Source organism: Camellia sinensis, chromosome 15 (assembly GCF_055761805.1).
Source record: "Camellia sinensis isolate YWXY chromosome 15, ASM5576180v1, whole genome shotgun sequence".
Taxonomy (NCBI): Eukaryota; Viridiplantae; Streptophyta; class Magnoliopsida; order Ericales; family Theaceae; genus Camellia; species Camellia sinensis.
Genome location: NC_138975.1, coordinates 75,133,023 through 75,277,201, shown reverse-complemented (window position 1 = coordinate 75,277,201; position 144,179 = coordinate 75,133,023).

Here is a 144,179-nt window from a genome sequence, read left to right as displayed (position 1 = left end):
TAATTATTACAAAACTTGAATGAATAATTAGCTAACTATCTAAGCTAATTAAATATTACAACACAAACTAATTAGCTACAACTAACTAAACTATTTAAATATCACAACACAAACTAATTAGCTAAAACTAATTAATTACAACCAATAAATAATTAATTGCTAATTAAACTAATTGACTAGTTAACTAGTCCCGCGAAACGAAGGAGGCCCATGCATGCTCGGTTTTCACCTGAAGAACATCCGTTGTCTACCCTCGAAAGCCTTTGTTTGCACAACCCTTGCATTGTTTTCCTTCTTAAGATCAACTCTGCCATGCTTGAAGAGCACACTGCTCAAAATTCATTGGTGGCCGGCAAGCTAGTAGTGGTGGCCGGCTGGCCACCATTAAGGGGTTGCCATCCAACATTGGTGGCCGTTAGACCAGTAACTGTCATGACCCGAACCTGCCCCTATGGGTTGAGGACATAACTGGCCAGTAATCAAGGGATTACCTGCAGCCTCAAATCAAACAAGACATATCTCATCAGAGTAAAGGGGCCAAACGGAAGAAAATTTAAAACTTTTGTCCATAGAGCCGTGCTTAAATGGCACATCATAACATTTCACAAACATACATTAATAACTCACATCAAGGAAAGTTAACATATGAGCTTTACACAACAGGATCATTCAAGTCATGGTCATCCAATCAAAACTATATATAACCGTAATTCAAAGTTCTCGCCAACATGATAAAATATAACAAAATAGCAAAAGGGCGAAAACAAGTCTCGTGCGTGAGACGTATGGGCTGACTCTTCAAAACCTTGACTGTTTCACACAACCTTCATTGAGGCTGGGTTTGGACTTCCTTTGGCTCACCTACAAACACATGAATGAGCGTGAGCGAAAGCCTAGTGAATAATATCAAATAAAGAAGATACACGAACGACACTTAGAACAATATACATCAGACGACCTTAGGCCCAATTCATATTTCTATTTAGTATATATATATACATATAGGTCAAGTGACTGCGGTTCCAAACACATCAAACGGCCTCGGGCCCAATTCATTCATATCCGACGGCCTTTGGCCCAATCGTTCCTGTCCGATGGCCTTCGGCCCAATCATTCGCGTCAAACGGCTTTTGGCCCATTCATTCATGTCAAACAGTCTTTGGCCCATCCATTCATGTCATACGGCCTTTGGCCCATTCATTCATGTCATATGGCCTTTGGCCCATTCATTCATGTTAGACGGCCTTTGGCCTATTCATTCACGTCATACGGCCTTTGGCCCATTCATTCCTGTTAGACGGCCTTGGCCCATTCATTCATGTCAGACGGCCTTTGGCCCATTCAATTGTATCCAACGGCCTTTGGCCCAACTATATGGCATAGAAAACATTTGTCCACAATTCAAAGTAACAAACTAATAAGACTTATAGGGAAATAAGTAATTGGACAAATAACATACTTCAAAATATCTTTACTAAGATATTACTCACAGTGTTCTGCCAGTGGATTCACCTTTGAGCTCAACCCTACACATTACATAACACATATGGGTCACAAACGATTCAATCCGTTCTTAATTCATACATCCCTCTTAGGCTTCTTTCCTATCATTTTAATTCATTCGTAATGCTCAATGCATGCCTAAGAGTACTTAGAAGTGAGAGAGAACAGAAAATGAAACATAGAACTCTTTTACAAAATTTTTGAAACAGGGGTCCCCGTTCGAGCGTGGGTTCCACCGCTTGAGCAGACCCTCATGGTCTGCAAAAGTACTGATTGCCTCATTTTTACGCTCGAGCGTTAATTCGGACGCTCGAGCTAAAAGTCACTCTACATAGATCCCCGCTCGAGCGTGAATTTACCTGCTCAAGCGGACATCAATGTCTGCAAAAATATTCTGGGAGCTCGCATTTCAGGCTCGAGCGGCGCTTTCCCCGCTCGAGCAGACATGTCAATTTCTGGGTTTTCCAGAATTGTTCTTCAAGTGCAACCTTGATATTCAAAGGTCCAACTTTCATGTTTTTGGTCCAAAACGTGGAGACACAATATACATCATGAGGATGTAAGCAATATAAGGCCAATTATTCAAAATCATGGTCACATTCTCAAATCATTCAACATTTCTTTTGTGTAATCAAAACTCATGCATTCAAACCTCATATAAGCTTCATATCTTCAATAATCAAACATGCATGTCAATTTTTTACTTCATTTCTATTTCAAATCTTACAAATGACACTTATCATTATGAAACCCATGAAAATTATGCATGCATGTGAAGATTGGAGATTGGAGCCCAATTCTCCATGTTCAACATTATTCATGCTAGCTTAGGCAATTTCATGGCAATTCATTGTGATTCATAGTAATTTCATGCATGCATGTGCATTCTAACTTCATGTTCAACTCAATCTTTGCCATGAGCTACCATACCACTTAAATTCACAAAATTACATACTCAACTCATAAATTAAGGGTTGATTACTCACCTAAGAGCTTCAACTCCTCCAAATTATGGTTAATTCTTGAGTTGGTCTTCAAATTATTCAAGTTTCTTGCACAATCTTCAATTGCCTTCACCCTCTCTCTCTCTAGCCAACCCTCTCTCTCTCTAAAGTGTAAAATCTGATTTTTGAGCTCAAACAAGTGAATGTGAGTGTATAATGCCCCCTTTATATAAGCTCCCTTAATCACATTTCATTAGTACTATTTAATTGAGCAGTATTTCATTAATTTAATCTAATTAATCTGATCTGAATCAATTTTCAATTAAATTTCACCGTAGGCTCTAAAGATTAAGCCAATCACAATGACGTAGTCAATTTCGATTTCTGTGGCCGATAAGGCCTTCAATTTAAATTCTAAAGCAGAATGTCAAATAGATTTTTCTACGGTGAACAGATAGAAATCAGAACCACATATATTCATATAAATGGAACTCAAAATCATATCAAACACATGATCATATTCATAATAAAGATCAATTAGCATAATACAGAGCAGGGTTATCACAGTCTTCCCCCCTTTAGGAAGTTTGGTCCTCCAAACTTATTTTACCTTCGTCAAATGTGGATAGCGTAGTCGCATTTCGTCTTCTTTTTCCCATGTAGCATCCGTCCCATAGTGTTCTTTCCATTCCACTTTCACCATTGGGATGGACTTGCTTCTCAACTGTTTAACTTGCTGGTCAATGATTCGTTCCGGCCATTCTGCGTAACAAAACTCCACAAAAATGAGCGGGCTTCATCTAAGTGTCTGGACACACTGAGGTTGACAAAAGAGAAACGAGCTTCATGGTTTAAGACTGACCTCCAAGTTGATTACCTACAGAAGTAGACATAACACAGAATGAGCCAGGCTCAGTGAATAATAGTACTTACAATTCAATGATTAACTTGATTTATAAAGTGTATAAGCACAGAGAACATATGATTAATCAAATTCTGTAACTATTTCCAAAACGACCTTGGGCCAAGTCTTTAAACAGAATGGCTTTAAGCCCTGTAACATACAGAACGGCCTTAGGCCTAGCAGGTTTTATAGATCGGCCTTAGGCCAACGGAGTTTATATAGTGGCCTTAGGCCCAACAGAGTTTACAGATTGCCCTTAGGCCCAGATATCCACAAAGCAGAGTAATTCCAGAGTCGTACGAATGTACGTAGATTTTCCAATCATTTATCAGTGTTAACGTAATTAACTTGCGAAGAACAGAGCATTAATAACAAGAATTATTAACGATAAGTAAATGTGCAACTACAGTACTAGTACTCACAAGGCTGTAGCAGAGCGATTGGTCCTCCCGGAGTGTGTCTTACACGCATACATAATTTACAAATTAGTTCTTTTCCCTTTCAAATCATTTTCTGATTCGTTTTGCTTCCAATGAATTTACAAACATCTTAAGAACATCAAAGAATTATTTTAATAACATCAGAGGGTCAAACAGGAAAAACGGAGCGGACGAACTTTTTCAACATGGGCCGCACATGCGGCAGTGGCTCCCGCACGTGTGGCAGTGAAGCCCCACACGTGCCTTTTTTCCAGTAGCCAAAGACCCAAAATTCTTGGTTTTCCGCACGTGCGGCCATGACCCCCGCACGTGCGGTGATTTTCCTTGTTTGTGCAGTCCGAAATTCAAGTAAATATCCAACTTTGATGAACATTTATAAAGCTCAAAATCGATCCATTAATTGCAAGAATAAGGCTCAAGAATCAGGTAAATAGAAATCACAACATATATTAATCTGAATATGAATTAAATCTTTAATTCCTTGAAACTCATAAACACTACTCACTTCTATGATATTTCCAATCTCCACGCATACACATATGTAACCATTTATTCGTATAGATGAGTTCAAGCTTTATAATTGAAGAAATAAGATGTGATTTCTCACTAGATAGTTCAAATTGAATCAAAATAACTAAATGATAAAATTATCTTGCTAATTATCCAACACACACACACAAGACCTCAAGAACAACCCTAGGCCACACAATATCAAGGAATTCCTACTCCAAATCAAGAAAAGGGGTTGAACTAGGTGGGTTAAACTCACCCTGAGCTTCAATCTCTAGATACCCTCTCAATTTCTCAATCCTCTTCCTTGTAAATCTTCTCTCTTTGTTCTTATTCTCTTCACACTTCTTTCTCAGGAGATATTTTGATGAGAAGGCTTCTAAGTTCCAAGTTCAAAGAGACACTTATAGATATACATATATAAAGGTTGAATAAAGACAAAAATTTAATCAGTTTAATCGTTCCAAATCAAAATTTTACAGAAAAGCATACCATGGTCTAAAAATTATGCTGATCTCAAACATAAAGTCAATTTCAGATAATTAAGCTTCTAAGGCTTCCAATTTTTGACCCAAACATTCTAATTGTAATAGATATTTTTCTTATTAGACAGATAGGAATCTATGTTCATAAGATTCACTTAATTAAACTTCACTTCACACTAAATTTCACAATAAGCATATAAATGCACAGAATAGGGGACTAAAAGTATACCAAAAAACATGTACGAGGGTCGGGTTATTACACTCTCCCCCCCTTAAATAAGTTTGGTCCCTCAAACTTGTTTTACCTTAGGGTAGGAACAGATGTGGATATTGGTGTTGCATTTCCTCTTCTTTTTCCCAAGTAGCTTCGGTTCCGTAATGTTCTTGCCACCCAATTTTTACCATTGGAATCTCTTGACTCCGTAACTGTTTCACTTGTCGATCTAGAATCCAAATTGGTTTCTCTTCATATGTCAACTTATCATCCAGAATGATTTGGTGATAATCAATGACATGAGACGGATCCGGAAGATACCCTTGAAACATAGACACATGGAATACATTATGCACTTGGCTCATACTTAGTGGAAGAGCAACTCGGTAAGCTACCGAACCCACTTTTTCCAGAACTTGGAATGGGCCAACATATCGGGGTGTTAACTTACCTCTTTTGCGAAACCTTGGATGCCCCGTCATCGGAGTAACTTTCACAAAAACATGATTCCCTACTTCAAATTCTAACTCCCTTCGTCGGTGATCCGCATAACTTTTTGCCTACTTTGGGCGGTTTTCAGTCTTTCTCGGATAGTTTTAACCTTTTCAGTTGTTAGTTGAACAATTTCAGGCCCTAATAATGATCTATCTCCAACTTCAGCCCAACACACGGGGGAACGACATGGTCTTCCATACAGAGCCTTGTAGGGTGCCATCCTAATACTTGAGTGATAACTGTTATTATATGCGAATTCTACTAATGGTAGATGAGTTTCCCAACTTCCCTGAAAATTCAAAATACACATTCGGAGCATATCCTCTAACGTCTGTATCGTTCTTTCGGATTGTCCGTCTGTCTGAGGGTGGAAGGCTGTGCTAAACTTTAATTCTGTACCCATTGACCCCTGCAAACTCTGCCAGAATCTAGATACAAACTTTGGATCCCTGTCTGATACAATTGAGATCGGAACACCATGGAGTCTTACAATTTCATTCACATAAATCGCAGCAAGTTTATTTGCATTATACTGAGTCTCAAAGGTAGGAAATGGGCAGACTTGGTTAATCGGTCTACAATGACCCATACAGAATTCATATCTTGAGGAGTCCGTGGTAACCCTACAACAAAATCCATGGTCAGATGTTCCCACTTCCATTCCGGGATTGGAAGGGGTTGCAATAACCTTGCCGATCTCTGATGCTCTGCCTTTACTTGCTGACATTGCAAACATTTGGAGACGAAATCCGCGATTTCCTTTCTCATGCTTGGCCACCAAATTTTTTTTTTTAAAATCCCGATACATTTTAGTACTTTAAGGATGTAATGAGAATCTCGAGGCATGAGCTTCTTCCATCAATTTCTGCTTGACTTCTGATACATTGGGAACACATAATCTGCCTTGAAATTTGAGCACTGAATTCTCCAAATTGAATCTCGGTTTCGGTTTTGTCTCTACCTCACCATATATCTTCCTCAAAGTTTCATCTTCCCTCTGACGTAGTTTGATCTCTTCAAGCAATGTCGGTTGGGCCATCACTAATGCTACTATGGCCTCTTGTCTATGCAACACAAGATCTACTTTCATTTTATCCAATTCAGTCACTAACTCCTTTTTCCCCATAAACAAATATGCCAAATTCCCCATATTCTTCCGACTAAGTGCGTCTGCAACCGTGTTGGCTTTACCAGGATGGTAATGGATATGCAAATCATAGTCTTTAATAAGCTCTAACCATCGCCACTGTTGCATATTCAACTCCTTCTGGGTAAAAAGGTACTTGAGGCTCTTATGATCGGTATAAACTTCACAGGTAGTCCCATGCAGATAGTGCCGCCATATCTTTAAAGCAAAAACCACTACTGCTAACTCAAGATCATGTGTGGGATAATTCTTTTCATGGGGCTCGAGTTTTCGGGAAGCATAAGCGATACCTCTTCTATTTTGCATAAGCACACAACCAAGTCCTTTATACGAAGCGTCATTGTAAATCACAAATCCTTCGATACCAGTTGGTAAGGCAAGAACTAGAGCTGTAGTTAACTTCTTTTTTAATTCCTGGAAAGCATATTCCCGCTGTTTTGACCATTCAAACGCAACTCCTTTTTGAGTCAATTGTGTGAGCAGTACAACGATTTTGGAAAAATCTTGAACAAACCTCCTGTAATATCCGGCTAATCCCATAAAACTATGCACCTCAGTTACATTGGTAGGAGTTGGCCAATTCACGATCGCCTCAATTTTGTGTGGATCAACAGAGACTCCTTCCTTTGTTATTACATGCCCCAGAAATGCCACCTCTTGTAGCCAGAATTCACATTTCTTCAGCTTTGCATATAGTTTCTTTTCTTGAAGTGTTTGAAGAATTGAACGAAGATGATTCTTATGAGCTTTTACATTCTTCGAGTAAATGAGGATGTCATCGATAAATACCACTACAAACTCATCCAAATAGGGCTTGAAGACACAATTCATCAAATCCATAAACGCTACTGGTGCGTCAGTAACTCCAAAGGGCATAAAAAAAAATTCATAATGATCGTATCGAGTTCGGAAAGCCATTTTCTCAACATCATCAGCTTTGACCTTTAGTTGATGGTATCTAGACCGTAAATCAATTTTCGAAAAGACCTGTGCCCCTTGTAGCTGGTTAAACAAATCATCAATCCGAGGCAATGAGTATTTATTCTTGATCGTCACCTTATTAAGTTCCTTGTAATCTATACACAATCGGAGTGTTCCGTCTTTCTTTTTCACAAATAGAACTAGTGCACCCCAAGGAGAGACGCATATCAAGTAAATCTTACAACTGAATCTTTAATTTCTTCATCTCAACTGGTGACATTCTATACGGAGTCTTAGAAATGGGTTGCGTTCCCGGCACCACTTCAATTGTAAACTCGATTTTGCGGTCTATTAACTCCCCCGGTAATTCTTCCGAAAAAACATCCGAAAATTCACAGACAACTGGAATCATGTCAGTACTCCCATTCATCACTTGTCCCTCCAAAATACTGCATAAATACCCCTGACACCCCTTCTGAATTAATTTATAGGCCTTTACTACAGAAATCAAATAAGGTGGAGAAGTCACTCCATGTTCCTGAAAGGTAGATTCGGATTGTCCCGGAGGATGAAAACTGATTTGCTTTGTCAAACAGTCAATAGTTGCACCATATTCACTCAGCCAGTCCATACCCAGAATAATATCGAAGTGAGTCATGTCAAGAGGCAATAAGTTGGCATATACCCGGATATCCCCAATTAGGAGTTCACAAGCAAAATATACAGAGGTACAGATCATAGAATCCCCCAAAGGTGAGGATACACATAGCACATAGGATAATACTTCTTCAGATCTATCTAAATTTTGTGCAAACATTTTTGACACAAAGGAATGGATAGAGCCAGAATCAAACAATACATGAGCAGAACGACCATGAACAATAAATGTACCTGACACCACGGTTGTAGCATTGTGCACATCTCCTGGAACCAATGCAAATACTCTGCCTTGTCTTGCGGTGTCTTTATTATTAATAGGCTTGGCAGCTGACTTGGTGTTGGGAGCTGGTGTAGACCCAGCTGAACTTGTAGCAGCCCTATTTCCATTTTGTTGATTCCTCTAAGGGCAATCCCTTACCAAATGACCCATTTTGCCACATCAAAAACATGCTCCAGACAACCGATAACAAGTCCCACGGTGCTTCTTTCCACACTTTGAACAAACAGGAGTCAAATCTGGAGTAAGGGTGGAAATGTTAGAAGTCCCTGAATTTTGTTTCTTATTTGGTGGAGTGGTTGCCCCCTTTGATAATTGAATGTTCTGCCTTTTTCCTTTCCATTCCGAAATCTGATTCTAAGCAGCAATGTTTCCCTCTGCTATAACAACCCTCTCCAACACATCAACATAGGTGGGTAACTTCAACATGTTAACTTGGTCAAGGATAGCAGTCCGTAGTCCCCCTTCAAATTTTCGTGCTTTCTTATAATCTGTGTCCACCATATGAGGTGCAAACCGAGCTAGTTTTGCAAATTGGGCTTCATACTCTGCAACGGTTTTATTACCTTGTCTGAGAGTTTCAAATTCTATCACCTTCTTGTCTCGCATACTTTGGGGAAAGTACTTATCATAAAACAGTTCGAAGAATCTATCCTATGTTAATCCTGGGTGTATAGTTCTCGTAAGCATCCACCATCTCCGTGCTTTATCTTCAAGAGTGAAGGCAAGAAGTTGCACCTTTTGGGCTTCGGTACAAGGGAAAACTTCGAACAACTTTTCGATTCCCAACACCCACGCCTCAGCTTTCATTGGTTCTATTCCTCTTTTGAATGATGGCGGTTTCATGTTTTTAAACTCCTTTGTGAGTGTAATGGTTCGGTCCTCAGCCTGAAAATCTGGTATCACAGGTGGAGGTATCGGTGGCGGTGGCGGTTGTGATTGTTACTATTGTTGTCGTAATGTTTCTGCCATTTCCATGATCATTCTTTCCATTCTGTCCAACCATGCAGAAGTAGCATCTTCCGGGTCTTCCGTTCTTGTTCTCACCATATTCTACATAACAACCAATTACAAAAGACATACAACAGACATAGATCATAATCATTAACGTTAGCAGATTACAGTTAACGTTGCCATCAATCTTTCCATATGCATTCAGAATATTATGCATGATGCTTGAGTCTTTTCTAGACATTCTAAGGCTCAATGGATCCGTGTGTGAGATAGTAACTCGTGCTCTGATACCACTTGTCACACCTCAAACCCGCCCCTAAAAGTTTAGGCATGATCACTTCAGAAACGGACGTCAAATTCGATATGTATAATATATAGGGCCTTAGCGGAAGCATTAAATAACATAAAATAATATCCGTTGAGCCACCACTAATATGCCAAGATCACAAACATCGCATCAGGTAGATAAATATACAGTGAACATATACCTGAGAATCAGTTATGTACATATACATACACAGACCTAGCCCCATGATTGGGCGTATAGCAAAAACATTGGTGAAGAAAGGGGTTATATACATTTCAACCTTAGATAGACAATTAAAGTACAAAGCCAAAAGCATAGCAAAACTCCACAAAAATGAGCAGGTGCAAACATCCCATTTTTGACCGTCCTTAAGACTTGGTTGTACTTGCAGGTACATCCAGCCACAAGTTCGATTGCTCGTCGAGTACTCGACTTTCACGACGGAACGTCACAGGTTTGAGTTCTTCCAACCCTGTATCCTTTCTGTCCCATTCTTGGACCATTTGCTGGTTCTTTTAGCATGCTTCTTATGGTGCACTGCCGACCACTCTCTGCCAGTGCCGGCCATGCATTTATCCCTGCTTGCCATTGATGAAGCCTGCCGGCCATCAATGAGGCACTGCTGGCCACCACTGATGGCCAGCAGAATACCTTGTTTCAGCAGATTTCACTCCAGATCTTTTGAGCCAGCTGGTTTTCACTCATCCCGCCTCCATACACGTGTATGGAGGGATGAAACCCTTTTCAAGCTTGTTTAACAAGCTTTGCTTTGCATTCCTCTATATAAGGAGAGGCTTCTCCTCCCTAGCAGAGGTTGAGCATTTTTTAAGAAGATATCTCTCTCTCTCTCTCTCTCTCTCTCTCTCTATATTTCTCATTCTCTCTCTCTATATTGTGTTTGTTTGTGCCTTAAAGTGCATTTTCCTCTCACTTTTGCACTACAACACATAGTGATACACCACCATCTTTGAGCTGAGGTTCTTGGGAGTGTTATTTGAGCTCTGAAAGTTGGTTTTTGGCCTCAGAGTTTGCTGGTTTTGAAGTTGTGCTTCAAGGGTGAGTGTTTTCCCCATTTAAGCTTTTGTTTAAATACCATATTGGCCATCCTTGCATATTGTTTTAGGCCTTGCTTTAGACTGAAAAAAGTTCTATTTTTAAGTGCTTTTGATGGTTGTTTAAGGCCTCTTTGGTGTTGAGGGTGTTCTACCCTCTTGTGTGCCTTATTTGGCCTTGTTTTGTGCCATGTCTTAAGACCTTTGAGTTAGTCTTTATTTGGCCTTTTAGCCACTGAAATCTAGTAGATTTTTAGTGGTAGACATGTGGTTTTGAGGCCTTAAATCAGAGGGGGTGATCCCCTCTCTTTTTGTTTTTGTTTTTGTTTGCTTGTATTATTTACCTATCAAATGAGCATGTATCTCTATACTCTTGAGGCATGGTGTGAGCTTGTTTTTGTGAGTTTTTATGTTTGGCATGACTCTGTTTTTGGTTGGTTTGGTTGTCTCTTGAGTGGCTCATACACTTGTAGTGTAATTTTGCCTTGCTAGCCTAACATGCTTGTCTCTTTAGCTTATTATTCTAGCTCATTTTGGCTATAATCCAGCATGCTTTTGTTCATATTTTGGCATGCTTTAGCTCTATTTTGAGGCTTCTTGGTCGAATGATGCTTGCCATGCATGCTTGTAGTGCAAAAGCTTTGATTAGCCTTGAGTTTTGAGGAATCTTGCATGCTCAACTTGAGGTATTTGCATGTTTTGGCATCATTTAGAATGATATTTCAGAGCAAATAGTGTTGTTACACTTCCATATTTTCCACTCTTTAAGTGCCCTTAAGATTTGTGCCTTTATGCCTTATTTGTGAGCCATTGCATGAGCCTCATTTTCTTACCTTTCAAGCCATCATCTCAGTCCATTTTTGCTACTGTTTTGGTCTTCATAGGGTCTGTTTGGGGCTGATTTGGCCATTTGAGCATTGTCTTGCACGCCTCTAGTGTAATACACTTCACTAGCTTTGATGCTTGAGCCTTACAACATGCATTACATGGGTTGTTTGCATGATTCCAAGTCATTTTGCATGCCATTTCAGTGCTGGAATACATGCCACTATATTCCATGTTTCACTCTTTCAATGCCTTTGGAGAGTTGTGTTTTATGCCTTAAGCTTGGGCTAATATGCATGAATGTCTATGTAGTCCTTTGAGCTTCTATCTTAGCATGTTTTGCCACAGTTTTGGGCATGGTGTAACTCTGTTTGGGGTTGGTTTGGTTGTTTGAGCATTGTAGTGCATGCTTATAGTGTTATCCTCTTCACTAGCCTTGGTGTTCTTGGCCCCTTAACATGTTGTGCATGAAGGCTTGCATGTTAGAGTAGTGCATTTCATGCCATGATTAGCATGTTGTTTGCATGTCATGTTGTTTGCATGTTTTGCATTGCATTCAATCGGACGCCGTATTGAACGCGAGGAAGATTGGTTCATTTCATGGAATGAGCCAATCTCCCTTGGTCTCCATTTCCTTTGATTCATCATGATGAAGAGATGGTCTTGGTGTCTTATTTGTCATGCATTTATCAAAATTTGCACATGTTGGATCTTTGGCCATCATGCATCGAGATGCGTGATTGATGGTCTTGGATCCGATTATGCCTTTCCCTTGATGTTTTGAGGTGATATGGAGTGGCATAGTGTGTACATACCCTTGGGAGACCTCCATTTTCTCTATTTTGTGCTCTGCTACAGTTTGGTGTCACAACACACCAGTGGCCGGCACCCTCCTTATTGTTGGCCGGCAGCACATTGTTGATGGTCGGTAGTGTGCATCTCTGGCCGGCAGGAGGGTCGGCAGCAGCTCCTCATGGCCAGCAGGCCACTGGTGCACTCCTCAGCACTGTTATGGTGAGATCTAGCAGCTAGTTCTCAAGGACACCCTGCAGATAGAGCCTCAAGAAAGCACTCGGAGAGCTTTTTGGGGTGGCAACCGAGCATGCATCCTCTTTTTCTTCAAACAGAGCTGGAGCAGCTTAGTTTAATGCTTACTTATTAGTTAGCATCAATTTGTAATTAATTAATTTGTTAATTAGTTAAGTGATGTAATAATTAGTAAGTAAATTTCTTATTATTCAATTTGGTTGTGTAATAATTAGTCTAATTAGATTATTAGATTAGTTAAGTAGCTTAGCTTAGAATAGCCTAGCTTTCATTCGGACCCTCCGTCGACAGGGCAAATTTTGTAATAAGTGTGCGTGAGTGTGTGAATGTCTTCCAACCCCATGTCTTTCTCCCTTTTACTTAACTGCTTATGATGGTTAGTTCTAGGTCATGTTTCAATCAGCATTCCTATGCTCGCATGTTTGCATCCATTCATCTGTATTGCATGCACTGGGCTCGGCGTATCATACTAACTGCATTGTATTTCAATTCCTGCTTGAATAAATGATTATCAAGTTGCATCTCATATGCCATTTTAGAATAGCTGAGCCTATTTTTAGTTGCATTTTGCATGTGTTGCATTAGCCATCTTCACATAGTTAGGATCATGTATTGGTTACTAACTAGCTATTGTTTTGGCTCGGAGTACTAGGTAAGCTTTTATGCTTTAGCATGTTGCATGAGTGTGAGTGTTACCATGATAGCATGCTTGCCATAAGGCTAACTGCTTAACTGATATAACTGCCTGAATGCCTGTGGGTGAAGGTTAGATTACTTAAATTAGAACAATTCATCGAAATGCGAGTTTTAAGCCCACTTGAGAGTGGTAAAATCATGTTTTCTAAGCCCACTTGAGGGTGGCAAAATCCACGTCTTAGCCTACTTGCGAGTAGCACCTTCAAACCATTTTCAAACAAACATGAAATGTTTTGTTCCAACTTAGGCGGTCTATTCTATACTTGTGTGTTGTGCACATCACATATTAATTCTAGCTAATAACCGGAATAAGAACACATGTGTTTTCAAAAACAAGATATCATGTTAGTAAAGGCCAATCTTTGATCGGGCGAGCGGGGGTGCTCATTGCATGACCTTCCCCTCTCGTACCTAAGTTCCCAAGCTGAGGCAACTTTGGTGATGACAGACACGTGGCCTTAGGCAACGAGTTAGGGTTTCCTAAATTTCCCCAAAAATAAAACATTTAGGTGGCGATTCTGTATGTGGCAAAGCAGTCCATGTTTGGCACTTCTTTATTAAAATCAGTTTTCCAAAATGATTTGCCGGATTTGGACTCTCTGGTGATTTATCAGTCTTGCATTGCATTTTGCGAGATTAGATTCAGAACCGTGACATTGCGTCCGAACTGTAGTAGTCCAATGAACAAAACGGATTTTCGCACCACATTTCGTGCGCGGAGCCCTGGACGTTTGGGCATGTCTACAGCGGGCTTCATCTAAGTGTCTGGACACACTGAGGTTGACAAAAGAGAAACAAGTGTCATGGTTTAAGACTGACCTCTAGGTTGATTACCTACAGAAGTAGACATAACACAGAATGAGCCAGGCTCAGTGAATAATAGTACTTACAATTCAATGATTAACTTGATTTATAAAGTGTATAAGCACAGAGAACATATGATTAATCAGATTCTGTAACTATTTCCAGAACGGCCTTGGTCCCAGTCTTTAAACAGAATGGCTTTAAACCCTGTAACATACATAACGGCCTTAGGCCTAGCAGGTTTTACAGATCGGCCTTAGGCCAACGGAGTTTACAGAGTGGCCTCAGGCCCAACAGAGTTTACAGATTGGCCTTAGGCCCAGATATCCACAAAGTAGAGTAATTCCAGAGTCGTATGAATGTACGCAGATTTTCCATTCATTTATCAGTGTTAACGTAATTAACTTGCGAAGAACAGAGCGTTACTAACAAGAATTATTAACGGCACGTAAATGTATAACTACAGTACTAGTACTCACAGGGCTGTAGCGGAGTGATTGGTCCTCTCGGAGTGTGTCCTACACACATACATAATTTACAAATTAGTTCTTTTTCCTTTCAAATCATTTTCTGATTCATTTTGCTTCCAATGAATTTACAAACATCTTAAGAACATCAAAGAATTATTTTAATAATATCATAGGGTCAAATAGGGAAAACGGAGCGGACGAACTTTTTCATCATGGGCCACACGTGCGGTAGTGGCTCCCGCACGTGCGGCAGTGAAGCCCCGCACGTGCCTTTTTTCCAGTTGCCAAAGACTCAAAATTCTTGGTTTTCCGCAAGTGCGGCCATGACCTCCGCACGTGCGGCAGTGCTCCCGCACGTGCGGCCATGACCCCCGCACGTGCGGCGATTTTCCCTGTTTGTGCAGTCCGAAATTCAAGTAAATACCCAACTTTGATGAACATTTATAAAGCTCAAAATAGATCCATTAATTGTAAGAATAAGGCTCAAGATTCAGGTAATAGAAATCACGACATATATTAATCTGAATATGAATTAAATCTTTAATTCCTTGAAACTCATAAACACTACTCACTTCTATGATATTTCCAATCTCCACACATACACATATGTAACCATTTATTCCTATAGATGAGTTCAAGCTTGATAATTGAAGAAATAAGATGTGATTTCTCACTAGATAGTTCAAATTGAATCAAAATAATTAAATGATAAAATTATCTTGCTAATTATCCAACATACACACACAAGACCTCAAGTACAACCCTAGGCCACACAATATCAACGAATTTCTACTCCAAATCAAGAAAAAGGGTTGAACTAGGTGGGTTAAACTCACCTTGAGCTTCAATCTCTAGATACCCTCTCAATTTCTTAATCCTTTTCCTTGTAGATCTTCTCTCTTTGTTCCTATTCTCTTCACACTTCTTTCTCCGGAGATATTTTGATGAGAAGGCTTCTAAGTCCTAAGTTCAAAGAGACACTTATAGATATACATATATAAAGGTTGAATAAAGACAAAAATTTAATCAGTTTAATCTTTCCAAATCAAAATTTTCAGAAAAGCATACTATGGTCTAAAAATTATTTTGATCTCAAATATAAAGTCAATTTCATATAATTAAGATTCTAAGGCTTTCAATTTCTGACCCAAACATTCTAATTGTAATAGATGTTTTTCTTATTAGATAGATATGAATCCATGTTCATAAGATTCACTTAATTAAACTTCACTTCACACGAAATTTCACAATAAGCATATAAATGCACAGAATAGGGGACTGAAAGTCTACCATAAAACATGTACGAGGGTCGGGTTATTACACCAACTCCCTTGAAAATCCAAGGCACACATCCTTAGCATATCTTCCAAAGTCTGTATTGTCCGTTCTGATTGTCCGTCTGTCTGTGGATGGAATGCAGTACTAAACCTCAGTTCTTCCCCATAGCTTTCTGCAAACTCTTCCACAATCTAGATACAAATTTTGGATCTCTATCCGACATAATAGATACCGGAACTCCATGTAAACGAACAATCTCATCAACATATATAGTAGCTAGTCTATAAGCATCAAATGTAGTTCTAACAGGTAGAAAATGTGCAGATTTAGTCAGTCCATCAACTATAACCCAAATATAATCCGCACCTCGAGGAGTCTGAGGTAGACCAACAACAAAATCCATAGTCACATGTTCCCACTTCCATTTAAGAATAGGGAGAGGTTGAAGTAGACCGCTTGGTTTCTGATGTTCAGCTTTTACTTGCTGACACTGAAGGCACTTGGACACATATTCTGCAATCTCTTTCTTCATCTTGGGCCACCAATAGCCTTGTTTCAAATCCCGGTACATTTTATTATTACCCGGATGCATAGCAAATACTGACTTATAGGCTTCATCTAGAATTCTCTTCTTCAACTCGGGAATGTTCAGAACACACAATCTGTCTTGAAATTTCAGCACCTCATTTACCACACTATATTCTGATCTCGGATTCATTTCAAATTCTTCAATTATCTTTTTAAGGAATTCATCCTCCTTCTGTTTCTGCATAATCTCATCAATGATTGCTAGTTCGACTGAAATAGTGGCTATCAATCCGCCCTGTTTACACATTATCACTTCAATCTCAGACTTTTCAAACTCCTGCAAGATGTCTTTCTGTTCAGTAAGCAAACAAGCCAAATTTCCCATTGATTTTCTGCTCAAGGCATCAGCAACTGTATTGGCTTTCCCGGGGTGATACTGGATTTCAAGATCATAATCTTTAATCAGTTCAAGCCATCTCCTCTGCCGCATATTTAGCTCTTTCTATGTAAAGAAGTACTTCAGAATTTTGTGGTCTGTGTAGACTTCACATTTCGCCCCATACAAGTAATGCCGCCAGATTTTTAGAGCAAACACAACGGTGGCCAATTCTAAGTCATGTGTTGGGTAGTTTTTCTCATGTGGCCTCAACTGTCGGGAGGCATAAGCAATAACCTTTCCGTTCTGCATTAATACACAACCCAAACCTTTATAAGATGCATCACTGAAAATTACAAAGTTTTCCGTACCTGTGGGCAATGTCAATACTGGTGCAGTAGTTAATCTTGTTTTTAGCTCATGAAAAGCAGATTCTCTTTTGTCATTCCATTCAAATGGTTGTCCTTTGCGTGTCAGTTGGGTAAGAGGCACAGCTATTTTTGAAAAATCTTTCACAAACCTCCTATAGTACCCAGCTAAGCCCATGAAACTGCGGACCTCTGTTATATTTGCTGGCGTAGGCCAATTCACAATCGCCTCTATTTTCTACGAGTCCACTGATATTCCGTCCTTGTTGATCACATGCCCTAAAAAGATTACTTCATCCAACCAAAATTCACATTTATTTAGTTTAGCAAATAACTTCTTTTCTCTAAGTATCTGTAACGCAGTCCTCAGATGTTGTTCATGTTAAAGTTTATTCTTGGAGTATATCAAAATGTCATCAATAAAAACCATAACAAATTCATCAAGGTAGGTTTTAAAAATTTGGTTCATTAAGTCCATAAACGCTGCCGGAGCATTAGTCACCCCAAATGGCATAACAAGGAATTCATAATGGCCATACCTGGTTCGAAACGCGGTTTTCTCAACATCTTTTGCTTTCACTTTCAACTGATGATACCCGGATCTCAAATTAATTTTGGAAAACATTTGTGATCCGTGCAACTGGTTAAACAGGTCATTAATATGAGGTAGGGGATATTTATTCTTTATTGTTACCTTGTTCGATTCTCGATAGTCAATACACAAACGCAAGGTTCCATCTTTCATTTTCACAAACAACATTGGTGCACCCCATGGTGAAGTGCTAGGTCAGATAAACCCTTTGTCAAGCAGGTTTCGCAACTGATCTTTCAGTTCTTTCATTTCAGCAGTAGCCATTCTGTAGGGAGTTTTAGAAATAGGCTGGGTGCCTGGCATAATTTCAATCGTAAACTCTATCTTCCTGTCTACCAATTCCCCTGGTAATTCATTTGGAAACACATCTGGAAATTCTCTAACAATAGGGATACTGTTCAATTCAGCATTCACAGATTGTTCGGATAGCACACAACACAAATAACCCTGGCACCCTTTCCTGATTAATTTACATGCTTTTATTGCAGATATCAAATAAGGTGGAGGCACTGCCCCGTTATCCACAAACACAATTTCTTCCTGTTTCGGTGATTTAAACACAACCCGTTTTGTTACACAATCAATGGTGGCACAATATTTAGTTAACCAATCCATGCCCAGAATTATATCAAAGTGCCTAAAGTTCAAGGGAAACAAATCCACATACAGGATAGCATTCCCAATTCGCATGTCACAAAAATGATATACAGATTCACATAACACAGATTCCCCGGATGGAGCAGATACACATAGCATGTATGGCAATAATTCTAGAGGTCTACTCAGTCTAGATGCAAATGCACATGTTACAAAAGAGTATGTTGATCTGGAGTCAATTAACACAAAAGCATCCTGATTACATATAGAAATAGTACCTGAGACAATTGCGTTAGTATTCCGTGTATCACCCGGAACAAGCGCGAAAACTCTCCCGTGCCTCACGGTATCTCCGGTGGTAGTAGATCTCATAGTATTTCCCGGTTTTGGGATGGATGCTGTTAAGCTAATAGCTAATTTTTCACTATTCTGGTTACCATCTCTGGCCATGTGCCCTTGTTTACCACATTTAAAACAGGCTCCTAACACATGGTAACAAATCCCACGATGCCTTTTACTACAAATATTGCACATAGGAGATGTATCTTGGGAAGAATTCAAAGTACTTGAGGAGCCCGTGTTTTGCTTCTTTGAAAATTTCTTCTTCGAAAAGAAGCCTTGTCTTTTGCCACCCTTCTAGTTATTCGTTGATTTGGTCTGTCTAGCTATGTTAGCTTCTGATATTATGGCCCGGTCTAGCACCCCAATATAGGTTTCTAGCTTCAGGACATTTACCGTTTCTAAAATATCAGTTCGAAGCCCACCTTCAAAATGTCTCGTTTTCTTGTAGTTGGTATCGATCACATGTGGTGCAAACCTGGCCAACTCAGTGAATTTGGCCTCATACTCAGCTACTGTCATGCTGTCTTGTTTAAGTTCCATGAACTCCGATACTTTCCTATCACAAACACATTGAGGGAAGTACTTATCATAGAAAACTTCCAAGAATTTCTCCCAATTGATGTCTTTATGATTCTCATGCATTAACATCCACCATCTTCTTGCTTCGTCTTCTAGCATAAAGGTGGCTAGAAGCACTTTCTGTGTTTCTGTACAAGGAAACACCTCAAACAGTTTTTCAATGCCGAGAACCCATGCTTTGGCTTTTAACGGATCTAATCTCCCATGAAACTGTGGCGGTTTCATTTTCTTAAAATCCTTGGTGAGAGCTATTATTCGGTCATCATTCTGTAAGTCTGGCATAGGTGGTGCCGGAAGAGGAGGTGGAGGATGTGGTTGCTGCCACTGTTGTTGCTACTGTTGTTGTTGCCTCAATGTTTCTGCCATTTCCTGGATTAATCTTTCCATCCTATCCATTCTAGCAGTAGAGGACTCTTCTATCTCATCACCCCTTGTTCTCACCATCTGATTAGACTTGCATTATACTTTATACAAAAGATTCACAAGTATGCATATACTAAATAGCATACGTATTCAAATAATTTGAAATGCAAGCAATTTACAAACTTGTAACACCTAATTGTTCAACTTAAAACATTGAAGCATGATCTTGATGTTTTCAGATTCATACTTATCACATGAATGCATCCTAAATCTCATTTAGATGCTTATGGCTCTTTTGGACAAGTGTGTGAGTTATTAACTCGGCCTCTGATACCACTCTGTCATGACCCGAACCCGCCCCTATGGGTTAAGGACATAACCGGCCAGTAATCAAGGGATTACTTGCGGCCTCAAACCAAACAAGACATATCTCATCAGCGTAAAGGGGCCAAACAGAAGCAAATTTAAAACTTGTCCATAGAGCCGTGCTTACATGGCACATCATAACATTTCACAAACATACATTAATAACTCACATCAAGGAAAGTTAACATATGAGCTTTACACAATCGGATCACTCAAGTCATGGTCAGCCAATCAAAACTATATAAAACCGTAATCCAAAGTTCTCGCCAACATGACAAAATAGAACAAAATAGCAAAAGGGCGAAAACAAGTCTCGTGCGTGAGACGTATGGGCCGACTCTTCAAAACCTTGACTGTTTCACACAAAATTCACCGAGGCTGGGTTGGGACCTCCCTTGGCTCACCTACAAACACATGAATGAGCGTGAGCGAAAGCCCAATGAATAATATCAAATAACGAAGATACACGAACGACATTAGAACAATATACATCAGATGGCCTTGGGCTCAATTCGTATTTCTATTTAGTATATATATATATATATATATACATATAGGTCATGTGACTGCGGTTCCAAACACATCAAACGGCCTCGGGCCCAGTTCATTCATATTCGACGGCCTTTGGCCCAATCGTTCCTGTCCGACGGCCTTCGGCCCAATCATTCGCGTCAAACAGCCTTTGGCCCATTCATTCATGTGAAACGGTCTTTGGTCCATCCATTCATGTCATACGGCCTTTGGTTCATTCATTTATGTCATACGGCCTTTGGCCCATTCATTCATGTTAGACGACCTTTGGCCTATTCATTCACGTCATACGGCCTTTGGCCCATTCATTCCTGTCAGACGGCCTTTGGCCCATTCATTCATGTCATATGGCCTTTGGCCCATTCATTCATGTCAGACGGCCTTTGGCCCATTCAATTGTATCCAACGGCCTTTGGCCCAACCATATGGCATAGCAAACATTTGTCCACAAATCAAATTAACAAACTAATAAGACTTATAGGGAAATAAGCAATTGAACAAATAACATACTTCAAAATATCTTTACTAAGACATTACTCACAGTGTTCTGCCGGTGGATTCACCCTTGAGCTCGACCCTACACATTTCATAACACATATGGGTCACAAACGATTTAAACCATTCTTAATTCATACATCCCTCTTAGGCTTCTTTCTTGTCCTTTTAATTCTTTCATAATGCTCAATGCATGCCTAAGAGTACTTAGAAGTGAAAGAGAACGGAAAATGAAACACATAACTTTTTTACAAAATTTCTGAAACAGGGGTCCCCACTCGAGCGTGGGTTCCACCGCTTGAGCGGACCCTCATGGTCTGCAAAAGTACTGATTGCCTCATTTTTACGCACGAGCGTTAATTCGGACGCTCGAGCTGAAAGTCACTCTACATAGCTCCACGCTCAAGCATGAATTTACCTGCTCGAGCGGACATCAATGTCTGCAAAAATATTCTGGGAGCTCGTATTTCACGCTCAAGCAGCGCTTTCCTTGCTCGAGTGGACATGTCAATTTCTGGGTTTTCCAGAATTGTTCTTCAAGTGCAACCTTGATATTCAAAGGTCCAACTTTCATGTTTTTGGCCCAAAGCGTGGAGACACAGTATACATCATGAGGATGTAAGCAATATGAGGCCAATTATTCAAAATCATGGTCACATTCTCAAATCATTCAACATTTCTTTTGTGTAATCAAAACTCACGCATTCAAACCTCATATAAGCTCCATATCTTCAATAATCAAACATGCATGTCAATTTTGACTTCATTTCTATTTCAAATCTTACAAATGACACTTATCATTATGAAACCCATGAATATTATGCATGCAAGTGAAGATTGGTGCCCAATCCTCCATGTTCAACATTATTCATACTAGCTTATGCAATTTTATGGCAATTCATGTTGATTCATAGTAATTTCATGCATGCTTGTGCATTCTAACTTCCTATTCAGCTCAATCTTTGCCATGAGCTACCATACCACTTAAATTCACAAAATTACATACTCAACTCATAAATTAAGGGTTGATTACTTACCTAAGAGCTTCAACTCCTCCAAATTATGGTTAATTCTTGAGTTGGTCTTCAAATTATTCAAGTCTCTTGCACAATCTTCAATTGCCTTCACCCTCTCTCTCTCTCTCTAGCCGACCCTCTCTCTCTCTAAAGCGTAAAATCTGATTTTTGAGCTCAAACAAGTGAATGTGAGTGCATAATGCCCCCTTTATATAAGCTCCCTTAATCACATTTCATTAGTACTAATTAATTGAGCACTATTTCATTAATTTAATCTAATTAATCTGATCCGAATCAATTTTCAATTAAATTTCACCGTGGGCTCTAAAAATTACGTCAATCACAACGACGTAGTCAATTTGGGTTTCTGTGGCCGATAAGGCCTTCAATTTAAATTCCAAAGCAGAAAGTCAAATAGATTTTCCTACGGTGAGCAGATAGAAATTCAGAACCACATATATTCATATAAATGGCACTCAAAATCATATCAAACACATAATCATATTCATAATAAAGATTAATTAGCATAATACGGAGCAGGGTTATCACAGTAACAGTGGCCGGCTGGCCACTGATGACACACCATTTTTTTGCTGCAATAGAGAGCAAACATGGCAAAGAGAGGGTATTCCCACAGGTTGTTTTTACTGTGTATCCCTCCTTATCATCAAAACATGTCAAAGGAGTGATACAATTGGTCCTTAAACCATCAATTAAGCAATTTCATTGCATGATGGCTAAGGAACCAATTTGTACAAGATCAATAAATGCACAAACAAGACTCAAGAAACACCATCACTCTATCATACATGATCAAGGGCAATGGAGACCTAGGAAACTTGGCACATTTCATCACTTTGAGTATGAAATATCCCAATTTTTCATGTGTTCAATTAACGTCCGATTGAACACATCGAAACACAACCAAATTCTTATCTTTGCTCACTTTTAGTTTCAACTTTATTCATTTTAAATTACCAACCATTCCTTAACCAATTAAGTCCATTGGTGGGAAGTCATCTAAAGAGAAGGAAGTGTCAAACAAGGGATAGCTTAAGGCAAGAGAGAGGTGTCATGCCTTTGGTAATGAACCCCCAAAAGAGGGTTAAACCATTAAGCAATGAACCTCAATCTCAAGCTTAAGGTATCCTAAGGTTGAAACAACCCTCAAAGCAAATAAAAAGTGAAGAAATGAGGGAGATTGTAGAGATTATTAGTGCTGAAATGCAATGAGAAAAGCACTAAAACATGGCAATCAACTCAAACAAGGGGTCTCTAATGGCCTAAAACACCAATCTTGTGAGGACTATTATACTAGAGGCATGCAAAACAAGACTCAAATGCAATAACCAACTAAAAATAGAGTTGAAATAGTCTAAAATAGAGCCTAAAATATGTTGGAATTAAGCTACAAAAGGCTAGAAAATAGAGCTAACACATAGAGCTAACTAGGCTAGCAAACTAGACACAAGGAGGGGGGGCTAACCCCTCCAATTTTGGACTTCAAAACATGATTTTTATCACTGAAAACACTCTGAAATTCAATTTTCAGAAGCCCCAAAAAAGATGGTTTGAAGGTGGGAAACAAAGATGGAAAAGCCATACAAGAAAGGAATAAAGAAGGGTGAGACACCCCCCTAACCTTAAATGGCCTAAAACACCAATTTTAGCCGAAAAAATAGAGGTTTTTACAGCTCAAAAACAACCCAAAAACAATTTGAAAAGATTGGAAAACAAGTGTACTAAAGCAAAGTAAAAGGCAAGTATTATACTTTTTGAAGCAAAGCTCAATCTTAGGCACTAATTCAATCCAAAACCACTTTCAAGAGCTCCAAGAAGGCTGCAAGGAACCTCAGCTCAAAGATGATCAACTTTGGTTAAGGTAGTGTAGGCAAAAGTGTAGTGTAACTAGGCTTATATGCACAAATTTTTGAGAGAGAGAGAGAGAAATGTAGAGAGAGAGATTTTTTGCTCCAAAATTTATAACCCTCAAAAATGGGGGAGAAGACCCCATATATATAGAAAAAACATGCATTTGGCTGGTATAAATCCATCCATACATGTGTATGAAGATAGAGGCAATTGTGGTAACAACTATAACCAAAATATCTGCAAAAATGGTAGGCTGCACCATTGGTTGGCAAGGCACAAACAGTGGCTGGCAGCCTCAAATAGTGGCCACCAGGGGGATGCAGGCTTGAAGCACTAAGGTTTTGGGTTTGAAACACTAAGGTTTTGGTCCAAAACAAAGCATAGAATGGACAGGGTTTGAAGGCTCAAAGACAGGGCATTCCGTCGAGGACTTCGGGCACTAAAATGAACGCTTGCAATCACAATCATCGAGTGTGCAAGCGATGATGTCCAAGTCTTGAGGATGGTAAAAAATGGGGTGTCTACAGAGCGGTGTCACTTATTGTGTCTGTCGCTTGAGTGACCATTCTTGCACTCGAGCGGTCTGTGCGTATATCAGTCTGAGAGGAAGCCATTTTCAGTCACTTTTTCATCTCTCTCTCTCTCTTTCTCTCTAAATATTTTGAAAACCCTAGATCTTCACTCTTTCTCTCTAGTTCTTGAACTCTAGCCCCAAATACTCTCAGTCCATGGATTTTCTCACCCTCGTCCTTTGGAGAAAAGTGTTGAGCGCGTCGAGGGCTTCGTTTTAATCGGAGAAGTTTGTGTTTTTAACTCTGCCAAGTTCTACCCATTGTTTCTTCTTGTATTCTTCTTTGAGGTAGAGATTTCTTTGACCCTTTTATATGATTTTTAGCTTAGCTATTTGATCTTTGGAAGGGTTATTGATATGGAGATTTTTGAGAAAACCTAGGGTTTAAGTTCGAAATCAAAAGAGAGGTTTTCCGAATGGGTTCTTGAAAATGGTTATAGGGATACGATCATGGTTGAACTTTGTTAAAATGATGGATATTGTTTCTTAAAAATTGATTTTGTAACAAAAGGGGGCTGTTGCCCTAAATTTTGGATGTTTGGAATTGTGAAGGGAAATGGAAAGCGATGTTGGGTATTCTGAAATTGGAATAATGTTTATGTTGATGATGGTGGTGGAGTTGGATATGTAGTATCACTCCCATTGTAATTGATGAATTGTAACTGTTGATTGGATATTATCTATTGAATAGAAATATCTATTTTGGGCAATTGGTGAAGGATAGTCTTGATTACTGTAGACATTACATGAGGATTAGGTTGAATTGAAACTAATTTCTCATACATTGTGCATTGAGCATCATTTCATATTGAATATTGTAAATGTATTAATTTTGAGAAAAAGAGGTGAATACAGTGGTGAATTTGGTTAGGGGGTGTGGTTGTGGTTTTATTATGTTGGCCTGTGTGTCCTTGGTGAAAGTTTAGAAATCCGCGTGGTTAGGTGCCGATCTTTCCGGTTAGTATCGGTAAAATGGCTTTGGTAGTGCTTGTATAGCCTACTAGCAAATATGTACCTAGAGATTTTCAGTGTGTTGTATCCACTATCCTGTTTTCTAATATAAAAGGATTATTTTTATGAATTGATTTATAATTTGGCATTGCAATGTTTTGAGATGGAAAATGAGAAATGTTTGACAAATGGCATGTATGTGCCTTCATCTTATAATTTTGCTAAGATTCATATACTGTGTTAGAGTATCTTTACTGGACTGTGGCTCACCTTATGTGGAAAAAAAATTTCAAGTGCTGATGATATGCCTCCACCAAGGACATACCATGGGAGGACTTGGAGCTTAAGGTTTCATTTTTGGTTCTTGATGTAATTGTTTTTGTTTAAGCGTAGGGTTTTACTTGTATTGAGTTTAAACCCATTTTGTTGCAACCAAGCATCGTCTTGGAAAGTTATAGCCATTAAGGCATTTCATTTCTTGATTTTATTTCTCTTTTTAACACTTGTATCCATGCCATATGCTATAGATTCAGAATCTAGGATTGGTGAATAGATATTGCATATGTCATCTTTTGTAATGATCAAAGATATAATGAATAGAAGTTATGAGATTATTGATCAATTGTAGCACCATTATGAGAGGGGTTAATGTTAATTATTTTGGGACATTACACACGAATCCCTCTCCTAAGATATCAACTTATTCCACGATGCTCAAAGATTTTCCAGTGGAAAAAGCATTCATCAGATGCCTTTCCAAAGGAACTTCAATGATTGTAGTGGACACAAGTCATATCCTAGAGGATTGACCCCATACCCACCTAATCACATAAATATGGATATTTGATTTAAAATATGCATGATCTCTATCAATACCCATGAATTTCATTGTTTCAAATTTTATAACACAACACACCATTCAACATTCAATCTCCACATCTTTTTGTCCTCACACAGATGGCCAATGGACACCTCAAACCTTTCACTTTTGTCATCCTCACGTGATCTAGCAAGTGAACATTCCCACATTTGTCGTCCTCACACGAACTGGGCAAGTGTGCACCTCAACACATTCGCACATTTGTTGTCCTCACACTATCTGGGCAAGTGGGCACTTCAACACATTCCAAAAACAATAATATCTTAAACACATCACAAGGAATCATAAGGACCCTCCATCTAGAAGTCCTTGGGAGTCATGGAACGAGTTAGTAGCTTAGGGGAATGATCCGTATATGCTCTATGTGTTTATGTGCTTATGTGGATTGCTTATTTCTTAATGAATAGATGGACATAGTTATGACTATTCGAGTGTGTGACGTGTGGGTTGGCGTGTGGGTGCATGAATCGTGAGTTAATTCCTTTTTTCTTTTACTATATAGGATGTTTGGATGTGGCACAGGCCGTGGTAGACCTTGCTAGAGTGGTCGGGGTATTCTGGCCTAATAAGATCTTTCTCCCCAATAGGAAGAGGTAGGAGAAAACAATGTGGCCGCTCCTCCGGCCCAAGATACAATGGGGGCACTAGCCCAAGAAATGGCCGGGCTCTTCGAGAATCCATGGAAATACTCTAAGCTAAGCAAACGGCAAGGCCAATAGAGGGAGAAACTCGAACCTCTTTCTTGAAAAAGGAATTCTTTCGTTCTAACCCTGCCAAGTTTAGCGACGGCCTTGATCCTATGAAGGCGGATGAATGGTTAGAGCAAAAAATTAAATCCTTTGAGATTTTGGACATCCGTGACAGAGAGCTTCGGGTAACGTTGGCAGCTTATCAACTTAAAGGGGAGGCCGGGCAATGGTGAAAATCTGTTAAGATGAGGGTCGAGCACACTTGGGAGGCATTCACCTGTGCTTTTTAGGAGAAGGTTTTGCCTCCCATGGCTAAGGAGAGGTTGAAGAAACAGTTCAAGGAGCTTAGACAACTTCATACACCGGTTGCAGAATTTGAGGCCATTTTTACTAGTTTCGCACGCTTTACACCTGAACTTCCAAAACTGGACCATTTTCTTGGACCCAAAAAGGAAAATTTTCAGTGCTCATAACCTGACTTGCATGATTTCAAATCAAAAATCGAACAAGCATGTTAATCTAACTCTCATTTTGGTCAAAGTTGTTTTAGTAGAAAGCCAAAAACAAAAAAATGGTCAAAATGATGAACTAGGGGCACAGTTAAGTCAGGCTTCCTGTCTTTCCCCCATTTTTAACATACTCGCCAAGAAGGGCACTCCACCTGACAGAAGAGGACACAACTGAAGTTAACAACAAAGGGCTGAAAGCTCTTTCATCCTCCAAGCAACGAGGTATCAAGCCAAGTGCGAAGCACAAACGGGAACGGATCAAGATATTCCACTCCTTTGTTTGGACAGATCTAATCACGTCCAAACTCCCCAGTAAGAGCATCGTCAACCAACGTCGATTGCAGATCTGCTGCACATCCGGCCGCATCGTAACCCCTTTGTGGGAGAAAGTTCACTGTTGTGAGCAGAAGAAGAGAATCTAGCAGAATGCTTGGGGCAAGAACCCGCAACTTCCTGTTTATTCATCAACCACCCTGGGAAGGGATGAAAAATGAGAGATTAAAGAATAGAGAGATGTGCGCTGAGAGAAAAAGTGAGGAAAAGGGCTTTTTCAGAAAAACAGAGCTTGAGGGCTGAGTGATGTGAGAATCACAAATGAGAAAGGGTGGGAAACAATACCCGAAGAAACAGGCTCCTTGTGCACGTCTGTATGTCGTGTCTTTTGTTTTGTTTGTCTCAAATGTTGTTTTAAGTCGTTCCGAGCGTGTCTCATTGTGTTTAGGTTATTTTACCTTTGTTTTCCATTTTTGAGTCGTTTTGGCTGTGGTCAGTTGTAGGCTCAATACCCGGTCGAGAACTCATTCTCAATTTCAATCAAATCGTTCTGTGCTTAGAGTGCTGTGCCATTCTCCACATTTGTACAAAACAAGATTTGTTCTTTCATAAAAACCGCAGGGTTCAACCCAGGTCATGTGAGAACAGTAAAACCAGGACCTATCTGAAGCTATATGGGTTCCAGACTGCAAAACAAAAGAAAAGAAGGAAAACCGAAGCATCTGAGTGTGTTTCACCTCCAGCAAATTCCGTGATTGTACTCCGAATGTACCTCTTCAGGCCTTGTCAGTGCTCCGAATAATGAGTGTGCCTCTACTCCAAGCTTAAGCCTGCTTCAAGTCAGAATGGCAATTAAAGTAGCAGTAGATGCTATCTCTTGCCAATATAAGCAGGGTGTACCCTTTTCAAGCGGAGTATGTTATAAACCCATCCGAGAGGTAAACCGGAGGTCGCGTTTGGATTTGGACTCGTTAAGGCTTGTATTTCCTTATTCGGCATTTTGTTTCAAATGTGCTTTTGAAGTTGCACATTCGTCGCATCTTATGCACACCATTTCTCGCATTGTTACGCACGCCATTCGTTGCATTGTTATGCACATCTATCTAGCATTATTATGCTCGTTACTTGCATTTTTTATTCACATCTATCTTGCATTGTCGTGCATCTCTTTACTTGGGTTGTCACGCACTTTCCACTTGCATTGTTATGCACGCTCTCTTATTCGGAAACACTGGGATATGTCCTTATGTTTTCCCTTCTCATCTTGAAACACCGGGATACGTCCCTATGTTTCTCCTTCTTATTCGGAAACACTGGGATACGTCCCTATATTTCTCATTCCTCCCGAAAGACCGGGATACGTCCTTATGTTTCTTCTTCTTGTTTTGAAACACCAGGATACGTCCCTATGTTTCTTCTTCTTTTCCGAAACATCGGGATACATCCCTATGTTTCTCATTCTTTCCAAAACATCAGGATACGTCCCTATTTTTTCTTCTCCTTTTTTGAAACACTGGGATACATCCCTATGTTTCTTATTCCTTTCTGAAACACCGGGATACGTCCCTATGTTTCTCCTTCCTTCCGAAACTTCGGGATACGTCCCTATGTTTCTCATTCCTTTCTGAAACACCGGGATACGTCCCTACGTTTCTCCTTCCTTTCGAAACACCGGGATACGTCCCTACGTTTCTCCTTCCTTTCAAAACACCGGGATACGACCCTATGTTTCTCATTCCTTTCGAAACACCGGGATACGTCCTTATGTTTCTTTTCTCTTTGAAACACCGGGATACGTCCCTACGTTTCTCTCTCTTCGAAACACCGGGATACGTCCCTACGTTTCTCCTTCCTTTCGAAACACCGGGATACGTCCCTACGTTTCTCCTTCCTTTCGAAGCACCGGGATACGTCCCTACGTTTCTCTCTCTTCGAAACACCGGGATACGTCCCCACGTTTCTCCTTCCTTTCGAAACATCGGGATACGTCCCTACGTTTCTCTCTTCTTTCCGAAACACCGGGATACGTCCCTACGTTTCTCCTTCCTTGCGGAACACCGGGATACGTCCCCACGTTTCTCTCTCTTTTTGAAACACCGGGATATGTCCCCATGTATCTCATTCCTTGCGAAACTTCGGGATACGTCCTTATGTTTCTCATTCCTTCTGTAACAGCGCCCGCGTGGGCCTTGCTACTACAGTTCGGACTCGATTTGTGTCACGGTTCTTAATCTGAACCAAAGAGTCCAAATCTGGCAAATCGTTTTGAGAAACAGATTTTTGAAAAAGTAGTGCCAAACATGGACTGCTTTGCCAGATACAGAGTCGCCACCTAAATATTTTTTATGGGAGAATTTAGGAAACCCTGACTCGGTGCCGAAGGCCACATGTCCGTCATCACCGGAGTTGTCTCGGCTCGGGAGCTTGGGTACGATCGGGGAAGGTCAGCTATGAGCACCCCCTTTCGCCCGATCCGAAGACCGGCCTCTACTAACCGTGATATCCGTTTTTGAAAACTTTACGTGTTCTTATTCCATTTATTAGCCTAGAATCATTATGTTATGCGTACAGCAAACAAGTATAGACTAGATTGCCTAATTCGGGAATAAACATTGCATATCCGTTCGGTTTGAAAATGCTTTGGAATTTGCTACTCGCAAGTAGGCTAAAATACGGATTTCAACGAGTTTTTCCAACTCAAACAATCCAACCTTCACCCACAGGCATTCAAGCAATTATAACACATAAGCATCTAGCCACATGTTAAACATGCTGTCATGATAACATTCACACTCATGTGAGATGCTAAAGCGAAAATACTTACATAGTACTCCGTGCCAAAACAAAGAACTTGTTAGCAGACATGCATGATCCAAGTCCATGTGAAGTGCCTAATGCATCGCATACAAAATGTTACTAGAATAGGCTCGGCTATCCTAAACATGTCATGTGAAAATGCACAATTATCACATATTCAGTTTGGGAATTGAAGTATTGATGCAATTAGCGTGATGTACCGAGCCTAATGCATGCAATACAAATGCATGGATGCACACATGCATAGCATGAGGTATGCTAAATTAAACGTGCCCTAATCTACCATCATAAGCAGGTAAATAAAAGGGAAGAAAGACGTGAGGTTGGAAGACATACACACCACCCACACACACTTATTACAGATTTGCCCTCGCTCGGAGGGACCGAATAAATATTACAAATTAATTAACTACGCAAGCTAATTAAATATTACAAATTAATTAATTAACAAATTAACTAATTTAGGAAAACAGTAAAACGTCTCGAGAAGCGCGCCGCCATGCGCAAGCTGCCTCTGTTTTCCTCCCTTTCCTCCTCTGGAGGTTGTCAAAACCTCAGGACTACATCCTTGGACAGAGGGGATCATCACCGGCTAGATGAAATTTCCACCGGCAGTGTTGTATGGCCATCGGCACAAAGTTGAAGCTGTCGGCAGAGAAAATGGTGCCGGTCGGCACATTACACTGCCGGTCGGCAGAGTATTCCTGCAGAACCTGCAACTCACAGCAACAGAGGGCAAAACAAGGCATGGCAGCACAATTCAAAGCATGTATGCACCAACCATGTCTCTTATCATTGTAATGACTCAAAGGGACATGCGCCTCGGTTCTTGGACCACCAATCACGCATTTCCATGCATGATGGCCCAAGGAACCAAGTATGCAACTTTGATTTCAAATGCATGCAAACCAATCAAACAAATTAGGCCTAATTCCTATCACCATTTCAAGGAACAAGGCATGCATGCAAGATGCAATGCAACCTAGGCATACAAGCTAAGGATGCAACATGGCATGGCAATTAACTTATGCAAGCATACAAGCATGCATATGGCAATGCAAACTAATGCTAAGATGGTCTTATACATGAATTAGGCAGCTCTAATAAGGCCTAAAACAGTAGCCATAATGACCAAAACAAGAAGCCAAAACACATGCACACATACACATGATGGAAGGCCTACACTTGGGCACAATTTAAACAACCCTCAAGCACACTTGAAAGGGATAAACAAGAGCAATTAGCATGCAACATAAGCATTGAAATCATGTTAGGATGGTGCCAAACCAAGCAACAAAATCAAGCCAAAACATGCAACGAATAGTCCAAGTGTTCAAAGCAAATCAATAAGGCATTGAACTACACTTAACATGACCAAACATGGCATGCATTAAACAACTAAAAACAGATTTTTAGCATGTTAAAACAAGACCAAAGGACTCCTTAGATGGCATCTAAGTGGCCCAAATTCAAAGGCATGCAAAGGCATCAAAACATGGAGCACGCAACACATGCTTATGAGGCATTAAAGATGCATGCAAGGCAACCAAGCAAGCATGGAAATGGGACTGAAATAACATATAAAGTGACCCCAAATCACCAAAACAATGCAAAGATGGCATGCTACACATGCACATACTCAAGGCCAACAAGCCTAAATACAAAGGAGCTATGTCGAGCATGCAAAGATCAACCCAAACGACTATGGACAGAGCTAAAGCATGTCAAGATAAGCACATAATCTTCACAAGACTAAGCCAAAAACATGCTCCAACAAAGGCTAACAACCTAAGGCACATTAAGGCATAAACAAGGCTTTACATGGCAACTATGCTAAACATGCATGGAGTTCCAAAACCAACTTTAAATCATGTTATATCATGGATATATAAGCATGAAAAACAAACCAAATATGCTCAACACACAATCAAGCATAGGCTTCCTTAAGAGGCCAAAATAGGTCCTTTTCAAGGACAACAAGGAGAGGGGGTGGCCCTCTCCTTCTTGGGACTTCAAAGCATCATCTTCACCACTGAAATCCCTCAAGATTTCAGTGGTGAAGAGACCTCAACACCAAAATCCCGGAGCTAGCACAAAATGGCTCAAAATGAGGCCTTTTGAGGCCTAAGGGTGGTCAACACCCCTCAAACAACAAAACACTCTTAATAAACAATAAAGAGGGCTTAAAAATAGAACTTTTTTATGTTATACAATAATCACAAAAACAGCTCTAAGACTAGTAGAAAATCAATGCAAAAATGGGGGAAAAAGGGACTAGTTTCTCACCCTTGTAGTCCTCTTCAACAAAGGTGCTCCAATGGCCTCCTTGAGCTTGAATCCAAGACAAAAACTTCAAAACACACTCTTTAGAACCTCAGCTCCAAGAGGAAGGTGAAACACTAGGTGTTTGTGTGCAATAATGAGACACAAAACACCTAGTGTGCAAAATGAGAGGAAAAGAGAGATAGGTGAGTGTATCTAACCCTAACCCTAGGAAAAACCAGAGCTCTCCTCTGTCTTCTCTCCTCAAAAATGTCTAAAGCCTCTCTCTTGCCTTAGAGAGAGTTCCTCTCTATATGCCTCTTGTAAAGCTTACAAGACAAGCTTTGCAAGAGGGAGATCCCTCCATACACGTGTATGGAGGGGAGCAAAAGCTATACAGCTGTCTAAAAATATCTGCAAAAGCAGATGAACAGCAATCGGCCGGCAAAAAATGCCATCTTGGCCAAACAAAGTGCCGACCGGCACAAAATAGTGCTGACCGGCAACAAAGAGTGACGGTCGGCAAACAATATTGCCGGTGGCAGCAAAAACCAGCCGGTGGCATCTAGCCACTGCCGGTGATGGGTGGGGATGGTCTACAAGCCCCACCCTGCCCTTCCAAGGCAGGATGCAAGTGTTTGGTGCAAAACCAGACACTAAACGGTCGAGTTCGGGGATCCTGAGGCAAGGCGCGTGAGCCGAGACCTCCGGGAACTCCAAACGAACACAAACATGGAAGATCACCGTGTGTTCAAACAGTGACGTCCAAGTCTTGAGGACGGTCAAAAATGGGGTGTCTACAGTTGCCCCTCTTTGACAGAACTCGAAAGTCATAACAATGACGGGAGTGAATGTCAAAGCCCAGAGACGACCCATTTTTGACAAGGCCGAAAACTCAGACAAGCATACAAGACAAATAAGATATGCGCCCGGAGGCAGGGGCAAAATGCAAGACAATGCACGAAGCCGAGCATAACTTATGATCATGCAAAGAAAGCTGTAATGAAGCAAACATGCGACAATTTTAAGCTAGCATACCAAACTACACTACAATGCAGAAAGGATGTAAGAGAATTATGGAATTCTCAATACGTCTCACTCGGGAGATACAATACCTGTCCGGTTCGTCTGGTTGCACCAGCTTCAAATGAACCGTACATACAATATCGTGCCTGAAAAGAAAACAAACTTAACAGGTACAATATTGTTAGCAACATGCATGACAATGCAAATGTGGATGCAAAACGATATGCAATATATACAAAACAATGTATAAACAATGCAAATGAAAATTAAGATGCAATGTATTTAAAACAATGCAAGCTACATGCAAAGCATTTGAATCGTGATCCAATCACGAACGGTTCGAAACCACACCTATGTCAAATAGATTGATGGAGGTAACAAGTCTGTCTACCATAGAACGGTCAACTGAACTATGAGTATTGTAGACAGACGCAAGAACAAGTATTGGGTGGAATCGACATAAGTGGGGAAACAACCCGCTGGAGAAAGGACTACGATCCTAATGCCGGATGCAAAAATTACACTACAATGTAATGGATGGATATGGCACGCAGGCCAAACCAAATCTTGCCTAGGAAAGGCATGCATACATACAAGCCATGTGTAACACAGAAAAGGTGCCGCAACCCTCAACCAACATATCAACGTGGAATCGGCGCGATACACATACAGAACTGTGTTTTAACATGAAAAGTAAGGGCACATACCGGACCAAGCTCAACCTGGAAAGGCGCAAGCCATAGGCGGAAGGTGATGCAATGAATGCATGCAAACTACAATGCAATATCTACAAATATGCAATGGAATGGATATGGATACAATGGATATGGCACGCAAGCCAAACCAAATCTTGCCTAGGAAAGGCATGCACACGTACGAGCCATGTGTAACACAGAAAAGGTGACGCAACCCTCAACCAACATATCAACGTGGAATCGGCGCGATACACATACAGAACTGTGTTTTAACATGAAAAGTAAGGACACATACCAGACCAAGCTCAACCTGGAAAGGCGCAAGCCATAGGCGGAAGGTGATGCAATGAATGCATGCAATCTACAATGCAAATGCATGACAATGCACTATGATGCAATGACTATGATTGCAACTTTCCCTATCTTACCAACAGGGTGATATACTAGGTTGGTTCAGTATCCAGAACTGAGGCGTAGACATGCCGCCTCAACCTATGGGGCTTCCATACAGATTTCAAGCCGAGGGTAAACCTCTGGGTATTTAAACCAGACTTTAGTCTCGGAACTCCCGAACCTTTGCGTTCTAGGCATAAGCCGTTCGAACTCTAGTTTTCACCGTCCCAGTTGGTCTTCTAGGAACTCATCGCAAGCACAGACTGGTGGCTTTACCAGACCACCGAAAAGTCGTTCGGGCACGACAAACACCGAAGGAATTGCACCTTCAGAGGATTTAAGGTCTCCTAGACCGGAATGCAAAATGTATGCATGACTATGCACGTTTTTTTGTTTTTTTTTTTGAAATACAAATGATGCAAGTGATGCATGTTGCATGGAATGCGCGACAACACGCGGCTCTCGAAGTGTACGACAATGCGAACACTAAAGGTCTTACACCTTCCAAGGATTTAAGGTCTCCTAGACCGTACGTGTTTAAGGTCTCGCCAGACCATGCGTGTTTAAGGTCTCGCCAGACCGTGTGTGTTTAAGGTCTCGCCAGACTGGCGGTATTGCACGACGGTATGATGCGCAAAATAGCGCAATGCGTTAGGCAACGCGAGTGCACAGGACAGTGCGATGGAATGCATGCAAAATGCAATGAGATGCGCAAAACAGCGCGAAATTGAAATGCACAAAACAGTGCAATGCGCAGAACAGCGCGAGGTTTGAAATGCACAAAACAGTGCAATGCGCAGAACAGCGCGAGGTTTGAAATGCACAAAACAGTGCGATGCGCAGAACAACGCGAGGTTTGAAATGCACAAAACAGTGCGATGCGCAGAACAGCGCGAACAATTTTGAAATGCACAAAACAGTGCAATGCGCAGAACAGCGCGAGATTTGAAATGCACAAAACAGTGCAATGCGCAGAACAGCGCGAAGTTTGAAATGCACAAAACAGTGCGATGCGCAGAACAGCGCGAGGTTTGAAATGCACAAAACAGTGCGATGCGCAGAACAGCGCGAACAATACAATGCACAAAACAGTGCAATGCGCAGAACAGCGCGAACAATTTTGAAATGCACAAAACAGTGCAATGCGCAGAACAGCGCGAACAATACAATGCACAAAACAGTGCAATGCGCAGAACAGCGCGAACAATACAATGCACAAAACAGTGCGATGCGCAGAATAGCGCGAACAATACAATGCACAAAACAGTGCAATGCGCAGAACAGCGCGAACAATTTTGAAATGCACAAAACAGTGCAATACGCAGAACAGCGCGAACAATTTTGAAATGCACAAAACAGTGCAATGCGCAGAACAGCGCGAACAATACAATGCACAAAACAGTGCAATGCGCAGAACAGCGCGAACAATACAATGCACAAAACAGTGCGATGACCAGTGTGACACGCACGCCACACGGAATGTAAACGGGCTTAAATGCGCAACAACGCACGTATTCCGGAATGCATGACAATGCATGGAATGGAAATGCAATGATGATGCATGAGAAATGTGCACGACAATGCAAAGGGGTGCGTGTTGCAACGCATGTAACACGTGCATAACAATGCAAATGTGCGGCGCACGACAGTGCGATGTAATGTACCGAAGTAGTGTGATGAACTTGTGCAACACACATGGGGTAGCTTTTGAATTCAAAAGGATACAAAAAGGATACACCTTGCACGAATTTGAGTGCCACGCACTGGAGACACGGCCCGCGGTCAAAACGGAGGCCGGTTGAGCGTCGGAGATGCACTTTCTTGCACTTTCTTGAGCTATGAAGACCACAAACTTCTCAAATGGCCTAAACAAGGCTGTGGGAACCCCACCGGCCGAAAGATGAGGCCACCGGCCGGCCATCGGCACAAAAACAATTCCATCGGCACAAAAAAGTGCCGACCGGCAAACAGTTGCTGGTGCGGGGCAGTTTTGTCTTTTCACCTTGGGTGTTATAAAATAGGGCTTCATGCCCTATTTTCTCACTTCTCCATCGCCGAAATCCCTTCCTCTCTCTCTCTAGGGTATTTCTCTCTCATTTTTCGCCCGTTTCTTCGCGTTCTACGCCCGTTTCGTCGTCGGATTCGCGATCCTCTTCGCGTTTCGGACATTTTCCACCGATCACATTCTCGTTTCGGTGCCTCGTTCGGCGTTCTCGCCTTTTCGGGGTTCGTTCCCCTCACTTTCCTCTTCATTTCCGTGCCTTTTCACATTCCGGCCTTCCCGGCCATTTCCGACCCTCTCGGGAGTTGACTTTTCAGTTGACTCTTCGCATTCCGGCTCGGTTTTCCCTTTTCCGGCCATTTTCACACCACTTTCTTCATGGCGGATGACATTCCACGTGGCGGGACTCCCCCGGACCACGAGATGGATCCCGGGGTCGAGCTCTTGCCACTGAGCGAGCGCCCGTTCGACCCGGCGACCTACCGGCCGGCGATCCACGTTCTGCCCCCAGACGGCTTGCGTCAGTTCCGGAGCTTTGAGAGGTACGCGGCGCCTGAGCTACTACTTCGCGAGCCTACCTCCCACCTTTCATTCGGCACTTCCGAGGTAACTCTTCATCTTCTGCTTTACTTTCTGCAATGTAGGATGCAAAACTGCCATAGTTAGCTGTATTCTCTAATTGCTGAAATCTGATATGCCGTAGACCATAGTTGACTGTAAACATACATACAACTGATATCTGCTTGAGACTGACACATGCACACACACTGCACTAGCCCTGAATCACCCAAACACACGGCACTCACTGTATTCTACTGCATACACACTGGTACCCAGTATTTGTCTGAATCTGTCAAACTTGCATACATGCCATATCTGTTCTGAAACACCTAAACACGCTGACACAGCACACGTATTTCACTGTAAGCACACCGGCACCCGGTATTTGCCTGAATCTGACAAAGTTGCATACATGCCATATTTGTCTTTTCACAACTGCATTTTGAATGTTGTCTTGCAATTGTCATTGTCTGTTTGCAGGAGGGTTCCCATACCATTCGCGGGTATGGGAATACTGGTGCTCGGGAGTGGTATGACGAGCTCCCTGATGCGGTCCAGCGCATCGTGGACCGAGCAGGCTTTGGCACCTTCTGCCGAGGGCTCTCTAGGCTCTCCACATGCAGACCTCTCCTTGCTGCTTTGGCGGAGAGGTGGTGGGACACCACCGATTCTTTCCATTTTTCTGTTGCAGGGGACATGACGATGACCCCTTATGACTTCTCGATGCTCACAGGCATCGGGGTAGGGGGGGATCCGATCCCTTTCGACACCGACATGGATGAGTGGACCGCCGCTCAGGTCCATCTACTGGGGGAGGCCCTACCGCTAGCTCGTCCAGGCTTCGTCCGATACTCCTGGTTCGAGACACAGTTTCGGGTCCAGCCCGCATTGGAGGAGGTGCAGATGACCCCAGAGGACGAGGAGAGGTATGCTCGCGGCTTCCTCATGTTCCTGTTCGGGACTACCATCTTCGCCGATCGGGCGAACACCGTGCCTCTCTGTCTTCTCAGCGCACTGGTGGACGTCCGAGACATTCTGCACTATGACTGGGGCGGCGCTGCTCTGGCCACCCTGTACGGATATATGAGCTCGGCTTCTCGCGGTAGCGGCCAGCTGCTTGGAGGTTACTGGCGGGCTTGGGAGGTACATTTCTTCTCCACTTTTTCATTCCTGTCTCGTACTTTCTGTACTCTGTACACTGCACACACTGCGGTCTGCTTTACACTCACTGTATACTGTACACACGGCACACACATACATTCTGCTTTACACTGACTGTACACTGCTCACACTGTACACTGTACACAATACACTGCACAACACACGGCTCTGCCATTTTTGCTTCATTCTGCATATTCTGCTTTTTCTGATAGTCATACTGACATCTATTTTGCAGTTGTGGGTTTACGCCTACTTTCCTAGGCTTGCACCTGTACCAGTTGCGGAGCCTCCTCCGGCTGTCCCGTTCTCGAGTCGCTTCGACGGGAGATGCACCCGGCGACCACGGGAGACATTCGGCTTCTTCCGCCGATACTTCGATACCATTACCCCGGCCGAGGTATGCTTTACTTTCAGTTCATTTAGCTTCGCTTTCCCACTGCATGTTTCAATAACAGTAGATAACAAACTGTCTGTCATTTTCAGATCACATGGCGGCCATGGGCCTCCTTGCCGTCGGCGATGCGGGGTCGGTTCCCTGGTGCTGAGGAGACCTCGCGTTTCCGGATCTTGCTAGAGGGCCCGGTCTGTCGGGCTTGGTACCTGGGGGAGCGTTTTCTACGCCAGACCCGCGGGTTACCTGAGCAAATAGTCCCGGCTCACCCTCCTGCAGAGATGAGGGAGACCGAGGGGCTGACCACTGAGTAGCTGGATGATTACTCCATCGGTTGGGAGGAGGCCGACTTCCGAGGCACCGGCGACTATCAGGAGTACGTGCGGACGTACCTGATGCGCCCCTTGAGCGGCCGTCGAGCAGAGGGGGCCAGGCCTGTAGCATCGGCGGCTGGGGCCGGAGCGGGAGCAGGGGCTGGATCTTCGAGGAGGGCCCGGGTCCGTGGTAGGGGTGGAGTGCGAGGAGGACGAGGAGCTGGCTGGCCTGCCCTGCCTGCTGTACTGACTTTCCAGGGGCAGGGTGGGTCGACCTATCAGATCCCCTTCGCCCCTCCACCGGGTGGTCACGAGTTCATTGACATCCCCGACTTACCGCCGGTATGTTCTACTGCATTTCGTACAGTTATTCATTTCAGTTTACTTGATATTCCACAGAATACTAATGCATCTAATACCTTTGCAGGCTTCTTCTGAGTACACCCGTCAGTCGTTGGCGATGAATGCCTCGATGATGGGGATGCTCCAGCGGACATTTGACCTTCTAGCCGTCTACAGCATACCGGTATGTCCTTCTGACACTAGCCTCAAACCATTCATACACTGCTTTGCATAATCTGATGCACGGCACAACACGTGATACACTGATCTCACAGTATCTGAACACTGCATACACTGCATTCTGCACTAAACTCTGTACTGATAAACTGCTCACAGCATTCTTACACTGTACTCACATACTGCATTCTGCACTGATAAACTGCTCACGGCATGCATACACTGTACTCATACACTGCATTCTGCACCTTTAAACTGTTCATAGTGTACTGATGCATTTCCCTTTTTGTGAACTTTTCAGCCTCCTTTCCAGATTCCCATGGCAGGAGGTGCTCCAGCTAGACCTGCTGTCCCTGCTCGGGGGAGAGATGAGGAGGGCAGGATATTTCCCCGTACCAGGGGAGGGAGTACTCACGTCGGGAGCAGCTCGTGAGCTCCAGTCCCGGATGATGACGACGACGAGGAGTCAGAGGCGGAGGCAGGGTCATCGGAGGAGGAGACCGGAGGCGATTCTAGCTCGGGCTCTGACGACGACGCTGATGATGCCCCTGGACCTTCGTCCAGGAAGAGGACCAGGACGGACTGACGGCCCTTGGAGTGATCGACACAGATGCAGATTTTGCTATCTTTTCTTCTTTCTTGTACTTTTCTTTTTATTGGTAGATAGATTACCTTGTACTGCCGCAGGCAGATTTTTGTTTCCAAAGCTTGTACGTTTGAAAAGCTAAGTAAATGAAACAGACTTTTTATCTGAAAAAGTGTTTACATTTACACATTTCATGCATTGCATCGCATCTCATCATGTTACACCTCAATGTAAACGGAATTGATTGGCTGTCTGAAAATTGAACACTTGCACTGTAATAATCAGATGACTTAAACAGCCAACAGCAAAATAACCCAAGCAACCCACTGCCTGATTCTGGACACACAGCCCTTACTCTGTTGGGGATTAATCTGCATACAGCCCATAACACAGCATTCAGCTCATTCTACACACGGCAAATTCTGAACAAACGGCCCAATCTGACAGGACGGACCTCAAAGATGGAACCGGTTGGAGTCGAGACACGTTCAAATGTAGAGAATGGCACAGCATTCTGAGCATAGATGATTTTTGAAATCGAATGAGGGTTTTTCAAACCGGGATATCGAGCCCAACACTGAACACAGCGGGGCGGACTCAAACGAAGAGGTACACGACCTAAACACAACAAGGCGCGCTCGGAAAAGACTGAAAACAAAAGTCGAGACCGTCAAATCAAAGAGACACGACACACAGACGCGTAAACGAAGATGGGAGACCTCGGACCACGAGGAGCCAGTTCAATCTGGGTATTGTTTCCCACCCTTTCTGATTTGTGATTCTCGCATCACTCGGCTCTCAAGCTCGGATTTTCTCTCAAAACCCTTTTCCTCACTTTTCTCTCAACTTACACCTCTCTATTCTTCAATCTCTCATTTTTCATCCCTCCCCGGGGTGACTGATGGATAAATAGAAAGGTGTGGGTTCATGCTCAACATCGTTAGCTCACGGCTATTTCTTCTGGCGGGTCGAGTGCTCTTCTGGCAAGTACGTCGATGACGGGGGAAAGACAGAACGCCTGGCTCAACTGTGCCCCTAGTTCATCATTTTAACCATTCTTTGTTTTTGCTTTCTACTAAAATAGTTTTGATCAAAATGAGAGTCGGATTAACGTACTTGTTCGATTTTTGACTTGAAAACCGTGCAAGTCAGGCTGCAAGTACTGAAAATTTTCCTTTTTTGGGTCCAAGACAATGGTCCAGTTTTGGAAAATGAAATAGTTTTCGAGAAAATAGTCAACCTCAGTAAAAATTTTCAAAAACTATTTTTCAAACAGTTAATGCTCAACGAGCATGGAACTTACTCTTTGAGATGCACAACCTCGGATCGGAGGCAATGGAAAATTGCCCCTGGTTTGAAGGGGGTGGGAGGCAACGGAAAGTTGCCCCTAGTTTGAATGGCGTCTCACGACGGCTTGTGGCAACGGAAAGTTGCCCCTTGTTTGGGATGGTGCCGCAGCAATCTGTAAATAGTGTTCATTGGCAGTGGTCGAACTCTTGGATACAGCGATGACGAAGACGGTCACAACACATATATGGACACAATCACCTTGAAGGGTGTCGGCCACTGGACTTTGGGGATGAAATCGAAACCATTACATGGACTGAGATGCTTATGAAAGCGTTGGGGGCTGGACTTCATGATGAAGTTGCCTACGTATCCCAAACATGGGAATCAAGCCTTACGTAGTTCCGGTTAAGGTCCACTCGGGTATTTTAACCTTCACTTTGTTTGGCTCTTATTTTTGCCAAGGCGCCCAATGCGGGTTTTTGACCTTGCGAGCTTCTTTTCATTTTCTATTTCTTTCTCAATTCTTTTTCTTTTCTTTTTTTTTTCTTTTTTCTCATTCTTTCTTTTGTATTTTTCTCTTGCTCTAACTTTTGCCTGGACCGCCCTTCCGGGTTTTCGGCCCAGCGAGCCTCTCAAAGGGTAAAAGTGTAGCAAGTCCATGCCAAATGGTTTTTTGAAATTGAAGCCTCCCTGTATCTAGGAGAACGGCTGTTGCACTGATTTACGGAGAATCCATCCCGGTTGCTCTACGAGCTTCTTCCGACGAGATCTACTCCTTCTGATTCGGCTTTGGTGCCTCCTGCTCGAGGGCTGTTTCGAAACTGGCCACACGGGCCTCCATGGCGTTTGTCCGTTGAACTTTCTGAACATTCTGAACGGGTTCAAACTCGGAAAACAAATAGGTTGAATCTTGAGACTAAGAGCGATCCTAGGCTGCGCAATCTCAAGAGTGATTCCACACAGGTCTTCGCAGGGCCGCGTAAAACATTTGCTTTTGAAAGTTTTTAAGAAGGCGACGAATCGCTCGCGCCGAAGATAGTGTGGAACCAATCTGGATCAGGCCAGGGTCCTTCTCAGTACTCACGCCGACAAGCATGATTTCATTCGTAAAAAGGCTTAGCACGCCTCTCTTTCTCTCGAAATGATCAAAATTTTGCAAAACCCGAGGAATTCCTTCCTCTTCGTTTTCATCACCGCAGTGTTCAAAAGTTTGTTTTTTGAAAAACTTAGGTTAATGCAATGAGTTTGGGCACACAGGAGAGCAGGCGAGATGTACTGTCAGCCCACTCAAATTCTCTGGTCCTTATGCTGAAAGCAAGCATGAAGTTGAGATAGCAACAGCTGTTTCAATCGGCTCTGTTGGTGCAACTGGCCCCTCGGCAGAAACAGACTCAAAACAAAAAAAAACAGATAATAATTACAAAACAAAATGGTGTTCGGGACAACAACCCCAGAATCACCTGGTATTATATACAAAGGGGACTGACTCGATACAACAAGACAGACCCTTAAGCAAAAAAAGACTGACTCAAGACAAAGAGACAGACTCAAAACAAAAGACTGACTCGACATCTAAGCCAAGATTTACAAAACTCGGTTTCACCGATGCTCAAAAATGCGTGCCAGACGCTTCATCAAAAATGTACCAAGTGTTGCCCACAGGCGGTTCACTTTACATACTCGCAGTATCTGAGCCCTCGAAATCCAGCAACTGAGTGGTGACGGGCTTGCCTGAGGTGGGTGGTAGGATAACCTTGTTATCAATCAAATCCTGCACTTCATGACGAAGGCGGGAACATCCATCGGTACTGTGACCGGACTGCTGATGGTACGCGCAGTACAAGGTAGCATCATGAGTGGCGGGGAGATTCTTCGGGAGTGGCCGGGACTCCAAAGGCTTAAGATGCCCATTCTTCGCCAATATCAGCAATGCCCTAGACAAAGGCATGTGGAGGTCGTGAAAGACCCTGCGCCCTCGGGGCAGGTACTTTGCAGTTTGAGGATTCTTGCCAGATGCGCTGGCGAAAGGATCAGCTGGCGCTGCCTTGGCCTTTTGAACCTTCCCCGGTGCAGGGTTGGGAACTACAGGAATTGTCTGGGCATGACGGGGCCCATCCCGATTTTTTGTCTGGCTTGAACTGCCCTTGGTTGGAGCGGGGAAAGCATCATCTACAGCTTTGGTCACTATTGCAGATGTTTGTTGCTTGTTCATCCCTCTGGCCTTCAAAGCCTCGACTGCCCACAGCAGTTGCTCAATGGGGTCGGCGTCTATCTTTGCCTTGTCCTTTCCTTTGGCCTCAGCCTGATCGAGGGTCTGGGTTGGTGCTGGCATGTCGTAGCTATAGCTAGAAGCCACCTCTGGCTGGCTGAGCTCTATCACAATCCGCCCCAGTAGCGGGGGCTCCTGTGGTACAAAATTCCCGGCATACGGTGCCGCTGGCGGTGAAGCCGACATTCCATAGGCGAGGTCTGCCACAGACCTTTGGAGGTCGCCTATCATCCCCATCAATTCGAAGGTGGTGGGCTCACGAGCCTGGTATAACTGGGGAGCCCAGACCGGGTGCACAACGGGCATCCTGGGCGGGTATGACATACTGATGCTGGCCTCATTCTGCGGAGTGGTTCCCTGCTCCGGTGCGGCTGTCATAACCACAATTTCTTCTGAACTTTGTGTCGCCATAAATCCTGCCTCAGCAAAGGGGGAGACACTGACTATTCTGTATCAACTCTGCAACTCTCTGAACTGAAAGAAAAACAGACAGCATTTCAGCCCAAACTGATCAATCACGGGTGTAGCCAAACAACTGTACCCTACTGCTGATCACTGTTCCCAGAAGTCACTGTTCCCGAAAGCTGAACCAATACCCGCGGATAACTGATTCTCACAACTGATACTGATATTGGTGTCCCCAGGTTTGATACTCAAACTTGCAAACTGACATGTGCGTTCCTGTAGAGCAACACTCTAAAAGCACATAGCAAGTAAAAGAGAACAAAACACCCCTATGTTGGGGTAGGGTTTCCCTGTCCTATTTTGTCAGGAGCTAGGGTTTCACTACGCACACAGCGGTTCTCAAACAACTTAGCATCGGGTAAGCAACCTGTCCTAGCTTGGAATGGTCACTATGGATCTGAATATGCACTAGGTCGAATGGTCGAAAAGGGGTGCCCCGGTAAAACCGAGGTTTGCGTTCCCATACTGTCAGAGCCCATAGCCGGTCAGCCTTATGGATATGCCTTGACAAGACAAGCCTCCGGCAAACCGTTCAGGAATGGCAGATGGCAAACATTGTGTTCCTAGGCGCACCAATGCACATGCAATGCAAAGAAACACATAAACGAGATCAAAACAAGATATCACGAGTTCGAGTCAAGCTCTCTAAAATTCCCCAGCAGAGTCGCCAGAAACTGTAACAGCGCCCGCGTGGGCCTCGCTACTACAGTTCGGACTCGATTTGTGTCACGGTTCTTAATCTGAACCAAAGAGTCCAAATCTGGCAAATCGTTTTGAGAAACAGATTTTTGAAAAAGTAGTGCCAAACATGGACTGCTTTGCCAGATACAGAGTCGCCACCTAAATATTTTTTATGGGAGAATTTAGGAAACCCTGACTCGGTGCCGAAGGCCACATGTCCGTCATCACCGGAGTTGTCTCGGCTCGGGAGCTTGGGTACGATCGGGGAAGGTCAGCTATGAGCACCCCCTTTCGCTCGATCCGAAGACCGGCCTCTACTAACCGTGATATCCATTTTTGAAAACTTTACGTGTTCTTATTCCATTTATTAGCCTAGAATCATTATGTTATGCGCACAGCAAACAAGTATAGACTAGATTGCCTAATTCGGGAATAAACATTGCATATCCATTCGGTTTGAAAATACTTTGGAATTTGCTACTCGCAAGTAGGCTAAAATACGGATTTCAACGAGTTTTTCCAACTCAAACAATCCAACCTTCACCCACAGGCATTCAAGCAATTATAACACATAAGCATCTAGCCACATGTTAAACATGCTGTCATGATAACATTCACACTCATGTGAGATGCTAAAGCGAAAATACTTACATAGTACTCCGTGCCAAAACAAAGAACTTGTTAGCAGACATGCATGATCCAAGTCCATGTGAAGTGCCTAATGCATCGCATACAAAATGTTACTAGAATAGGCTCGGCTATCCTAAACATGTCATGTGAAAATGCACAATTATCACATATTCAGTTTGGGAATTGAAGTATTGATGCAATTAGCGTGATGTACCGAGCCTAATGCATGCAATACAAATGCATGGATGCACACATGCATAGCATGAGGTATGCTAAATTAAACGTGCCCTAATCTACCATCATAAGCAGGTAAATAAAAGGGAAGAAAGACGTGAGGTTGGAAGACATACACACCACCCACACACACTTATTACAGATTTGCCCTCGCTCGGAGGGACCGAATAAATATTACAAATTAATTAACTACGCAAGCTAATTAAATATTACAAATTAATTAATTAACAAATTAACTAATTTAGGAAAACAGTAAAACGTCTCGAGAAGCGCGCCGCCATGCACAAGCTGCCTCTGTTTTCCTCCCTTTCCTCTTCTGGAGGTTGTCAAAACCTCAGGACTACATCCTTGGACAGAGGGGATCATCACCAGCTAGATGAAATTTCCACCGGCAGTGTTGTATGGCCATCGGCACAAAGTTGAAGCTGTCGGCAGAGAAAATGGTGCCGGTCGGCACATTACACTGCCGGTCGGCAGAGTATTCCTGCAGAACCTGCAACTCACAGCAACAGAGGGCAAAACAAGGCATGGCAGCACAATTCAAAGCATGTATGCACCAACCATGTCTCTTATCATTGTAATGACTCAAAGGGACATGCGCCTCGGTTCTTGGACCACCAATCACGCATTTCCATGCATGATGGCCCAAGGAACCAAGTATGCAACTTTGATTTCAAATGCATGCAAACCAATCAAACAAATTAGGCCTAATTCCTATCACCATTTCAAGGAACAAGGCATGCATGCAAGATGCAATGCAACCTAGGCATACAAGCTAAGGATGCAACATGGCATGGCAATTAACTTATGCAAGCATACAAGCATGCATATGGCAATGCAAACTAATGCTAAGATGGTCTTATACATGAATTAGGCAGCTCTAATAAGGCCTAAAACAGTAGCCATAATGACCAAAACAAGAAGCCAAAACACATGCACACATACACATGATGGAAGGCTTACACTTGGGCACAATTTAAACAACCCTCAAGCACACTTGAAAGGGATAAACAAGAGAAATTAGCATGCAACATAAGCATTGAAATCATGTTAGGATGGTGCCAAACCAAGCAACAAAATCAAGCCAAAACATGCAACGAATAGTCCAAGTGTTCAAAGCAAATCAATAAGGCATTGAACTACACTTAACATGACCAAACATGGCATGCATTAAACAACTAAAAACAGATTTTTAGCATGTTAAAACAAGGCCAAAGGACTCCTTAGATGGCATCTAAGTGGCCCAAATTCAAAGGCATGCAAAGGCATCAAAACATGGAGCGCGCAACACATGCTTATGAGGCATTAAAGATGCATGCAAGGCAACCAAGCAAGCATGGAAATGGGACTGAAATAACATATAAAGTGACCCCAAATCACCAAAACAATGCAAAGATGGCATGCTACACATGCACATACTCAAGGCCAACAAGCCTAAATACAAAGGAGCTATGTCGAGCATGCAAAGATCAACCCAAATGACTATGGACAGAGCTAAAGCATGTCAAGATAAGCACATAATCTTCACAAGACTAAGCCAAAAACATGCTCCAACAAAGGCTAACAACCTAAGGCACATTAAGGCATAAACAAGGCTTTACATGGCAACTATGCTAAACATGCATGGAGTTCCAAAACCAACTTTAAATCATGTTATATCATGGATATATAAGCATGAAAAACAAACCAAATATGCTCAACACACAATCAAGCATAGGCTTCCTTAAGAGGCCAAAATAGGTCCTTTTCAAGGACAACAAGGAGAGGGGGTGGCCCTCTCCTTCTTGGGACTTCAAAGCATCATCTTCACCACTGAAATCCCTCAAGATTTCAGTGGTGAAGAGACCTCAACACCAAAATCCCGGAGCTAGCACAAAATGGCTCAAAATGAGGCCTTTTGAGGCCTAAGGGTGGTCAACACCCCTCAAACAACAAAACAATCTTAATAAACAGTAAAGAGGGCTTAAAAATAGAACTTTTTTATGTTATACAATAATCACAAAAACAGCTCTAAGACTAGTAGAAAATCAATGCAAAAATGGGGGAAAAAGGGACTAGTTTCTCACCCTTGTAGTCCTCTTCAACAAAGGTGCTCCAATGGCCTCCTTGAGCTTGAATCCAAGACAAAAACTTCAAAACACACTCTTTAGAACCTCAGCTCCAAGAGGAAGGTGAAACACTAGGTGTTTGTGTGCAATAATGAGACACAAAACACCTAGTGTGCAAAATGAGAGGAAAAGAGAGATAGGTGAGTGTATCTAACCCTAACCCTAGGAAAAACCAGAGCTCTCCTCTGTCTTCTCTCCTCAAAAATGTCTAAAGCCTCTCTCTTGCCTTAGAGAGAGCTCCCCTCTATATGCCTCTTGTAAAGCTTACAAGACAAGCTTTGCAAGAGGGAGATCCCTCCATACACGTGTATGGAGGGGAGCAAAAGCTATACAGCTGTCTAAAAATATCTGCAAAAGCAGATGAACAGCAATCGGCCGGCAAAAAATGCCATCTTGGCCAAACAAAGTGCCGACCGGCACAAAATAGTGCTGACCGGCAACAAAGAGTGCCGGTCGGCAAACAATATTGCCGGTGGCAGCAAAAACCAGCCGGTGGCATCTAGCCACTGCCGGTGATGGGTGGGGATGGTCTACAAGCCCCACCCTGCCCTTCCAAGGCAGGATGCAAGTGTTTGGTGCAAAACCAGACACTAAACGGTCGAGTTCGGGGATCCTGAGGCAAGGCGCGTGAGCCGAGACCTCCGGGAACTCCAAACGAACACAAACATGGAAGATCACCATGTGTTCAAACAGTGACGTCCAAGTCTTGAGGACGGTCAAAAATGGGGTGTCTACACCTTCCGAAACTCTGGGATACGTCCCTATGTTTCTCGTTCCTTGCGAAACTTCGGGATACGTCCCTATGTTTCTCATTCCTTGCGAAACTTCGGGATACGTCCCTATGTTTCTCATTCCTTCCGAAACTCCGGGATACGTCCCTATGTTTCTCATTCCTTGCAAAAATTCAGGATACGTCCCCATGTTTCTCATTCCTTGTGAAACTTCGGGATACGTCCCTATGTTTCTCATTCCTTCCGAAACTCCGGGATACGTCCCTATGTTTCTCGTTCTTTGCAAAACTTCGGGATACGTCCCTATGTTTCTCATTCCTTCCGAAACTCCAGGATACGTCCCTATGTTTCTCGTTCCTTGCGAAACTTCGGGATGCGTCCCTATGTTTCTCATTCCTTTCCGAAACTTCGGGATACGTCCCTATGTTTCTTTCTCCTTTCCGAAACACCGGGATACGTCCCTATGTTTCTCTCTCCTTCCGAAACTCCGGGATACGTCCCTATGTTTCTTTCTCATTTTCGAAACACTGGGATACGTCCCTATTTTTCTTGCATGATCATAAGTTATGTTTGGCTCCTTGCATTGTCAGTTGCATTTTGCCCCTGCCTGGCGCATATCTTTATTGTCTTGCATGCTTGTCTAAGTCTTCGGCCTTGTCAAAAATGGGTCGTCTTTGGGCTTTGACATTCACTCCCGTCATTCTTATGACTTTCGAGTTCTGTCAAAGAGGGGCAACTGTAGACACCCCATTTTTGACCTTCCTCAAGACTTGGACGTCACCGCTCGAACACTCAGTGATTACTCATGTTTGTGTTTCGTTTTGAGTTCTCGGAGGTTTTGGCTACGCGCCTTGCCTTAGGATCTCTCAACTCGACTGTTCTGTGTTTGGTTTTGCACCAAACACTTCTGTTTTTGCTTATGAGGGTAGAAAGTAGCTTGTTAGCTACCCCTGGCACCCACCGGCCTTGGTTTGAGGCCACCAGCCATGTTTTGAAGCTACCGGCCATTGGTGAATTATACCATTGGCCGGTCGGCACTCAGAATAGCTGGCCGGCCATCTGGTTGGGCGGTGACCTCCTTTTCTGGCCGATAGAACCTTTTTACCTTTTTCAAGCATGGTGTATGCCTGCTGTGCCAGCTGGAATGCACCAAACCTGCCCCAGGGCATACATGTGGCTGTTTTGCCCTTTTTGCACCCTTTTTGGTCAAAGCTTCTTGAGGAAGCTTGACCCTTTGTCAAAGCTTCCTCAAGAAGCTTGCCAGCTATCCTAGCTTCCTCAGGAAACCTTGCACCCTTAGCTTGGCTTCCCTTGTAAGCCTTGATCCTTTTGAGTAGCTTCCCTTAGAAGTTTTGGCCAATTTCCTTGCCTATATAAGAGCCCCTCCTCCTTCTTTGTTTGGTTGAGCAAAAAAATAGAGCTATACACAGATATATCTGATATATATCATCCTCTCTCTCTATATCTCCCTTTCTCTCTTCATTGTGTGTGTGTTTGAGGGCCTAAAGTGTGTGTTTGTTCGTAGTTTTGCACTAAAACACATAGCATTACACCTTACTTCAACTTTGAGAGACATTGAGGGTTTGTTCTTGAGGGTTTGGACTTGTTTTGATCAAAAGAAGAAGGCTGCACTTGCTGTTCATCAAGGGTTCTTCAAGGGTAACTCTTTTACTTTAGATTCCCCAATCTTGCACTAGACTTTTTCCTATCTTGCTCATTGTTTTAGACTTTGTGTATAACTGAAAAAAGTCTTGTATTTGCATGCTTAAAATACTTCATTAAGGTTGTTTTGGTGTTGGGGGTCGATCTCTCCCTCTTAGGCCTTGTTTGGCCCATTTGGTGTTCTCTTTGCTAAGCTTTGGTTACCCTTGTGTATTGACCTTCTCACCACTGAAATCCAGTGGATTTTCAGTGGTGAAGAAGGGGCTTTGAGGTCTTGCATAGGGAAGGGACACCCCTCTCCCTTGGTCTCTCTTTTGTTTGCATCTTTGGCTCATAAGGATAGCATGCATGATCAGTTGTTCTTAGCTCCATTTCAGAGGTTTTTGGTTGCTATTTGGGCATATCTTACCTCTGTTTTGGGTCGGATTAAAGGCCCCTTGCATGCATAATATACTTGCTTTGTATTCCCCTATTTTGCCTAGAAGTAAGCCATGCATTTAGGCCATGATTCTTGCATGCTCTAGCTTAACTCCATGAAGGTCTTAGCATTATTTTGCCATGCTCAAGGACTGTGGGGTACTGATTTAATCATGTTTGCCATGTTTGGTATGACCTCCTTGCATATTTACATTATGAGCTTTAAGTGTGTGAGGCATGAGCATGTTTTGTTGAGTCTATTTCAGTAATTTGGAGTCATTTTATATGTCATTTCAGTCCTCAAACCATGCTTGTATGCTTGTATTCATCACCTCTTTCATGTTTTGAGGATGTGTCCTTTTATGCCTAGAAATGAGCTTTGGTGCATGCATTTTGTTTAAGTCACTTAGGTTGCCATACCAGTGGATTTTGGGGACTCATTTTACATATTGAAACTCTGATTTGTATTGAAAAGTGCATGCCATGAGTGGTTGGGGTGGTTGTAGTAGGATACTCTCTTTAGTGGCCTTGAATGCTTCCTCTTTTGTATCCATTTCCTAGCATGTTTTGGTGCCATCTTTTGCATGCATTTTAGAGTCTAACATGAGTGTTTGGTATCCATGTACCTCACCTTTGGGTGCTCTTGAGAATAGCCTTCCATGCCTTAGCTTTAGGCCCCTTTGATTTGCTTGTTTGGTATGCTTGTTGTCCATCATTTTGGCATCTTTGGCCACTGTTTTGGGGTGTGGCTGGGGCCTCTCATTTCAGCCTAAGTCCACTCTTGTATATGGTTGCATGCTTGACTTGTTACCTTTAGTTGCATGATTGCATTGTGCCATGTTTACATTACATTTTAGGTTGCATTGCATTGCATTGCATCTCGCATGCTTAGTACATTACATTTGCATGTTTAGGTTACCCTGCATTTGGCATACCATGTAACTTAGCCTCATGTTGCATAGTTGAGCCACATTTGCATACATATATTGCATTGTTTGGTTTGGGGTGTCAAACCAAACATGAGAATTGAGATACGTTCGTACTCAAAGTGACGTAACGCGCCTCGATCCTCGGTCGCCAACCCCCTTGACCTCAACATGATAGGGTGTTGGCATTCATGTGTTTTGTTTGCATGCATTTACATTAAGTTGCTAACTTGGCCTCTTAGGCCATCATGCATCAAAATGCATAATTGATGGCCCGAGGGTCGAGGGCCATGCTCTCTTGAGTCCATTACATGACAGGGAGTGTGTCCATGAAAACATTTGCCTAAAAATTCCATGCCATACACTGCTTGCCCTTTGCTGCTGTCAACTGCAGGTTCTGCAGGAAGTTTTGGCCGGTTGGCTAAACACAGTGTTCACCGGCCTGGAATTTGTGGCCGATAGCTTATTCAGTGGCCGGTGATCATCCCCTTCAGCCGGTGGTGTTTCTACTTGGTCGGTGGTATCCCCCAGCATCCAAAGAACATACCCTTGGACTTTGGCAGTCCTCAGAGGAGCAAGGCAGTGTTAACAGAGGCAGTAGTGCTATGGCAGCGAGTTTTTGGGCGAGACGAGTCAAGCATGCATCATTCACGCATCCTGAGACGGGGCTGTGGCCACCTTCTTTCTGCATTTAATTTGTTAATTAATTAGAAGTTTTGTAATAGTTAATTTGATATTATTTATTCGGACTGTAATATTTATTCGGACCCTCCGAGCGAGGGCAATTGTGTAATAAGTGTGCGTGAGTGTGTGTATGTCTCCCAACCCCACGTCTTTCTTCTCTTTTATTTACTAGCTTTCGATGCTTAGCCTAGGGCATGTTTCAATTAGCATACAGTATGATAGCATGCGTGCATCCATACATTCGTCTTACATGCACCAGGCTCGGCGCATCATACTAACTGCATTTGTATTTCGATTTCAAAGTTGAATACATGTTAGTTGTAGCATCATCACATGCCATCTTAGAATAGCCTAGCCTATTATAGTTGCATCTTGTATGTGTTGCATTAGCCATCTTAACATGAGCTAGGATCATGCATTGATTACTAACTAGCTTTTGTTTTGGCTCGGAGTACTAGGTAAGCATTTACGCTTTAGCATACCGCATGCGTGTGAGTGCTGCCATAATAGCATGCTTACCATGAGGCTATGTGCTTACGTGTTATAACTGCCTGAATGCCTGTGGGTGAAGGTTGGATTACCTAAATTAGAATAATGCACTAAAACTGTGAGTTTTAAGCCCACTAGAATAGTGGCAAAACCATCTTTTCTAAAGCCCACTTGAGGGTGGCAAAACCTGCATTTTAGCCTACTTGCGAGTAGCAAACCATTTTCAAAACAAACATGCAATGTTTTGTTCCAATTTTGGCGATTTGGTCTATACTTGTTTGCTGTGCGCATAACATGGTAATTCTAGGCTAATAACTGGAATAGGAACACATAATGCTTTCAAAACAAGATATCACGGTTAGTAGAGGCCGATTTTTGATCGGGCGAGAGGGGGTGCTCATAGCTGACCTTTCCCAATCGTATCCAAGTTCCCGAGCCGAGGTGATGACGGACACGTGGCCTTTGGCACCGAGTCAGGGTTTCCTAAATTTCCCAAAATGAAATATTTAGGTGGCGACTCTGTATCTGGCAAAGCAGTCCATGTTTGGCACTTCTTTTCTAAAAATCTATTTTTCTCAAAACGTTTTGCCGGATTTGGACTCTTTGGTTCAGATTAAGAACCGTTACAATTCGAGAGTCCGAACTGTAGTGAGCCCAAAGCGAACAGAACGGGACTCATTCTCCCGGGGCGTTCGGGGATGTCTACAGTTTCTGGCGACTCCGCTGGGGATGTAGAGAGCTTAACTCGAACTTGTGATATCCTGTTTTGATTTCATTTATGTGTCTCTTTGCATTGCATGTGCATTGGTGCACCTAGGACACCGTGTTTGCCATCTGCCATTCCTGAACGGTTTGCCGGAGGCTTGACTTTGTCAAAGCATGCCATAAGGCTGACCGGTTGTGGGCTTTGACAGTATGGGAACACAAACCCCGGTTTTACCGAGGCACCCTTTTCGACCATTCGACCTAGTGCATATCTAAATCCATAGTGACCATTCCAAGCTAGGACAGGTTGCTTACCCGATTGTAGATTGTTTGAAACCGCTGAGTGTGTAGTGAAACCCTAGTTCCTGACAAAATAGGACAGGGAAACCCTACCCCAACATAGGGGTGTCTTGGCTCTCATTTGTTTACTATGTGCTTTTAGAGTGTATCTCTACAGGGAATGTGCATAACAGTTTGCAAGCCTGAGTAACAGGCCTGAGGGCATCACCATCTGTATTTGGGGAATCAGTTTTACCTGAGGGTATCAGTTTACAGGCAGTATTTTGGGAAAAATTCTGTAGGGGGGCACAGTCATTCAGCTTAGCTCATATGGGTTATGGTGAAATCAGGCTGAGATGCTCTCTGTTTTCCCTTTTGCAAGGTAGTCCTGGAACCATAGCTTCAGAAGGCTCCGATATCCCCCGAGGTTCATCGGACTTGTGCTGATAGACTTTGTCAGGTCAGAGATTCAGTTCAAGGGCAATCAGTGTTCCTTTGCCAGAGGCAGGGTAAAAAGGCCAGTCAGGCACAGATCATCAGCTTAACAGTCTTCGGATCAACAGTCATTATCCATCTCACCTGTGTGCGGTTGGGTTGAGATATCTGCTTTTACCATAGAGACAGATATACCGATAGATCAGTTAGATCAGGGCAGTATGGCGGGAATGGAAGAGATGGTGCCCCAACTCCAGGATAGTATGAAAGCCATGCAGCAAGACACTGTCCGTCAAGCAGAATTCGTCAAGCAACAGGCTGTGGTCATAGCCCAACAGGCAGAGACAATTGCCAGGTTAGAGCAGCAAACTGGAGTATCTACTTCACGCCAGGCTCCTCCCCCACCAAGGGTTCCGATACCCGGAGAAACACCAAATGTCCAGGAGGATACAGACATCCCAACAGGGCCGGCTCTGCCCCCGATTCTACCTTAACTATCCAAGGCACCCACTCCTATCAATCAACCGGATTCTCCCTTCGAGTTCGAGGTGGACCCCACGGCATTAAAAGTGAGCAAGCTTGAAAAGCTGTTTAAGAAATCTCAAGGCGTGAATTCCATTCCGGACATTGAGGACGGGTATACCGACGCAGCTGTGACGCTGCCAGATAGATTTAAGATGCCACACATCGATCGGTTTGATGGATCTGGGGATCCCATGGTGCATCTCCAGTTGTTTTCAGACATACTAAGGCCGATGGGCCTCACCAGATTACAGAAGCTATCATTGTTTGGCCGGACCCTGTCTGGGATAGCCGCAATCTGGTATGCAAAATTGGAGAACTCTGTGAAACAGAATTGGGAAGAGATGGCTAAGGCCTTCAGTGATCAATACTCCTATAACGCGCAGATTGAGGTCACAACTCGTGATCTTGAAGTCACCCGCCAAGAGCCAAAGGAGAGCTTCTCTGAATTCGTGGCCTGCTGGAGGGCCAAGGCCTCAATGATGACCATTAGGCCAACGGATAAGGATCAAATACGGATGGTTGTGCGCAACCTCCAGCCCAAACTAATGCAGAAAATGATTGTGCTCCCCTTCCCTACCTTTTCAGATTTGCATGAGATGGGAGTACAGATCGAGGACGCTATGAAGCAGGGCCTTATTGACCAGGAGAAGGAGCAGCCTAGGAGGGCGTTTTCCCGTAATTCAAGTGCGACCACCAGCGGTGATGCAGCTGCAAGATCTTTTGAAGTGGGCATGGTCACCACCACCACACCAAGAGCAGCCACCCCCTTTGTTGGTACATCCACTTCAAACCCCCGAACTTCAGACTATCTACCCCAAGGCAAGAGGGTTTTCACCCCACTCTATATGCCTTTGTCTAAAGCTCTAGGGGTCCTACTCAGGAAAGGACATCTGAAACCGTTAGAACAACGGCCTCTACCCGATTCTCACCCTCCAAAGCATGACCCGACTAAGTACTGTTCTTTTCATCAACAAAGCGGTCATGACACCGACAGTTGCGTCCGTCTCCGCCATGAGATACAAAATCTGATTAACAACGAGGGCATTCCCGCACCAGGTCCTGTAAAGTCTATTGGCACTTGATCAGTGAACTTGTGGGGGATAATATGACTATGTGATCGGGGGATAAACCACCTACGGGCGGCGCTCAGTTTACTCCAGACGTGGCGTATGGCACGCACTGTTTTGAGCATTTGTGAATGCTGGTTTTTGTACTTTTTGACTCGGGTATTGAGTCAGTTTTGTTATGTCGTTCAGAGTCTGTCTCGTTGTATAGAGTCAGTCTTTTCGTACTGAGTCAGTCGGGTCTGTCTTGTTGTATCGAGTCAGTCTTGTTTTGTTTGAGTCGGGTGATTTCGGGGGTGTTACCTCGGACATCACTTGCTTGTTTTGTGTTTGTCTTTTTGCTTTCTTTTGAGTCTGTTTTTGCCTTGGAGCCAGTTACGCCAACAGATCTGAATGGAACAGCGGTGATTTTTACACTCTTGTGTTTGCTTCTGCCGTGTGCCAGTTGTGCCAGAAATTCTAAATGAGATGGCAGTATTTGACTAGAAGCTGTGTCTTTTCTGTGCCTTGAAATCATTACATTGACCTGAGTTTTTCAGAACTTTTTTGAACATTGTGATGAAAACGAAGAGGAAGGAATTCCTCGGGATTTGTAAAAATTTGATCAATTGAGAGATAGAAAGGCATGCTAAGCCCTTAACGAATGAAATCATGTTTGTTAACGTGAGTACTGAGAAGGATCCTGGCTTGATCCAGATTGGTCCCACACCATCTTCAGCACGAGCGATTAGTCGCTTTCTTAAAAGATTTCAAAAAATGTTTTGCGCGATCCTGCGAAGACCTGTGTGGAATCGCTCTTGAGATTGTACAGCTTAGGATCGCTCTCAGCCTCGAGACTCGACCCCTCATTTTCAAACCTTGGACTAGAACTAAGAAAGTTCAAAGGTCAACTACAATGTGAGGCCTGTGTGGCCAGATTCGAAGCAGCCTATGAATCAACGACAAGAAAAGTGAGATCTAGAAGATCAAATGTCATCAAAAGAAGCTTGCAAAGCTAGATCAGAAGCACCCCTGGAACTAGGGGCAAAGAATTTCAAATATGCTCGAAGAGCCGAAGATGGATCATTCCACAAATCCAAGAAGGTCGGCAAGAATGCCAAATCCTAGAGGGAGGAAGAAGAAAGTATTGCTGAAGAAAAACTGAGTTCCGATCCACAACACTAGGGGCAAATTCAGCCCCCCATTGGATGGACTCCTGTATCGTCAGCGAACAGCAACCATTCTCTTGGATTCAGATGACTTCGGGATCTGAAAACCATTTAACATGGACAAAGCTACACTTTTACCCTTGAGAGGCTCGCTCGGCCGAAAACCCGGAAGGGCGACCCAGGCAAAAGTTAGAGCAAGAAAAAGAAGAAAAAGAACAAAAAAAAGAAAAATGCAAAGAATGAAGAAAAAAAAAGAAAAAAAAAGAAAAAGAAAAAAAAATGCAAAGAATGAAAAATGAAAAAAAAAAAGAAGATGAAAAGAATTGAAAAGTGAAAGAAGAATAAAGCTCGCAAGGTCGAAAACCCGCAACGGGCACCTTGGCAAAAGTTAGAGCCTAAAAAGTGAAGGTCAATACCCGAGTGTACCTTAACCCAAACTACGTAAGGCTTGATTCCCATGTTTGGGATACGTAGGCAACTTCATTCTGAAGTCCAGCCGTGAAACACTTCAAGTGACTGTGTCCATATATTGGTTTTGACCATCTTCGTCCTCTCTGTATCCGAGAGTTCGGTTGCGATCATCACTAATGAGGACTGTTTACGATGTGCTGCGGCACTATCCAGACAAGGGGCAACTTTCTGTTGCCATGAGTCGCCATTCAAACCAGGGGCAACTTTCCGTTGCCGTGCAATGCCATCCAGACAAGGGGCAATTTTTCATTACCTCCGATCCGAGGTTGCGTATCTCGAGAGTAAGTTCTGCGCTCGTTGAGCATAGACCGCTTGCAAAAATGGTTTTTGAAAATTTTTATCGAGGTTGACTATTTCCTCGAAAATTATTCCATTTTCCAAAATTGGACCATTTTCTTGGAGCAAAAAACGAAAATTTTCAGTGCTCATAACCTGACTAACATGATTTCAAATCAAAAATCGAACAAGCATGTTAATCTAACTCTCATTTTGGTCAAAGTTGTTTTAGTAGAAAGCCAAAAACAAAAAAATGGTCAAAATGATGAACTAGGGGCACAGTTAAGTCAGGCTTCCTGTCTTTTCCCCATTTTTAACATACTCGCTAAGAAGGGCACTCTACCTGCCAGAAGAGGGCACAACTGAAGTTAACAACAAAGGGCTCAAAGCTCTTTCATCCTCCAAGCAACGAAGTATCAAGCCAAGTGCGAAGCACGAACGGGAACGGATCAAGATATTCCACTCCTTTGTTTGGACAGATCTAATCACGTCCAAACTCCCCAGTAAGAGCATCGTCAACCAACGTTGATTGCAGATCTGCTGCACATCCAGCCGCATCGCAACCCCTCTATGGGAGAAAGTTCACTATTGTGAGCAGAAGAAGAGAATCTAGCAGAATGCTTGGGGCAAGAACCCGCAACTTCCTATTTATTCATCAACCACCCTGGGGAGGGATGAAAAATGAGAGATTAAAGAATAGAGAGATGTGCGCTGAGAGAAAAAGTGAGGAAAAGGGCTTTTTTAGAAAAACAGAGCTTGAGGGCCGAGTGATGCGAGAATCACAAATGAGAAAGGGTGGGAAACAATACCCGAAGAAACTGGCTCCCTGTGCACGTCTGTATGTCGTGTCTTTTGTTTTGTTTGTCTCAAATCTTGTTTCAAGTCGTTCCGAGCGTGTGTCGTTGTGTTTAGGTTATTTTACCTCTGTTTTCCATTTTTGAGTCGTTTTGGCTGTGGTCAGTTGTAGGCTCAATACCCGGTGGAGAACTCATTCTCAATTTCAATCAAATCGTTCTGTGCTTAGAGTGCTGTGCCATTCTCCACATTTGTACAAAACAAGATTTGTTCTTTCATAAAAACCGCAGGGTTCAACCCAGGTCATGTGAGAATAGTAAAACCAGGACCTATCTGAAGCTATATGGGTTCCAGACTGCAAAACAAAAGAAAAGAAGGAAAACCGAAGCATCTGAGTGTGTTTCACCTCCAGCAAATTCCGTGATTGTACTCCGAATGTACCTCTTCAGGCCTTGTCAGTGCTCCGAATAATGAGTGTGCCTCTACTCCAAGCTTAAGCCTGCTTCAAGTCAGAATGGCAATTAAAGCAGCAGCAGATGTTATCTCTTGCCAATATAAGCAGGGTGTACCCTTTTCAAGCGGAGTATGTTATAAACCCCTCCGAGAGGTAAACCGGAGGTCGCGTTTGGATTTGGACTCGTTAAGGCTTGTATTTCCTTATTCGGCATTTTGTTTCAAACGCGCTTTTGAAGTTGCACATTCGTCGCATCGTTATGCACACCATTTCTCGCATTGTTACGCACACCATTCGTTGCATTGTTATGCACATCTATCTAGCATTATTATGCTCGTTACTTGCATTTTTTATGCACATCTATCTTGCATTGTCGTGCATCTCTTTACTTGCGTTGTCACGCACTTTCCACTTGCATTGTTATGCACGCTCTCTTATTCGGAAACAATGGGATACGTCCTTATGTTTTCCCTTCTCGTTCTGAAACACCGGGATACGTCCCTATGTTTCTCCTTCTTATTCGGAAACACTGGGATACGTCCCTATATTTTTCATTCCTCCTGAAACACCGGGATACGTCCTTATGTTTCTTCTTCTTGTTTTGAAACACTAGAATACGTCCCTATGTTTCTCATTCCATTCTGAAACACCGGGATACGTCCCTATGTTTCTCCTTCCTTCCGAAACTTCGGGATACGTCCCTATGTTTCTCATTCCTTTCTGAAACACCGGGATACGTCCCTACGTTTCTCCTTCCTTTCGAAACACCGAGATATGTCCCTACGTTTCTCCTTCCTTTCAAAACACCGGGATACGTCCCTATGTTTCTCATTCCTTTCGAAACACCGGGATACGTCTTTATGTTTCTTTTCTTTTTGAAACATCGGGATACGTCCCTACGTTTCTCTCTCTTCGAAACACCGGGATACGTCCCTACGTTTCTCCTTCCTTTCGAAACACCGAGATACGTCCCTACATTTCTCTCTTCTTTCCGAAACACGGGGATACGTCCCTACGTTTCTCCTTCCTTGCGGAACACCCGGATATGTCCCCACGTTTCTCTCTCTTTTTGAAACACTAGGATACGTCCCCATGTTTCTCATTCCTTGCGAAACTTCGGAATACGTCCCTATGTTTCTCATTCCTTCCGAAACTCCGGGATACGTCCCTATGTTTCTCATTCCTTGCGAAACTTCGGGATACGTCCCCATGTTTCTCATTCCTTGCGAAACTTCGTGATACGTCCCTATGTTTCTCATTCCTTCCGAAACTCTGGGATACGTCCCTATGTTTCTCGTTCCTTGCGAAACTTCGGGATATGTCCCCATGTTTCTCATTCCTTGCGAAACTTCGGGATACGTTCCTATGTTTCTCATTCCTTCCGAAACTCCGGGATACGTCCCAATGTTTCTCGTTCCTTACGAAACTTCGGGATACGTTCCTATGTTTCTCATTCCTTCCGAAACTTCGGGATACGTCCCTATGTTTCTCGTTCCTTGCGAAACTTCGGGATACGTCCCTATGTTTCTCATTCCTTTCCGAAACTCCGGGATACGTCCCTATGTTTCTTTCTCCTTTCTGAAACACCGAGATATGTCCCTATGTTTCGCTCTCCTTCCGAAACTCCGGGATACGTCCCTATGTTTCTTTCTCCTTTTCGAAACACCGGGATACGTCCCTATTTTTCTTGCATGATCATAAGTTATGTTCGGCTCCTTGCATTGTCAGTTGCATTTTGCCCCTGCCTTCGGGCGCATATCTTTATTGTCTTGCATGCTTGTCTAAGTCTTCGGCCTTGTCAAAAATGGGTTGTCCTTGGGCTTTGACATTCACTCCCGTCATTCTTATGACTTTTGAGTTCTGTCAAAGAGGGGTAACTGTAGACATCCCATTTTTGACCGTCCTCAAGACTTGGACATCACCGCTCGAACACTCGGTGATTACTCATGTTTGTGTTTCGTTTTGAGTTCCTGGAGGTCTCGGCTACGCGCCTTGCCTCAGGATCTCTCAACTCGACTGTTCTGTGTTTGGTTTTGCACCAAACACTTGTGTTTTTGCTTATGAGGGTAGAAAGTAGCTTGTTAGCTACCCTTGGCACCCACCGGTCTTGGTTTGAGGCCACCGGCCATGTTTTGTGGCTACCGCCCATTTGTGAATTATACCATTGGCCAGTCGGCACTCAGTATAGCCGGCCGGCCATCTGTTTGGCCAGTGACCTCCTTTTCTGGCCGGTAGAACCTTTTTACCTTTTTCAGGCATGGTGCATGCCAGCTGTGCCAACTGGAATGCACCAAACCTGCCCCGGGGCATACATGTGGCTGTTTTGCCCTTTTTGCACCCTTTTTGGTCAAAGCTTCTTGAGAAAGCTTGACCCTTTGTCAAAGCTTCCTCAAGAAGCTTGCCAGCTGTCCTAGCTTCCTCAGGAAGCCTTGCACCCTTAGCTTGGCTTCCCTTATAAGCCTTGACCCTATTGAGTAGCTTCCCTTAGAAGCTTTGGCCAATTTCCTTGCCTATATAAGAGCCCCTCCTCCTCCTTTGTTTGGTTGAGCAAAAAAACAGAGCTATACACATATATATATCTGATATATATCATCCTCTCTCTCTATATCTCCCTCTCTCTCTTCATTGTGTGTGTGTTTGAGGGCCTAAAGTGTGTGTTTTTTTTCTTAGTTTTGCACTAAAACACATAGCATTACACCTTACTTCAACTTTGAGAGACATTGAGGGTTTGTTCATGAGGGTTTGGACTTGTTTTGATCAAAAGAAGAAGGCTGCACTTGCTGTTCATCAAGGGTTCTTCAAGGGTAACTCTTTTACTTTAGATTCCCCAATCTTGCACTAGACTTTTTCCTATCTTGCTCATTGTTTTAGACTTTGTGTATAACTGAAAAAAGTCTTGTATTTGCATGCTTAAGATACTTCATTAAGGTTGTTTTGGTGTTGGGGGTCGATCTCCCCCTCTTAGGCCTTGTTTGGCCCTTTTGGTGTTCTCTTTGCTAAGCTTTGGTTACCCTTGTGTATTGACCTTCTCACCACTGAAATCCAGTGGATTTTCAGTGGTGAAGAAGGGACTTTGAGGTCTTGCATAGGGGAGGGACACCCCTCTCCCTTGGTCTCTCTTTTGTTTGCATCTTTGGCTCATAAGGATAGCATGCATGATCAGTTGTTCTTAGCTCCATTTCAAAGGCTTTTGGGTGTTATTTGGGCATATCTTACCTCTATTTTTGGTCGGATTAAAGGCCCCTTGCATGCATAATATACTTGCTTTGTATTCCCCCATTTTGCCTAGAAGTAAGCCATGCATTTAGGCCATGATTCTTGCATGCTCTAGCTTAACTCCATGAAGGTCTTAGCATTATTTTACCATGCTCAAGGACTGTGGGGTACTGATTTAATCATGTTTTCCATGTTTGGTATGACCTCCTTGCATCATGACATTATGAGCTTTAAGTGTGTGAGGCATGAGCATGTTTTGTTGAGTCTATTTCAGTAATTTGGAGTCATTTTATATGTCATTTCAGTCCTCAAACCATGCTTGTATGCTTGTATTCATCACCTCTTTCATGTTTTGAGGATGTGTCCTTTTATGCCTAGAAATGAGCTTTGGTGCATGCATTTTGTTTAAGTCACTTAGGCTGCCATACCAGTGGATTTTGGGGGCCCATTTTACATATTAAAACACTAATTTGTATTGAAAAGTGCATGCCATGAGTGGTTGGGGTGGTTGTAGTAGGATACTCTCTTTAGTGGCCTTGAATGCTTCCTCTTTTGTATCCATTTCCTAGCATGTTTTGGTGCCATCTTTTGCATGCATTTTAGAGTCTAACATGAGTGTTTGGTATCCATGTACCTCACCTTTGGGTGCTCTTGAGAATAGCCCTCCATGCCTTAGCTTTAGGCCCCTTTGATTTGCTTGTTTGGTATGCTTGTTGTCCATCATTTTGGCATCATTGGCCACTGTTTTGGGGTGTGGCTGGGGCCTCCCATTTCAGCCTAAGTCCACTCTTGTATATGGTGGCATGCTTGACTTGTTACCTTTAGTTGCATGCTTGCATTGTGCCATGTTTACATTACATTTTAGGTTGCATTGCATTGCATCTCGCATGCTTAGTACATTACATTTGCATGTTTAGGTTACCCTGCATTTGGCATACCTTGTAACTTAGCCTCATGTTGCATAGTTGAGCCACATTTGCATATATATATTGCATTGTTTGGTTTGGGGTGTCAAAGCAAACATGAGAATTGAGATGCGTTCGTACTCAAAGTGACGTAACGCGCCTCGATCCTCGGTCGCCGACCCCCTTGACCTCAACATGATAGGGTGTTGGCATTTATGTGTTTTGTTTGCATGCATTTACATTAAGTTGCTAACTTGGCCTCTTAGGCCATCATGCATCAAAATGCATAATTGATGGCCCGAGGGTCGAGGGCCATGCTTCCTTGAGTCCATTACATGACAGGGAGTGTGCCCATGCATACATTTGCCTAAAAATTCCATGCCATACACTGCTTGCCCTCTGCTGCTGTCAACTGCAGGTTCTGCAAGAAGTTTTGACCGGTCGGCTAAACACAGTGCCGACCGGCCAGGAATTTGTGGCCAATAGCTTATTCAGTGGCCGGTGACCATCCCCTTCGGCCGGTGGTGTTTCTACTTGGTCAGTGGTATCCCCCAGCATCCAAAGAGCATACCCTTGGACTTTGGCAGTCCTTAGAGGAGCAAGGTAGTGTTAACAGAGGCAGTAGTGCTATGGCAGCGAGTTTTCGGGCGAGACAAGTCAAGCATGCATCATTTACGCATCCTGAGACGGGGCTGTGGCCACCTTCTTTCTGCATTTAATTTGTTAATTAATTAGAAGTTTTGTAATAGTTAATTTGATATTATTTATTCGGACTGTAATATTTATTCGGACCCTCCGAGCGAGGGCAATTGTGTAATAAGTGTGCGTGAGTATGTGTATGTCTCACAACCCCACGTCATTCTTCCCTTTTATTTACTAGCTTTCGATGGTTAGCCTAGGGCATGTTTCAATTAGCATATAGTATGATAGCATGCGTGCATCCATACATTCGTCTTACATGCATCGGGCTCAGCGCATCATACTAACTGCTTTTGTATTTCAATTCCAAAGTTGAATACATGTTAGTTGTAGCATCATTACATGCCATCTTAGAATAGCCGAGCCTATTATAGTTGCATCTTGTATGTATTGCATTAGCCATCTTAACATGAGCTAGGATCATGCATTGATTACTAGCTAGCTTTTGTTTTGGCTCGGAGTACTAGGTAAGCATTTACGCTTTAGCATACCGCATGCGTGTGAGTGTTGCCATAATAGCATGCTTACCATGAGGCTATGTGCTTACGTGTTATAACTGCCTGAATGCCTGTGGGTGAAGGTTGGATTACCTAAATTAGAATAATGCACTAAAACTGTGAGTTTTAAGCCCACTAGAATAGTGGCAAAACCATCTTTTCTAAAGCCCACTTGAGGGTGGCAAAACCTGCATTTTAGCCTACTTACAAGTAGCAAACCATTTTCCAAACAAACATGCAATGTTTTGTTCCAATTTAGACGATTTGGTCTATACTTGTTTGCTGTGCGCATAACATAGTAATTCTAGGCTAATAACCGAAATAGGAACACATAATGCTTTCAAAACAAGATATCACGGTTAGTAGAGGCCGATTTTTGATCGGGCGAGAGGGGGTGTTCATAGCTAACCTTCCCTAATCGTACCCAAGTTCCCGAGCCGAGGCAACTTTGGTGATGACGGACACGTGGCCTTTGGCACCGAGTCAGGGTTTCCTAAATTTCCCAAAATAAAATATTTAGGTGGCGACTTTGTATCTGGAAAAGCAGTCCATGTTTGGCACTTCTTTTCTAAAAATCTATTTTTCTCAAAATGATTTGCCGGATTTGGACTCTTTGGTTCAGATTAAGAACCGTAACAATTCGAGAGTCTGAACTGTAGTGAGCCCAAAGCGAACAGAACGGGACTCATCCTCCCGGGGCGTTCGGGGACGTCTACAAGGTCATCAGGCAGGTCAGGGTCAGAGACAAAATTATTAGGCAGTTCTATCTGGACAGGCATCTAGGGTAGTACAAGGGGCTACATTTGCATAATTAGTGCAACCGACCTATGTTTCGAGTTGTGATCGGAGTGAGAAGAGGCCCTAAGGGTGAGTTTATGCTGTCACTGCTTCTGAGCAATCTTCTAGACCACCAGTGATGAAAGGTACATATCTTAGTTATAATACTTAGGCCAATGTATTGGTAGATACCGAAGCATCGCATTCATTCATAGCATCTGCATTTGTACCCATGTTGAGCTTAAAGATCGAACAACTAGAATCTTCACTTATAGTAGAGTCACCAATTGAAGGTCATGTCGTCTTAGACTGGGGTTGTTGGGGGTGTGTGATTGATGTTGCTAATCACCAACTTCCTTTCAATCTTGTATTATTAGAGATGTCAGGTTTTGATGTCATCCTTGGTATGGACTAGTTGTCTTCCTATCGCGCCACCATAGATTACTACCGAGGAAGAGTTACTGTGTGCACTGCAAGAGGGGATTGTTTTTATTTTTTGAGAGACAAAGCCGATGGTGAGTTGCTGCCATTATATGATCTGTAAAGTCGAGGCAAACTTTGTTTTATTCTTGCAACCATTATAGATGACGAAAGTGATGTGATTTCTTTTTTTGGGAGGGGGGGAGGGTACTCCCTAGAGTGGTTTGTGAATATTCAAACATTTTTCCTAAAGATCTCACTGAATTACCACCTCACCACGAGGTCAAGTTTTCTATAGATTTCGTACATGGCATGACACCCATCTCCAAGTCACCATATAGATTTGTGCTAGTAGAGTTGCTCATTTTGAAGGAACAATTGCAAGAGTTGTTGGATAAGGGTTTCATTCACCCTAGAGGGCCTTGGGGAGCACCGACCTTTTTTCCCAAGAAGAAGGATGGATTGTTGCGGTTGTGCATCGAATACTGCAAATTGAATAGGGTCACTGTTGAAAATAAGTATCTGTTGCCTAGGATAGATGATCTTTTCGATCAACTTAAGGGTTCTCGATGTTTCTCAAGGATAGATCTAAAATCGTGTTGGCTTTTTTGGCTTTCGAAGGTTAATAGTGTAAATTTAAGTGTGCTAGCAAGGATCAATCAGTCCTTACAGAATTTTAATTGCCAACCAATTATCAGACGATTATGTTGAAGTTCTTTTAGCCTTAATGAAAATGACTTTTACTAGTGGCTTGTTTTAGGAGGAATTTATGAAAAATAACAAGTACATAATAATTTAGAAACTGACTTTCATTGAGTAAATAGGAACTTATAATGAAATGATCCATCCTTGAAAAGGTTTACAGCAACGACTACTTAAAACTACTCCTAGGAAATGAAGTGCCGTAGAGGAATTGAAGTGCTGAAAATGTAATGAACTAGAAGTGTAAAAACTGGAAGGAAATAAGAAGTAAATAAACTGGTTCATGGATCTGCGTCTAGGCTTTTCATTCTGGGGCCTTTTATTCTATTTATACTCTCTGATGGCAACCGTCGAAGTGGGTTTCCAGCTGTCGAAATGTCCTCCTACGATTGCTGATCATGCTCTCTCACAGTTAATCCCACTACGCCACTCTTGCAGTTAGGCTTCCCTCATAAATTTGAATTTGAATTTGTGAGTAAGCGTTGGGCCATGTCATCTTGTGCCTTCTAGCTATTCTAGTGCTGCGCCGATCCATTATTACCAATATGAACCGCCACGTGTCTGTCGCTGGTTGGAGACTTGTATTAACTCCCCAAATTATCCTTTTCATGCCACGTGTTAAGTTGCAATTGGTCTATACAAAATATATAACCAATAGATCGGGGTATCATCAGTTGCATGTGAAGGAGGAGGATATTCCGAAGACAACCTGTTGTACTGGGTATGGTCATTATGAATTCCTCGTGATGCTGTTTGGTTTAACTAATGCCCCTGCCACTTTTATGGACTTAATGAATCGAGTCTTTTGTGACTACCTCGATAAATTCATAGTGGTGTTTGTGGACGATATTCTTATCTATTCATCATTTGAGGAGGAGTATGAAAAGCACCTCCATATTGTTTTGCAGTTGCTCAGGGAACACCAGTTATATGCTAAGTATGAGAAATGCGAGTTTTGGCTTTCCAAGGTGAAGTTCATAGGTTACGTTGTCTCCAGGGAGGGGGTTACTGTAGACTCTTCAAAAATCGAGGCCGTGCAGAATTAAAAGTGACCTAAGAACGCCTTTGAGATACATAACTTTGGGTCTTGCTGGGTATTATAGGTGGTTTGTGAAAGACTTTTCTACTCAAGCATACCATTGACGAGACTAACTAGAAATGGGTAAAATTTATTTGGAGTGAGTCTTGTGAGAAATCCTTCCTAGAATTAAAAGCTAGCATTGGATTGGCACCTTGTGAAGCCTTGTATGGGCCTCTATGTAGATCACCTGTGTGTTGGACTGAAGTGGGGGATTCACCCATGCTTGGACCAAACTTGGTTTGTGAGACCACTGAGAAAATAGCTCTCATTTGGAAGAGATTAATCATGGCGTAAAGCTGATAGAAAAGTTATGTCGATTGAAGAAGGAGGCCTCTATCATTTGAAATGGGCATATCACTTAGGAAGGGTTTGATGAGATTTGGGTGAAGTAGGAAGTTGTCACCGAGATTCATTGACCCCTTTGATATCATCAAACGGGTGGAAGAAGTAGCTTATCGTTTTGCCCTACCACCACAACTATCCAGTGTACATGATGTGTTTCATATTTCTATATATGAACCTGATCCTTCCCATATCTTAGATTGGACAAACCTGAAAGTAGATGAGAACGCCTTATACGAGGAGAGACCTATGAAGATCCTAGACTCCCGAGAACAAGTTTTGAGAGGTAAGACTACCCCTTGAGTGAAGTTATTGTGGCACCATCATGGGGTGGAAGAAGCTACTTGGGAGCAAGAAACTGAAGTCCGAGAAAGTATCCAAATTTATTTGAAAATGTGTAATCTTGTTAGGTGATTGTGTTCTTCATTTTTATACATCTTGAATTATGGAATGGAGTAATGTAAAAATGTTGAATTCCCTATAGATTTGAAATTTTGTATCTTGATGAGAACTTGACCTCAATTTGGTTCCAATGGGTTATGTTGTGATGATTGGAGTTATTGTTGTGGTAGTATTCCTCTTCCTTGGGAACTGCTGGAGTTGTTTTGGTCAGAATTATGAAATTTCGGGGATGAAATTCTTTAAGGAGGGTAGGTTGTAACAATCTATTTGGGGTGACCGCTTGAGCAGTCATTTGGTCGCTCAAGTGGAGATGTGCAGCTCCTAGTATCTTGTATGTTTGCAGGTGAGATCGCTTGAGTGATAGAGTGGTCGCTTGAGCACAGAATTCAAGCTCTCAGTATTTTCAATGTAGCTCTGCAAAACTTATGAGACCTTGCATTTATCGCTCGATCGATTGAAAGTTTGCTTGAGCGGACTTTTGTATTTTTCACTTCACTCGAGTGGTTAATTATTCACTCGAGCGGTCTGGTCAGGACAACTCACTTAAAGGTCGACCAAACATTCCTTTTTCTCATTCTTTTCCAATTCTTTTCTCTCTTTACCACCCTTATTCCGAAACCCTAGCCCCAACCCTTTGATTCACTTGATTTCTACTAAGATCCACCTTATATCTTCCTAGAGGGTTGAAGATCAAGCTTAGATCAAAAACTTTACCGGTTGTTTTGTCATTATTTTTTGAAGCTTGAATTGGGTATTCACCAATTGTCTTCAATCTTGAGGTAGGGATATTTTTAACTCGTTATATTCTTGATTTGAGATATATACGTGGTAATTTTCTAGGTATAACATGGTATGAGATGTTTTTGTTAAAATAAAGTAGTTTGTTTAGTTAATGGGAGCTTGTATCTAAATTTTTTGAGAAAGATTGTACAAGTCTCTTGTTGATTTCTTATGTTGGGGATGGATATTGACTTTTTATATGCAAATAGGAGGAAAGCCCCAAATTCTATTAGACCTTAGCTTTCTAATTGAATTGACGAAGGGGATGTTGTCCAATTGACTCCTGAATGGTGAAATTGAATGCAGTGAATTTACTTTGGCATTGAGATTTGGACTTTTGATAACTTCTGGAAATAAATACTTGAGAATTGGGGAATGGTGAAATTGTGAAATTGAACCAACCTTAGGGAAAATATGTTTGAAAACTCATGCATTATGTGTTTTAATCATCTTGTGGGTGATTGAAAAATGTCTAAGGGGGTAAATAGCTTATGAGTTTGGGTAGTGAGTTGGGTCTTGTTTGGGAATGGAGTTGAGTGTTGTATTTGGGAGTCATCTTGTGGGTTTTGTATTGTTTGGGAGTCAAGGTGCCCAATTACCCTGTCTGTGCATATTGCCGGATGAATGCGGGAAAGGTTTTCGGGTGTCCATGAGCATACAATTTTTAGAGTCGACAAATGTGGAAAAACTTGATTTTGGGTGTCCACAAGCCCACCGTTTCAAGAGTCGGCGAAAGTGGAGAGGGAAAGGTTTGGGTGCCCATCGCTCGTCGTTTTTAGAGTCGGTAAATGTGGGAATATTTTCTATATACAAACCTATATATATATATATATATATTGTTTTCATGGCTCTTGCTTGGGACGTCATAGTGTGCTTACCACCCCATTGTTGGGAATGACTGATCAAATTGGAATCATGCATTGAACATTTTTGGTTTTAAAATAGAAAATTTTAATATTTTCCATATTAGTGCATGGCATGATCATATGTATCACAATTATTTATATGTCAGGTTAAATGTATTTCCTACTAAGCATTAGCTCACCCCGAAACTAACCACCTTTTAGGAAATGATGTTGAAGCACCACCTTAGTGATTGGCTTGGGAAACGTTTTTGGATGGGGGCACAGAACTCTTGTTTGTTATGTTTTATGTGTAAGCCTCAGGCTATTTTTTTTATATTTTATTTTATAGAAATTTAGAATTTCGTTTTGTTGTGTATTAAAGGACACTCCTTGAAAAGATGTTTGCCTTCTTGTTCTTCCTTACATTATCTCTTGCTTTTTGAACTACTATTATCTTGTTGATAAATGCAAACAAACTCTTGATGTAATCAATGGTATAGTTCAATGGGATAGAGATAATTATGGAAAATTTATTGATGTCATTATGGGCTTATTTTCTCTCTCTCTCACTTCTATTTTGAATAAGCTCAGGTGAGCATATTTAGTTAAGGTAGCTAATTTCCAAGGTGTTATATTTTGGTGTGCAAATGACCTACAAACAATTTTGTTTAACAGATATATTTTGAATATATTTAATTTGTTCAATTTTATTTTGTTGTAGAATAATAATATATTTTGACAACTAGTGTCGAGCCAAATTCGAAATGGAAGCAACTATGGAAGGTAAATTGCTAAGCAAATCAAAAACAGATGGGAAAAACTAACATAGGTGAGGTTCAGAGGTGAGAATCATAGATCTTCGGAGGTCCGAATCCAAGATCTTCAATGCCGGTGATCATTTCGTCGATGTGTCCATCACCATCAATGTATAGTTATGGTGAAAGTGTGGTGTGTACTGAGATCTATTCTTTTTGTGTCTTAGAGCCAAAATGGAAGATTGTGATGTGTTTTGAGTAAAAAATCAAAAGCTAAAAATATCGAAAGTGTGACATAAGTAATGATGTGTATTGAGAGAATATATAGTGTGTAAATAGAATTTCCATTTAGTAACTTTTTGGCATTTTGTCTAAAATATGAGGTGAAAAAAATTAGTATTTGATTTTTTGACTTTTACCAAAAAAGTGTGTAACACCCTACACATAAATCCACATTGAACCATTAAAAGAACATTTTCCATATAAACACATAACACAATTCCATGCAAATGTTCCTCTTTCTTGTTGAACTACATATTTTTTTTACAAAATTACCAAATACATATCTCGGTTCATTGAGCCAGAGAAAGATTACAAAACAATTACATTGTCCTCTGAGTTACTATTTACATGTGACATTAATACAAAACACAAAGTTCAAAATAAGAGTAGAAAAAGGAGTTCCCATTTGCATTACAACTTCAAGTTCACAAAAATTTAGATATTGAAAAGTGGTAGTCGTTTTTCTTCTTCGTCATTGACGGTTTTGGGGCTCTTCATTTCCTGAAATGTTAGTAAATAGGAACGAGCAATTGACCAGTAGGAATAAATTTGACCAAGTATATAAATATTTGATTTAAATATGCATGACCTTTATTAATGTCAAGAAGTTACATTTATTTAAATTTTTTTACAAAACACACAATTCAACATTCAACCTCCTCATTTTTTCTTCCTCACACGGATGGCCTGTGGACGCCTCAAACCTTCCACTTTTGTCATCCTCACACGAACCGGCTAGTGGTCACCTCACAACATCCCCACATTTGTCGCCCTCATGCGAACCGGGCAAGTGGGCACCTCAAACACATTCCCACATTCATCGTCTTCACACGAACCGGGCAAGTGGGCACCTCAATCACATTCCAAAACATTAACATTGTTCACACAACACTAACAATCAGTAGGATTCTCCAAATTTTTTCTTATCGATTATCTATTACATCATAATCATGAACAACCCTTAGGGTTCATATGAAAATTTGGAGCTTTTCATTTCAAATATGTATTTTCATTGATTCAATAGTTGATTCCACAACCCACCATCAGTTTCACACAAACACTTCATTAACACAAAGTCCATATATATATATATACATCATCCATCTCAATAGTTTCATAGATCTTAAGATTCACACCTATTTATACCAAAATATAAATATACAAGGGTAAAGTTATTCCTACCTCAAGGTTTCACGAAGAGAGATGAAGGTCTACATGATGAGCTTGTGAAATACCACGATATAATCGATTCAAATGTAGCTCTTGACGAGGATAACAACTTTAATGAAGACCTAAAGATTGATTTTTGCTCTTACTAGATGAAATCTAGGGTTTTGGAAAGAGGGTTGTTAGAGAGAGAATGAGTGTGAGAGAAATGAATTAGAAAAGTGTTTGGATCACAATATAACATTGCTGTCCTGATTAGACCGCTCAAGCGAACTTTCCATCACTCGAGTGAAGAGCCAAAATATTAAGGGAACGCTCAAGCGAACTATCCAATGGGGATTTATGTGTGGTGTGTTACAAATTTGGTATTAAAGCAAACCGGGTTGAATACCTGGAGCTCTTGGGAGGTGACCTTGTCATATTGGGTTGTCATGCTAGGATGAGGGGTTGGTGGTTTTATTTGATTATGTGTTTATGTGATTAGGTGTGCATGGGGTCAATCCTCTAGGATATGACTTGTGTCCACAACATTCATCGAAGTCCTTTTGGAAAGGCATCTGATCAATGCTTTTTCCACTAGGAAATCCTTGAACGTTGTGGAATGAGTTGATATCTTGGGAGAGGGATCCGTATGTGTTCTATTTGTTTACGTGCTTACGTGTTGAGAATGAGATTAAGACTTGAGGAGAAGTGATGAATTAGTATATGAATTTTGAGTTAATCTTGTCCACATCTACTCTTATATAGGATGTCTGGACATGGTAGGGGTCATGGCAGACCTCGTCTAGGTGGTCGGGATACCCCGACTCAACTAGAGATCCCTCCTCAAGAAGAAGAAGTGGGTCAAAATAATGTGTCCGCTCCACCGGCCCATGACGCTATGGGAGTGTTGGCTCGAGAGATGGTTGGGGCTCTTAGGGAGTCAATGGATATTCTTAGAGCTGAGCAAACGGCTAGAACTATCGAAGAGGAGACTAGAGTTTCATTCCTGAAAAAGGAATTTTTCCGCTCAAATCCCGCTGAATTTCTTGGGGGTGCTGAACCGTTAAAGGCGGATGAATGGCTTTAGCAAATCACCAAATCTTTTGAGATTTTAGATATTCAGGATGGTGAACTTCTGGTGGCACTTGCTAGTTATCAATTGAAGGGAGATGCTGACCAATGGTGGAAACTTGCCAAGGGTCAAATTGAACATACTTGGGAGGCATTTTCTCATGCCTTTCAAGAGAAATACCTTCCTCTAACTGTGAGGGAACGCTTGAGCAGAGAGTTTGAGCAACTTGAACAATCTGACTCCACAGTGGTAGAGTTTTAGGCTACTTTTACGAGCCTATCTCATTTTGTACCTGACTTGGTGGCTACAGAAGAGCATAGGTGTCTAGAGTTTGAGAAGAGGCTGATGCCGGGAATCTTGATGAAAGTGATGGAAAATATGATTCGGGATTATGATTGGTTGGTGAAGTCCGCGGCACATGTTGAGATCATGCTTGAAGGTGAGGAGAAGATGAAGTGGCTGAAGAGACAAGGGTTTACCGAATCTTGAGGGGCTTTTATGGCATCCAAAAGGTTGAAGAGTTCTATGCCTTCTTATCTACCATCGTTACTGGCTGTGTCGTCAAATCCTATGTTAGGAAAGAGTATAGATAGTACGGGACATAGTGTGACCACTTGTTATTGGTGTGGTGAGCAAGGTCACAAGTTCAGTATATGTCCATGGAGGGGTAACCAACAACGTCAACCTTCTACTCGTCTTCAGAATTAGACCTTGAGTGAAGGTCAATCATCCGTTTGTTATCAATGTAGCCAGCTAGGTCAAATGAAGAATTTTTGTCCCCAGATTGTCGGAACAGCTAGTGCTTCAAGGTTTCAGGTAGGTCAAAGCCAAAGGCAGACTCATCAGCCAGTTTAGTCTGAACAACGCATCTTGAGCTGTACATGGGGCTGCCTTAGCATAGTCCGTGCAACATCCATATCATTAGAGGGGTGAGCAGAGTGAACAGAGACTCCAAGGGAAAGTCTATGCAGTTACCGCATCCGAACAGTTTACGGGTCCAATGTTTATGCGAGGTACATATCTTATATATAATCCTTGGGCCAATGTGTTGATAGATACGGGGGCATCTCATTCATTTATAGCATCTACATTTGCATCCATGTTGGGGTTAGAGGCTGAACCATTAGAATCTTCTCTTGTGGTGGAATCACTGGTTGGGGGTAAGATGGTATTGAGCCATGAGTGCCATGGGTGTGTGATTGAAGTTGCTAATCATCAACTTCCCTTTAGTTTGGTGTTATTAGATATGACGAGTTTTGATGTCATCTTCGGTATGGACTGGTTGTCCTCTTATTGTGTTGTGATAGATTGTTACTGTGGGAGAGTTACTGTGTGTATTGTTGGGGGTGGCTATTTTTATTTTCTGGGTGATGGAATTGATAGACTTATATCGCCTTTATACGACTCTCATAGTCGAGGCAAATTCACTTCTCTTCTTGTAACTTTGATGAATGATGGGAAAGTGAAACGCGAGGGGTATTCACTATGGTGGTCTGTGAACGTTTAGACATCTTTCTAGAGGACCTCACTGAACTACCACCTCATTGTGAGGTTGAGTTTTCTATAGACCTAGTGGTAGGTACGACACTCATTTGTTTGGCACCCTATAGATTCACTCTAGCAGAGTTGCTAGTTTTGAAGGAGCAATTGCAAGAATTGTTAGATAAGGGTTTTATATGCCATAATACTTCACCCTGGGAAGCACCGGCTCTCTTTGCCAAGAAGAAGGATGGTTCTTTGCGGCTATGTATTGATTACCGTAAGCTGAATAGGGTCACAGTTAAGAATAAGTACCCGTTGCCTCAAATAAATGATCTTTTCGATCAACTTAAGGGCTCTCAACGTTTCTCAAAGATAGATCTAAGATTGGGTTATCATCAGTTACGTGTGAAAGAAGAGGATATTCTGAAGATGACCTTTTGTACTAGAAATGGCCATTATGAATTCTTTGTGATGCTGTTTGGTTTAACCAACACACCTGCCACCTTTATGAACTTGATGAATCGAGTTTTTCGAGAATATCTCGACAAGTTGGTGGTAGTTTTTGTGGATGATATTATTATATATTTACCCTCTGAGGAATAACATGAGGTGCACCTTCGTATTGTGTTACAATTACTTAGGGATCACAAGTTATGCACTAAGTATGAGAAATGTAAGTTTTGGTTCTTCGAGGTGAAATTCTTGGGTCATGTTGTTTCTAATGTTGAGGTTGCCATAGATTCTTTGAAGATTGAGGCGGTACAAAATTGGGAGTGACCTAGGAACGCATTTGAGATTCACAGTTACTTGGGTCTTGCCAGTTACTATAGACGGTTTGTGAAAGACTTCTCTACGTTAGTTTCTCCGTTGACTAGGCTAATGAGAAAGGGAGTGAAGTTTGTTTGGAATGAATCATGTGAGAAATCCTTCTTATAGCTGAAGGCTAGAATAACCACTACATCAATTTTAGTCATTCCAGAAAGAGATTTGGGTTACATTGTGTACTGTGATGCCTCTAGAGAAGGCTTGGGATGTATTTTGATGCAGGAAGGTAAGGTACTAGCGTATGGTTCGTGCCAATTGAAAACCCACAAAAGAAATTACTCGACTCATGACTTGGAGTTAGGTGTGGCTATTTTTGCTCTAAACTTGTGGAGACATTACTTGTATGGGGAGAAATTTGAGGTGTTCTCAGATCATAAAAGTCTTAAATACTTATTTTCCCAAAACGATTTGAACTTACGTCGAAGAACGTGGATGGAATTTGTGGAGGGTTACGATTTTGAATTACACTACCATCCTGGGAAAGCCAATGTGGTGGCTGATGCTTTGAGTAGAAAATCTGTGAGTACCATTGCTAGTCTTGCAATTAGGGAATGGGAAATGTTGGGTGATTTGGGTGAATTTGATTTACATCTTGGTGAATCTTCCGAGCATGCCACTTTGTTTTCCGTCCTTGCACAACCGACTATAAAGGCACAGTGGGGTAACTTGGAAGTTGAAGCAATCAAGGAGAAAATTGCATAGGGAAAGAGGAAAAGGGTTTGAGATTTAGATTCTAATGTCCGGTATCTAGACAGTCGTTTTGTACCTGAGTCGTGTAGAGACAAAGTATTTTGGGAATTTCACCACTCCCGTGTTGCAGTACATCTGGGGGGCACAAAAATGTACCATGATCTTAGCCGACAATTTTGGTGGAGGGGTATGAAGAGGGATATGGCTTCATTTGGGTCCAAGTGTTTAACTTGCCAACAAGTCAAGGTAGAACATCAACGACCAGCCAGGTTATTGCAACCCTTGCCTATCGTAGAAGGGAAGTGGGAACATATCACTATGGACTTTGTTGGGTCTCCCTAGAACACAAAGAGGTAATGACGCAGTTTAGGTGATGGTGGATAGTTCACTCTAGCGGTCCCTTAGTATTTTGGCTCTTCGTTCAAGCGATGGAAAGTTCACTTGAGCGGTCTGGTCAGGACAACAGTGTTATATTACGATCCAAACACTTTTCTAATTCATTTCTCTGACACTCCTTCTCTCTCTAACAACCCTCTTTCCAAAACCCTAATTAGAAAACCCTAGATTTCATCTAGTAAGAGCAAGAATCAATCTTTGGGCCTTCATTAAATTTGTTATCCTCGTCAAGAGCTACGTTTTGAATTGATTAGATTGTGGTATTTCAGAATCTTATCGCGTGGATCTTCATCTCGCTTCGTGCAACCTTGAGGTAGGAATACATTTACCCTTGTATATTTATATTTTGGTTAAAATAGGTGTGAATCTTAAGATGTGTGGAACTATTGAGATGGATGATATATATGTATATATATATATATGGACTTTGTGTTGATAAAGTGTATGTTTGAAATTGATGGTGGACTGTGGAATGAACTATGAAATTGAGTAAAAATACTTGAATCAAGGAAAATAAATATTTAAAAGGAAAAGCCCCAAATTTTCATATGAACCTAAGGGTTGTTCATGATTATGATGTAATGGATAATCGATAAGAAAAATTAGAGAATCCTTGTGATTATTGGTGTTGTGTGAAAAATGTTATTGTTTTGGAATGTGTTTGAGTTTCCCACTTGCCCAATTTGTGTGAGGACGATGAATGGGAATGTCTTTGAGGTGCCCACTTGCTCGGTTCATGTGAGGGCGACAAATGTGGGGATGTTGTGAGGTGTCCACTAGCCGGTTCGTGTGAGGACGACGAAAGTGGAAGGTTTGAGGCATCCACATGCCATTTGTGTGAGGACGAAAAAATGTGGAGGTTGAATGTTGAATTGTGTGTTGTGTAATTTTTTTAAAATAAAAGAAACTTTTTAGCATTAATAAAGGTCATGCATATTTAAATCAAATATTTATATACTTGGTTAAAGTTATTCTCCACTGGGCAATTGCTAATTCCTATTTACTAACATTTCAGGAAATGAAGAGCCCTAAAACCATCAATGACGAAGAAGAAAAATGACTACCACTTTTCAATATCTAAACTTCTGTGAACTTGAAGTTGTAATGTAAATGGGAACTCCTTTTTGTACTTTTATTTTGAACTTTGTGTTTTGTATTAATGTCACAATTGTAAATAGTAACTCAAAGGACAATATAATTGTTTTGTAATCTTCTCTAGCTCAATGAACCGAGATATGTATTTTGTAATTTTGTAAACAAAATCTGTAGTTCAATGAGAAAGAGGAACATTTGCATGGAATTGTGTTATGTGTTTATGTGGAGAATGTTCTTTTGACGGTTCAATGGGGATTTATGTGTGGGATGTTACAGTGTGCAAAAAGAAAGAAATTTTTTGACTTTTTTATATAATTCTTTGGCCTTTTGACTTTTTAGTGACTTTTTGACTATTATTGTAACTTCACAAACTTGCCCTACGTTTGTGATCAAATTAAAAATTTATATATAATTCGATATGCTATTGTGAGACTTAAATTATTGTAACTTCACAGACTTAGATTTGAGAGAGAGAGAGAGAGAGAGACTCTAGATCTAGGGTTTTTGAAAAGTAAAGAGAAAGAGATAGAGATGTGAAAAAGTGATGTAAAATGTCACTTTTACAGACTTAAATACGCACTGTTCGCTCGAGCGCAGAATGCACACTCGTAGTAGTTTGCAGACAACAGACCAATGCTCGAGCGCAAGAAGAGCCACTTGAGTGTAGAATACACTCTCCCAGTAGTTTTGCAAACCTGTAATAGTACAGAGAGCGCAAGAAGTTCCGCTTGAGCGGAGGAGCAAATTTCTGGTCAACAAGAGTTTGGAAACTAAGAAACCAACCTGCCCCAAACGCAACCACAACAATCCAATAGCCAAATCTAAGGAGATACAAGGGAAGCAAGATATGAACAACAACAAGAAACCATGGAACCAGAGTCTGGGATACAACAAGGGTCGGGTCAAAATCGGAATCGCTATAACCTTTCCCCCTTAAAGAATTTCGTCCCTGAAATTTCACATCAAGTTTTAAAACTAAGTTAAAACCAACTACAACCATAATGATAATCATTCAATTCTATCACCATGACCCATTCTCCGGTCATTCAATCCCATCAACGTGATGAATGAATTTTTAGTATTGAATACACAATTCATATTTCCAAAATATATACAATGTTTCGAATTGTCGTCGGTCGTCCCATCAAAATTTCTTTCCTTTCTTCAGGAGACCAAATAGTGGTTCACAAGTCAAGGTTAATTTAGAAATGAACTATCTTATGAATTGCACTTTACCTAGAAAGCCTCGCATCTCCTTTTCAGTCCTTGGTGGTGGCATTTCTAGGATGGCCTTGATTTTGGAAGGATCTACCTCGATGCCCCTCTGTGTGATCAAGAATCCTAGCATTTTCCCTGTTGTTACGCCAAAAGTATACTTCTGTGGATTCAACCTCAATCTGTACTCTCTGATCCGTTGAAAGAATTTCTTCAAGGCGGTGTAGTGGCCCTCTCTTTCCTTGGACTTGAAAATCATTTCATCCACGTACACCTCAACCTCTTTATGGATCATGTCATGTAGAATTGTGGTTGCAGCCCTTTGTTAGGTATCCCCGACATTCTTCAACCCAAATGGCATCACCCTATAGTAGTAGGTTCCCCACGGTGCTGCGAAGGCAATTTTCTCTCTATCCTCAGGTGCCATCAGAATCTGGTTATACCCAGAAAATCCATCCATGAAGAAGAGCAATGCATGGCCTACGGTGAAGTCCACCAATTCATCAATGTGCGACAAAGGAAAGTCGTCCTTCGGACTGGCCTTATTTAGACCTCTGAAATCCACACACGCCCGAATTCTGCCATTTTTCTTCAGTACTGGAACAATGTTGACCAACCAAGTTGGATACTCAGATACTAGCAAGAACCCTGCGTCTATCTGCTTGGTGACCTCTTCCTTAATCTTCAAAGCCCAATCCAGGCGTATTCTCTGCAATTTCTGCTTGACAGGTCGGGCCTCGGGGTCAAGAGGGATCCGATGCTGTACAATCTCAGGATCGATTCCAGGCATGTTTTCGTAGGACCATGAGAAAACATCTTTGAAATCTTTTAATAAAGTGACTAAGCGCTCGCGCTCGCGCTCCTCCGAAGACAACGTGGACCCGATCTGGACCAGATGTGGATCCTTCGCAGTACCCATATTAATTGAAATGATTTCATCAATGAAGGGTTTTACAAACCTCTCCTCATCTCGATTAATCAAATGTTTCAAAACCAGAGGAATTCCTTCCTCATCGTTTTTATCAAAATTTTGAAAATCATGATCAATGCAATATACAAGTGGCACAGAGAAGTACTCAGAATTTGCAGTGGTATTCACATTCAAAAGGTTCAACTCATCCAATTCCTCGGTTACAACTGACTCAAAAGAAAAGGAAAAAGACAACCTGGACAAAACTTTGGCATCCGGGTTATCAACCCCTGGAATACTGGACCCAGACTCAGAGGAACTAGAATATGATTTTGATTCCATAGACTCTGTGGAATCAGATTCTAGCTCACTACCCAACTCAGAACTACTGGACAAGAAACCCTCCTCCAGCTACCAAATGAGGGACGGTGCATCAAATCCATCCAAGATACCACTGGAAGGGTTTGCACCCAGTTGGTCCCCGATCATGGAAACGGTCAGGTTACCCCCCAAGCTCTCTGAGTTTATCTGAGGATCCAAAAGGAGACATGCCAATGCTGCTCCTACTTCAAGTTCACTGCTGTTAGAGTCATTTCCTATACTCTTTGTAACCTCAGCGGTTAGTTCAATCTATTCCTCTGTATCACTCTCTTGCAGCTACAAGTAAAAGAAAATTTCAATGTCGGGAACGCCTTGCTTCTCAGAGTTAAACTAGGGCTCGAGGAAACCACAGAATGGGAAGTCTTCACCCTTCCGAACAAAATAGCCATTCAGGGTTCCCTGGATAGGTCGATGCACAAGTTCATAGCGCTCCCCGCTTTGCTTTGCTTTGGCCTTCTCGACCATCTCTTTCCCTTTCCTCACCCAGTCCTCTTTGGTAGGCGTATAGCCAAGACAAAAGGCACGCGGGTTATGTGGCACATCGGCCAATGCAATAACGTCCTTCCGGCCACTCCTTCCTAATCCCATTTTGGGCATATGTTGTAGCTTATTCATGAGATATACAGATTGGGCGTTGACATATAGGCTCTCATCAACAACTAAGATGTTCTGCACTACCCGGACCTCAACCAAGGTAAACCCTGAAAGGAAGACATCCTTTTCGCCATGCACAATCTCCAGCACAGGTGTAGTGACCTCTGGCGGAGGATGTATAGATGAATTCCCGAAGACTATGGCCATCCCTTTTCCATGGGGGTATTTCAGCATTTGGTGGAGAGTGGAAGAGACAGCTTTCACTTGGTGCAACTAGGGTCGCCCAACTAGTAGGTTGAAATGGCTAGAACATCCAGGATGTGGAACTCAATATCCTGTTGAGCCAGGCCCACCTGTACTCTAATCTGCACTGTCCCCATCACCTCTCTGCTTGTATTGTCATACGCCTAGATCACCTGGGCCGTAGGCATAAATTTGCCGGTTTCAAGCCAATAGCATAAGCCGTGCGGCATGGACAAACGTTGATTGCTGACCCAGCGTCGACTAATATGACTGGCACCCACTTTTCCCAGCACTCTACGGATATGTATAGAGGCTTGTTGTGTGCAGAGCCTTCCGGCGACAATTCCTTGTTCAAAAAAGGTAAAAGTTGGCGCAGCGCTTCCCAGGAAGACTAAACCCACCAGTTGTTCCGGGGTAGTCTCAATGGACAACTTGGCTTTATCCATTGTCGACAACACAACCTGTCTATGGACTCGCGAAGCCATAAGCAAACCCTAGATAGATATGTCAGCTTGAATCTTTTTCAACTGTTTCAGCACATCCTCTTCTTCTAACTGCTTTTCCTTCTGTTTCTTAGCTTCTTTATCCATTCCGAATGCCTTGGGTTGGTCCAGATGCAGTGGTTTGAAATATTGGCCACTTCTTGTCATGTGGTTGACCTCTTCCACATACCAGGTATTGTCAAGATGGTCCTCACCCCAGTCCTCATCAGTATGGGCCAAGTGCAGGTCGTTGTCATCCCACCAGATTCCTTCGAGCAGCCGACAAGCAGTTTTCTGGCTCCGTTAGGGTCATCTTCTCATCACAGATTTCCCTCACAGGATCTTGGGCCTTTCAAGCCTTCTGTTTGTTTTGATCCACTTGTTGCTCGAGGCACCTCAGTGCGGCTTCTCGCTCTATAGGTATAGTACTAACTATGCCCAGCTCCTGAGCCACTTGTGCACCGATGTTTTTTGGTAGTTTACCCTTTCCGTCGGCCGTTCCGGCCATTGCAGCGGTTCTCGCTTTCTGTTCTTCCAGCTTCAGTTCAGTTCCTTCGTCTATATCGGGTTCATCACTTAGCCACCCAGAATTTTCTGTTGAGCCGTTTAGATCAAACAAATCAATATGCACGTCCCATTGTTCTTGCTCATCAAAGAACTACAAATTGTCTATATCCTTCTCCAGGTCGGCTAGATCATCTAATCCCTGGTTTGGTCCATCTTCTCGAACTACACTGACCTCCATCCTAGTCGGCAACACCACTTCCGACTTATCTTGGTTGATTGGGACAATATAATAGCATGGGTTACACACCTCTTTAGATAAGTCCTCAGAGCCCTCGGGAAACGGACTGACATTCTCCACCAAGGTTGACCTCCCTTCTTCTACCACCGTCACAACCAGGGGTTCAGTTTGGATTGTTGACGTGTTCATCATACACAAGTTCGCGCTCTCAGGGATGAACAACGCCAGTTTAGGTAGGTGGGAAAGGGTGATATATATACTGGGGTCAGAAAGGATGACTAGTGTATCGATCAGGTTTATATATCGGGGTGGAGGGGGTTGATTATGTGGTGGGAGAGGATTTGTAGTGACGTTGGGCTTTTGAGGAGGTGCTATCACCTTATTGTCAATGAGATCTTGAATCTCATGACGCAGTCTATAGCATTGATCAGTGTCATGACCATGCTGTTGGTGAAAAGCATAGTATTTGGCCAGGTTGTGTTTAGGTGGGAGAGGATTGGGCAGTGGGTGTTGTTCTAACGGCTTAAGATGCCCTTTTCTGATTAGGACCCCTAGGGCTTTAGATAAGGACATGTAAAGCGGGGTGAAGACCCTCTGGCCTCGGGCCTGATGGCTTGAGGTTTGTGAAGTTGTGTTGGATGTACCGGCAAAGGGGTTGGTAGTCTTGGGTGTGGTGGTGACCATGCTCACATACGAAGGCCGTGCAGCTGCGCTACCGCTAGTAGTCACATTGGAATTGCATGTGAAAGCCCTCTTGGGCTGCTTCTTCTCATCATTTATCAACCCTTATCTCATTGCATCCTCAATATGAACTCCTATCTCATGGAGTTCAGCAAATGTGAACAAGGGCAATACAATCATTTTCTGTAGCAATCTCCCTTGCAGGTTGCGGATGATCATTCTGATCTGATCTTTTTCGGATGGCTGGGTAGTCATCATAGAAGCCTTAGTCCTCCATCGAGTCACAAAGTTCGAGAAACCCTCCTTCAGTTCTTGTCATGTCGCTTCAAGATCACGGTTAGTGACCTTGTAGGAGTGTTGCACTACAAAGGCCTCGGCCATTTCATCCCAGTTCCGTTTCACTGTGTCTTCTAGTTTTGCGTACCAGATGGCCACTATACCCAACAGGGTCTAGCCAAAAAGCGATAGCTTTTGCAGTCTGGTGAGACCTATTGGTCGTAGGATATCCGAAAATAATCATAGATGGACCATAGAATCCCCGGAGCTGTCAAACCGGTCTATGTGAGGCATCTTGAATCTGTCTGGCAAAGTCACTGCCGAGTCAGTATAGCCATCCTCAATATCAAGGATTGAATTTACGCCCTGTGCCTACTTGAAAAGCTTTTCTAGCTTGTTGACCTTCAATGCAGTAGGGTCAACCTCAAATGCAAATGGCGTCTTCGTCTGGTAAACTGGTGCCTTGGAGGCCTGAGGTGGGATAGGATCTACCTAAATGCTCGCATTTTCCTGGACATGTATTGTGACCCCGGGTGCCGGAATTCCCACTGAGGGTGCATGGGATGCAGAGGCTACTGCCAGTTAGGGTTGTTGTTGTTGAAGCCTACCTATCAATTCTGCTTGGTGGGCTACGATCTTAGCTTGGCGGGCTGTGACCTCGGCTTGGTGAGCAGTATCTAGCTGCATAGTCCCAATAGTCTGTTGGAGTTGATGAAGCATATCTTTCATGCTGACTAAGGGATATTGAGCTATCAGAACTAGTGAATACTCTCTTTCTGGAGTAGAAGTAGAAGACCAAGCCTGATTGGGCACAAGCGAAGTAAGTGGTGACTGCTAAACTGGTGAGTTATGCATGATCCTCCTCCGTTTAGTAACCGGTGGGAGCGAAGCAATCACTGGCTGTCCCTTGATAAGATCCTCGAATCTATAGAGTCTTCTTCCACGAGTTGAGAGTGCTTGGAGGGTAACTGAATCGTCAGAAGCAATGGTGAAAAACTACCTTGCAAAGAGAAAATAAAGTAAAAAGAAACAAAAAAAATCAGAAATTGCACAGCACCTCGGCTTAGACACAAACAACATGCAGTTGCAATCATAAGTTGGAAAACTGTACTCAACACTAATTTTTGCCTTAAAACTGATACCCAGACTTGCAACTGATACACACATTCCTGCAGAGTTTCACTCTAAAAGCACATATCAAGAAAATGAAAGCCAAAACACCCCTATCATGGGGTAGGGTTACCCTGACCTAATTTCGTCAGGAGCTGGGGATTCACTACGCAAAACAAGCGGTTTCATATAATTCCTGCATTCGGGTAAGCAACCTGTCCTAGTTTGGATCAATCTCTATGGTTTCTGATATGCAACTAGGTCGATTGGTCAAAAAGGGTACCTCGCAAGACTACCTAATAGACCTCTCACACCTAACACTGAGAAGTGAAAGGAGGATCAAATGGTACAGCGGTAGTCCAGATCCAAGAGTTGTGTTCCCATCGTGGCAGAGCCCGCAACCGGTCAGCCTTTTGGCAAGGTTTTCCAAGCAAGCCTTCAGATGGCAAACACTGTAACTTAGGCACACCAATGCAAATGCAAATGAAAAGAAACACATAAGTGTAGATAAAAAGTCATATCATGAGTTCGAGTCAAGTTCTCTAAATCTCCAGCAGAGTCGCCAGAAACTGTGGACTCGCCTTTTCCGCGCTTCCTTTTGGAAGGTTTGAAGAGAAAAGGCCTCACAGTTCGGACTCCCGTGGTTCTAAATATAATCTCATAAGTGCAATGTGAAACTGATAAACACCAAAGAGTCTAAATCCTGAAAATTGTTTTGGAAAATCGATTTTAAATCAAATAATACCAAAATTAGACTGCTTTGTCAGATACAGAGTCGCCACCTAAATATTTTTTTTTTGTTTTGGGAAATTTAGGAAACCCTGACTCATGCCAAAGGCCACGTGTTCGTCATCACCAAAGTTGCCTCGGCTCGAGAACTTGGATACGGAGGAGGAAGGTCATGAATTGAGCACCCCCGCCCGTACGATTAAAAGATCAGCCTCTACTAATCATGATATGATATTTTATAAACATTATGTGCTCTTGTTCTAGTTATTAAGCTAGCTTTACTATGTGATGTGCACAAGCAAGTATAGACTAGTTTGCTCAATTTGGAACAATTCAACTCATGTTTGTTTGCGAAAATGGTTTGAATTTGCCATCTTAAGTGGGCTTAAAGTTTGTGGATTTGCCACGAAACATAGTGGGGTTAAAACATGATTTGCCACTCAACAAAGTGGGCTTAAAACGCACATTCGTTGAATTGTTCCAATTCAAACAACAAGCCTTCATCCATAGGCATTCATGCAGTTTAGCATTTAAGCATATAGCCTCATGGAAAGCATGCTAATCATGGCAACATTCACACTTATGCAAGTATGCTAAAGCATAAAAACTCACCTAGTACTCCAAGCTAGGAAAATATGAGTTTGTAAAAGCACTAAAACATGAAATCAACTCACACCAATGAGGGTTAAAGTCTTAAAACACTAAGTTAGTGAAGGAATTAACACTACAACAATGCCATACAAGGCTTAAATGAAACAAATAACCAAAAACAGAGGCAAAACAACTCTAAATATGCTCTAAAACATGCTGGACTTAAGCCACGAAAAGCTAAATAAGTTAAGCTAGAAAAACATGCCAACATGTGAAGCTAACTAAGTATGCAAACAAGACACAAAGAGGAGAGGCTCACCCTTGAAAAACCTCTGAAATTCAGTGGTTAAAAGGCCCAAAGAAGTTGATTTGAAAGTGATGAATAAAGGCATAAAAGCTTTACAAACTAATAAGCAAGAAAGGTGAACCACTCCCTAACTAAAAAAGAGGCCCAAACCAGCACTTTTAGGCCACAAAATAGAGTTTTTTTTTCAGTTCAAAACTAGCCCCAAAATAGTAAGAAAAGATGGTAAAACAAGCTTGCAAAACAAAGTAAACAAGGCAAGTAAACTACCTCTTGAAGCAAAGGGTAATTCTAGGCACAAAACCAAGCTAAAACCACCTTCAAGAGCTCCAAGAAGACCCCAAATAACCTCAGCTCAAAGGTAAGAGGATTTGATTTAGGATGTATATGCTAAAGTGTAGAGAAAACAAGCAATTAGGCACAAAATTATAAGAGAGAGAGAGAGAGAGAGATTCTAACCCTCAAAAATGGGGGAGGAACCCCCTATATATAGAAAAACATGCATTGAGCTTAGAAGCATCCTACCATACACGTGTAGGGAGATCCAGCTCAATATGCTAACAGCTGGCACAATTGTCAACAAATATCAACAAATTTCTGGAAAAAAAAGACTGGTGGCCGTTGGCCACACCAACGGCCGACAAGCACAAGCCATGGCCGACAGCCTCTGGTGGTGGTTGACAGGTCACCACATGGTTCCAGGCACCAAGTTTTGATCCAAAACAAGGCACAGAAAAGACAAGGTCTAAAGGCTCAAAGACAGGGCGTTCTGCCGAGGATTTCAGGCGCTCAAAATGAACACAAAAAAACATAATCATCATAAGCACGTGTGATGACGTCCAAGTCTTGAGGACAGTAAAAAATGGAGTGTCTACAGGCGGAATAGTCTATACTTGTGTGCTTCAAATAGTAAGTTAGCATAATAAATCAGAACAAGAGCATATATATATCGTATATAAAAATCACATCATGATTAGTAGAGGCCGATCTTTGATCGGGTGAGTGGGGTGCTCAATTCATGATCTTCCCCTCTCATACCTAAGTTCCCAAGCTGAGACACTTTGGTGATAACGGACAAGTGGCCTTTCGCACGAGTCATGGGTTTCCTAGATTTCCCAAATATATTTAGGTGGTGACTTTGAAAGCTGGCAATGCAGTCCATTTTTGGTATCTCTGATGATAAATGGATTTTCAAAAGATTTGTCGGATTTGGATTCATTTGCGTTTATCTATTTCACATTGCACTTGTAAAACCAGATTCAGAACCACGGGGTTCCGAACTGTACGGCTATCGTATCCGAGGAGACTAAACCCCTTTGAGGAGCACGAAAAGCAAGCTATACATAGCTGAGGTTCAAAGGTAAGAATCGTAGATCTTCGAAGGTCAGAATCTAAGATCATCAATGCCGATGATCATATCGTCGATGTGTCCATCACCATCGATGTATAGTTATGGTGAAAGTGTGGTGTGTACTGAGATTTATTCTTTTTGTGTCTTAGGGCCAAAAAAGAAGATTATGGTGTGTTTTGAGTAAAAAATCAAAAGCTAAAAATATCAAAAGTGTGAACTAAGTAATGGTGTGTATTGAGAGAATATATAGTGTGTAAATAGAATTTCCATTCAGTAGCTTTTTGGCTTTTTGACTAAAATACGAGGTGAAAAAAATTAGTATTTTTCAAATGATTTTTTGACTTTTTACCAAAAAAGTGTGTGTAACACCCTACACAGAAATCCCTATTGAACCATTAAAAGAACATTCTCCACATAAACACATAACATAATTCCATGCAAATGTTCATTTTTCTCATTGAACTGCAGATTTTGTTTACGAAATTACAAAATACATACCTCAGTTCATTGAGCTAAAAAAGATTACAAAACAATTACATTGTCCTCTGAGTTACTATTTACATTGTGACACTAATACAAAATACAAAGTTCAAAATAAACGTAGAAAAAGAAGTTCCCAATTACATTACAACTTCAGGTTCACAAAAATTTAGATATTGAAAAGTGGTAGTCGTTTTTCTTCTTCATCATTGACGATTTTGGGACTCTTCATTGGGACAAAAACATGAAAACCACTGCTGTTTCATTCAGATCTTCTAGTGTAACTGGCTTTACGGCAGAAACAGACTCAAAAGAAAGCGAAAAGATAAACAAAACACAAAATAGTGATATCCGAGGTAACACTCCCGGAATCACCTGACTCCTATACAACAGAACTGACTCGATTCAACATGACAGACCCCAAACAAAAAGAATGACTCAAAACAACACAACAGAACTGACTCAATACCCAAGCTAGAACGTGAAATAAACAGCATTCGCAAATGCTCAAAACAGTGCGTGTCATACGCCACATCTGGAGTAAACCGAGCGCCGCCCGCAGGTGGTTCATCCCTTGGTCACATGGTCACATTATCCTCCAGGTTCACCGATCCAGTGGCAATAGACTTTGCTGAGCTTGGTGGGAGGACGACCTCATTGTCAAACAAGTCCTGTACTTCATGGCGAAGACGGAAGCAATTGTCGGTGTTGTGACCGGTTTGTTGATGGTACGCACAATACTGGGTAGTATCATGACCTGGTGGAAGACGAGCAGGGAGAGGCCGAGGCTTAAGGGGTTTAAGGTGCCCCTTTTTAGCAAGGATTTGAACAGCCTTGGACAAAGGCATATAGAGGGCATGGAAGACCCTGTGACCTCGGGGTTGATACTTCGAGGTTTGTGGATTTTGCTGGGTGCACTAGAAAAAGGGTCGGCAGGTACTGGCTTGGTTTGTTGATCTTTCCCGGGTGTAGAATTAGGGTCGGAAGGGACAGTTCTGGTATGACGGCCCTTCTCCCGATTTTTTCCTTGGCTCGTACTGCCCTCATTCTAAGTGACAAAAGTGTCATCCACAGTTTTTGTAGCAACTGCAAGCACTTGCTGTTTGTTCAGTCCCCTAGCTTTCAAAGCCTCAACAGCCTGCAGGAGTTGTTTATAGGGATTAGTGTCTGCCTTCATCTTGTTTTTTTCATCAGCCTCAGCTTGGTTGAAGGTTTGGGTTGCTACATCAGAGTGGAACCCGGTTTTTGTTGACATGCCATTGCCTATACTTAGGATGGGTTCAGGTTGACTGAGTTCAATTACAATTCGCCGCAATAGTGGGGGCTCTTCTGGCATGAAGTTCCCGGCATGTGATATGATCGATGGTGGAGCCGACATTCCGTAGGCTAGACCAGCCATAGACCTCTGGAGATCGCCGATCATTCCCATCAGCTCAAAAGTGGTAGGCTCACGGGTTTGGAATAATTGGGGTTCCCAGATTGGATGTGCGGCAGGTGACCTGGGCGGGCGTTGCATTTCAACATCGGTTTCACCCTGCATGACGATTCCCTGGTTTAATGCTGCTGTCATGACCACAATTTCTTTTGAATTTTGCGTCATCACGAGTCTGCTGAACTGAACATAGGTGATGTGACTGGCGACTAACAGATCAGATAACCGGTGAGCCTTGATTGGCCTTTCTCTGCCTTGCCTCGGCGAAGGAAAACACTGGCTGCTCTGAACTAAATCTGTGACCTGACAAAGTCTATCAGCACAAATCTAATGAACCTTGGGGGATATTGGAGCCTTTTGAACTACGGTTTTGAGACCACCTAGCAAAAGAGAAAAGAAGCAGCATCTCAGCCCAATTTCACTGGAACATATATGAGGATAGTTGAATGGCTGTACTCTTTACTGAATTCTGCCAAAATTCTGTCCTGAAAAATCGATAAACTCAGGTAAAACTGATTTCTCAAAATACTGATGCCCTCAGGCTTGATACCCAGACTTGCAAACTGATATACGCATTCCTATTGAGACACACTCCCCAAAAGCACATAGCAAGCAAGTGAGAGCTAAAACACCCCTATGTTGGGGTAGGGTTTCCCTGTTCTATTTTGTTAGGAGCTAGGGTTTCATTACGCACACAGCGGTTTCAAACAACCTATAATCGGGTAGAGCCCGCAACCGGTCAGCCTTATGGCACACTGATCAAAGCGAGCCTCCGACAAACCGTTCAGGAATAACATATGGCAAACACGGTGTCCTAGGCGCACCAATGCAAATGCAATGCAAAGAGACACATAAGTGTAGTCAAAACAAGATATCATGAGTTCGAGTCAAGTTCTCTATTACCCCAGAAGAGTCGCCAGAAACTGTGGACGCGCCCCAAACGTCCTGGGAAAATCCCATTTCGTTCATTTGGGCTTACCACAGTTCGGACTCAAATGTCACGGTTTTGAATCTAATCTCACAATGTACGATGTGAGACCGATAAATCACCAAAGAGTCCAAATCCGGCAAATCGTTTTGGAAAACTGATTTTTAATAAAGAAGTGCCAAACATGGACTACTTTGCTAGATACAGAGTTGCCACCTAAATATTTTGTTTTGGGGGAATTTAGGAAACTCTGACTCGTACATAAGGCTACGTGTCCGTCATCACCAAAGTTGCCTCAGCTCGAGAACTTGGGTACGATTGGGGAAGGTCATTTAATGAGCACCCCAACTCACCCGATCAAAGATCGGCCTGTACTAAGCATGGTATCTTGTTTTTGAAAACACATGTGCTCTTATTCTGATTAATTAGCTAGTCTTACTACGTGATGCGCACAGCAAATAAGTATAGAGTAGATCGCCTAATTTGGAACGAAGCATTGCATATTCATTTGTTTGGAAAATAGTTTGAAGTTTGCTACTCGCAAGTAGGCTAAAATGCAGATTTCAATGAATTGTTTTAATTCAGGCAATCCAACCTTCACCCATAGGCATTCAGGCAGTTAATCACATAAGCAATTAGCCTCATGGCAATCATGCTAACATGGCAACATTAACACACATGCAGTATGCTAAAGCGTAAACACTCACAGTGTACTCTGAGTCAAAACAAAGAACTAGTTAGAAATCATGCATGATCCTAGTTCATGTTAAGATGACTTATGCAACACGTGCGAAAATGCAATTAAAATAGGCTCGGCTATTCTAATCATGTCATGTGGAATGCAACTTGGTACATGTATTCAAGTAATGTATTGAAAGTACAATGCAGTTAGTATGATGCGCCGAGCCTAGTGCATGCAATACAGATGAATGGATGCACGCATGTGAGCATAAGGTATGCTAAACGAAATATGCCCTAAAACTAACCATCGTAAGTGGTTAAGTAAAAAGGAGAAAGAAATGGAGGTTGGAAGACATGCATCACACACACGCACGCTTATTACAACACTTGGCCCTCTCGAGGGAGAGACCGAATAAGAAGCTAACTAGCTAATCTAAGCTAATTAAACTAATTATTACACAACAAATTAATTAACTAATCCTAGTTAACCAATTATTACGGAACGAATTGAATAGCTAACGCATTAACTATTAAGAGTACAAACCAAAGCGTAAACTAGTTATCTAAGCATGGTAGCTAAGGAAAGCAGTAAAATAGGAGGTTCTTGGAGGGAGAAGACTGGATGCATGCTCGGTTGCCTCGTTCGGAAATCCAATGCGATGCCCCGATTTGCCTCTATTTTCATTTGTTCTCAGAAACTTGCACCAAGCTCCAGAAAGCTGAAACTTCACCTTGGGAGTCTTGTGGGAGGGTGGCCGACCACTTTTGGTCTCTCCAGACACCTACCGACCACTTTTGGTTGTTGAAAAACTAGAAAAGTGGTCGGCTAGCTAGTTTTTCTGGCTGGCTGACCAGTTATTGCTGTTGAACTGCAATTTGCTGTAACAGAGAGCAAGAAAGGACATGGTAATGTATTTGCAAGATATGTGTGCATAACCACCCTCCCTATCATGTCATGAACTCAAGGGGGTGTAGGTTCTCGACCCTTGGGGCACCAATCTTGCATTTCAATGCATGATGGCCGAGAGGCAAAGTTGCACAATTCAATGTAAAATGAATGCACAAGTAAATACATAAAGCCTAAAACTCTGTCATGTATGATCAAGAGCGTTGGTGACCAGGAATTGAGGCACGTTTCATCACTTTAAGTATGAAACGTCCCTCGTTTTCCGTGTTTGGACTAACACCTATTCCAAACACGATGCAAGCAAGAAACATGGCATGCACAATGCTATGTAATGCAACCTTAGCATGTGAACATGTAACTACATGGTATACTCAATGCAACTAGGAACCTAGCATACACAATGCTAAATGCTAAGAACTAGATGGCATACTCAATGCATGCACAATGCAATACAACAAGGGCAACAATGTGCAATGCACCAAACATGCAACAACATGCAAACCATATACTCGATGGACTTAAACCGAAATGGACAGACCTCAGTCATGCCAAAACAGTGGCCATAATGCTAAAATGAAGGCACCGAAAACACATACAAACATGCATGCCAATTGGCTCACCAACTAAGGCACTAAGGTGAAACTCTCAAGAACACTTAAAGAGTGAAAATTATGGAAGTGTAGCAACACTAAGTGCACTAAAATTAGACAAGAAATGATGCCAAATCACTTAATCAACACAAGCATGGCATGCAATGGTCCTTAAAGCTTAAGACAAGCAAAGAGGTCTACGCATGAGGCATGCAATACATGGCACAAATGCATGGACCAGCCATGGACAGAGCTTAATTAGGTCAAAACAAGGACCTAAACATGCTGAGATGAGGGCTCAAATACCTAGGCATGCAAGCATACAAGCTAAGGCATAAGCTAGGCAATAATGCATAACACTCAAAGGCACTTAAAGCATGATTGAGGTAGGAACATGGCAGTCCTAAATGCTCTAAAATGTCATGTTAAGTGATGTCAAATCCTGTACACAACACAAGTGAAGTATGTAATGGTGCTCAAAGCTTGAGGCAAGCAAGGGCATTTGTACTACAAGTATACAAAACATGAAGCATGTGACCAAGGCAACCCAAAAAAGCCCTAGAACATGTTAAAATGAGTCTAAAACATGCATGGGAGGAAGCCAAAACAAGCTAGCATGGAGGGCATAAGGCATGATGCATACAAGGCAAATAAGGCGGATTACACTACATCTATTAAGACCAAGCATGGAATGACTTAACCAATAAAAATTAGAGTTATATCATGGCATAATAACCCCAAATTAGCACTGAAATGATGGCTCGCAAGCTATGGCATGAAGGCATACACAATGGTTCATGTTAAGACATAAAGGGGCAAACCCTCCAACGCATTGAATAAGTGACAAATGTGAATGCATGGCCATAAAACTTGGACTGAAATCACATAATAAATGATGCTAAATCATTGAAATAGTCCAAGTAATGCATGCTAGAGGACTCAATACACAAAGCTAACAAGCTAGGTTGAACCATAGCTATACAAAGCAAGTCATGAATGACCAAAACAACACAAACCAAACCTTAAACATGCTAAAACGTGAAAAAAGTCTTCTCAGAGCTAAGCCAAAAGCATGCTAAAATGACATGTTACAACATGATGCATGTTAGGCTATTTCATGGAACTAAACTACAAGTGTATGGAGCATGCAGGGGCCAACCAAACCAAACCAAAACAGAGTCATGACATGGCAAAAAATCACTGAAAACATGCTGAAATGGAAAGAAAACAAGCCAGAATGACATGCTATTTCATGAAGCACATAAAGCTAGTTTGTGTGATTTACACTACAAGTGTATCAACCATGCATGGAATGACCAAAGCAGGTAAAAACAGTGTTATGCCTTAGCAAAACAAACACAAATACATGCTAAAAACAAGCTAACACAAGCTTATCAAAGGTGCTCAATCATGAGGCATATGAAGCTAGTATACACAATACAAGGAGAGGGGATGACCCTCTCCTATTTAGGACACCAAAACCACCTTTCCACCACTAAAAATCCTTTGGATTTCAGTGGTAGAAAGGTCATGCAAAGGCTTCAACAAGAGCCTAAAGGGATGGCTCAAAACAAGGCCTAACAAGGCCTAAGAGGGAGTAAATCACCCCAAACGAAAAAGTGACCTTAAACAACTATTTTAAGCATGCAAAAAAAGAAATTTTTCTAGTTAAGATTTAAGGTTAAAAATGTATACAAGAAGGGCTAAAAGCTTAAGCAAAAATGGGGGTTTTAAAGGTCAATGACTCACCCTTGAAGACCTTCTTTAAAGCTGTAACTCTAGTAACTTTTTCAAGCTCAAGGTAACCCAAGAACACCAAAACCAGCTCCTAAGCACCTCAGTAGCAAAAGGATGGTGTTTGAGTGTGTGTTTGTGTGAGAAAGCAAGACAAAACTACACTTTTGAACACAAAACAAGAGCAAAATGAAGAAGTATAGATATAGGCTATATCTATAACTCAAGGGAGTTTTTCCTAAACCTAGAGAAGGGAGGAGGAGCCTCCCTCTTATAGAAGAGGAAAGGCAAAGCTTCTAGGAGAAGCTAAGCACCAAGGCAATCCCTCCATACATGTGTATGGAGGATGGCCCTAATGTCCTCCAGCTGCTGGAGGAAAATATCTCCAAAAAGGTGTCAAAAAGCAGCTGACCACTTGAAGTGGTCGGCTTGCTACTTAAAGTTATTGACCGACCACTTCAAGTGGCCTCTGAGAGCAAAAACTAGTTGGCCATGGTGGGAGAGAGTCCAGGGCATGAAAATAATGCAGTGGTGTGGTGGCCGACCAGAAAAGATGCCCTAGAGACCAAGAAAGCCAGTTGTTTGACCAGAAAATTGGCTGGCAGAGGAAGAAGTGGTCGGCCAAGAGAAATATTGGTCTCCCACCCTTTTACCACCTTCCAAACAAGGAAAACAAGGTTTGTACCAAAAACAAACCAAAACGGATGCAAGACGAGAGATCGGAAGGCAAAGCACGCGGCCAAAAGCCCTGAAAACTAGCTGATGAGCACCAAAAGCGGTATGCAACCACAAAAGTGGTCTCCCGAACCACAGTGTTCCTCTAGGCAGAGGCAACAAGGTGTGGTTCAAAAACCACGCCAAACAGAGAACGTTAAGCGGTCTCGAGACAAGGCACGCAGCCAAAGGCTCTGAAAATCAGAAACTAGTCTCCAAATGGGAAAAGTGGTCTACGACCACAAAGAGATGGTCTACAAGACCTCTCCCTCCCTCTGGGAAGAGAAAATAAGATTCGGTCCACAAACCGAGCCAAAGCACAAAAGAGTTCAGAGGCCCAGAGGCAAGGCTCTCAGCCAAAACTCTGGTGACTCGAAACGAGCACAACATGCACCATCATCGAGCACTCAATCGATGATATCTGAGTCTTAAGGTCGGTCAAAAATGGGGTGTCTACATTGGAAGCCTCCAGATTGCTACCATCTGTCCTCCACTCAAGGCCTTATCTTCTACAAAAGTTCCAGCTTCGTGGTTTCTTTATTTCAGCTCCATTTTTGCCCCAAATGGAACCGTTCTTCGCCGAAAAACTCTCCAATTGGATTGCGGCTTTAGATGGCTTGGAAAAGTTAAATTTCTGGAGTTTCGGAATAAATGCTCTATTCACACTGAGTCACACCCCGCTTCGTTTTTCGTTCCTCCATGCCGCGGCTAGGTGTTGGAATCCGGTAACTCATGTTTTTAGCTTTGGGGGTCAATAGATGTGCCCCACTTTTGAAGAATTCCAAGCTTTGATGGAGTCACAACGCGACGAGAAAATCTTGTCTCAGGTCCGTTTCGGCCACATCCAAACTTTAGGATGGATGTGTGGGCTTACTTTGCATGATGCTCGGTCTTTGATTTGCAACGGGGAGTTCGACATTCCCAGCCTGATTCATCGTTTTTCTGACACTAGTGACCGTGGCGATCATCTTTGGCAAAGTTTTCGGTGACATGCCCTTTGTTTTTGCATGTTATCTCATTTTTCTACTTGCTCCTGGCTTTGGAGGCTCTAGTATTCATTTGATTGAGATTGCCCAAGGCTTGAAAGAGGGCAAGAGCTGCATTGGTATGACATTAGCCGAAACCTTGATGGGCTTGGACACTTTCCGTTGCCGGGAGACAACCAGGTTCGCAAGAAGTCCACTACTCTTACAGGTAATGTTTCCCACCCTTCTCACATGTGTTTCTCACATCGCTCGGCCCTCAGGCTCTATTTTTCTCTCAAAACCATTTTCTCACTTTTCTCTCTACATACACCTCTCTATTCTTTAATCTCTCTTATTTTTCATCCCTCCCCATATATGGCTGATGGACAAATTGAAAGTAGTGGACTCTTGCCCAGCATATTCAGCTCGCGGTTATTTTTTTTGCCAACGGCTAGTTGATGCCCTAGATGAGGGATGGTGGTGAGAATGAATGTGCACTCGATCTGCTGTTGACATCGCTTGGCATTGTCCCTGGCTTGATCTGCCGAAAATGGGCTACAGCATGTCCCGGCAGCCTGGTATTCAGTTAGTTGGCTTAACGCACTGTGTTTTCTACTTTCTATTTTGGTTCAGGCACCAGTTCGGTCACGACCAGACTTGCCTGGAAGAGGGGATAGAATACCTTGCAGCATTTTCGATCAAAGGCTCAAATCTAGCCTGATATACCACATCATGGAGGATGAGAGAGCTTCTGGCCCTCGCTCCCACTTTCAGTTGTGCCCTTTCTGGCGAGTGCATTGCTTGGCTTGAAGAGGAGGCACAAACTGGGCCTATTTTGGCATCTGAGGCTTCCACAAGCTCTGGGAGGGGGCGCAGGAACACCTGACTTAGCCATGCCCCTAGTTTATTGCTTTAATCTGTACTTTCAAGATTTCTTTTTGAATGTAATAAAACAGCAACTTTAATTTGTATCGAGAGTCAAAGAGCTCTATAATGAAATCAAAAAAATTGAAGATCGTGGGTACTGAAAATTTTCCGTTTTGGTCCAAAAATGGTCTCAGTTGTAAAAGATTAATTTGAGCAATATCAACTTTTATTAAAACTTTTCAAAACCATTTTCGATATGGATCACAACTGGACACGCCCGAGATCTATCATTGAAATGTACAACCCCGGATCCAATCAACTGGAAAATTGCCCCTTGTCTGAATAGAACTGCACTGTAGCTCACAACCGAACTCTTGAACGCAGAAAAGACAAAGATGGCCAAAACAATCACATGAACATAGTTGATTTGGAAGTGTTTATGGCTGGACAGAGTAAAGTTGCCTACGTATCCCAAAGATAGGACTCAAGCCTTACGTAGTTTGGTTCGGGTTCACTCATGTATTAATACTCTTCTTTTGTGCTCTAACATTTGCCAAGGCCGCCCTTTCTGGGTGTTTAACCTTGTGAGCTCAGTTTTTCTTATTTCAAATTTGTTATGCTTTAACTTTTGCCTAGGTCACCCTTTCGGGTTTTCAGCCCACCGAGCCACTCAGGGATACTATTTCTTCAACTTGTCCGTGTTGATCGGCTGGGAGAACTCAAGGCCATCTAAATCCATTAGAATGACAGCTCGACCTGACTAGATTGACTTGATGATGCAAGGGCCAGTCTAATTAGGTCTGAACTTGCCCCTAGGGTTGTGGATAGGAGCTCGGTTGTCTTTGAGCACTAGATCCCCTTCCTTCAGATACCTGGACTTAACTTTCTTGTTGAAAGCCCTGGCAATCCTACGTTGATAACCTTGAATATGGTATAGTGCTTTCAGTATTTTCTCGTCGAACAACATGAGTTCTTTGAACCTGCTCTGCTGCCAATTTGCCTAAGCTATCTGGCACTCAGCCATTACTCGCAATGACAGAACCTCAACTTCGATAGGTAGAACAACCTCCATCCTATAAACCAAGGAGTACGGAGTTGCCCCAGTAGAAGTTCGAATTAATGTCTGGTAGCCCCAAAGTGCAAATGGCAGCTTATCTGGCCAGTCCTTGTAGGTTTCCATCATCTTTTGCAGAATGTGTTTGATGTTCTTGTTGGCGGCATCAACTGCTTCGTTGGTTTGTGCCCTATATGTGGATGACTTATGAAAAGCCATGTTGTATTTCTCTAACAAGTCAATCACTTCCTTCTTGAAGTGGGAACCATTATCTGAGATGATTTCATTCGGGACCCCATACCGGCAGATAATGTTATTCCTGATGAACGCCTTCAGCACTGCGTAGGATTGGGCCTCAACCCACTTTGTAAAGTGGTTTATCGCCACCAGAATGTACTCATACCCATTTGACCCCTTCAGAGTAACTGCCCCAATCACATCAATCCCCCAGACTGAAAATGGCCACGGTGAAGTCTTGTTGTACAGCTTTGACGACGGAATGTTCATGCGATTGGCATGGATCTAGCATTTGTGTCTGTTTTTCATTGCATAATTCATGCCATGTTTGGTTGTGATAGGCGTAGTGTAATGCTCCCTTTGTAGCCTTGTATGCCCCTTGTTTGTGCCCACCTTTTTAGCATGTTTTGGCCTCATTTCATGCATGTTCTAGCCTTGTTTTGGCTTGCCCTAGGACTGTCTTACGTCACTTTGGCCCTTTGGGGCTTGGTTGATATGGCCGTAGTGAGAACCCCTTGACTAGCTTTGGGCGTTGAGCCCCTTAGCATGCTATGCTTCACTTGTGTACATGATTTGGCATCATTCTCCACATGATTTCAGAGCTCATTGCATTGTCATGTTCTCATGTTTATCCCATTTTGCTCATGGTTGAGGATTGTGCATCGTTGCCTAGCTTACGGATCCATGTATGTGCATGCGTGTCTCCCTTTTTGGTGCCTTGATTTGGGTGTTTTGGCTATTGTTTTTGGTACGGCTAAGGTCTATCCATCTTTAGTGTAAGTCCATGGATCATGCATTTGTGTATTGTTGTATGCTTATCGCATTGCATGTTGTTGCATCCTTATGGTTGGTGTCATTGTTGCATGCCTATCACTTTGTGTATTTCCATATCTAGGTTGCATTGTGGTATTGCATACTTGTTGCATTGCCATGCTGTTTGCATGTTAGGTGGCATCACTTTGCACTTGGCATGTTCGTGCTACATTGCCTTACATTCCCATGCTGCATTGTACTTGGTTACATGCATTGCATTGTGTTTGGTTTGGGGTGTCAAACCAAACATGAGGGCTGAGGGACGTTTTGTACTTGAAGTGACGAAACGTGCCTCAATCATCGGTTGCCGACGCTCTTAATCAAGCATGATATAGTTCTAGGCATTCAGATGTTTTATTGCATTCATTCTACATTGATTTGCACACTTGGCACCTTTGGCCATCATGCATTGAAATGCGTGATCGGTGGTCTGAGGGTTGAGAGCCATACTCCCTTGAGTTTATAGCATGATAGGGAGGGTGGTTATGCACACATTATCCTGTAAATGCCTTGCCATGCACTGTCTATCCTCTGCTGCAGCAAAAACAGAATTTTGCAGGAATATATGGCCGATCGGTCATCTTAAGTGTCGGCCGGCTACAAAAATCTGGCTGAGAGCCTTACAAATGGTCGATAACCATTTTCCAATGGCTGGTGGTCCTATATCTTGGCTAGTGACATTCCACGGTGCTTAGGGAGTGGTTCAGAAACATCCTTGGGACTTGTGCAGTTTTCAAAGGAGCAAAACAGTGCAAACAAAGGCAACATGTGGCATGGCAACGGGTTTCTGAGCGAGGCGATCAAGCATGCATCATTCAATCATTCCGAGGTGGAGCTGCAGCGGCCTCCTTTTGTAATTAATTTGTTAATTAATTAAGGGTTTGTAATAATTAATTAGCTAGGATAGTTGATTAATCATTTGGTTTGTATTATTTATTCGGACCCTCTGTCGAGAGGGCGGATTTTGTAATAAGTGTGCGTGAGTGTGTGAATGTCTTCCAACCCCATGTCTTTCTCCCTTTTACTTACCTACTTTGATGGTTAGTTTAGGGTCATTTTCAATTAGCATACTTATGCTTCGCATGTTTGCATTCATTCATTCATATTGCATGCACCGGGCTCGGCGCATCATACTAACTGCATTGTATTTCAATACCGATTTGAATACATGATTATCAAGTTGCATCTCATATGCCATTTTTGAATAGCCGAGCCTATTTCTAGTTGCATTTTGCATGCGTTGCATTAGCCATCTTAACATGAACTAGGATCATGCATTGATTACTAACTAGTTGTTGTTTTGGCTCAGAGTACTAGGTAAGCTTTTATGTTTTAGCATCTAGCATGAGTGTGAGTGTTGCCATGATAGCATGCTTGCCATGAGGCTATTTGCTTATATGATATAACTGCCTGAATGCCTGTGGGTGAAGGTTGGGTTACTTGAATTGGAACAATTCATCAAATGCGAGTTTTAAGCCCACTTCAGGTGGCAAAATCATGTTTTCTAAGCCCACCTGACGGTGGCAAATCCATGTCTTAGCCTACTTGCGAGTAGCACCATCAAACCCTTTTCAAATAAACAAACATGAAATGTTTTGTTCCAATTTAGGCGATCTAGTCTATACTTGTGTGTTGTGCGCATCACATAGTAAATTCTAGCTAAAAACCAGAATAAGAATGCATATGTTTTCAAAAACAAGATATCATGTTTAGTAGTGGCCGATCTTTGATCGGGCGGGCGGGGGTGCTCATTGCATGACCTTCCCCAATCGTACCCAAGTTCCCATGCCGAGATAACTTTCGTGATGACGGACACGTGGCCTTAGGCAACAAGTTAGGGTTTCCTAAATTCCCCCAAAACAAAATATTTAGGTGGCGACTCTATATCTAGCAAAGCAGTCCATGTTTGGCATTTCTTTACAAAAATCAGTTTTCCAAAACGATTTGCCGGATTTGGACTCTTTGGTGATTTATCAATCTCACATCGCACATTGTGAGAATAGATTAAGGACCGTGACATTTGAGTCCGAACTGTAGCATGAAGCCCTCGGGTCGCGTCTACACCTCCCAGACAACATATACCTCTGCCCCAGTTGGCAACTCCACTTTCGACTTAGCCTGGTCTATCGACACAATATAACCGCACGGGTTGTATGTTTCCTCAGTTAAACTCGTAGATCCCTCAGGTTCTGAACCAACGTTCCCATTCTCCTTGAAAGTCACCCCAGTTCTGTCTTCGACAGTCACCACCACTGGCTTGGGTAGGGTTAATGACATGCTCATCATGCACAAGTCTGTGCATTCCGGGATGAACACCATCAGCTTAGGTAGGTGGGAGAGAGTGATATATATGCTAGGATCGTATAAAACGGCTGTGGTTTGTTTATCTGCCTAGGTGGAGGAGGGGGGTTATTATGTGGTAGGAGAGGGTTAGTGGTGACATTTGGCTTCTCGGGAGGCGCAATCACCTTGTTGTCAATGAGATCTTGAATCTCATGATGCAATCTGAAGCACTGGTCGGTGTCGTGACTGTGTTGCTGATGAAAGGCGCAATATTTGGCTGGGTTATGTATAGGAGGGAGGTTATTTGGTAATGGACGTGGCTCCAAGGGCTTTAGATGCCCTTTTCTCATCAAAACCCCCAAGGCTTTAGATAGGGGCATGTAAAGTGGGGTGAAGGTTCCCTGGCCCCTAGGTGGGTACTTTGCTAGTTGGAGGTGGCTCCAAATGAGCCGGTGAAAGGTGTTGTTGTTTTTGAGGTGGTGGTGGTGGTGACCATGCCTATATAAGAAGTTCTTACGGTTGCACTACTACTTGTGGCTGCACTCGAACCACAGGTAAACGCCCTCTTGGGTTGCTCATTTTCTTGGTCAATCAGACCTTGCCTTATAGCATCTTCAATCAGTACCCCTATCTCATGCAAGTTAGCAAAGGTGGGGAGGGGTAAGATGATCATCTTCTACATTAGCTTGGGTTGCAGATTGTGCACAACCATCCTTATCTGATCTTTCTCGAGTGGCCGAGTTGTCATCATGCAGGCCTTGGCCCTCCATTGAGTGACAAAGTCAAAAAAGCCCTCTTTTGGCTCTTGCTTGGTTGCCTCGAGATCACGGGTTGTGACTTCGATTTGAGTGTTGTAAGCATATTGGGCGATGAAGGCCTCGGCCATCTCCTCCCAACTCCATTTTACTGAATCCTTCAGCTTGGCGTACCAGATGGCCACAATGCCCGACAGGGTCCGACCGAAGAGAGATAGTTTCTGGAGTCTGGTCAAGCACATCGGGTGCAAAATATCCGAGAACAGCCTCAGATGAACCATAGGATTGCCTGAGCTGTCAAAACGGTCTATGTGGGGCATTTTGAATTTGTCCGGCAATGTCACCGCCGAATCCGTATAGCCATCCTCAATGTCTAGGATCGAGTTAACTCCCTGAGCCCGTTTGAACAACTCTTCAAGCTAGCTCACTTTCAGAGCAGTTGGATCGACCTCAAATTCGAACGGTGTGTCCATTGGGTAACCTGGTGCCTTTAAAGTTTGTGGTAGGACTGGTGGTGGGACTTGCCCTGTAGGAATGTCCTTATTCTCCTGGATGTTAGCTGTCTCCCTAGGTGATGGAACCCTAGGTGGGGGTGGGTGCGAAGCAGAAGCTCTGGCGCTATTGTTGTTGAAGCCTAGGAATTAGTTCTGCCTGCTGAGCTGCCTGTCGAGCAGTAATCTTCGCTTGGCGAGTAGCATCCCGCTGCATGGTCTCCATAGTCTGTTGGAGCTGAGGCATCATGTCTTCCATACTCATACTGACTAAAGGGGGCTGGTCTATTGAATCTGGTGAATGCTCTCTTTTTGAAACAAGAAACTGAACCCTACTGCGCACAGGTGAGGTAGATAGTGATCGCTGAATCAGAAACTGTTGAACTAATGACCTGTGCCTGACTGACCTCCGTCTAGTAACCGGGGGTAGCGAAATGAACACTGGTTGTCCACCAATTAGATCCTCCGATCGGGAAAGTCTCCTTCCTCTAGTCCAGAGTGCTCATGGAGTATCTACCTTTTCCGAAACAATTGTGATACACTACCTTGTAAAAAGAAAATAAAGCAAAAAAAGAAGAAAACATCAGTCAGGAAATGGACAACATTTCGGCTTAGATAGAGACAACAAACAGTTGTAATCATAAGCTGGAAAATCTATATTCAAACATTGATTTCTGCCCCCAAATTTTTTTGCCTCAAACTGATACCCCAAATACTGATGTCCTCAGACTGATACCCAGACTTGCAACTAATACATACATTCCTGTAGAGACACACTCTAAAAGCACATATCAAGTAAGTGAGAGCAAAACACCCTTTTAGTGGGGTAGGATTTCCCTGTCCTAATTTCGTCAGGAACTAGGGGTTCACTATGTACGCATGCGGTTTCAAATAATCCTGCATTCAGGTGAGTAACTTGTCCTAGTTTGGAACAGTCTCTATGGCTTCCGATATGCAACTAGGTCAAATGGTCAAAAAGGGTGCCATGGCGGTGATCTCGATCCAAGGTTGTGTTCCCATCGTGGCAGGGCCTGTAACCGGTCAGCCTTAAAGAACGCTTTTCCAAGCAAGCCTCCGGCAAACCGTTCAGGAATAACAGATGGCAAACACTGTGTCCTAGGCGCATCAATGCACATACAATGCAAAGAAACACATATAGGTAGATAAAACAACATATCATGAGTTCGAGTCAAGTTTATAAATCCGTAGCAGAGTCACCAGAAACTGTAGACCGCCCGAACTTCGTCCGTGCATTCCCTCTTTCGGAGAGGGTGCGAATTAGGTCCCAGCTACTACAGTTCAAACTCCTGTCATGGTTCTGAATCTAATCTCACTAAGTGCAATGTGAGACTGATAAACACCAAAGAGTCCAAATTCGGTAAATTGTTTTGGAAAATCAATTTTGAATAAAAAGCGCCAAACATGGACTGCTTTGCCAGATTACAGAGTCGCCACCTAAATATTTTATTTTTGGAAAATTTAGGAAACCCTGACTCGTGCCAAAAGCCACGTGTCCGTCATCACCAAAGTTGCCTCGGCTTGGGAACTTGGGTACAAGGGGGGGAAGGTCATGAAATGAGCACCCCTGTTCGTCTGATCAAAGGATCGGCCTCTACTATCATGATATGTTGTTTTATAGACACATGTGTTCTTATTCTGATTATTAATCAAACTTTACTATGTGATGCGCACAACATATAAGTATAGACCGGATCACAAGGATTGGAACAAAGTAACTCATGTTTGTTTTTGAAAATGGTTTGAAAGTGCCACTTGCAGGTGGGCTAAAGCGCGGATTTGCCACCCTCAAGTGGGCTTTTAAAAAAAACATGATTTGCCACTTCGCAAAGTGGGCTCAAAACTTGCATTTGATGAATTGTCCCAATTCCGGCAATCAAGCCTCCACCCACAGACATTCAAGCAGTTAAGCACTTAAGAAAATAGCCTTATGGCAAGCATGCTATCATGGCAACACTCATACTCATGCAAGGATACTAAAGCGTAAACACTTACAGTGTACTCCGAGCCAAAACAAAAGCTAGTTAGAAATTATGCATAATCCCTAACTATGCTAAATGCCTAATGCAACACATGCAATAATGCAACTAAATAGGCTCGGCTATCTAAGGTGGCATATGAGTCCAACACTTGATAACATGTTTTGAAACACGTATTCAAGTAAGTGTATTGAAATACAATGCAGTTTGAATGATGCGCCGAACCCAGTGCATGCAATACAAATGAATGATGCACGCATGCAAGCATCAGGATGCTAATTGAAATATGCCCTAAGCTAACCATCGAAAGCTGATAAGTAAAAGGGAGAAAGAAGTGGGGTTGGAAGACATGCACACACACTCGCACACTTATTACAACATTGCACCCTCTCGAAGGAGGGTCCGAATGAATAAGCTAACTAGCTATGCTAATTAAACTAATTATTACAAACCAACTAATTAACTATGCTAAGCTAATTAATTACAAACTAAATTGAATAACTAGCTAACACTAAACTAATTAAATGGTACAAACCAAATTGAATAATTAACTATGTTAAGCTAACTAATGAAATTTGAATGGCCTTGAAGGACGAGGAAGACATGAATGTTCGGTTGGTGTTCGCTTGAAAATCCATCGCTTTGCCAAAGGTTGCGTCTGTTTACGCTCGCCTTGACCTCTGAACATTGAACCAATCCTCCAGACTGCCTCTGCCTCAAAACAGAATCATTTTTGCACAAAATTGGGTTGGTGGCCGGTCAGCCACAAAAAGTGGCTGCCAGCCACCTCAACTGGACGGTCGACTAGTTGGAGTGGCCGGTCAGCTACTTCAAGTGGCTGGTCGACCACTTATTTTCCAGGCTGCTGGTTTTGCTGCAATAGAGAACAACAGAGGCACAACAATGTATTTGCAAGGAAATGTGTGTACGGCCGCCCTCCTTATCATGTCTCAAGCTCAAGGGAATGCGGCACTTGGCTTCCGAGCCACCAACCAAGCATTTTCAATGCATGGTGGCCAAGAACCAAGTTTGTACAACGTTGATGAATGCACAAATAGGACTCGAAGAACCTCCACCCAATCATGCATGATCAAGGGGGGACGGCGACCAAGAAATGGGACACGTTTCATCACTTGGAGTATGAAACGTCCCACATTTCTCGTGTTTGGATTAACATCCGATCCAAACACATGCAATGCAAACAATATGCTTATCTTGCACAAAGTTTACTTTACTCAATTATTGTTTACACATTTTACATTACCGAACCATTCTTTAATTGGTTAAGTCCAATGTGCAAGTCCTCTAATTTGAAAGATGACCTAAGCTTCGAGTGCCTTGAGCATGAAGAAAGTATCATGCAATTGGTTAGTAGAAATCCTCAAGGGAGGATTAAAACCAATAGGCATGAATGCCTCAAGTTCATGCTCAAGCCAACAAGGGGCTTAAGGCCACTTTCAAAGTGAATGAAAGTTTGAAACAATGGAGTGCAATGACATATTTTAGCACTGAAACAGCATGCTAAGTGACATAAAATCAATGCGAACAACTCATGTAATGCATGCTCAAAAGCCAAATACATTAAGCTAGTAAAGAGCATCACTCTAGAAGCATGCAATATCAAGCATAAATAACCAAACCAGCTCTAGACAGAGCTTAATCATGCCAAATCAGAGACTACAACATGCTGAAATTAAAGCTCGAATAGCGAGAAAAACATGTCCGCATGTAGGCTCACAAGTAAGGCATAGAGCACAACTCTCAAAAGCGATGAAAGAGTGAAATATGTGAGAGTGTGTCTACACTATATGCACTGAAGTTGCTTGCTAAATGATGCCAAAACATGCAATCATCACATACACAACATGTTAAAGGCCTCAAAACTCAAAGCTAGTCAAGGCCATTTGCACTAAAACCATACAAAGCAAAGCATATATGACCAAGACCATCCAAATCAGAGTTAAAGCATGCTAAAATATGAGCAAAAATGTGCTGGAGCCAAGTGTGGACGCGCCCCAAGGGCTTTATGCTACCACAGTTCGGACTCAGATGTCACGGTTCTTAATCTGATCTCACAATATGCAATGCAAGACTGATAAATCACCAAAGAGTCCAAATCCGACAAATCGTTTTGGAAAATAGATTTTTAAGAAAGAAGTGTCAAACATGGACTATTTTTCCAGATACAGAGTCGCCACCTAAATATTTATTTTGGGAGAATTTAGGAAACCCTGACTCGTTGCCTAAGGGCATGTGTCCGTCATCACCAAAGTTGCCTCGATTCGGGAACTTGGGTACGATTGGGGAAGGTCAGCTATGAGCACCCCCGCTCGCTCGATCTGAAGATCGGCCTGTACTAAGCATGATATCGAGTTTTGAAAACATATGTATTCCTATTCCGGTTAATTAGCTAGAATTTACTATGTGATGCGCACAACACACAAGTATAGACTAGATCGCCTAATTTGGAACAAAGCATCGCATATCCATTTTGTTTGGAAAATGGTTTGACATTTGCTACTCGCAAGTAGGTTAAAACATAGATTTCAATGAATTGATCCAATTTGAGTAATCCAACCTTCACCCACAGGCATTCAGGCAGTTGTATCACATAAGCACATAGCCTCATGGTAAGCATGCTATCATGGCAACACTCACACATATGCAAGATGCTAAATCGTAAACACTCACAGTGTACTCCGAGCCAAAACACAGAACATGTTAGTAATCAACGTATGATCCAAGTCCATGTTAAAATGGCTAATGTATCGCATACAAAATGTAACTAGAATAGGCTCGGCTAATCTAAGGATGGCATGTGAAATGCAACAACTCGATACACGTATTCAAGTTGGAATTGAAATACTATGCAATTAGCATGATGTGCCGAGCCCGGTGCATGCAATACAGATGAATGATGCAAACATGCATAGCATTAGGATGCTAATTAAAACATGCCCTAAACTAACCATCAAAAGCTAGTAAATAAAAGGGAGAAAGACGTGGGGTTGGAAGACATTCACACACGCACGCACACTTATTACAAATTCACCTTCTCGACGGAGGGTCCGAATAAATAATACAGACCGAATGATTAATCAACTACCCTAGCTATTTAAATATTACAAAGCGCTTAATTAATTAATAAATTAATTACAAAACAATCTAAGTATAAAATTAAAGAGGCCACCGCAGCTCTGCCTCGAAATGATTGGATGATGCATGCTCGATTTGCCTCGCTCGGAAACCCGTTGCCATGCCGACTGTTGCCTCTGTTTGCACTGTTTTATGCCTCTGAAAGCTGTACAAGTCCCAAGGCTACTTCTGAACCACTCCCTGAACACTGTGGAAGGCCACCGGCCAAGATACAGGACTACCGGCCATGGAAGGATGGTCATCGACCAAAGATGGGGCCATCGGCTGGATATTGGTAGTCGGCCGGCACTGAAAGTTGCCGACCGGCCATTTCTTCCTGCAGAACACTGGTTTTGCTGCAACAGAGGATAGACGGTGCATGGCATGGAATTTGCAAGCCAAATGTATGCACGACCACCCTTCCTATCATGCTATGAACTCAAGGGAGTATGGCTCTCGACCCTCGGGCCACCAATCACGCATTTCGATGCATGATGGCCAAAGGTGTCAAAGGTGCATATCAATATGGAATGAATGCAACAAACAGATGAATGCTACACACTCTATCATGTTGGGTCAAGAGTGTCAGCGACCGAGGATTGAGGCACGCTTCGTCACTTTAAGTACGAAACGTCCCTTGATCCTCATGTTTGGTTTGACACCCCAAACCAAACAACAATGCAATGCATGCAAGTATGCCAAATATAGTGCAATGCATGCAAACAATGCAACATGAGCATGCCGACTCAAAGTAATGCAATGTAACATGAATATGCCAAGTGCAACATGGCTCAAGCATGCACATAAAGGCTAAAGTAGCGAGCATGTCAAATGCAAAGCAACCTACACGAGCATGTGACAAAAGGTAAACTAGCAAGTATGCAACAAGATGTACCATGTTAAGCATGCGGCTATATACAAAGATGGACTTAGACCATAGTGGGAAGGCCTCAGCTACGTCCAAAACAGTAGCCAAAGTGATGAATTAAGACGCCGAAAGGGAAAAACACGCATGTTCACACATTGATCCATAAACTATGCAACAATGCACAATCCTCAAATATGAGTGAGATGTGATAAACATGAGAATATGACAATGCAATAGGCTCTGAAATCATGTTAAGAGTGGTGCCAAATCAACTAAACAAGACAAACATGGCATGCTAATGGACTTAAAGCTCAAAGCTAGCCAAAGGACTTGAACCATGGCCATATCAACCAAGTCCCAAAGGACCAAGGTGACCCAAAACAGTCTTAGGGCAGACCAAAATAAGGTTAGAGCATACATGGATTAAGGCCAGAACATGCTAAGAAAGGCAAGTACAAAACAAAGCGTACACAAGGCCAAAAGAGGGAATTGCACTACACCCATTACAACCAAGCATGGCATGACTTAATCAAGAAAAATTAGAGTTATAATGTGCCAAAAGGAGCCCCAAAACCCACTGATATGGCAGCCAAGGACTTAAACAAAGAGGCATGCACAATGACCTATTTTAAGGCACAAAAGAACAACTCTTCAAGGCATTGAAAGGATGGTAAATGCAAGCATACAAGCATGGAGCATGGACTAAAATGGCATGATAAGTGATTCCAAATCACTGAAATAACCCAAATATGACTCATACACTCAAAGCTAACAACCTAGGATACATGGTGGCTATACAAAACATGGAAAACATGACTGAATCAACACCAAATAGAGCTTAAACATGTCATAACATGGCTAAAAGCTTCATGAAGTCAAGCTAAAACATGCAAGCATGATGGTCTGAATGCATGGTACATGTTATGGCAATAGAGGGGATTACAAAGCAAGTGCATGGTGCAAACAATAGGCCATCGAACCAACATGAAACAGAGGTCTAACATGATAGACTAACACCAAATACCCTCTGAAATGGAGCCAAATAAAGCTATGCAAACATGCTACCTTTATGAGCCCTAAATGCAAGCAAATGAATCACAAGGGGAGAGGGATGTCCCTCCCCTATACAAGACCTCAAAACCACTTCTCCACCACTGAAAATCCTCTGGATTTCAGTGGTGAGAAGTTTAAAACAAAAGGGTTACAAAGCCCAAAGAGGAAGGCACAAAAGTGGTCAAACAAGGCTTAAGAGGGGGTAGACAACCCCCAACACCAAAATGACCTTAAGCAACTATAACAAGCATGAAAATACAGAACTTTTATTAGTTATACACTAAGCTCGAAACAATATGAAAATAGGTCTAAAACCTTATGCAAAAATGGGGAATAAAAAGGTAAGTTCTCACCCTTGAAGAACACTTTAAGAACACCAACTCCAACACCTCTTTTAGACCAAAAACCAACTCAAAACTCTGAAATCAACCCCTTAAAACCTCAGCAACCAAAGTATAGTGTAACACTAGGTGTCTTAGTGCAAAACTAAGAACAAAAACCCCTTTAGAACACTATTACACACACAAATATAGAGAGAGAGGGAGATATAGAGAGAGTGTGATATATATCATATATCACAGGTTGTTCAACCTCTGGAAAGGGAGGGGAGGCCCTCCTTTTATAGGAATTCAATTCCTAAGCTTCTTGGAGAAGCCAACACAAGGGAGCAAATCCCTCCATACACGTGTATGGCGGGGGTATATTGTGGATGGCAGCTGTGACAGCTAGCATAAAATAACTGCCAAAAGTGAATGGAAAGGGGTTGGCTGGAAAATATGGCCGATTGACCAATAAAAATGGCCGGCTGACCAAAAACATTGTCGACCGACCAAAATATTTGGCCGATAGCAAGAAAACAGGGCCGGTGGCCTCAAGCCAAGGTCGGTGAGGTGTGGGGATGGCCAACAAGCCATTCCCTGGCCTCAGAAGAAAAAACACAAGTGTTTGGTGCACAACCAAGCACAAAACAAACAAGTCGAGTGGTCTTGAGGCAAGGCGCGCGACCGAAACCTCTGAGAACTCAAGACGAACACGAACATAGATGATCACCGAGTGTTCAAACGGTGACGTCTAAGTCTTGAGGATGGTCAAAAATGGGGTGTCTACACCAAGCTAACACATGCTAGAATGATGGACTAACTCATTGGGCATGTTAAGCTAGTAAGCAAAATTGCACCACTAGTGCAAGATACAAACAACCAGTGACTAAACCAACCAAAAACAAAGTTTAAACATGTTAAAATATAGCCAAAAACAAGCTGAGATCAAGCCATGAAATGGTAGAAACACATGCTCAAAGGTTAGGCCATCAACACTTGCAAAGAAAACACAAGGAGGGGAGACCACCCCCTCCCATTTTGGACCTCAAAACCAAGTTTCTACGACTCAAATTCCCTTGGATTTTAGTGGTTAAAAGGCCAAAAAGAAGTTGTTTGAAAAGCCTTAAAAGGTAGCAAAACTTTTAGCAAATTAGCCAATAAAGAGGGTAGACCACCCCTAACTCCAAAAGAGCCTCAAACCATCATTTTAAACACGTAAAAAAAGAGGTTTTTGTAGTTGACAACTAGGCCCAAAACAACATGCAAAGGTGGCCAAGATGGTGTACAAAAATAAGCTAAAAAGGGAAATATGCTTACCCTTGAAGGAGAGCAGCAAGACAACAGCTTTTCTGAGGCAAAACTAGCCTTAAGGAATCTTAGCTCCAAGGTCAAGATATTTGGCTAAGGGGGTGTAGGCAAAAATGTGAAGAACACTCACTTTTGAGCACAATGTAACACAATATAGAGAGAGTGAAATTTTTGACTCTAAAAATTCTGAACCCTAAACAAGGGGGAGGGACCTCTTATTATATAGAAAATGCAAGCCAAAGCTTCCTTGACAAGCTAGAAGCTTGTTTGAATCCATCCATACATGTGTATGGAGTATACACTCAGTGTGCAACAGCTGGCTCAAAAGATCTGAAAATAACTGAAAAAAAGAGAATTGGCCGTCGGCCACTTCAACTGGTCGGTCGGCCTCTTTAACTAGCTGATCAGCCACTTCAAGTGGTTGGCAAGGAGAAAAAGTGGCTGACAAATGCCAAATGTGGCCGGCAGGGCCCTTCTCTCCTCCAAGCAAGAGGCACCAAGGTCTGGCCCAAAAACAAGGCCAAAACACAAAGGGTTTAGAGGCTCAAAGACACGGCACTCAACCGAGAACTTTGGGCACTCAAAACGAGCACAAACATGCACAATCATCGCACGCACAAATGATGATGTTTGAGTCTTAAGGTCGGTCAAAAATGGGGTGTATATATTAGGCAACTTACGAGCTCAACCAATTTAATTTGTGTCCTGATTGTTTGCCCAAGTCTTATGACCTTGTCAAAATGGGTCTTCTTCGGGCATTGACATTCACTCATGTCATTTCATGACTCCGAGCTCTATCAAAGTGGGGCAACTGTAGACACCACATTTTTGACGGCCCTTAAGACTTGGGTGCCACTGATTGATCACTCAATAATGAATATGTACGCTTGTTAAATGTTTGATTCCCTCAGCAGAAAACCTCAGTTTTGAACCTACAACCTTTACTTCTTATTTTCGAACCAAAACAACAATTTTTTAAGCTTGACTATCTGGGTGCTTGTAGATCCACTAGTGACTCCAGCCGCCCACTATTAGTGGCCAGCCACCCCCTTTTAGTGGCCTGCCGGCCACTTATGCCTACAAACCCACTTGTGACTCCAGCCGCCCACTAGTGTGGCATGTCACCTACTATTAGTGGCCTGTCGCCCACTTGTGCAAATGTTCATATCTTTTTGCCAGTTATGCCAGCTATCTCCACAAATGCATGTACTGCACCTGCTGTGCCTGTATAGATATTTCTGAGGTGATCTCATATATTTCTATATATAGATGACTCCCTCTTATTTTTTTAGGGTTAGAAAATTTTGGAGAGCAAAAGTTTTTGGAAAATGTTTCTCTCTTTACATTTCTCTCTCTCCCTTGCAACTTACATAACCTTTAGCTAGACACTCTAAACTAAACCTTGAGGGATCTTTGCTGAGGTGCTTAAACTTGCATTTAGCACTTGAGAATGTGAAATTAGTGGTTTGGGAATTCAATGGATCATTCCTCTTCAAGAGGTATACATTCTAGTTCTTTTGTACCATCTCTTTGTCATCATTTCTTGTTGTTTTTGAGTTGTCTGTTACCTGTATTTTTGAGCTGAAACTTGTGGTTTAAATCCATTAAAGGTAGAGAGGTGGATCACCCTTCTTTGAATCTTTTTTCATAGGCTTTTACCCTTGTGTTTCCCACCTTTTTATTAACTTTTTACCACTGGTTTTCAAAGTTTTCCAGAGGCTAAAAATCATGTTTTGAAGTCCCAAAAATGAAGGGGGTAGCCTCCCCTCCTTGTGCTTGTTTATTAGCTTAATTGTTCTATGTTTTTAGCTTAGTCTGTTAGCTATTTTTACTTTAATTCCAGTACTATTTTGAGCTAATTTAGGACTGCTTGTATGTGTTAGTTTCATTTATGCTTTGTATTGCATGCTTGTAGTGTAATGGTCCTCATAGGCATAGTGGTTTAGGTCCTCGTCACCAACCTATTTGAGTTGATAGCATTTATTTTTTGTTTTCCATACTTGTATTCACCTCTAAGCATCTCTACAATCTCCCTCCTTCCTTGGCCATTTCTCTTTGTTTTAAGAGTTGCTTCAAAAGGAATGTTGTTTAAGCTTGAAAGGTGATATTGTGCTTAATGGTTTAATCCCTTTGGGGGTTCATTACCAATGGCATGATCTTCGTCTCATGCCTAAAACAATATTTGGTTTGACATTTCTCTTTAATAGTGGACTTAAAGCTCACTGTTGGACTTAATTGACTAATGAATGGAAGGTAATTAAAATGGAGTAATAAAATTGGGGTTAAAATGAAGCAAGAAAATAAAATGGTTTGGGTTCAATCGGACATCAATTGAACCTATTGAGTTTTGAATCGTTTCATACTTATTAGTGATGAAAACGGTTCAAGAGTCAATGTGAACCCCTTCCCTTGATAAATCCATGATAGGGAGGAGGTTTTGTTGGTCTTTCCTTACCATTTATTGAAAATTGTATCCCTTGGTTCATAAGTCATCATGCAATGAAACTGAATCGATTGATGGCATGTTGTAGATGCGCCCGCGAGGTCTTCATGCTACAATTCGGACTCAAATGTCACGGTTCTGAATCTAACCTCGCAAAGTGCAATGCGAGACTGATAAATCACCAAAGAGTCCAAATCCGGCAAATCGTTTTGGAAAACTGATTTTTAAGAAAGAAGTGCCAAGCATGGACTGCTTCGCCAGATACAGAGTCGCCACCTAAATATTTTATTTTGGAAAATTTAGGAAATCCTAACTCATTGCCTAAGGCCACGCGTTCGTCATCACCAAAGTTGCCTCGGCTCGGGAACTTGGGTACGATTCGGGAAGGTTATCTATGAGCACCCCCGCTCGCCCGATCAAAGATCGGCCTGTGCTAAGCATGATATTTTGTTTTTGAAAACACATGTGTTCTTATTCCAATTAATTAGCTAGAATTACTATGTGATGCGCATAACACACAAGTATAGATTAGATCGCCTAATTTGGAACAAAGCATCGCATGTTTGTTTGAAAATGGTTTGAAGGTGCTACTCGTAAGTAGGCTAAGACGTGGATTTGCCACCCTCAAGTGGGCTTAAGAAAACATGATTTTGCCACTCTCAAGTGGGCTTAAAACTCGCATTTCAATGAATTGTTCTAATTCAAGTAATCTAACCTTCACCCACAGGCATTCAGGCAGTTATATCATATAAGCAGTTAGCCTCATGGCAAGCATGCTTTCATGGCAACATTCACACTCATGTAGGATGCAAAAGGATAAAAGCTTACCTAGTACTCCGAGCCAAAGCAAAAGCTAGTTAGTAATCAATGCATGATTCTAGCTCATGTTAAGATGGTTAATGCAACACATGAAAAATGCAAATAGAGATAGGCTTAGCTATTTTAAATGTCATGTGAAATGCAACACTTGATACATGTATTCAAATAGGAATTGAAATACATTGCAGTTTAAATGATGCGCCGAGCCCGGTGCATGCAATATAGATGAATGGATGCAAACATGCGAGCATAGGAATGCTAATTGAAACATGACCTAAAACTAACCACTGAAAGGAGGTAAGTAAAAGGGAGAAAGACGTGGGGTTGAAAGACATTCACACACTCACGCACACTTATTACAAAATTCGCCCTCTCGACGGAGGGTCTGAATAAATAATACGAGCCACCTAATTAACTAACTAACAAGCTAATTAATTATTACAAAACTTTAACTAATTAAACAAATCAATTAAATTACAAAGCAGTAAAGAGGCCTCGAGAAGAGGGATGCATGCATGCTCGGACGGCTTCGCTCGGCAACCCGTTGCCATGCCACATGTTGCCTCTGTTTACACTGTTTTACACCTCTGAAAACTGTGCCAACTTTTGTGACACTTCTGAACCACCTTGGGGGCATGCTGAGAGTCCATCGGCCAAGAGATAGGGCCATCAGCCAAGGGAATGGTGCCATCGACCAATGATAAGGCTCTCGGCCAAATGTTTGTTGCCAATCGGCACTGAACATGGTCGGTCGACCATACCTTCCTGCAAAATGCTGTTTTGCTACAACAGAGGACAAACAGAGCATGACAATGCATTTTCAAGACAATGTGTGCACAACCACCCTCCCTATCATGTCATGAGCTCAAGGGAGTATGGTTCTCGACCCTCGGACCACCAATCATGCATTTCAATGCATGATGGTCAAAGACGCCAAGTGTCACGACCCGAACCCGCCCCTATGGGTTAAGGACATGACCGGCCAGTAATCCCGTGATTACCTACGGCCTCAAACCGAAACAAGATGACTTGTCAGAGTAAAGGGGCCAAACGGAAGCAAAAATTTAAAAACTTTGTCCATGGAGTCGTGCTTATATGCACAGTGAACAGACCATGCTCAGATACGTTAATAACCCACATCAAAAGTACAGTTCCACAAAATTCATTACAGACAGGGTCATCCAAAATGAGTCAACCTATGACAGACTATTTATAGACATACATAAAGTCCTTGTCGGCAAGACAAAATGTAATTACATAGCAAAAGGCAAGGATAGGTCTCAAGAGTGAGACGTAAGGCTGACTTCCTCAAAACTTGGTTTTTCCCTAGCAGACTTCAATGGGGCTGGGTTTGGACTTCCCTTGGCTCACCTACAAACACATGAATGAGCGTGAGCGATAGCCCACTGAATAATATCAAAGACAGAAGTCATATAAACAATATGTACATTTATACAGAGTTTAGATCAAGTGACTGTAGTTCTAAACATATTGGCCTTTGGCCCATTCTGATTTCCATCTACGTCAAAACGGCCTTCGGCCCATTCATTTATATCAAAACGGCCTTTGGCCCATTCATTTATGTCAAAACGGCCTTTAGCCCATTCATTTATATCAAAACGGCCTTTGGCCCATTCGTTTATATTAAAACAGCCTTTGGCCCATTCATTTGTATCAAAACGGCCTTTGGCCAACTCATTTGTATCAAAATGGCCTTTGGCCCATTCATTTGTATCAAAACGGCCTTTGGCCCACTCATTTGTATCAAAATGGCCTTTGGCCCATTCATTTGTGTCAAAACGGCCTTTGGCCCATTCATTTGTATCAAAACAGCCCTTGGCCCATTCATTTGTGTTTATTCATATCGGACTCTCGTCCACAATTCCGAATAGCAACTCATAAAGCTTAAAGGAAATAACAATTGGACATTCACAAATATTCGAATATCGATATTACTCACAGTGATCGGCTTGTGGATTTGCCCTGGAACTTGACCCTACACATTTCATGAGCACAAAAGGGTCACTATCAGTTCAATCCATTCTTTAATTCACATATCTCTCTTTAGGCTTAATTCACATTTCATTAGCTCCTTTACAATGCTTACCATATGCCTAAGAGTGCTTACAAGTGAAAGAGAACGGAAAACAGAACTCAGCATGCAAAAACAGAATCTCAGAAAACAGGGTCCCCGCTCGAGCGTGGACTTCCCCGCTCGAGCGGACCCTTAGGTCTGCAAAAGTACTGGTTGCCTTCAATTCCAGCTCGAGCGTGAACTCGGCTGCTCGAGCGTACTGCCTGTCTACATAGCTCCCCGCTCGAGCGTCAAATTCCCCCGCTCGAGCGGGAACCATGTCTGCAAAAATGCTGGGAGCTCGATTTCTCCGCTCGAGCGGCACTTCCCCTGCTCGAGCGGAAGTCAAAATTCTGGAAATTCCATATTGTGTTCTTGAGCTTCATCTCGACATTCAAAGGCTCTAAATGCATGATTTCGGTCCAAACTTCACATAATCATGTACTAACATGGTACAAACATAGAATTACAACATATTGAAGCTCAATTTCATAATTTATCTACATGCATGGCTCATTTTCCACCAACTCATTACCAATGTAACCATTTCATGCATTCAAAGCTTCTACTTCCATGGATTGTACATGCATGTGACATATAACCTTCATTCTCGTCTCATATGATGAAAAGATGGTCAAATACATGGATTTCAACCAAAATTGCAACATGAGTCACGTAATTTAAGCTCAAATATGCAAATTCAAAACAATATATACATGCATGCATGTATAGTCTTCAAATTCATCAAACCAACTCCTTTCATGTTCTAGATCAAAAATTAATCTTCAATTCACGTAATCACAACTCAAATTCATGAGTTAGGGGTTGGTTACTCACCTAGGAGCTTTAATCTTCCAAACTCTAGTCAATTCTTGAGTTAAATCTTCAAATTCCCAAGCTAGAGCCAAAAATTGCTCAAGTCTCTTCCTTTCTCTCTCTATAGCCGGCCTCTCTCTCACTCTCAATTGTCTAACTCAGATTTTGAGTTTTAAGAGAGCTAAAGGAGAGTGCAATGCAAATATACAACAAGCCCCACCAACAAATATTTTAATATAAAATAATGGGGTACTTAATTTATCAATTTAATCAGTTTAAATTGACCAGAATCAATTTTCAATTAAATTTCACCGTAGGCCCTAAAAATTATGCCAATCACAGTGGCGTAATCAATTTCGGGTTCTGTGGCCGATAAGGCCCTCAATTTAATTCCCGAAGCGGACTATTCAAACAGATGTTCTTACGGCTAACAGATAGAAATTCAAAATCATATACATTCACATAATGGCACACAAATCACATCAAAACGCATAATCACATACATATTAGGGACCAATTCACATAATATAGAACAGGGGTATCACAGTCTTCCCCCCTTTAGGAAGTTTGGTCCTCCAAACTTAAGTTACCTTCGTCGGGAAACAAATGTGGATAGTGTAGACGCATTTCCTCCTCTTTTTCCCATGTAGCATCTATCCCATAGTGTTCCTTCCATTCCACTTTCACCATTTGAATGGATTTGTTTCTCAATTCTTTCACTTGCCGGTCAACAATTCTTTCCGGCCATTCAGCATATTCCATATTTTCATCAATAGCAACCCGATGATAATCAATCACATGCAACGGGTCTCGGAGGTAACCCCTCAACATTGACATATGAAATACATTATGGATTTTCTCAAATCCCAGTGGCAAGGCAATTCTATAAGCAACTGGACCGAGTCTCTCCAAAATCTAGAACGACCCAATGTAACGGGGCGACAACTTGCCCTTTTTCCCAAATCTGACTTGGCCTTTCATCGGAGAAACACTGATGAACACATGGTCACCAACCTCATACTCAAGGGGTCTTCTCCTAACGTCTGCATAGTTCTTTTGTCGGTCTTGAGCTGTTTTGAGCCTTTGCCGAATGGTTTTGATCTTTTCAGAAGTGTCTTGCACAATTTCTGGCCCAAGCAAAGCTCTATCTCCGACCTCTGTCCAACAAATAGGTGATCTACACCTCCTACCATACAAAGCCTCGTATGGTGCCATACCGATGCTGGAGTGGAAGCTGTTATTATAAGCGAATTCTGCAAGTGGTAAATAATCTTCTCAACTCCCCTGAAAATCCAACGCACACATACGAAGCATATCTTCCAATGTCTGTATCGTTCGTTCTGACTGCCCATCTGTCTGTGGGTGGAATGAAGTATTGAACCTTAGTTCTGTTCCCATAGCTTCCTGCAAACTTTTCCACAATCTAGATACGAATTTTGGATCTCTATCCGACACAATAGATACCGGAACTCCGTGTAAACGGACAATTTCATCAACATAAATAGTAGCCAATCTATAAGCAGTGAATGTAGTTTTGACAGGCAGAAAATGTACAGATTTAGTCAGTCTATCAACTACAACCCAAACAGAATCCATACCTCGAGAAGTCTAAGGTAGGCTAACAACGAAATCCATAGTCACATGTTCCCACTTCCATTCAGGGATAGGGAGGGGTTGAAGTAGACCGCCTGGTTTCTGATGTTCAGCTTTGACTTGCTGACACTGAAGGCATTTGGACACATATTCTGCAATCTCTTTCCTCATGTTAGGCCACCAATAGGTTTGTTTCAAATCCCGATACATTTTATTGTTGCCCGGATGCATAGCAAATACGGACCTATGGGCTTCATCTAAGACCCTCTTCTTTAGTTCCGTGATATCTGGGACACATATTCGGTTTCAGAATTTCAACATTTAATTCTCGACACTGAACTCCGCTTTTGGGCTTACTTCAAATTCGTCAATTACCTTTCTGAGGAACTCATCTTCTTTCTGTTTCTGTTTGATTTCATCGATAATTGCCGGCTCGACTGTGATAGCGGCTATCAATCTGCCCTGTTCACACACCACCATCTCAATTTTAGACTTTTCAAAGTCTTGCAAGATCTCCCTCTGTTCAGTAAGCAAACAGGCCATACTCCCCATTGATTTTCTGCTCAAGGCATCAGCAACTGTATTAGCTTTCCTGGGGTGGTACTGAATTTCTAGGTCGTAATCCTTTATTAGTTCCAGCCACCTTCTCTGACGCATATTCAACTCCTTCTACGTGAAGAAGTATTTCAGGCTCTTATGATCCGTGTAAACTTCACATTTCGCCCCATACAGATAATGCCGCCAAATTTTCAAAGCAAAAACAACTGCGGCCAGTTCTAGGTTGTGCGTTGGATAGTTCTTCTCGTGTGGCCTCAATTGTCGGGAGGCGTAAGCAATAACCTTTCCGTTCTGCATTAACACACAACCCAAACCCTGATAAGATGCATCACTGAAAATCACAAAATTCTCCGTACCTTAAGGTAGTGTCAAAATTGGTGCAGTGGTCAATCTTGTCTTCAATTCCTGAAAGGCTGATTATTTTTCGCTATTCCACTCAAATGGTTGTCCTTTACGTGTCAATTGGGTAAGAGGTACTGCTAATTTCGAAAAGTCCTTCACAAACCTCCTGTAGTACCCGGCTAAGCCCATGAAACTGCGAACTTCTGTCACATTGGTCGGTGTAGGCCAATTCACAATTGCCTCTATCTTCTGCGGGTCCACTGAAATTCCTTCCTTGTTGATCACGTGCCCTAAGAAAATAACCTCATCCAACCAAAACTCACATTTCTTTAATTTAGCAAATAGTTTTCTTTCTCGAAGTATTTGTAAAACAGTCCTCAAATGATGTTCATGTTCAAGTCTATCTTTAGAGTATATCAAAATATCATCGATGAAGACTACAACAAACTCATCAAGGTAGGTTTTAAAAATTCTATTCATTAAGTCCATAAATGCTGCCGGAACATTAGTCACTCCAAACAGCATAACAAGAAACTCAAAACGACCATACCTCGTTCTGAATGCAGTTTTCTCAACATCCTCTGCCTTAACTTTCAGCTGATGATACCCGGATCTCAAACCAATCTTAGAAAACACCTGGGATCCCTGCAACTGGTCAAATAAGTCGTCAATACAGGGTAAGGGATATTTGTTCTTTATCGTTACCTTGTTTAACTCCCGGTAATCAATGCACAGGCGCAAGGTACCATCCTTTTTCTTTACAAATAACACTGGTGCACCCCAAGGCGAAGTGCTAGGCCGGATAAACCCTTTATCAAGAAGGTCTTGCAACTGTTCCTTTAATTCTTTCATTTTGGCAGTAGCCATTCTGTAGGGAGCCTTAGAAATAGGCTACGTGCCTGGCATAATTTCAATGGTAAACTCGATCTCCCTGTCTACCAATTCCCCTAGTAATTCCTTCGGAAACACATCCGGAAATTCTCTAACAATAGGAATATTATTCAATTCAACATTCTCAGATTGTTCAGACAACACATAGCACAAATAACCCTGGCACCCTTTCCTAATCAGTTTACGTGCTTTCATTGCGGATATCAAATACGGTGGAGGCACTACCCCATTACCCACAAACACAATCTCTTTCCGTTCTGGTAGGTTAAATACAACCCGTTTTGTCATACAGTCTATAGTGGCACAATACTTGGTCAACCAATCCATGCCCAAAATTACATCGAAATGTCTAAAGTTCAAGGGTAACAAATCTACATATAGGGTAGCACCCTCGATATGCATGTCACAAAACCGATATATATAATCACATAACACAGATTCCCCCGATGGAGCAGACACACATAACAAATATGGCAATATCTCTAGGGGTCTATTCAGTCTAGATGCAAACGTATATGTCACAAATGAGTGCGTTGATCCAGAATCAATTAATACAAAGGCATCCTGATTACATATTGAAATAGTACCTGAAACAATGGCATTGGCATTCCGTGTATCGCCCGGAACAAGTGCAAAGACTCTCCCTTGTCTCACTGTGTCCCCAGTAGTAGTAGATCTCAAAGTATTTCCCGGCTTTGGAACTGATGCAGTTGAACTAGCTGCAAGTTTCCCACTGTTCTGATTACATTCTCGGGCTATGTGCCCTTGCTTTCCACATTTAAAACAGGCTCCTGATGCACGGTAACAGACTCCACGGTGCCTTTTGCTACAAATATTGCACACGGGAGCTGTGTCTCGGGAAGAACTCGAAGTATTTGAAGAGCTCGTGTTTTGCTTTTTCGGAAATTTCTTCTTCGAAAAGAAGCCTTCTCTTTTGTTGCCTTTCCATTTTGTTACTGGCTTAGCTTGCCTGGCTATGTTAGCCTCTGATATGATGGCTCTGTCAAACACCCCAATGTAGGTTTCCAATTTCAGGATATTCACCCTCTCTAGGATGTCATTGCGGAGCCCACCTTCAAAATGTCTTGCCTTCTTATAATCAGTGTCAATCACGTGTGGTGCAAATCTGGCCAACTCAGTGAATTTGGCCTCATACTCCGCTACAGTCATGCTGTCTTGCTTGAGTTCCATGAACTCTACCACTTTCCTATCCCGGACACACTGCGGGAAGTACTTGTCATAGAAGATTTCTAAAAATTTCACCCAATCAACATCTCTGTGGTTTTCTCTCATCAACATCCACCATCTTCTCTCTTCATCTTCTAGCATAAAAGTGGCTAGAAGCACTTTCTGAGTCTCCGAACAAGGAAACACTTCGAATAACTTCTCAATGCCGAGTACCCACGCTTCAGCTTTCAACGGATCTAATCCCCCGTGAAACTGTGGTGGTTTCATTTTCTTGAATTGCTTAGTGAGAGCTATAATCCGGTCATCGTTCTGATGATCTGGCACAGGTGGTGCCGGAGGTGGAGGTGGCGGGTGTGGTTGCTGCCACTGTTGTTGCCACTCCTGTTGCTGTCTCAAAGCTTCTGCCATTTTTTGGTTCAGTCTTTCCATTCTGTCCAGTCTGGCAGTAGAAGATTCCTCTAACTCATCACCTCTGGTTCTCACCATCTATATTTTACACAAAAGATCCACAAGTGTGCATATACTAAGAAGCGCATATTCTCAGATAATTCGTAGTGCAAGTAATTCACAACTTACACATATAATTGTTCATATCAAAACATTTAAGCATATAATCAATGCTTCTAAATTCGTGTTTACGAATACATCCTAGATCTTATCTAGACGCTTATTGCTCTTTTGGACAAGTGTGTGAGTTATTAACTCATGCTCTGATACCACTCTGTCACGACCCGAACCCGCCCCTATGGGTTAAGGACATGACCGGCCAGTAATCCCGTGATTACCTACGGCCTCAAACTGAAACAAGATGACTTGTCAGAGTAAAGGGGCCAAACGGAAGCAAAAATTTAAAAACTTTGTCCATATAGCCGTGCTTATATGCACATTGAACAGACCATGCTCAGATATGTTAATAACCCACATCAAAAGTACAGTTCCACAAAATTCATTACAGACAGGGTCATCCAAAATGAGTCAACCTATGACAGACTATTTATAGACATACATAAAGTCCTTGTCGGCAAGACAAAATGTAATTACATAGCAAAAGGCAAGGATAGGTCTCAAGAGTGAGACATAAGGCTGACTTCCTCAAAAACTTAGTTTTTCCCTAGCAAACTTCACTGGGGCTGGGTTTGGACTTCCCTTGGCTCACCTACAAACACATGAATGAGCGTGAGCGATAGCCCAGTGAATAATATCAAAGACAGAAGTCATATAAACAATATGTACATTTATACAGAGTTTAGATCAAGTGACTGTAGTTCTAAACATATTGGCCTTTGGCCCATTCTGATTTCCATCTACGTCAAAACGGCCTTCGGCCGATTCATTTATATCAAAACGGCCTTTGGCCCATTTATTTATGTCAAAACGGCCTTTGGCCCATTCATTTACATCAAAACGGCCTTTAGCCCATTCGTTTATATCAAAACGGCCTTTGGCCCATTCATTTGTATCAAAACGGCCTTTGGCCCACTCATTTGTATCAAAAGGGCCTTTGGACCATTCATTTGTATCAAAACGGCCTTTGGCCCATTCATTTGTGTTTATTCATATTGGACTCTCGTCCACAATTCCGGATAGCAACTCATAAAGCTTAAAGGAAATAACAATTGGACATTCACAAATATTCGAATATCGATATTACTCACAGTGATCGGCTTGTGCATTTGCCCTGGAACTTGACCCTACACATTTCATGAGCACAAAAGGGTCACTAACAGTTCAATCCGTTCTTTAATTCACATATCTCTCTTTAGGCTTAATTCACATTTCATTAGCTCCTTTACAATGCTTACCATATGCCTAAGAGTGCTTACAAGTGAAAGAGAACGAAAAACAGAACTCAGCATGCAAAAACAGAATCTCAGAAAACAGGGTCCCCGCTCGAGCGTGGACTTCCCCGCTCGAGCGGACCCTTAGGTCTGCAAAAGTGCTGGTTGCCTTCAATTCCAGCTCGAGCGTGAACTCGGCTGCTCGAGCGTACTGCCTGTCTACATAGCTCCCCGCTCGAGCGTCAAATTCCTCCGCTCGAGCGGGAACCATGTCTGCAAAAATGCTGGGAGCTCAATTTCTCCGCTCGAGCAGCACTTCCCCCGCTCGAGCGGAAGTCAAAATTCTGGAAATTCCAGATTGTGTTCTTGAGCTTCATCTCGACATTCAAAGGCTCTAAATGCATGATTTCGGTCCAAACTTCACATAATCATGTACTAACATGGTACAAACATAGAATTACAACATATTGAAGCTCAATTTCATAATTTATCTACATGCATGGCTCATTTTCCACCAACTCATTACCAATGTAACCATTTCATGCATTCAAAGCTTCTACTTCCATGGATTGTACATGCATGTGACATATAACCTTCATTCTCGTCTCATATGATGAAAAGATGGTCAAATACATGGATTTCAACCAAAATTGCAACATGAGTCATGTAATTCAAGCTCAAATATGCAAATTCAAAACAATACATACATGCATGCATGTATAGGCTTCAAATTCATCAAACCAACTCCTTTCATGTTCTAGATCAAAAATTAATCTTCAATTCACGAAATCACAACTCAAATTCATGAGTTAGGGGTTGGTTACTCACCTAGGAGCTTTAATCTTCTAAACTCTAGTCAATTCTTGAGTTAAATCTTCAAATTCCCAAGCTAGAGCCAAAAATTGCTCAAGTCTCTTCCTTTCTCTCTCTATAGCCGGCCTCTCTCTCACTCTCAATTGTCTAACTCAGATTTTGAGTTTTAAGAGAGCTAAAGGATAGTGCAATGCAAATATACAACAAGCCCCACCAACAAATATTTTAATATAAAATAATGGGGTACTTAATTTATCAATTTAATCAGTTTAAATTGACCAGAATCAATTTTCAATTAAATTTCACCGTAGGCTCTAAAAATTATGCCAATCACAGTGGCATAATCAATTTCGGGTTCTGTGGCCGATAAGGCCCTCAATTTAATTCCCGAAGCGGACTATTCAAACAGATGTTCCTACGGCGAACAGATAGAAATTCAAAATCATATACATTCACATAATGGCACACAAATCACATCAAAACGCATAATCACATACATATTAGGGACCAATTCACATAATACAGAACAGGGGTATCACACCAAGTGTGCAATTCAATATGGAATGAAATGCACAAAACACATAAGGGGCCCTAACCTCTATCATGATTGATCAAGAGGCAAGGGAATGCACACTTAATGCAATGCAACCTAAGCATGCAAAGAACCCAGGCATGCAACAACATGTGAGGCAAGCATACAACTAATATGCAATAGGCATACAACCTAAACATGTAAGCTAGCATGGCATGCGACAAAATGCAATGGGGCTAGCATGCAACAACATGCAATATACTAACATGCAACGACATGTAATGTACTAACTATGCAACAAGCATGTGACAACAAGCGAGGCAAGCATGTGACAACATGTGAAGATGGGCTTAAACCAAAATGGGAGGACCTCGGCCATGCCCAAATCAGTGGCCAAAATAATGAATTGATGACATAAAATACACGTACAAGCATGCACATGTAATGGTCCACCAACAAGGCATAAAAATAATAACTCTTAAGCATGAGCAATGAGTGAAAATCATGGATGTATGACAATACTATAGGCCCGGAAATTAAGCATGGAATGATGCCAAGGCATGCAAACATCAAAAGTATAGCACGGTAGGGACCTCAAAACTCAAGACTAGTTAAGGCATTTGCACTATAGCTATACAAAACATGAGTCATATGGCCAATACAACCCAAAACAATTCTAGAGCATGCCAAAACAATGACAAAACATGCATGGAGCAAAGCCAAAACAAGCTAGCATGAAGGGTGAAAACATGGAGTATGCAAGGCCAATAAGGAGGTTTACACTACACCTACCAAAGCCGAGCATGAGATGACTTAACCAACAAAAATCAGAGTTATGGCATGTCAAACAAACACCAAAAATGGGCTAATACCAAGTCAACACATGCTAGAATAACAAGCTCACTCATTAGGCATGCAAGACTAGTAAAGAGGACTTACACTACAAGTGTAAGAAGCAAATGAGGGATGCTCTAACCAAGTAAAAACAGAGCTATATCATGGCAAGATAGGATCCAAAACACCCTGAAATGGTGGTCCAAAAGCCTAGACAAGATGGTATACGCATGGGCTCTTTTTCAAGGCATAAGCATGAACCCTTCAAAGCATTGAAGGAGTGAAACATGTGAGTGGATGGCAATGAAACATGCTCTGAAATATCATTCCAAATGATACTAAATCATGCAAATAGCCCAAGCAATGCATGCTAGTGGCTTGGAAACTCAAGGCTAGTGAGCTAAAATGTACTATGGCTATACAAAGCATGGCATGCATGACCAAAATAACATAAATCAGACCTAGAGCATGCTAAAACATGACCATAATCTTCTCAGAGTCAAGCCCAATTCATGCTAGAATGATAGTCAAAAACATGATGCATGTTAGGCTAGTGTGCAAACTTACACTACAAGTGTGTGGAGCATGCAAGCAACAACCAAACCAGCTTAAAACAGAGTTAGAGCAGGCCCAAAAAGTCACAAAAACATGCTTGAAAAGAGTTAACATAAGCCACAAAAAGATGCTACTTTATAGAGCTAACAAGGCATGGCATAGAGAGACAAGGAGGGGAGGCTATCCCCTCCCATTTGGGACCTCAAAACAAGCTTTTTACCACTAAAAATCCTTTGGATTTCAGTGGTTTTAAGGCCACAAAAAGTTGTTTTGAAAGGCCTTAGAAGATGGCTCAAAAGCTATGCAAGCTAAGGAACAAAAGGAAGAAACAACCCCCTAACACAAATTAGGCCTGAACCATCATTTTGAGGACTAAAAAATAGAGTTTTCCTCAGTTCAAAACAAAGCCAAAAATAGTTTAAAAGGGTGGCAAAACAAGCATGCAAAGTTGGCCAAGATAATGTACAAAATGAGCTTAAAGAAGAGAGAGGCTTACCCTTGAAGCACAGTTGTAAAACAGGTCCAAACTCTGAGCTAAAACCAGCTTTTGCAGCCCAAAATGATCCTCAAAGAACCCTAGCCCAATGGTTGTTGAGTTTGATCAAGGATGCCTAGGCAAAGGTGAGGTATATCTTCAAGTATACCTCTTGCATGCACACAAGGTCAAGAGAGAGAGCAAGCTTGAGGGTAAAGCTGAACTTTTGCTCTGAAATTTCTAGAGAGAGAGAACTTTTCTAAAGAGAGAGGCTCCTAAAACTTGTTCAAGAAGTTTCACCCCTTGAAAATGAGAGATATAGCCTCATACATAGCAAAAATGAGCTCAAGGTCGAAAATATCTGATTATAGGATAGCTGGAGCTTGCTGGAAACAGCTGGAGGAGAAATATCAATAAACAATCTGAGTTTTGGACACTTTTGGCCGACCGGCCATCTTTAGTGCCGACCAGCCATCATTTTTGGCCAATAAGGTTCACTTTTGGCCGACTCATAGCTGCTGAGGTCAAATTGTGGCCGATGGACCTCCATAGAGGCCGATGGAAAAAATCAGCCCTAGTCCCTGACTTGAAGCAAGCCTAATTCCTTCATCTGGACTCCTTTTCAGGTCATTCTTGAGCCTAAACAGTAGCCCGGAAGTCTTCTATCTAAATTTGGCAGCCTCACCTCAAAATTCCCTGTGCACTAAGAGATATCCCTCTTTTAGTGAAGGTTGCTCAGTTTCAGTCCAACTGGAATGATGCCCAACTTCAACCAATCATATCTCCCCCATCCAGACACGGCTTTAGAAGATTCTTAAGTGAAAAATGGAGCCGCAGAAGTAAGCTTTCCAACGGTGGTGGCCTCATAGCTGAAATGCAAGTATTCAAAAGGATAGGCCTGATTTAGCGAGGGTTGCTCGACTCTCTCTTAGCGATTCATACCCATCTTCTTCTCCAACTTGGTTTCTTCCCTCTTCTCCTCTTTTCTTCAACTCCAAACGCCTAAACAAGGTGTTTTGAAAGATTTTTCAATGATTTCATCTTTCTTTCATTCATTTCCACTTTGTCCTTGCTCGGTTTACTGAAAAGCGCATCATTTAACAAAATGCGAGCCTCAGAGCGTTGTAGAAACTTTGTTTCAAAATATTTTGAAAGTGGGTTTTAAGGTCAAAAAACCATTCAAAATAGATTTAGTCCAAAATGGGGTGTGAGGTTAGGATCTGACTCTCCTCTTGCCAAAGAAATTGAACCTTTTGCCCTGTACATCTTTCACCACCCGGTAAACCATCAGTAGCGCCCAAGTCTTAAGGGTGGTCAAAAATAGGGTGTCTACAGTTGCCCCACTTTGACAGAACCCGAAAGTCACGAAGTGACGGGAGTGAATGTCAAAGCCCTGAGACGACCCATTTATTACAAGGCTAAAGACTTTAACAAACATGTAAGATAATAAAGAGGTGCGTCCGCAGGCAGGGGCAAGACGCAAATGACATGCACAGTGCCGAACATAACTTATGATCACGCAAAGAGAGCTGTGATGAAGCAATTATGCAAAATAAATGCAACATTTTAAGCGAATGCTATGCGAAGAAATGCTACAGCAAACTCGTACACAAGCAAGTAAACACGATCCAAACTACATCTCATGCAGAAAGGATGTAAGAAAATCATGCAATCTTAGCGAACATGTGCGATAGATACACAAAAGCGAACGTGTGATAGATGCACAAAGTGAGCATGTGTGATGGATACACAAAGCGAGCGTAGTGTGATAGATACACAGAGTAAACGTAGTGTGATAGATACACAAAGTAAACGTGTGATAGATACACAAAGCGAACGTGTGATAGATACACAAAATGAGCGTGTGGTAGATACACAAAGTGAACGTGTGATAGATACACAAAGAGAACGTGTGATAGATACACAAAATGAGCGTGTGATAGATACACAAAATGAGCGTGTGATAGATACATGAAGTGAACGTGTGATAGATACACAAAGTGAGTGTGTGATAGATACAAAAAGTGAGCGTGTGATAGATACAGAAAGTGAGCGTGTGGTAGATACACAAAGCGAACGTGTGATAGATACACAAAGCGAACGTGTGATAGATACACAAAGCGAACGTGTGATAGATACACAAAGTGAGCGTATGGTAGATACACAAAGCAAACGTGTGATAGATACACAAAGTGAGTGTGTGGTAGATAAACAAAGCAAACGTGTGATAGATACACAAAGTGAGCGTGTGGTAGATACACAAAGCAAACGTGTGATAGATTCACAAAGTAAGCATGTGGTGGATACACAAAGTGAACGTGTGATAGATACACAAAGTGAGCATGTGGTAGATACACAAAGTAAACGTGTGATGGATACACAAAGTGAACGTGTGTGATAGATACATGAAGCGAACGTGTGATAGATACACAAAATGAGCGTGTGATAGATACACAAAGTGAACATGTGATAGATACATGAAATGAGCGTGTGATAGATACACAAAGTGAACATGTGATTGATACATGAAGGGAACGTGTGATAGATACATGAAATGAGCGTGTGATAGATACACAAAGTGAACATGTGATAGATACATGAAGCAAACGGTGTGTGATAGATACACTAAGCAAACAAAGTGTGATAGATACACTAAGCAAACATGTGGTAGGTGAATGAAGTAAAGTGTGATAGATACACAAAAGGAATGAAGTGTGATTGATACACTGAATGAATAAAGTGTGATTGATACACTAAATGAATGAAGTGTTATTGATACACGAAATGAGGAGAGTGAAGTGTGATTGATACACTAAATGAATGAAGTGTGATTGATACACTATATGAAGAAAGTATGATTGATACACTAAGTGAATATGTGCGATAGATACATAAAATGAGAATGTGTGTGATAGATACATAAAATGAGAATGTGTGTGATAGATACACAAAATGAGAATGTGTGTGATAGATACACAAAACATAATCAATCTTAAACGGAACTTTCCTGAATGAACTGCACATCCAATATTTCCTGGTTGTGCTAGCTTCAAATGAACCGTACATACAATATCATGCATGGATGAGAAAGAAACTTGATAGGTACAATGCAAATACAATGCATAATGTTAAGGAATGCAATAAACAAACATAGCGACGCTTTAGAAAGCACCCCACGGGGTGAGTGGCGATGAACCGCTCTACTCTTCATGGGGATCCCCCCTTGTGTTCTTCGAACACTTACCTTCAACTCATAGTACAAATGTTCTGAAATGCTGACAAGGGGTAACTTCTACATGTAGAAACCACAAATGCCGTTTTCCTTCGCGATCATATTCACAACTTTCCATATTCTCCAACGGGGTGACAGACTAGGTTAGTTCAGTATCTAGAATTGAGGTGCACACGTGCTGTCTCAACCTATGGGGCTCCCATATAGATTTTAAGCCAGGGACACGCCCCTAGGTATTTAAACCAGACTTTAGTCTTGGATATCCTGAACCTTTGCGTTCTAGGCATCAGCCATTCGAACTCTAGTTTCCACCATCGTAGTTGATCTCAGGAACTCATTGCAAACACAGCCAAGATACCTCTGGCAGGGACTGGTATTAGGGAGGGCACTTTTGATCACCATTCTGGCTTGAAGCAGACTTGATCTTGAGCTTGAGGTAGAGGCACACTCATTCTTTGGAGCACTGACAAGGCCTGAAGAGGTACATCCGGAGTACAATCACGGAATTTGTTGAAGTCGAAACACACTAAGATGCTCCGATTTTCCTTCTTTTCTTTTGCTTTGCAGTCCGGAACCTATGTAGCTTCAGATAGGTCCTTGTTTTACTGTTCTCATATGACCTGGGTTGAACCCTGTAGTTTTATGAAAGAACAAATTCTGTTTTGCACAAATGTGGAGAACGACACAGCACTCTGAGCACAAAATGATTTATTTTTGAAATTGAAATGAGAAAAGGGTTCTCAACTAGGTATTGAGCCTACAAATGACCACGGCAAAAATGACTCAACAATAGAAAACAAAGGTAAAACAACCTAAACACATCTATTGACACTCGAAACGACTCAAAACAAGAATCGAGACAGACAAAACACAACAAAACACAAGACTCAAATATGCATAGGGAGCTTGTTTCTCCGGGTATTGTTTCCCACCTTTCCTTATTTGTGATTCTCACATCACTCGGCCCTCGGGCTCTGTTTTTCTGAAAAAGCCATTTTCTCACTTTTTCACTCAATGCACATCTCTTGATTCTTCAGTCTCTCTTATTTTTTTTTATCCCTCCCCTGGGTGGTTGATGGAGAAACAAAAAGTTGCGGGCTCTTGCCCCTAGTATTCCACTAGATTCTTCTTCTTCTGCTCACAACAGTGAACTTCTCCCACAGAGGGATTCCGGTGCGACCAGATGTGTAGCAGATCTGCAATTAACATCGGTTGACGATGCACTTGGGCAGTTCGGATATGATCAGACATGTCCTGATGAGGGAGTGGAATATCCTGATCCATTCCAATCTGTGCTTCGCACTTGGCCTGAAACCTCGCTGCTTGGAGGATGTAAGAGCTTTCTGCCCTTTTGCTGTTAGCTTCAGTTATGCCCTTTTCTGGTAGGTAAAGTGCCCTTTCTGGCAAGTATGTTGACAATGGGGGAAAGACAGAACATCTGACTCAACTGTGTCTCTAGTTCATCATTTTGACTATTTTTTGTTTTGGCTTCTACTAAAACAATTTTGACCAACATGAGAGTTAGATTAACATGCTTGTTCGGTTTTCTAATTTAAAACCATGCAAGTTAGGTTACGAGCACTGAAAATTTTCCTTTTTGGGTCCAAGATATGGTCCAGTTTTGGAAAAATGGAATAATTTTTGAGAGAATTAGTCAATCTCATTAAAAATTCTCAAAAACTATTTTTGCAAAATGGCCCTTCCTCAACGAGCACGGAATTTACTCTTGAGATGCACGACTTCAGATCCAAAACAATGGAAAATTGCCCCTTGTCTGAACGACATTGCATGGCAACAGAAAGTTGCCGCTTGTTTGAACAGCACCGCAACACACTGTACGGCAACGGAAAGTTGCCCCTTGTTTGAATAGCACCGCATCACACTGTACGGCAACGGAAAGTTGGCCCTTGTTTGAATAGCACCGCAGCACAATGTAACCAGTTCTCATAGTGAAGATCACAACCGAGCTCTTGGATACAAAGAAGGCAAAGATGATCAAGACCATTACATGGACATAATCGATTTGGAAGTGTTTATGGCTAGACTTCAGAATGAAGTTGCCTACGTATCCCAAACATGGGAATCAAGCCTTACGTAGTTTCGGGTTAAGGTACACTCGGGTATTAACCTTTCCTTTTCCGCTCTAACTTTTTCCAAGGCCGCCCTACCGGGTTTTCAACCTTGCGAGCTTTGTTTTTCTTTTCTTTTAATTTCTTTTCTTATTTTCTTTTTTCATTATTTGCATTTTTCTTTTTTCTTTTGTTGCTCTAATTTTGCCTGGGTCGCCCTTCTGGGTTTTTGGCCCAGCGAGCCTCTCAAGGGTAAAAGTGTAGCTTTGTCTACGTCAAATGGTTTTAAGATCTCGAAGCCATCTGTATCCAAAAGAATGGTTGATATTCGCTGATAATGTAGAAGTCAATCCAATGGGAGGGGGGGTTGAATTTGCCCCTAGTGTTATGGATAGGAACTCAGTTGTCTTTCAGCAATAGTTTCTTCTTTCCTCCTTTCTGGGATTTGGCATTCTTGTCGATCTTCGTTAGCTTAAGAAATGTCCCAACTTTTCGCTCTTCGAGCACATCTGTAGTTCTTTTGCCTCTAATTTGAGGGGTGCTTCTGATTTAGCTTTGCAAGCTTTCTTCTGACGGCGTCTGACCTTCTTTCTCTGACTTTCTTGCCTCTTGTTCGAGGGCCGCTTCGAATCTGGCCACACAGGCCTTGCAATGTGGTTGACTGTTGAACATTTTGAATCCAAGTTCAAGGTTTGAAAGTGAGGGGTCGAGTCTCGAGGCTGAGAGCGATCCTAGTCTACACAATCTTAAGAGCGATTCCACACAGGCTTTCGTAAGACCGCGCAAAACATTTTTTGAAATCTTTTAAGAAAGTGACAAATCGCTCACACTGAACACAGTGTAGAAAAAATCTGGATCAAGCCAGGATCCTTCCCAGTACTCACATTAACAAACATGATCTCATTCATTATGGGCTTAGCATGCCTCTCTTTCTCTCAGTTTGATCAAATTTTGCAAAACCCGAGGTAGTCCTTCCTCTTTGTTTTCACCACAATGTTCAAAAAGTTTTTGAAAAACTTTGGTCAATGTAATGATTTAAAGGCAGAAAAGCAGGTGAAAAGTACTGCTGTTTCATTCAAAAACTTTGGCACAACTGGCGTAGGGCAGAAGCAAACACAAGAGTGTGAAAATTACTGTTGTTTCATTTAGATCTGTTGGCACAACTGGCTCCAAGGCATAAATAGACTCAAAAGAAAGGGAAAAGACAAACACAAAACAAGCAAGTGATGTCCAAGGCAACACCCCCGAAATCACCTGACTCTAACAAAACAGGACTGACTCGATACAACAAGACAGACCCGACCGACTCAGTACAAACAGACTGACTCTATACAACACAATAAAACTGACTCAATACCCAAGTCAGAATGCAAAATAAACAGCATTCGCAAAATGCTCAAAACAGTGTGTGCCATATGCTATATCTAGAGTTACACTATATCTGGAGTAAATCGAGCGCCATCTGCATGTGGTTCATCCCCGATCACATAGTCGCATTATCCCCCACAAGTTCACTGATCAAGTGCCGATAGACTTTGCAAGATTGGTGCGGCGATGACCCTGTTGTCAAACGAATCTTGTACATCATGGCGAAGACGAAAGCAACTATCTGTGTCATGGCCGGTTTATTGGTGGTAGGCACAGTACTTAGTCTGGTCATGCTTTGGAGGAAGAGGATCGGGTAAAGGCCGTTGTTCCAACGGCTTCAGATGTCCTTTCCTGAATAGGACCCCTAGAGCTTTTGACAAAGGCATAGAAAGTGGGGTAAAAACCCTCTTGGCTAGGGGTGGATATTTAGCTGTTTGTGAGCTGGTTCTGGACGCACCGGTGAATAGGGTGGCTGTTTTTGATGTGGTGGTGGTGACCATGCCCACGTCTGAAGATCTTCCAGCTGCATCACCACTGGTGGTCGCATTCGAACTGTGGGAAACGCCCTCCTGGGTTGCTCCTTCTCCTGGTCAATAAAGCCCTGCTTCACGGCGTCCTCGATCTGTACCCCGATCTCATGTAAATCAGCGAAGGTGGGGAGGGGGAGGACGACCATCTTCTGCATGAGCTTGGGCTGGAGGTTGCACACAACCATCCGAATCTGATCCTTGTCAACGGGCCTAATGGTTATCATCGAGGCTTTAGCCCTCCAGCGGGTCACAAAATCGGAGAAGCTCTCCTTTGGGTCTTACCTAGTTGTCTCAAGATCATGAGTCATAATCTCAATCTGCGTATTGTAGGAGTATTGAGCTATGAAGGCTTCAGCCATCTCCTCTTAACAGAGTCTTCCAATTTTGCGTACCAAATAGCAGCCACACCTGACAGGGTCTGGCCAAACAAAGAAAGCTTCTGCAATCTGGAGAGGCCCATCGGCCTTAGTATGTTTGAAAACAGCCGCAAATGCACCATACGATCTCCAGACCCATCGAAACGGTCTATGTACAGCATTTTAAACCAGTTCGGCAGGGTCACGGCTGAGTCGGTGTATCCATCCTCAATGTCTGGAATAGAATGAGCCCCTTGAGACTTCTTGAACAACTTTTCAAGCTTGCTCACTTTTAGTGCTGTGGGGTCCACTTCGAACTCAAAGGGAGAATCCGGTAGGTTGGTCTGTGCTTTGGATAGCGGGGATAGGGTCGGGGACGGAGCTGGCCCCGTTGGAATGTCTGTATTTTCCTAGACATTTGCAGTCTCCCCGAGTATTGGAACTCTAGGTGGGGGAGGAGGTGGGTGCGAAGCAGATGCTCCGTCTTGCTGTGGTTGTTACTGTTGTTGAAATCTAGCAATCATTTCTGCCTGTTGTGCTATAACTTCTACTTGACGTGCAGCCACTTCTGCCTGGCGGGCAGCATCCTGCTGCATAGCTTGCATAGTCTCCTGGAGCTGACGCATCATCTCCTCCATTTCAACTGTAAAGTGTGGATTTGACTGAACAAGTGTGTATCCCCTTTCTGAGGTAGAAGCAGATATCTCAGCCCAATTGCCTACAGACGAGGTGGATAATGACCGCTGAACTGGAGACTGTTGAGCTGGTGATTTGTGCTTGACTGGCCTTTTACCCTGCCTCTGGCGAAGGAACACCGATTGCCCTTGAACTGAATCTCTGACCTGACAAAGTCTATCAGCAGAAGTCCAATGTACCGGAGGGATATTTGGAGCCTTCTGAAGCTATCGTTCCAAGACTATCTTGCAAAAGAGAAAACAGGCAGCATCTCAACCTAATTTCACCAGGACCAATATGAGCAAAGATGAATGACTGTGCTCTCCACTGAATTCAGCCCTAAATTCTGCTTGTAAACTTATACCCTTTGGTAAAGTTGATTCCCAAATACATGAAGCAAACGGAGTGTGATAGATACCCCAAGTAAACATGTGGTAGGTGAATGAAGTAAAGTGTGATAAATACACAAAATGAATGAAGTGTGATTGATACATTGAATGAATAAAGTGTGATTGATACACTAAATGAATGAAGTGTTATTGATACACGAAATGAAGAGAGTGAAGTGTGATTGATACACTAAGTGAATGAAGTGTGATTGATACACTATATGAAGAAAGTGTGATTGATACACTAAGTGAATATGTGCGATAGATACATAAAATGAGAATGTGTGTGATAGACACACAAAATGAGAATGTGTGTGATAGATACACAAAACATAATCAATCTTAAACGGAACTTTTCTGAATGAACCGCACAACCAATATCGCCTGGTTGCGCTAGCTTCAAATGAACCGTACATACAATATCGTGCATGGATGAGAAAGAAACTTGATAGGTACAATGCAAATACAATACATGATGTTAAGGAATGCAATAAACAAACATAGCGACGCTTTAGAAAGCACCCCACGGGGTGAGTGGCGATGAACCGCTCTACTCTTGATGGGGATCCCCCCTTGTGTTCTTCGAACACTTACCTTCAACTCATAATACAAAGGTTCTAAAATGCTGACAAGGGGTAACTTCTGCATGTAGAAACCACAAATGCCGTTTTCCTTCCCGATCATATTCACAACTTTCTGCATTCTCCAACGGGGTGACAGACTAGGTTAGTTCAGTATCTAGAATTGAGGTTCGCACGTGCTGTCTAAACCTATGGGGCTTCCATACAGATTTCAAGCTGAGGACACGCCCCTGGGTATTTAAACCAGACTTTAGTCTCGGATATCCTGAACCTTTGCGTTCTAGGCATCAGCCATTCGAACTCTAGTTTCTACCGTCGCAGTTGATCTTTTAGGAACTCATTGCAAACACAGCCAAGATACCTCTGGCAGGGACTGGTATTCGAGAGGGCACTTTTGATCGCCGTTCTGGCTTGAAGCAGACTTGATCTTGAGCTTGAGGTAGAGACACACTCATTCTTCGGAGCACTGACAAGGCCTGAAGAGGTACATCAGGAGTACAATCGCGGAATTTGTTGAAGTCGAAACACACTAAGATGCTCCAATTTTCCTTGTTTTCTTTTTCTTTGCAGTCCGGAACCTATGTAGCTTCAAATAGGTCCTTGTTTTACTGTTCTCATATGACCTGGGTTGAACCCGGCAGTTTTATGAAAGAACAAATTCTGTTTTGCACAAATGTGGAGAACGGCATAGCACTCTGAGCACAAAACGATTTATTTTTGAAATTGAAATGAGAAAAGGGTTCTCAACTAGGTATTGAGCCTACGACTAACCACGGCAAAAATGACTCAACAATAGAAAACAAAGGTAAAACAACCTAAATACAACTATTGACACTAGAAACGACTCAAAACAAGAATCGAGACAGACAAAACACAACAAAACACAAGACTCAAATATGCACAGGGAGCCTGTTTCTCCGGGTATTGTTTCCTACCCTTCCTTATTTGTGATTCTCACATCACTCGGCCCTCGGGCTCTGTTTTTCTGAAAAAGCCCTTTTCTCACTTTTTCACTCAATGCACATCTCTCTTTTCTTCAGTCTCTCTTATTTTTCTTATCCCTTCCCTGGGTGGTTGATGGAGAAACAAAAAGTTGCAGGCTCTTGCCCCTAGTATTCCACTAGATTCTTCTTCTTCTCCTCACAATAGTGAACTTCTCCTACAGAGGGATTCCGGTGCGACCAGATGTGTAGCAGATCTGCATTTGACATCGGTTGACGATGCACTTAGGCAGTTTGGATATGATCAGACATGCCCTGATGAGGGAGTGGAATATCCTGATCCATTCCAATCTGTGCTTCGCACTTGGCTTGAAACCTCGCTGCTTGGAGGATGTGAGAGCTTTCTGCCCTTTTCCTGTTAGCTTCAGTTAGGCCGTTTTCTGGCAGGTAGAGTGCCCTTTCTGGCAAGTAAAGTGCCCTTTCTGGCAAGTATGTTGACAATGGGGGAAAGACAGAACACCTGACTCAACTGTGCCTCTAGTTCATCATTTTGACCATTTTTTGTTTTGGCTTCTACTAAAACAATTTTGACCAACATGAGAGTTAGATTAACATGCTTGTTTGATTTTCTGATTTAAAATCATGCAAGTTAGGTTACGAGCACTGAAAATTTTCTTTTTTGGGTCCATGATATGGTCTAGTTTTGGAAAAATGGAATAATTTTTGAGAGAATTAGTCAATCTCATTAAAAATTCTCAAAAACTGTTTTTGTAAAATTGCCCTTGCTCAACGAGCACAGAATTTACTCTTGAGATGCACGACCTCAGATCCAAAACAATGGAAAATTGCCCCTTGTCTGAACGACATTGCATGGCGACAGAAAGTTGCTGCTTGTTTGAACAGCACCGCAACATATTGTACGACTACGGGAAGTTATCCCTTGTTTGAATAGCACCGCAACACATTGTAACCGGTTCTCATAGTGAAGATCACAACCAAACTCTTGGATACAGAGAAGGCAAAGATGATCATGACCATTACATGGACATAATAAATTTGGAAGTGTTTATGGCTAGACTTCAGAATGAAGCTGCCTACGTATCCCAAACATGGGAATCAAGCCTTACGTAGTTCCAGGTTAAGGTACACTAAGGTATTAACCTCTCCTTTTCCGCTCTAAGTTTTGCCAAGGCTGCCCTTCCAGGTTTTCAACCTTGCGAGCTTTGTTTTTCTTTTCATTTCATTTCATTTGTTCTTTTCTTTTTTCATTCTTTGCATTTTTCTTTTTTCTTTTGTTGCTCTAACTTTTGCCTGGGTCACCCTTCTGGGTTTTTGGCCCAACGAGCCTCTCAAGGGTAAAAGTGTGGCTTTGTCCATGTCAAATGGTTTTAAGAACTCGAGGCCATCTGTATCCAAAAGAATGGTTGATATTCACAGATGATGTAGAAGTCAATCCAATTGGGGGGGGTTGAATTTGCCCCCAGTGTTATGGATAGGAACTCAGTTGTCCTTCAGCAATAGTTTCTTCTTTCCTCCCTTATGGGATTTGGCATTCTTGCCGATCTTCGTTAGCTTGAGAAATGTCCCAGCTTTTCGCTCTTTGAGCACATCTATAGTTCTTTTGCCCCTAATTTGAGGGGTGCTTCTGATCTAGCTTTGCAAGCTTTCTTCTGACGGCGTCTGACCTTCTTGATCTGACTTTCTTGCCTCTTGTTTGAGGGCTGCTTCGAATCTGGCCACACAAGCCTCACATTGTGGTTGACTGTTGAACATTCTGAATCCAAGTTCAAGGTTTGAAAGTGAGGGGTCGAGTCTCGAGGCTGAGAGCGATCCTAGGCTGTACAATCTCAAGTGCGATTCCACATAGGCCTTCGCAGGACTGCGCAAAACATTTTGTGAAATCTTTTAAGAAAGCGACAAATCGCTCGCGCTAAAGACAGTGTAGAACCAATCTGGATCAAGCCAGGATCCTTCCCAGTACTCACATTAACAAACATGATCTCATTCATTAAGGGCTTAGCATGCCTCTCTTTCTCTCAGTTTGATCAAATTTTGCAAAACCCGAGGAATTCCTTCCTCTTTGTTTTCACCACAATGTTCAAAAAGTTTTTGAAAAACTTAGGTCAATGTAATGATTTAAAGGTAGAAAAGCAGGTGAAAAGTATTGCCGTTTCATTCAAAAACTTCTAACACAACTGGCGCAGGGCAGAAGCAAACACAAGAGTGTGAAAATTACTGCTGTTTCATTCAGATCTGTTGGCACAACTGGCTCCAAGGCATAAATAGACTCAAAAGAAAGGAAAAAGACAAACACAAAACAGGCAAGTGATGTCCGAGGTAACACCCTCAAAATCACCTGACTCTAACAAAATAGGACTGACTCGATACAACAAGACAGACCCGGCTGACTCTATACAATACAACAAAATTGACTCAATACCCAAGTCAGAATGTAAAATAAACAGCATTTGCAAAATGCTCAAAACAGTGCGTGCCATACGCTATATCTGGAGTGAATTGAGCGCCATCCGCAGGTGGTTCATTCCCGATCGCATAGTCACATTAACCCCCACAAGTTCACTGATCAAGTGCCGATAGACTTTGCAAGACTGGTGCGGCGATGACCCTGTTGTCAAACAAATCTTGTACATCATGGTGAAGACGAAAGCAACTGTCAGTTTCATGACTGGTTTGTTGGTGGTAGGCACAGTACTTAGTCTGGTCATGCTTTGGAGGGAGTGGATCGGGTAAAGGCCGTTGTTCTAACGGCTTCAGATGTCCTTTTCTAAATAGGACCCCTAGAGCTTTTGACAAAGGCATATAAAGTGGGGTAAAAACCCTCTTGGCTTGGGTTGGATATTTAGCCGTTTGTGAGCTCGTTCTGGACGCATCGATGAATGGGGTGGCTGTTTTTGGTGGGGTGGTGGTGACCATGCCCACGTCTGAAGATCTTCCAACTGCATCACCACTGGTGGTCGCATTCGAACTGCAGGAAAGCGCCCTCCTGGGCTGCTCCTTCTCCTGGTCAATAAGGCGCTGCTTCATGGCGTCCTCGATCTGTACCCCAATCTCATGTAAATCTGCGAAGGTGGGGAGGGCGAGGACGATTATCTTCTGCATGAGCTTGGGCTGGAGGTTGCGCACAGCCATCCGAATATGATCCTTGTCAATGGGCTTGATGGTCATCATCGAGGCTTTAGTCCTCCAGCGGGTCACAAAATCGAAGAAGCTCTCCTTTGGCTCTTACCTGGTTGTCTCAAGATCATGAGTCGTAATCTCAATCTGCGTATTGTAGGAGTATTGAGCTATGAAGGCCTCAGCCATCTCCTCTTAACAGAGTCTTCCAATTTTGCGTACCAAATAGCCACCACACTCGACAGGGTCCGGCCAAACAGAGAAAGCTTCTGCAATCTGGAGAGGCCCATCGGCCTTAGTATGTCTGAAAACAGTTGTAAATGCACCATAGGATCTCCAGACCCGTCGAAACGGTCTATGTACGACATTTTAAACCGGTTCAATAGGGTCACAGCCGAGTCGGTGTATCCATCCTCAATGTCCAGAATGGAATGAGCCCCTTGAGACTTCTTGAACAGCTTTTCAAGCTTGCTCACTTTTAGTGCTGCGGGGTTCACTTCGAACTCAAAGGGAGAATCCAGTAGGTCGGTCTGTGCTTTAGATAGCGGGGGTGGGGTCGGGGGCGGAGCTGGCCCCGTTGGAATGTCCGTATTTTCCTACACATTTGCAGTCTCCCCGAGTATTGGAACTCTAGGTGGGGGAGGAGGTGGGTGCGAAGCAGATGCTCCGGCTTGCTATGGTTGTTGCTGTTGCTGAAGTCCAGCAATCATTTCTGCCTGTTGTGCTATAACTTCTGCTTGATGTGTAGCCACTTCTGTCTGGCGGGCAGCATCCTGCTGCATGGCTTACATAGTCTCCTGGAGCTGACGCATCATCTCCTCCATTTCGACTGTAAAGTGTGGATTTGACTGAACAAGTGTGTATCCCCTTTCTGAGGTGGAAGCAGATATCTCAGCCCAACTGCGCACAGACGAGGTGGATAATGACCGCTGAACTGGAGACTGTTGAACTGGTGATCTGTGCTTGACTGGCCTTTTACCCTGCCTCTGGCAAAGGAACACTGATTGCCCTTGAACTGAATCTCTGACCTGACAAAGCCTATCAGCATAAGTCCAATGTACCGGGGGGATATTTGGAGCCTTCTGAAGCTATCGTTCCAAGACTACCTTGCAAAAGAGAAAACATGCAGCAGCTCAGCCTAATTTCACCAGAACCATTATGAGCAAAGCTGAATGACTGTGCTCTCTACTGAATTCTGTCCCAAATTCTACCTGTAAACTGATACCCTTAGATAAAACTGATTCCCAATTATTGGTGCCCTCAGGCTTGATACCCAGACTTGCAAACTGATACATGCATTACTGTAGAGGCCAACTCTAAAAGCACATAATCAAACAAATAAGAGCCGAAACACCCCTATGGAGGGGTATGGTTTCCCTGTTCTATTTGTCAAGAGCTAGAGTTTCACTGCGCACGCGGCAGTTTCAACCAACCTACAATCGGGTAAGCAACCTGTCCTAGTTTGGAATTGTCACTACGGATTCCGATATGCACTAGGTCGAATGGTCAAAAAGGCTGCCTCGGTAAAAATCGAGGTTTGTGTTCTCGTCGTGGCAGAGCCCGCAACCGATCAGCCTTATGGTACGCTTCTCTTCTCAAAGCAAGCCTCCGACAAACCGTTCAGGAATAGCATATGACAAACACGGTGTCCTAGGCACACCAATGCACATGCAATGCGAAGAAACACGTAAATGTAATCAAAACAAGATATCATGAGTTCGAGTCAAGTTCTCTAAATCCCCAGCGGAGTTGTCAGAAACTGTAGACGCGCCCGCGACGGCTTCATGCTACAATTCGGACTCAAATGTCACAGTTCTGAATCTAATCCCGCAAAGTACAATGCGAGACCGATAAATTACCAAAGAGTCTAAATCCGGTAAGTCGTTTTTGAAAATTGATTTTTATGAAAGAAGTGTCAAACATGGACTGCTTTTCTAGATATAGAGTCGCCACCTAAATATTTTATTTTGGGAAATTTAGGAAACCCTGACTCGTTGCCTAAGGTCATGTGTCCGTCATCACCAAAGTTGCCTCGGCTCGGGAACTTGGGTACGATTGGGGAAGGTCATCTATGAGCACCCCCGCTCGCCCGATCAAAGATCGGCCTGTACTAAGCATGATATTTTGTTTTTGAAAACACATGTGTTCTTATTCCGATTAAATAGCTAGAATTACTATGTGATGCGCACAACACACAAGTATAAACTAGATCGCCTAATTTGGAACAAAGCATCACATGTTTGTTTGAAAATGGTTTGAAGGTGCTACTCGTAAGTAGGCTAAGACGTGGATTTGCCACCCTCAAGTGGGCTTAAGAAAACATGATTTTGCCACTCTCAAGTGGGCTTAAAACTCGCATTTTAATGAATTGTTCCAATTCAAGTAATCTAACCTTCACCCACAGGCATTCAGGCAGTTATATCATATAAGTAGTTAGCCTCATGGCAAGCACACTTTCATGGCGGCATTCACACTCATGCAGGATGCTAAAGCATAAAAGCTTACCTAGTACTCTGAGCCAAAACAAAAGCTAGTTAGTAATCAATGCATGATCCTAGCTCATGTTAAGATGGCTAACGCAACACATGGAAAATGCAAATAGAGATAGGCTCGGCTATTCTAAAATGTCATGTGAAATGCAACACTTGATACATGTATTCAAATAGGAATTGAAATACAATGCAGTTTGTATGATGCGCTGAGCCTGGTGCACGCAATACAGATAAATGGATGCAAACATGTGAGCATAGGAATGCTAATTGAAACATGACCTAAAACTAACCACTGAAAGGAGGTAAGTAAAAGGGAGAAAGACTTGGGGTTGGAAGACATTCACACACTCACGCACACTTATTATAAAATTCGACCTTCCGACGGAGGTCTGAATAAATAATACAAGCCACCTAATTAACTAACTAACAAGCTACATAATTATTACAAAACTTTAACTAATTAAACAAATTAATTAAATTACAAAAGCAGTAAAGAGGCCTCGAGAAGAGGGATGCATGCATGCTCGGACGGCTTCGCTCGGACACCCTTTGCACTATTTTACACCTCTGAAAACTGTGCCAACTTTTGTGACACTTCTGAACCACCTTGGGAATATGCTGAGAGTCCATCGGCCAAGAGATAGGGCCATCGGCCAAGGGAATGGTGCCATCGACAAATGATAAGGCTCTCGGCCAAATGTTTGTTGCCGATCGGCACTGAACATGGTCGGTCGACCATACCTTCCTGCAAAATGCTGTTTTGCTGCAACAGAGGATAAATAGAGCATGGCAATGCATTTTCAAGACAATGTGTGTACAACCACCCTCCCTATCATGTCATGAGCTCAAGGGGGTATGGTTCTCGACCCTCGGACCACCAATCACGTATTTCAATGCATGACGGTCAAAGAGGCCAAGTGTGCAATTCAATATGGAATGAAATGCACAAAACACATAAGGGGCCCCAACCTCTGTCATGATTGATCAAGAGGCAAGGGAATGCACACTCAATGCAATGCAACCTAAGCATGCAAAGAACCCAAGCATGCAACAACATGTGAGGCAAGCATACAACTAATATGCAATAGGCATACAACCTAAACATGTAAGCTAGCATGGCATGCGACAAAATGCAATGGGGTTAGCATGCAACAACATGCAATATACAAACATGCAACGACATGTAATATACTAACTATGCAACAATCATGTGACAACATGGGAGGCAAGCATACAACAATATGCAAAGATGGACTTAAACCAAAATGGGAGGACCTCGGCCATGCCCAAATCAGTGGCCAAAATGATGAATTGATGACGTAAAATGCACATACAAGCATGCACATGTAATGGTCCACCAACAAGGCATAAAGATAACAACTCTTAAGCATGAGAAATGAGTGAAAATCATGGATGTATGACAATACTATAGGCCCTGAAATTAAGCATGGAATGATGCCAAGGCATGTAAACATCACAAGTATAGCATGGTAGAGACCTCAAGTCAAGGCATTTGCACTGTAGCTATTCAAAACATGAGCCATATGGCCAATACAACCCAAAATAGTCTTAGAGCATGCCAAAACAATGACAAAACATGCATGGAGCAAAGCCAAAACAAGCTAGCATGAAGGGCCAAAACATGGAGTATGCAAGGCCAATAAGGAGGTTTACACTACACCTACCAAAGCCGAGCATGAGATGACTTAACCAACAAAAATTAGAGTTATGGCATGTCAAACTAACACCAAAAATGGGCTAATACCAA